This window comes from Lepisma saccharinum, chromosome 29 (genome assembly GCF_977018435.1).
Source record: "Lepisma saccharinum chromosome 29, izLepSacc3.1, whole genome shotgun sequence".
Taxonomy (NCBI): domain Eukaryota; kingdom Metazoa; phylum Arthropoda; class Insecta; order Zygentoma; family Lepismatidae; genus Lepisma; species Lepisma saccharinum.
The window spans coordinates 14974362-15078063 of NC_139257.1; the positions used below are offsets into that span (position 1 = coordinate 14974362).

The 103702-nt window shown below is 38.3% G+C and overlaps 2 protein-coding genes across 5 annotated transcripts; both read right to left on the minus strand.

Annotated features, from left to right (window-relative positions):
- Positions 1-11700: 11700 nt before the first annotated feature.
- Gyf (GIGYF family protein Gyf) lies at positions 11701-87564 on the minus strand. 4 transcript variants are annotated; one of them, XM_083114951.1, is made up of 23 exons: positions 87495-87564; positions 85552-85600; positions 82609-82828; positions 78039-78275; positions 76297-76468; positions 72476-72641; positions 70486-70570; positions 65699-66206; positions 59056-59222; positions 57150-57319; positions 55279-55369; positions 52761-52892; positions 50383-50598; positions 44144-44320; positions 40418-40464; positions 37772-38027; positions 35602-35768; positions 33147-33357; positions 27631-27810; positions 25233-25443; positions 21286-21528; positions 19585-19811; positions 11701-12764 (listed from the first exon to the last, which is right to left on the minus strand). In XM_083114951.1, the coding sequence occupies exons 2-23, from the start codon at positions 85584-85586 to the stop codon at positions 12639-12641; spliced, it is 4044 nt and encodes a 1347-aa protein (XP_082971077.1). In that variant the 5' UTR covers positions 85587-85600; positions 87495-87564; the 3' UTR covers positions 11701-12638. The 4 variants fall into 4 exon arrangements, with proteins under 4 accessions (XP_082971077.1, XP_082971078.1, XP_082971075.1 ...); XM_083114952.1 differs by having other exon boundaries at positions 27631-27807; positions 44144-44323; XM_083114949.1 differs by having other exon boundaries at positions 44144-44323.
- Positions 87565-99189: 11625 nt separating this feature from the next.
- Positions 99190-99816, minus strand: LOC145981401 (uncharacterized). The gene has a single exon (XM_083114639.1). The coding sequence runs from the start codon at positions 99814-99816 to the stop codon at positions 99190-99192; it is 627 nt and encodes a 208-aa protein (XP_082970765.1).
- Positions 99817-103702: the final 3886 nt, after the last annotated feature.

The window sequence follows — 103702 nt, forward strand, 5'->3', positions numbered from 1 at the left end:
TTAGAAAGAAAATAAGACAATAACAGAAGTATGAAATATGTTGTTTTAAAGGCCATTTAATAACGCTTAAAGTGAACCTAAATTTATTAACATTGCTTTATTCTGATAAGTGAAAATTTTCAAAAGGTAATGCTTTGAAAAAAAAAAAAAAATCACAATGATAGAAAACTGAGTTTTCAAGAACTTAAACAATAACATATGGTAACAATTATTAATAACATGTATGGCCTCCCCTTGCTCTAATAACAGCCCCCATACGATTAGGCATAGATTGAATCAAATTTAATATTCTTTCTTGTGGGAGATTACGCCACTGCAACACGAAGTTCTGGGATCGAAATAGGGGCAGGAACTCTAGTGCGAACGCTCCTCCCACAAATGTTCAATGGGGTTTAGGTTGGGGCTGCATGCTGGCCACTCAATAACTCGAAAACCAACCTCTGCAATGTGCTCACGAATGATATTTGCCGTGTGCAGCTTTGCATTGCCATGCATAAAAATAAAATTTTCTCCGATAAAACCAACATAAGGCACATGTTCTCCCAGAATCTCTTCAATGTATCATTGGGCTGTCAAACCCATTCTCTGATGACCACGGCCCTTCCTAGCGATCACAACAATATCCGTTCGTGCTTCCATAGAAACTGCACCCAAGAACATGCATGAACCACCACTATAACTGATCTGCTCTTCAATGCAGCACTCGGCAAATCTCTCATTGGGTCGCCGGTAAACTCTTTTTCTCCTGTTGTTGTTGCGAATGCAGAGTTCACTAGCACCTCCAAACGGTTGGAAGAAAAAGTTAGAACAAGTACGTAAACATTTTATGTCAAGAGTGTGAGGTGGGTCTATTTCTTGACACACAAGTGTAACTTCATGTTTCAAAATCTTGTCGGTTTGTGGCGACATTTTTCTGGTACCCTACTTTCCGTTTAGGTGTTACCATGCCAAGTGGTAGACATGCAGCTGCTTTTTTAAGGTCATAAATAGCCTGTCTTGAAACTTGCAAATCAGCTGCCACACGAATCACAGACATACCGTGCTGAAGCAAAGTCAAGGCACGAGTCTTCTCTTCCATTGTCAACTTCTTCCTCCCCATTGTCTTCTTAGGCCGAAATGACGAAACTGCACACTTCTGTAACAGAGAAATTGTTTACACTGGATACCACAACCGGGACTTCTTTTTCTCTGGTTCCCTTGTAAAGACTGTTAGCCAACGCATAACCACAAACACTGTTGGCTGTTGTTCACTGAACAATCAAGATTATAGACCACTCCCACTTTGTTTATTTCGGAGTATAACAATGGCATGTGCGATAACCATGTAAAAGATTTCCATTGTGGCGACTGTACATTTACGCATCTTGGCCATGCTTATTCATTGCTCCACAAATAATGAGATGCACACAAGGCAATACGACTAGGGATGCGAGCTAACTTAAAACAGTAGACTGCTGTCTGCTCAAACATTGTCGAGCATGGAACATTTTGATTGTAAAGAAGTGCTTGAAATACAGTCCAACTGTATTGATGCTAGTTTAAAAATTCCATCAACATTTTTTTAAGCATGAAATGTATGTCAAACTTAGATCTGGTTATCAAGCTACCTCCTAGATTTTTTATAAAAGGGACAAATAGTGTTTTTTTTAAAAATAATATCGACAGGATGACTGGGACACAAGTCTGAAACAGGATGTACGGTCAACCTATATTTTCAACTATTTAACGTTGCAAAATAATCATAGACTACGGTTCTTATTGTGTAATGATTTTCACAAGTTGTACAGGAATATTGAAAATTATTGTTGTGTTGACATTTGATTATAATTTCTCTCTTTTAAAAATGCGGAAGGAATTTGTGAGGAATTACACCACAAAAATATGCTGTTCAAGTGACTTTGCTGTCTGAACCATCCATCTCACATGGAAAACATATAAATATAAACCTCCAGCAGAAGGGAAGTGCTGAAATACTAAGGCAATGAAACTAAAATCCTAACCTATTCAAAATGCGGTATGTAGAAAGCATAAAAGCTAGTAGTTATATTTAAGAGAACAGTAGCTCAACCTTTAGCAGACTGAAGCTTTTCAAATGTGCAATGCTGCATAGAAAAAATTTAGAAGGAAAACTATTGACCACAGGCAGTAACCCTAAGTATTGTGCTGGTCCAAAAAACAGAATGAACTCTTCGTTGGTCACGCGAGAAAAGTTAACGTCGATAGTCGCACACGGTCTCGGAGACCGGGTTTTTAAAATATGCCAAAATAATTGTCTGAAATGCCAAATCCTAAATTATTAAAATTAGATCTTTTCTTTTAACAATTCATATCTATAAAACTATAACAAATGAAATTCTTTAAAATTATAAAAAGGTACTCTTCGTTAATCGGGCATGGAATGGCATATCGGATTTTCAGTGAAAACTAGGTACGCCTATAGCTGCACATGGACTCAAACAACAAGTGGCTTCAACGAACCCTCCCTATAGCGGCTCGAATATCTTAGTGAAGAAAAAAAAGAGAAAAAGAGAGAGAGAGAAAGAGAAAGAAAAAGGTGTTGCCATCCATCCATCCATCTCTCTCTCTTTTTATTCCGAGAAAGGAAGGAGATAGAAAGATGAAAAAGGGGAGAGAGATAGAGAGAGAAAGAGAGAGGCAGAAAGTAACACTGAAAAAAAATCGTGAAGTAAAAGAGGAAGGTTAGAAACTCAGCTAGACAGGGGGAGGGTGTTAACAAAACAATTGATAAATAACAACATTAAAATCACACACCTAGAATGAGAGACCGTGTGCGACCAATGCAGGGTTAAAATAATTTCAATTTTACAAATAAAATCATATTTGAAAAACCTGTGACCTGTTAACGTGCATTTAATGCATATTACAAATATGGGCATTGGTTATACAAGAATTGACAGCCGGTCAGGGTGAAGTGGTTTGTAACTTGTGGAAAATTACTCTGCACATGGAATCAAGATTTCACAGGGTGTCTACGAAAATAACAAATCCAAAATTCCTGACTTGCTTTAATTCAGGGTGGCTACAAACAAGCAAAAATGAAATTCCCTGACTTTTCCAGGTTTTCCAGGACAAAATTTACATTTTTCCCTGACAATTACAAACTAAACTAAAGCCATGTTTTTGTAAATTGAAATAATAAACTTATACAGATCCAGGCACGGATTTGTTAAGCACCAATATTATCTTCAATGAAATTGACTTCATTCCTCTATTCTCTATGATTTGAATTCAAACTGCAAAAAAGGTAAAGTGCTCCCCTGTGCTTAGCACCACGCCATGAAGGCGTATAGGGGGTGTGGGGGTAACGCCCCACACTTTCTTGATCCGGTCATGAGTGGGGGTGATGTGATCAGCATCACGCCCCTGACCGCCTTTACCCCCCAGGGTTTCCCCCAGGTACCCATGTTATTCGACGCTGGGTGGGCGCCGGGGCCGCTTCCATCGTTAGAAAAGTTCCCAGATTTGAACCGGCCGGGGATTGAACCCGGGACCTTGAGCATGGTAGTCAGACGCGTTACCGACTGAGCCACCGCGACCCCTTGATTACAAGGCTATGACGCTACCACTGCGCCATGTGGGAGGCTCTGCCATGTGAAACAGTAGTTTAAAAACACCGTCAAGGTATAATTTCAGATATTTGCCAGAAAATGCGCTAAAATGAAAATGTGAATTTTGGAAAAATAACACCGTATAGTAAAAACTAAGAAATAAGAAAATACACCAATTTATAAAAAAACTACAAAATATTAAGGTCCCTACCGATTAGGCATAAATATAACAAATTCCGAGGTACTGTGAAATTCAAACTGCAAAATAGTGAATTTGGAAAATTATTACAATTCACAAGCTAGGGAAGGATTACGGAATTTTGTTGTACACAGTAAGTTTAAAATAAAATACTTGATTATTTTTAAAGTTGCGACTAAATGAGATAAGAGTGAAGAGTGAATAATTAAGAAATACAATTTGTAATTTATCAGTCTCCTTATCCATTCTCGGTATTATATGTTGATATTTCCACTGAAGTTTGGAAGCCTCTGCTTGCAAGAACCATGAGTGTGGACTCAATTTTCAATGGATAAAGCTACTTCCCTCTTCTCTGTAAAGCAAACAACTTAACTCTTTCATATAAGTGAAACAATTGAATCGAACAAAATAAAGTGTCATATTTCCTTACATTATCAATGGGATTTCTGCTTCAGTACAGTATATCCAAGTGAAGTACTGTGAAACTGACAACATGCAGTTATACCATTAATGCTGACGAAAAGGGTATGTAGATATTAGAAATTTAACGCAAGGAATTTATAGAATTGCATTGTATAGGTACCTGATTTAGCTAACCACACATTAAAACACTAATAATAAAAGCTTCTGAAAGTTCATATACGAGGGGAATCCTGAAAAAAGCTCCAATGGTGCCTATACGCAGCACTAGTGGTCGGAGAGGGACACACACACATGCAGGCAGGAAGAAGTGGCATTTAGCTGTAAATGGTAATAGTCGTAATGCAGCCGTTTTAGGAGAGTTCTAGGTTAAAGATTGCAGCTCTCATACAGTCTCCCACCGACTGCGATGTAGCCTACATTGCACGCTCGGAATTTGGCACAGAGCCACCAGCAATTGTGTGAGGTGTGCAAACCGGACGTCGTGAACGATAGTATGGTCAGACAATGTTGCAGACAATTCACGGAAGGCCAATCGAATGTGCACAACCCCATACAGCACAACACAGGCCCTTTGCATCACTTCAGGTGAGAGATCTTGGACCACTCCCTGTACAGCCCTGCCCTTTAATGTACCGACTTTCATCTCCTGGTTTAACTTAAGAGGTTTCTGGCAGGGCAAGAATTTGACAGCTACACTGCGGTAGAGATAGTTCCAGTTTTTGTTTGTCAGACACATATACCATGGGCATACAAAATTTAGTGACATGCTACGACAAATGCCAGAAGAACGGTGGTGATTATGCCGAAAATTAAGTTAGGACTCACTGTTACTAATGCAATAAATTACTACTGATATTCTTGTTATATTTATGCCTAATCGGTAGGGACCTTAATATTTTGTAGTTTTTTTCTAAATTGGTGTATTTTCTTATTTTTTAGTTTTTACTATACGGTGTTATTTTTCCAAAATTCACATTTTCATTTTAGCGCATTTTCTGGCAAATATCTGAAATTATACCTTGACGGTGTTTTTAAACTACTGTTTCACATGGCAGAGCCTCCCACATGGCGCAGTGGTAGCGTCATAGCCTTGTAATCAAGGGGTCGCGGGTTCGATACCCGGTGGAGGCACAAGTGGTTCGGATCCCACTTTAAACTGTAGGTCCAGTCCCGATTAGCCATACTGTGCATAAAGTGGACTTGAAACACCAAATCAATAACAATAACAATGTTTCACATGGCCCACATATCTTCATGAGAGTTTGATATGTTGAAAGTTGTTTTGAGAAAGTTATTTTCCATACATCTTTTTTTTAATTTTAAGGTAAGGATTTTAGATAATGGAATTTCCCCCATATATACTGAAAGGTGCATAATGACCATAAGTGGCGACGCACCAAAAAAATTTTAATCAATCAATCTCACGTGACAGATACCGATATATTATAGCACCAAAAATTGGCATTATCTTTTTTTGACTTGTTATGTTTCCCAAAATTCGCGTTTTTGTTTTAGAACATTTATCTGCCAAATATACCGAAACTTAATACTTCATTGTGCTTTTAAACTATTATTTTAAATAATGGTCTACGTATTTTCGTGACAGTTTGATATGTTGGAACTGGTTTTTGAGGAAGTAAAAGTAAAGTGCTCCCCTGCACTTTTCCATGAAGGTGTATAGGGGTGTGGAGTTAGGGTACCACACTTTCTTGATCACGGCTCAAGGTGGCTAGTGATGTGATCAGCACCACACTCCTGGCTACCTTTATCCCTCAAAGTTTCCTCAAGGTACCAGTTTCATATTATGCTGGAGCCGGAGCAGTTTGAATATGTGGAAAACATCCCGGTTCTCCCCGCAGGGGATCGACCCCGGGTCTCTCGCATATTAGTCAGATGCCCTGATGACTGAGCTCCATTATTACTCGCTTGACAAATGCCGATGGTGCACACTTAGCTTGGTAATTCAAAACATATCTTCTGTGACAAATACGAATATGTGGCTCCCGTGTGACGGTAGATACGCACTCGATCTCCTGTTAGAACCCTACCACTTTGCTCTGTGATGGAAATGGTTTTGATAGAAGTTGAAAAAATTGTGGGAAATACATGATTTAATGTGTCTATCAGAATTATTCCATGTACGTATAACTCTACAATTTACTCTTGAGTAAAATGTTGGGAAACTTGCATGTTCTATGTACATAAACATGGCCTAGAAAAGACAAGAATGTTGGATTTCATGGAATTTTTAATTTTTTTAGGACATTTCTTTTTAAAAAAATCGTTAAAAAGGCCAACAATTTGCATTTTATGCCAAATTCGCATTATTTCGATATTTCGAACGGGCGAAAAATGTGTCCAGACATCACTGCACATTCCTAAACATAACTTCGCAGCAATTACCATTTTTCACGGTTTTGGCGTTTGCGAAAAATCAATGTCCCTACTAATTGGAAATTACTTTCTGGCCACCCCTCATATAAATCAGTAGATGAAAATTGAAAATTTAGCAGGGCTGGTAGAGAAAAGTCAATCCTTGAAGAAAGTGATTTGCTTTTATGACTGAATGAATCGAGTAAATATGATATTAAAATATTTACGTATTTATTATTAGTATTTTGTTTCATAATATTGGATATTAACCTTACCCTGTGAGAGATTAATGACCATCTCTCACGAGTTTAAACAGACAGGACAAAGAGTGGCGTTAATTTCAATGCAATACTAGTGTTACAGTAAATTTGAAGTTGGGAGCATGCTCTTGCCAATTTTTATAACTTTCACCAATGCAGTTTATGTTTCACTTTTTCGTGATAGTATTCAATATATATCCCGTTTGGTTGAATTCTTCTTGATATCTAAGAATAGTGCAATGTCATTGTAAACGTATGTTAACTTGTGCGAAACCAGTAATACGTCAGGATGATGAAAGAAGACCTACATAAGCACTGCTACATTATAAATAAGGTGAAGTGAGCCAGAAGAGTAATAAAATTCCAGCAGCATATTTGCAGTCCATGAAATTTCTGTCGCATGTTGTAGTGAGATACTTTGTCAGGTGGCGATATTCAACAAAAATCGTATGTATCAATGGAACCTATTTGTTTCCATGTTCCTTCAGTTTGCCCAACAAAATGCTTTACTACGTGACAAGTCCCCTTACTACTCCCATATGGACAAGAAAAAATGATAATTCAATGCATTTTCCACGTAATATTTAGAGGCTTAACCTTTACTCCCCCAATGATACCATATGTTATCATCAGAGTAAGGTCGTACTGGCCTGATGATACCATATGGTATAATGGTGCTGATTACGAAATGAATGTGCTTTTTGGACATTCATACTCTTATGTTTGGGTGGAAACTCTGACACAGGTCTGGAGCAAGCCTGGGAAATTCATATTGATGACCAACCTCCCCCTCTCCGCAACATATCCATGCCACATTTCCGAACAGAGTTTCACATTTTGGATCATTATTCAATCTGTATGGCACCCAGGAACATGAAATATGTTTCAATCTCTTTGGAAACGACCATTCTTTGAAGAGAACACTACGGTTTGCGCCTTTTCACTAAAATAGCGGGAGAAGAGGGGGCAAACCTCAGATTTTTATGTTTTTTTCATTGAAATTCGGTGGTCGCTCCCTCAAACCCCCCTTCCACCGTTCGGCGATCTGAATTGTACACGGTTGCATGCTCTGATGTTTTATCTGTAAAACAAAACTTATCCGAAGTAGATTGCTCCCATAGTGCCAGAGTTATAACAATTTTCCTCCAAAAATGCAAATTACCTATTTTTCGTAAAAAAATAATAATCACATTTTGGCTTATTATTCAACTTGTATAGCAGTCAAGAAGATGGAACATGCTTCATTCACTTGAGAAATGCCTATTCTTTGAAAAGAATACTAAACTTCACGCCTTCGTCCCAAATAGCGGGAAAAGAGGGGGCAAACTACAGATTTTTATAGTTTTTAATTAAAATTCGTGGGTCGCGCCCCCAAACCCCCCTTCCTCAGTTCGGTGTTCTGAATTGTACACGGTTGCATGCTATTATGTTTTAGCCGCAAAACAAAACTTATCTGAAGTAGATTGCTCCCATAGTGCCAGAGTTATAACAATTTTCTGAGCAATATGCAAATTACCTATTTTTAGTAAAAAAAACAGTGTTTCACATTTTGGCTTATGGCACCCAAGAACATGAAACATGTTTCATTCTCTTTGGAAACGTCCATTCTTTGAAGAGAATACTAAGGTTTGCACCTTATACCCAAAATAGCGGGAGAAGAGGGGGCAAACTTCAGATTTTTATGTTTTTTTCAATGAAATTCGGGGTCGGTCTCCCCCAAATTCCCTTCCTTGGTAAGGCATTCTGAATTGTACATGGTCGTATGCTGTGATGTTCTATCTGAAAAACAAAACTTATCTGAAGTAGATTGCTCCTATAGTGCCCGAGTTATAACAATTTACCTCCAAAAATGCAAATTACATATCTTTCGTAAAAAAAAAAATAATCACATTTTGGCTTATTATTCAACTTGTATGGCACCTAAGAACATGAAACACGTTACTTTCTCTTGAGAAATGTCCATTCTTTGAAAACAATAATAAAATTCGTGCCCTCTACCCAAAATAGCAGGGGAAGTAGGGGCAAAATCCAATTTTTCTTTCCATTGAAATTCGGGGGTCGTGCCCCAGGCCCCTCTTCCTCGGTCCGGCGTTCTGAATTGTACACGGTTACATGCACTGATGTTTTATCTGAAAAACAAAACTTATCTGAAGTAGATTGTTCCTATAGTGCCGAGTTATAACAATTTTCCTCCAAAAATGCAAGTTACATATTTTTCATTAAAAAAAATCACATTTTGGTTTATTATTCTACTTGTATGGCACCCAAGAACATGAAACATGTTTCATTCTCTTGAGAAATGTCCATTCTTTGAAAACAATAATAAAGTTTGCGCCTTCTTCCCAAAATAGTGGGAGATTTTTGTTTTTTCTATTGAATTTCGGGGGTCGCGCCCCCCAAACCCCCTTCCTCGGTTCGGCGTTCTGAATTGTACACGGTTGCATGCTATGATGTTTTAGCTGCAAAACAAAACTTATCCGAAGTAGATTGCTCCCATAGTACCAGAGTTATAACAATTTTCCTCCAAAAATGCAAATTACATATTTCATTAAAAAAAAAAAAATCACATTTTGGCTTATTATTCTACTTGTATGGCACCCAAGAACATGAAACATATTTCATTCTCTTGAGAAATGTCCATTCTTTGAAAAGAATACTAAAGTTTGCGCCTTCTCCCCAAAATAGTGGGAGAAGAGTGGGGCAAACTTCAGATTTTTGTTTTTTCTATTGAAATTCGGGGGTTGAGCCCCCCAAACCCCCTTCCTCGTTCCGGCGTTCTGAATTGTACACGTTTGCATGCGCTTATGTCTTAGCTGCATAACAAAACTTATCCGAAGTAGATTGCTCCCATAGTGCCCGAGTTATAAGAATTTTCTGTTCCCGTGCAGAGTTCCATAACGATATCTTTAAATAAAAAAATTAAAAAAAGTCAATGAAGACAAAATTCCCTGACATTTCCCTGACTTTTTTTGACACCTCAAATTCCCTGACTTTTCCCGGTTTTCCAGGTCTGTCGCCACCCTGTAATTGCATGTAAAAATTAATGCTTCAGACTTAATCTGGATGGGGAATGGCCACATTATTTAATACAAGGGTCGTTCAAGGTTGACTGGGATTTTCGTACGTAAAAAATCGATGAATAGCCGGATCATGATGAAACGTGCGGGTGACGTAATGTAATCCTTCATGAGTAACTAGCGCCCGGTATGACGTATTTCGCGCATGCGCAGCAGTTGCAGCGAACATGGCGGCAAGCAGTGTGTCTGTGGCTGTGGAGCAGCGGTGTGTAATCAAATTTCTCGTGAAGGAGAAAGTGAAACCAGCTGAGATTTTCAGACGATTGCAAGCACAGTATGGTGAACAAACGATGTCGCGGACAAGAGTGTACGAATGGTGTGAGCAGTTTCGCGAAGGACGGGAGCTGGTGACAAATGAAGGGCATGGACACATTCGCCCGACTGCAGTCACACCAGTGAATATCGCACATGTTGAGCAAATGATTCTTGAGAACCGGCGAGTAACAGTGCGGGATATTGCTGCCGAGGTGAATATCAGTGTCGGGAGTGTTGAGACAATCATTCACGACCACTTACGCTTCCGCAAAATCTGTGCAAGGTGGGTTCCCCGCCAGCTGACATTCGATCAGAAGTGGACATGCAGGATGGTCTGTGAACAGCTTCTGAATCGATTTCGAGCAGAAGGTGATGAATTGTTGCAATCCATCATCACGTGTGATGAAACATGGTTGCACAATCCAACGCCAGAGACCAAAAGACGCAGCATGGAGTGGCGGCATAAAGGTTCCCCGCCCCCCAAAAAAGCAAAATGCAGCCGTCCGCTGGAAAGATCATGGCAAGTGTCTTCTGGGACATGAAGGGCGTTATCCATGTGGATTTTCTGGACAAAGGAGCACGATTAATGCCCAGTATTATTCCACATTGTTGAGTGGTGCTGTACGAAAGTCCATTCGCAAGAAAAGACCTGGAATGTTGTCTGGAAATGTCATTCTTCTCCATGACAATGCCCGCCCTCACACGGCCAATGTGACAACAACAACTCTGGCAGACATGCGCTGGGAAGTTCTGCCCAATCCCCCCTACAGTCCGGATTTAGCCCCCAGTGATTATCATTTGTTTGCACCCCTTAAAGACCATCTGGGAGGGAAGAAATTCACGACAGACGAAGCACTGCGGAGCGATGTCCTCCAATGGCTACGACAACAACCAAGTTCTTTTTATGCCAAAGGAATTCGGGAGCTGCCAGAACGATGGCAACGGTGCCTCGGCGCGCACGGAGAATACTTTGAAAAACTGACATAGTTTGGTGTTTCTTCTGCTACCTATTTCCTCTGCAGAAATAAAAGTCCCGGTCAACCTTGAACGACCCTTGTATTTTTACAAAACTTCACGCACACAAGAATGTAATTCTTAAAAAACGAAGTCAACAAATATTAACCACAACTCAATACAATAGATTTTCAAATATTCAATTTTTATCAAATTCCAGCACAGGTATATAACGATGTAAATTTACTACTGTTAAAAAAAAAAAGGAAAAATTATTGACCAAAAGCATAATTTCTTGACCTATCTGTTGACTAGTAGACACCCTGTTTCAACAAACCTTCCTCAAAATGTGAAGGTTGAAATTCTGAAGTCTGCTTAGCATGATATCATTGGGTATGATGTTCTAGGAAATGCTATGAATAGAGGTATAAACAAAATAGAATCTCGTACCTGAGTGAAGAGTCCCCAGATGTTTCTTCCGTTGTTTCGAAGTGATGGTCTTCTTCAAGTACATTTTTTTTAAAATTAAATAGTGTGTGTCAAAGCTAGGGCAAACACTCGTTCTCTAAGAAATATCAAAACACAACAAGTAACTCAGCAACTTCTTTATTTTTCACCACTCAAGACAAGGGTGGCGCTATCTACCTCCACATGTACACATTCCTGTATATACAGGATGCTTGTGGTACGGGGAAGGTAACATAAATGACAAGGGAAATACTCTCCCCTCGGTCAGCACACTGGTTTTTCATATCTCAAGCCACTTGATTGCAACAAAAGAAATCTCACACAATTGTTTCCTTCAATAATAATATTCCATAATATTTTCCGTGTGTGTGTGTTTGCACGTTTGAAATAAACTGATACGAACATTTTTTTGTACAAAATGCATCATATGAATGGAATCCCTCCAATCTATGTTCATAGCAATGATCACAAGTTAATTCTTCAACGTTTGTAGTTTTTTTTATATATATCATAGGCACTTCTTCAATTCTGTGGAGGTAGCCTTAATTGCCGATCTTCAACGATTAATAAAGGCAGCGGAACGACCCCAGCTTTGGCTGCCAAGAACGTATTTACACTTCACTCGTAACTGTCGCACGCACGCACTCATCTGCACCACCTCACAACCTGTCGGGGTTAGTCAATTCGGTCACAGGACCTCCCAGCAAAGTTTAAAGTGTTAACGTTTACAAGACACTGCCGCATCACAATATAACACTGTACATAGGCTTTGTAAAACTTTTTACACACATGGCATGAACTTTTTTTCAAACAAAACTTAATCTTTCTACCCTCTTGCCACACCGCAACTTCTGGAGGGACGACTCTGCAGCAAATATATAATTCTCTTCTTTCATTATAAAATTCCACAAGTTTAACAGGCCTCTGCTGCAACGTATCGACTATGTACACAATAGAAAAATGTAATTTGTTTCTTTCACAATTCACTTTCCCCTACGTTAAAAAATACAGGCAGGCAGCCACGGATTTATCTTCAAATACAATGCACCCCAGGGGTAGATCATACGCCTTCGCCATAATCCCTGTCCCCCACGTTGATCCTGTCGGGAGCAGCAGTCACACTGAACCCCAGAATCCGACTGTCCACCTTCAGCATTTTGTTTTTCTTCACCTTCCTCCCTTTGCCCTGCAAAATAAAGAAGTATTTTATTTCCTGACCAAACTATTAGCAAGGGAAAGAAGAAAGCTTCATGCTGCATCCATGGGATGAAGCATGACTTCGAAGTCTTGTATTACCTACGTGAAGTTTTGTGTTTCCACGTTGCACAATTGGGTAGTTTTTTTTTTTCGATTAATTTCGAAGGCTCACTGCATTCATTCACTAAGGGTACAGCATCTGAAGCCGCGAGCCTTCGAAAATAATTGGACAAAACAATCCAACTGTGCAATGTGGAAACACATAACTTCGCATAAGTAATACTTAAACTGCACTTATCGTATCCATCATCAATTCTTGTATATGTTCACATAGTTATCATTCCATGGTAAGTGAAGAAAATAAGAAAGGATATTTTCAAGTGGTTCCGGTTTCAATTTTTCTTTTTTTAATATTCTGGCCCTGTTACTAAGGCCATGCAAAATAATCTAACACAGTTATTTTTAGTGGTTTTTATTTTATTTTATCTGCGACCATTCTGGTTTACCAGAAGTTTTTCAAGCTACACTAAGATATACATACAAAAACACAACTTCACATGGCTAGTCAGACCAAAGAGCATCGAGAAATGGTTTACTGAATACAAAGGAGAGAAGGAGAGTGATGAATTGGCAATGGCAGGTGTATATGAAGTACAATGTGGTGGATGTACAAGCAAATACATAGGAGAGACAGGGAGAAGCATGAATGAGAGAATTAAAGAGCATATTAAAGAGGAAGATCCAAGAACAGCATTGAGTGAGCATGTGTTGACATATGGGCACAGGATTAAGGAAGTACAAATGAAGGTGAAGAGGGAAAACGAAATAGAGAGAAAAGCAGCAGAGACGCAGCACATATGCATAAAAATGGGAGACAGAATGAACAAAAACGAAGGCGAAGTTGGTATGAAATGGGTGGAACTGAGAAAAAAGAATGTGGAAAGCAATTTGGTTAAGTTTCCAGAGCCACCTGCAATTTTCTGCACAAAAATGGAAGATTTCAACTTGCCAGATGAGTTGAAGGAAAAAGGGAAGGTCAGTGCCAACCAGTGCCGGATCTACAACCCGCAAAACCCCACAGTGTGGGGGGGGGGGGAGACAAGTAACCCTTTAGGGGGGCCCTCAGCCATTGACATAGTAGAGGTTTCGTATATCCGCATATAAAAAATAAACGTAGTTACTCAGAGGTACAGAAACAAATACAATATCACAGGTAAAGTTAACGTTCCCTGTGCATGTAGCACCGTGCCATGAAAGCACATTTAGGATATGTGGGGCTCGATGCCGGACATCTTGGAGGTGATGTGATCAGCACCATGCTCCGGCCGCATTTACACTCCCCCCTCCCTTAAGGAAAAATGCCCCTCTTCCCGCAAACAGAAAGAAATAAGTACTCATGCTTTACTTAGCTTTACCCCCAAATCTCTTAACAAATCAGCACATATGCACATCACTCCCTTCCCATTTAAAAAAAAAATTGGGTTGAATTCAATATGGTGGCCACTAATATGGTGGACATCCACTTGGAACACACCAACACCCCTAAGACTAACCTGTTTCTATCAATTGTACCCAGCCTGACTCCTTTACTTTTTATAGGGGGGTGTTAACAGACTTTTGAATCACCCTGTAGGCTAAGTTTTTCAACATGAGATCAAGAATTACACACACACACATTAATATGTGTAATATATATAATGGATAAAAGCAAGGAGGGCCAAAAGGGCTACGTAAAAATCAAAGAAGGTAAAAGGAAACTCACCGGACAATAGAAAAATTCAAAATTTTCGCTAACTTCGTAGCATCATTGGTGTGACGAGAAAGAGAATATGTGTGTGTGGGTGTGTAGGTAGGTAGAGGGGGCCTTTGGTAATATTTTGCAGGGGGGCCCAAGATTTGTAGATCCGGCACTGGTGCCAGCAGAAGGAGAAGGTGAGGGAAGACAAGAAGAGTAGGTTACAGGATGGAGGGGAGGGGGAGAAACAGCCAGCTATGACACCTGCAACGTGGAAAAACTAGTTTACCTAGGAGGAAATAAGGACACAAGGTATTCATTCCTTAGAAGTGTAGAGTCACCCGCCATGTGAGGTTGTGTTTTTGTATGTATATCTTAGAGTAACTTGAAAAAGTTCTGGGAAACCAGAAAGAAACGTCTCAGATAAAATAAAAAAAAAACCTAAAAATAATTGTCTTAGATTATTTTGAATCTACAAAAAGTGGTTATGTGATCCTTTAATAAGAGGTTCCTAAGGCCTTCTCGGGCACTAAAAAAAGGACAAACTAAATGGGAAAGGTAAATGCTTAAAGGGTTAAAGTTGGAAGTGTGCTGCCAATCTCCAACCTTACTCCTTTTTATCTTGCCACTTCTTTTAACCCATTTGGTATTTTAAAGTACTGACCTGAAACATGGAAAGAAATTCCACAACAGGAAGCACTTAAAAGCGGTCTTTTTTACACAAATTCTCACTGTTACCATTCATTGAAGGTTGTTGATTAACATTCAATTAATTTTAAATGACTCCAAGCATAACGAAGAAAATTATTATTTTTTCCCATAGTCATGTTTATTCATTTCAAGTTACTCGATGTAATTTGTGTGTGTGTGTTATTCCCGTTACAGTGAAACCCCAATTTTACATGTTCCCGCATTATTAGAGGCACATATTTTTGGTAAAAAAAAAACAAAATTTCAGTACAAAAACAGAGTTAATATCAGGTTGAAAAGCGGTAAATAAAATATAGAGGTTAGTATGTTATAGCGGTGGAAAAATGGATCAAAAGCAGTATATAAAATTATATTTTGGTTTTAAAATTGTGAACAGAATCCAAAATTTGATTTAAAAACTGCACTTATTACAATAATAAACATAACCCTTCTAATAGCACATGTATGTAGTTATTAGAGTATTAAGTTTATTCCTATATTAAGGAGTCCATTCTTGATTCTCAAATATTATCAGCAGAATTGATCTATTTTCCGTGAATTGCATAACTCTCAGGATAATTCAAACTTCAGAAAGTGTCGCATCGGTAAAAAAAACTAAATTTCATGTACAAGGTCTATTTCGCATTTTGCAGTTCATTTAACATCATTTCATTACAAAACATGGTAGGAAAATGCACCTCACACCTTTCAGAAACATTAAAAAGTAACATTAGAATGTGTTATTTTACATTTCGTGTTTTCGTCAAAAACGAAATATGCATGCCCCTACCTAGGCATTATGCATTCAATCTTGTTGGTCCCAACATAGAAAAATGTTATAAAATGTTCCTCAATTTTACGTTTTCCCACATTTTAAGTCTTTTCGGCTTGGACCTCTGAAAAATGTAAAATCGAGGTTCCACTGTATTAGTATGTAATTTTCTTTAATGATTGATTGATTTGGTTTACTGTCACTTTAGCTAATTGCAAAGTTGGGGACGAGTGATGATATGAAATTGATGAAAGAACACTCACAAAGAACACCTATGCCCAGACTGGAATTCAAACCTAGAACCCATGGCATTGTAGTCCACTGTGCTAACCACTATGGCACAAATGTCAGTGTAATTTAGCATTTAGCCAGAAAACTGCAATGGTGGGTCCATGCTCCATCCAATGTAAAGGATCTTTGACAGACCTTAGACCTCAAAGAACAGTTATGTCATACTTTAGTATACTCCTACATAGTGCTGTGCCATGCAGGGTAAGTCAAAATGATGGACCCGCTTACAGAAATTTATTCTGTGAAATCTAATAAACATATGTTATTGTGAGACATGCGCTTGGAAAGGTTAACTTTCAAAGTTTAGTTTCCATGCAGTGTTTCCACTTTCTACCGCTAGGAGTCAGCAGCGAGCAGGAAAATGGCGTTGACTGGAGAACGGAGATCTTTCTGTGTGCTTGATTATCATGTGAACAAGTCTGTGATTAGTGTGCAATGGCATTTCCGTACCAAATATCGGAGAGAACCACCTACGGGTAAGGCCATTCGTAAGTGGAATGAACATTTCAGAGATTCGGGCTGCATCTGTAGACGAAAATCGACTGGCCGTCCGTCGACTGGGGAAGAGACAGTGCGCACATGTTTCGTGCGGAGTCCACAGAAGTCCACCTAACGAGCAGCGAGAGAACTTCAACTTCCACAGAAAACTGTCTGGCAGGTTCTGCGCAAACGTTTACAAATGAAACCCTACCGCTTGCAACTAGTTCTAGCCTTAAAAGACACTGATTATGCTTTGCGCGCATCCTTCTGTGCTGATTTCCTCGCATTAATGGAAACCGATGGGTTCTCTGCGAGGTTAATTTACAGTGATGAAGCAACTTTTCACCTTTCAGGGAAAGTGAATACACACAACGTAAGGATTTGGGGAGCTGCTAACCCCCAAGAATTTGTGGAACACGAACACGATTCTCCAAAAGTGGATGCCTTTTGTGCCATTTTCCATGAAAAAATTTAGACCCTTTTTCTTCCATGAATGTACTGTGACAGGACTTGTTTTCCTTGATATGCTGCAACTATGGCTCCTTTCACAGCTTGCAGAGTATAGCGCAGATTTCATTCTCCAATTGGATTGTGCCCCTGCGCATTACCATGATAACGTTCGGGACCATCTCAATGGGGCATTGGAACAACGTTGGATAGGACGTGCATCTCTGGAGGATCGACCTCTCCTTCATTGGCCACCTCGTTCCCCCGACTTGTCCCCATGTGATTTCTTCATGTGGGGTTTTGTCAAGGATCACGTTTACGTACCACCACTTCCAACAACATTGGATGACCTGCGTGCCCGCATCACAACAGCCTTTGCTGATATTGACAGCAACATGCTACACAAGGTTTGGCAGGAGATAGACTATCGGCTTAATGTGTGCCGTGTTACGCGAGGTGCTCACATAGAACACTTGTGATTTGTTTGAAAAAAACTTTGACAGTTTACCTTTCTTAGCACATGTCTCACAATAACATTTGTTTATTATATTTCACAGAATAAATGTCTGAAATCGGGTCCATCATTTTGACTTACCCTGTATATCAATATCGAGTCGATATGTTTAAAACATTGAAGCGTCGATATGTCTGTATCGCCATTCTTAAATTTGTCAACAATCCATATTTAGACTAAAAACAACACTCATTTATTTACCTAGTTTTTCGGGAGGGAGGGAGATTGGCTGATGAGGGATCAGGTTCACCCTGCCCTCTTCTGTTGCTGTCACTGCTTGTAGCGTCTACAGGGTGTCTACCAGTGAAGAAAAAGTCAAGATTTTTTTTCTTCTTCAATTTAGTGAACTTACACTGTTATACAGTGGAACCTCAATTTTATGTTTTTCAGGGGACCAAGCTGAAAAAACTTAAAATGTGGGATAATATGAAAAAATGTAATATCCGGGAACATAAAATCGGGGTTCCACTGAATATCTGTACTGGGATTTGATAAAATTGAATTTTTGGAAATCTAAAATTGTATTGAGTTGACTTCGTTTTTTAAGAATTACTTTCCTTTATGCATGAAGTTTGTAAAAATCTTAATGTGGCCATTCCCCATCCAGGATGAAGCCTAAAGCAAGTCTAAATCTCTTGTTAAAGTACAGCTTTAGTTTTCATTTTAACTGATCTTGTGGTAGGGAGTTTTCATTTAATAAAAGTATCTATTTTCTTAATTCTTACCTGAGTAGGGAGCAATTAAATAGATGTTAAGAAAAAGGGGGGGGGGATGTCAAGAAAAAGTCAAGAATTTTGGATTTGTTATTATGGTAGACACCCTGCAAAACTACAAAAAGTTTGAGCTGTGACATGCTGCATATGTTGTTTATGCTAAATTGAAACTATAACGTGAGTTATTTGGAATTTGAGCCAGAGTCTTTGCCAAGTGTTGTCTCATATAGATATTACATAGCATTCTTATACTTGGGCACACACAGGTATCTAGCAAGTTCTATAAAGTAGGAAAATTACTATTTTAATTGGTTATTGCACGTACTTGCTTTCCATGTTAATCAGAGGCAATCTCTCATCATTCACATCTCAAGTTCTGTCCCTGCGGCGAGCATTATACTTGTCACCATAAACAATCTTGTGCTTGATTTCACTCTTACGTTAGGAATGGGACACCACCATTAAAGCTCCTTATTTTCAGTTCCTCGATTAGTGTGGTTAAGAACTGCAGATTCCAGTGTGTTATGGGACTCCTATTTTCGCCACCAAGAACAACACTATTCTCGGATTCTCTTAGATAACACTAAAATGCAATTAAAACTTCAAATTGAAAGATGTAGATGTCAATATTGTTATTGTCAGTATTGTCGATATCAATATTTTCGATATCATTGATATTGATATTATTGGTATCATCGATATCGATATTATCAGTTTTGTCGATATCGATATTATCGGTTTTGTTGATATCAGTATTATCAGTTCAATATTATTGGTATCGTTCATATAGATATCAATATTGACATCGATATTTTCGATACTCGATACATCAACTCAATATCAAACTTCAATATGAATTGCACAGCCCTACTCCTATATTATTTTTAAATTTCTAGTGTCTATTATCCTGCCTGCCCTCACTCACTCACTTACTTACTTACTTGCTTACTTACTTACTCACTCACACTCACACACTCGCACCCACACACACAAAATCCCTTATGATCCTGAAATATGCACAGTTTTGGTACCGAAATCTTGATCTTCTATTCACCGTAAATATGCAGCTCTAGCCATTTTTTGCCTGCGTAGAAAAGTAAGAAATAGTGAGAAAGTGAGTGTGTGTCCGACCAGTTTCCATGCATACAAAATATGCCAGACACTTACCTTAACTTCCTGGAAGTCATTATTCAGAGGATTCACAGCTGGAGCAGGAATACACATGTCGTCCTCCTCCGGTGTTGCCTTTTGTGCATTGCGCCACTTTGAACGTCGTTCCAGGAACTGGCGGGCGAACTCCCTCATCTCATGCCCTTCGCCCAAGTAGGAACGAACGTAATCGTTGACCTCATATGGAGACTCTATGTCTTTCAAGAAACCAACGAATGTGGGTACTGCAACAAGAAAAACAATCTGTTATATTGTTCTATCAAGGAAAAACTATAAGGATCCCTGAGTTTTTAAATAAATGAAATGCTTGCTTACATGTGGTTATCTAATGTCGAAAATCAAATGCTTTGTCTGCATATTCAAAACACTGTTTTGAAAGTCATCTTGTGTAGTGAAATTCGAGCAAATGTCTGCATTTCTATACTTCTCGTGGTGAATAAACAGGAAAAGGATGTACCTGCTGGTGTAAAAACATTAACAGAATGTCAATATTCCAAGGGTTGAAATGTTGTCATATGTCACTGAACATAATGAACAGCTTATAAAAATGTAACTCAATTCTTACCAATTCTTTACTGTAACTGACATTTCATTCTGTTTATTGGTTGAGTGACCATTACAATTATAATGGGTGTGTGCATTGAGGCTATTTCCACCTCCTAATGCAGTAACATAAGCACCTTAGCACCAATCTTCATGGCAGGGTACTACGACCTCTGGTGAAGGCATTGATGAATCATTGTATTAGTCTATTTCTAATTCACCAATTCATCATTCATCCTCATCGTTGTGATCAACCCAACACACAGAAAAGATATGTAAAATCAGTGCAAAGAAACAAGAACCTGCCCCTCAGTAAATGCACAAATTATTTAACGTTTGACGAGTGGAGCCTCTCCGGATGGGACTTTTCAAGCATGCACTTTTAAAACTTGGAACAAAGTACAAAAAAAAAAAACTTAGCTCAAGAACTAATAGTCAGAGAGAGATGAAATCTCCTCATCCCCATGACAGGGCTTTTCGTGGAGGTTAAATTTAATTGTACCTGCCAATAATGGAAGAAGAACATTGAAATTTTACGAAGAACTTTATATTCGGTATGCCCCTGTGCTTATCACAATGCACCAAAGTGAATCAAAAAGTGTAGTATGTAGCAGTGGTACATTCCTAAAACAATGCAAAGTTGCATTGAAAATATATTGACACACAATGCAAAGTTGCATTGAAAATATACTGACACTTCTTGGGGAAAAAAATACAAACAATGTTTAAGGAAGGAGAGAAGTGTTGGCAGCTTATGGAAAACATTTCCAGAATTTCGCTTGTAGCATCTGTCCTAAGGATGCTGGATGGACCAAATGCTGATTTTGAATTACCTGATGATATTTCAGATCCATTATTAAAATATTTTAACATCTTCAGTTAGAATAATAAAACATGCTTGATCACAGTGAAGGTGTTGTGTTTCAACAGTTCAACAATGTCATCGTATAACTGCAGCTTATTTTTGTTAAATTTATTCCATTGTTATGACTGCAACACAGAAAAATCATCATTACAATATTTGATTTTTAAGTAACAAAGATTTTGTTGTTGTTCATGATATCCCCTAAATCCACCCTTAGGGTCAAGCACATAAAAAGGAGTGAAAGTTTCAATAATGTAGAGTGAATTTTCAACACACACGTTGATACTTACCATCAACAGAACTCTGGAGCCCACTTAAAGTCTTATTACACCACTGGGTGAACTCATCAGCTCGTTGCACGTTCTGTTCAAAGATCTTCAGCACCACTTCTTCGTCCTTCTTGCTTCGAGCCTTTCCACCCTTTGTACTGACATTTCCTACTGGCTTCGACCCCACAGCATTTTCTGACGGTGTGCTTTTGGCTCCTGGTTTATTGGACTTCGTGACAACAGGCGAAGGCTCCTCCCAAAATCCTGTGAATGAAGTAAACACACAGACGATCATTCTCATGCACATAAAGTTAATTCCATATACAGTGTAACCCCAATGTTAAGTTCCCGGATTATTCATTTTCCTGCATTATATATTCAATCTTGATGGCCCCAACATAGTAGAATGCTGCAATTTCCTCGATTTTACATTTTTCCGTATTTTAAGTTCTTTCAGCTTGGTCCCCTAAAAAATGTAAAACTGAGGTTCCACTGTACTTCAAAGAGCTACTTTCCTACATAATTACAGTTCTATTAACCCCTTCCTTGTGAAATTTTCTGACAAAATGCTTTCCCGTTCTGTGCATTTTTTCCTGAGTTTGCGTAGTAAGCATGCTTCAGCACAATTCATCCGAGTATTATGGTTCATACGTCTTTCTCTTCAGAATAGAACAGGCTTTCAAATGGTAACACGCACATGTGTACATCAAGTATGATGAAAGGGAAGTTAGGGATAATTCGGGAAATTTCCCTCTGAAGAATCCCTTCTGGTAACTCTGGGGTCCTCTGGACCGGCCATGGATATAGGTACCCGATTATAATCTACCTTGAAAAATACTATGGTCTATAGGTAATGCGTCCGCCAAGTTTCATTGCAATATCTTCAATAGGTAACTGACTAAACGTGGCACACAAACAAACCCACGTTTGCACTTTGTCTGCATAACAAAAAAACAGTTTACTTTCCTCTGAACTACTACTACTTCTTCTTTGTCGGCACTGAAAATCGTGACTAAATAAAAGGTCGTTGTTTCTTCAATAGCAAAACATGTGTTTCACCAACAAAAAACATATTATTCCGTTCAACACAGGATTAGGGCTGTGACGAAGCTGAAAATTTACCGATGCCGATGTACTCGCCGATAATTTTTGGAACCGATACCGATGCCGATATTTAATTGATTCCGATACATAAGATTATTAAACAGAAATGGGATGTTATTTTCAGCATGACAAAAATAAATTTGCTATGTACATTTCTATTGCATATCATATGTATATACATATATATTCTCAAGAGATGCGAATGTACATTTGCATCTACAAAATGTTATGTGAACCTTTAAGAAGAACATTGATTCTCAAGAGATTAAACATTAGTACACAAGCAATTCCTGTTATGCCAGATTCAACTTCAGAAACACGAGATTTGGAAGCACTTCAGGAAGTAATCTACTTCTTCTCTTATCACAAATCTGTTCAGCAACACTGAACACTCAATCACTGAATACTGAACAGCAGGTATGCCCAAGTATTTTCTCAGGACTTGCTTCAGGTTTGTACTGTTTTATTTCCAATTTATAATTAGGTTGATCCTCTGAATGAGTTTGCAATAATTTTATTACAAAAACTCTACAGTAATGACGAATCATAACCAAATTGTCAATAAATCTTACAAAACTAGAATATAAAAGTTATTAGAAGGTAAAAACTCTAGTATAATCTGTACCGGTTTAAATATCGGTTTTTTGCCGATTCAGATACCGATGTGCCAATTTCGGCCGTTTTTCATACATCTGTAATCGGCTTCGGCACATCCCTACACAGGATACTTCAGTCAGAGATGTTCGCGGGCATATTATTACGCCCAACACAGAATAAGCTATAGTGACCAAGGGTGTAATATTACGCCAAACACGGGGAAGGTGTTAAGGCTCGACTGGAGCTATGGCAGCTGTCAGGGCGATTTTCTTCAAATCTTCCTCTCCATTCGAAAAACTGCTGTGACATTAAAATTACGGCCTGCTACCTCTTTTTCTATGGCCCGCGAGCTAAGAATGGATATTTTACTTCGATTTTGTGCCACTTTTGGCTAATTTGCGAAGATGGGGACAAGTGATGATATGATGAAATTGATGAATGGACACTCGCAAACATCCATGCCCAGGCCGGGATTCAAACCTGGGATGAAGTGACTGAAGAATTAGCTTCTATGAATAGTTTGCGTGGAACAGCTAAAATGTGGTGGTATCTTTGTGTAAACTTGTTTTTCTTTTCTATTTTTTAAGTGGACCTACATAAAAAATCCTCCAGTTTGCCTCTTGGCCCGCAGAGTGCAAAATATTTAATGTTTGGCCCTTTACAGAAAATGTTTGCCGACCCCTGTTCTAGAGCATTGACGTGAATTTTTGTGTGGTTTGCTTTAACTGATATCTAGCTATTATTAATAGTTTAATACTTATGTAATCATGAAAACTATTGGGAATAACTAGAAACAGTGAAAGAAAACCACACAAAAATTCACGTCAATGCTCTAGAAGAAGACTAAGCTCATGTAATTTTTCAAATTTTGGAATATCACAGCAGTTTTTCGAATGGAGGAAAAAAAATTTGCCCTGATGGCTGCCAATGGTCCAGTCGAGCCTTAACCTTTACGAGACAAGAGGTTTGAAGCATGTGCTTTTCAAATAAGCAGTGATGTACAAAAAATCATGGTAAGCTATTTATCATAGGATTGAAGTTTTTAATTTTTACCCAGGAAAGAATCGGGCTCTCACGGGTGGTAAAAATTCTCTTTCCATTAAGAACAATCAGAAGAAATTAAAATTTCACCAGAAATCCCTCTTCAGTGAACCCTTGCTGTAATTTGTTTATTATTTTTTATTTGTAGTCTATTGGAACATTAAAGTCTGCTCTAATTTTAGTTCATTTGTAATAGGTAGGGGCATGCAAATTTTGATTTTGACGAAAACACAAAATATGAAATAACATGCTGTAATGTACTGTTTCATTTTCATGTTCCTGAAAGGTGAGACGCATTTTTCTGCACAGTTTTGTCACGAAAAAATGTGAAATGAACTGCAAAAACGCGAAATATATATATATATATATATAAATATTCCTCTCCGAGGAATGGACAAATACAAGTCCTGGATGGTGGATAATGGGATCTTGCACCATTCTTCATGCAAAACATGGCCACAATCCTTCTGTGTCCTGCTGTCTCTGTCACACAGTGTACATTTTCGTCCACACAGGTGTTTATCTGATGATGTCTTTCTGGACACACTATTATGTCATCATGATCTTGGATAAGTCCCTCTCCATATGCCAATTAATATGGCTACTTCAGCAAGAGACACATGCAAGGTGGGCACCAACAATTTGCCGTCTTTGAAACACTGTCAGCTCGGACATGATTCAGTATCAACTGCACTGCTATCTACAGTGCACCTGTCGACTCCTACCAGTCCAACAGGGTACTATCTCATGGCGCAAAACAAAAGAATGTCGCACCGAATCCGATTTCAAGTGGAAAAATTGCATCAGTATCAGCCGTTCCGATGTTGTAGCATTTCCATATTTTTGTCCATCCCCTGTAAGTGAGAAGGGGAAAAATTCATGGGGCCTCTGAGATTCATCGATCACACTGAAATTGACAGTGTAGTTGGTGGTGTTGTGTGTGGGATCCTTGAAGAATGCTGCAGTTCCAAGGTGTGTTGCAGATTTATTTGATTTATAGTTGTTTCAATCCTGATTATTTTGAAATAAGGTGCAGTTGTGTCCTTGCAAACAAATAATCAAGTACAACCACAAAAACAACACTCTCCTTTTAACATTAGTGATTAATACACAATGACTGTGGTTACATGCAGAATCTGCCAAAGATATAAAATCTCGAGTACTCTGATGGGCATTGAGAAAAATTCCCTAATACAATTTAACAATATACCCTACATAAAACCTACCTCCACCAGTTGCAGACCAAGCAGTTTGATTGTTGCCCCATGCATTGGTGTTTGAAGATGACCCACTCGTCGCCCAAACATTTTGAACACTCTGCGAAGCTTGGCCCGTTCTAGAAGACCACGAGAGATTCTGGGTAGCAGTCTCCCATATGCTGGAGGAACTCAGGCAAAGCTGCGTTTGGCCTCTTTCGGCACGGTCACGCTCTTGTTGCTGAAACGAAGCAAAACCATCAACATTGTATGAAATAGCAATAACACAGTAGACATTCCTGAAAGAAACTAGGTGAAATTTGACACTATGTTGGAACACAATAATGCATGCATTCTAAGAAATATCTACGATAAATATTTTTTTCCAAAGCTATCTGGCATTATTATGTGAAGGGCTCTGGAGTAAAACATGTGAAATTTTTGTCATTTTGAGTTGCAAAGTAAAAAGAGTCATCCATCAATTTTCTCGCATAATGTCATGCGATATACATTATATACAGGTTGTTCGCTTTATATCCGACCATTTTGGATTTGGTGCTGCCACCTGGCATATTATGCTGGAACTATGGGTCTGCTGGCGGGAGCAGTGTTGTGTCTGACCTTGTAGGTGCGTGAGTGTTGGTAATGAATGTTATCAAATAGTGCCGAAAATCAACCGGTATTGGGAGGGTTACGTAATGGCCCTTTTCCACACTAAGTTTTCATATGTACGCATTGTGAAACAGTGTAGGGAGAATGGGTTAACACTCGGGGTGACTACTGCGAAAGCTATTGTGGCCCGTTACACACAACAGGCTCTCCTTGCGAAACATTCACCTACGAAAACCACCAGGAGAAGGGCTGCAAGCAAAGTGTCACCCGTAGTGCGAAGGGGGGTCCATCGATTGGCGTGCCAAGAAAATCCCCCGACTCAACGTGATATGGCCCACAGATTTCACCTCGCACCGTCAACTGTGAACAAATCAATTTGAAAGCGCCTCAGGTTGAAGTGTGTGCAGAAGGCCCGTGTACACCACCTTCTACCACGTCACATTGCCGAACATAAGACGAACTGCAGGAAACTGTATGAAAAGTACCTGGCAGGTTCCAAATGGAAGAAAGTTGTCACAATGGATGAATCATATGTCCATCTCACTGCTGGTGGTCACATTCGGGTGATCACATACCGTGACACTGACAGGAAGGAGCGCAGCAACTTCGTTCGTCAGTGCAGGGAAAGTTTCCCTCATGGCTTTATGGTTGTGACGGGATTCGGATATGAGGGTAAGTTGATGATACGCAAGGTGGACAAAAACGTGAAGGTGAATGCCAGATACTTCCAAGACTCCATTCTGACACCTATCTATCGGAGAGCCATCCCACAATTGTATGGAATGGACGCGAACCAGGTGATGATCCATATGGACAAGGCTTCGAGTCATACCACCAGAACATCACTACGTTTTTATCAGGAAATGGCAGAGGAATTAGGAATTCGTGTCATTCCGTTTGAAGACATTCCTGTGAAAAGCCCAGATGCCAGTCCAATGGATTTTGCGCATTTGGACTGGTTTTTTTTATTATTATCAATTGGACTCATTGAACACTTCTGACATTGGTAACACATGAAAACCATTTATCTACAACATAGCTTCAATTTTTTTTAATGAACTCAAAAATGAGCAAAATGTCATGTTATTTTACTCCAGAGCCCTTCATATGTTTGCATAACATGACGAGTCACAAAGTGACAAAGAATCATTTTGCTAACATCTAGGTCTAGGTCTGTATTTTATATGGGAAGTGGGGTAATTATGCATCAGAATCAATGTGTACGTAGAATAAATATATCAATTTGTGTGTTTTGAATTGAATATATATAATACTACTATTGCCCTTGCACTACAGCAATGTCTATTGTGATGGCCATAGGGACTATTCACATAGGATTCCTTTTCTGTCCCATTTCCAGTCTGGAATTACAGGTCTGTGGTTAAAATGAATGGACTCGCACATGCTCAGATCATTTTGTCTCAAGCCGCTCCATGCGACACCAAATTCCAAGGTCCTTCGTTGCTTTGTCGCAAACTGTCGCAACGTAACTAGAGTCAAATGTTTTGTCCTGTGTGCAGTTGGTCATAAGAGACTAATATTAAACCGTTCCTGCGACAGTTTGCAACAAAAATGACTCGTTATGTCATGCGTGGCTGGCCTAAGGACATCAGGAAAAATAACACACAGAGCAAGACGTGATATGGTACAGACATACAAGGTGCGAGAAAAAGTGGAAAGGCGAAAAGAATGGGAAAAAGGGGTTTGAGGATGGAAACTGCAGGGAGCACAATGAGTGATGTGAAGGAAGTGTAAGTATAAATGCTGTTCCTGAACGCGTATGTCAAGCTTGGGACGAGGGTACACCAATCCTCACCTTCATCATCTGTTCTTGTTCCTCAGCTTGGATTTCGGCAAGGGACTTCACTGGGCCTGCACTCGAAGCTCTTTCGGCCCATTTCAGCTGAAGAGAATTCCGCTGGTTTGTCTGCTGTTCTACTGCCTGCTGGGTCTGCTGTTGGAGTTGTAACAGCAACTGCTGCTGCTGCTGTTGCTGCTAGAAGATTCACATAATATCTACAGTCACAGAAATCCGATTTAAAATTAACAAGTACCGGTTTAAAAACCAGATAAATGGTATGGTGTTCCAACAATAACATATGGTTCCCAAACATGGCCAATAAGGATAAAAAAAATAGAAAAGGATCCAACCAATAGACATAAAATTTCACAGAAAGACACCAGGAAAATGTTAGCAGCTAAAATAAATGAAAGATAAAATAGAGGAGGGAGGGGGTAAGAATGAAGTGGTATGGTCATGTGATGAGAATGGAGAGGCTACCAAGGAATGTGTAGGAAGTACTGTATTTACGTGTGTATAATGTGCACTCTGGTTTTGGATGATAAAAGTGACAAAAAATTATATCTCATATACAATGTGCAGTACAATCCAGTTTCAAGAAATGGCTTTCTTAGTTGTAGGTTGTAAAGTTGTTGCTATGCTGATCAAGAGTGAATGACGTCAAACCTATTCAATTGTTCATTCCTTGTTTTTTCAAAATGTATAGTTTTTTTTCTTTCCTTGACTAATGTAACATTTATACGAGGCACATTCAGGACCTTCCAAATAGCAGTTAGCAGCACAAGATTTCTTCCATTAAGGAATTTACTCACTAGATGTATGTCATATTATTTGGCCACTAATAAATTTTAATTTTTATTATCTTTTCCTTATGTTTTCATTCATCCAAAGTACCATAAAAATCAGAACGTTTCTTCATTTTTTGATGAACTTATTTCAACTGCATTTCATGTTGGCTGTCTGAATTATTCCGTGCATAATACACACCACAGTTTTTGGGGGAAATTTTTTTGGAAAAAAGTGTGCATTATACATGAGTAAATACGGTAGATAGGAATATCACAGACAATGTAGAGAAAAAAATGCAAGAGTGCAGAAGAGTAATGAAAAATTGAATGGGTTTGAACATATTGATGAATCCGGATGACTGATATGAAGAATATTCAAATTAGGATTCAAAAGTACTTTGATATTTAAGCACCATTTAGTGACTAATGCATAACATTTAAGTCCAAAGCTGAAAATTTACAAGGAATAAATTAGTACTCTCAATTTATGCAAAATATACCTGCCTGTGAACCCATACTTGTGATCAGTGAACGAAGTTCATGGCAGAAGCCACAACAAGCAGTAACCAGCTGTATTCCTGAAATAAAACTACTTTATAAACAAGCGACATACTGTCTTTGCTTCACTATTGTCCATAGCTCATCTTTTGCTGTGTTAACTAGGCTCAAGAGTTTGCTTTCGAAAGGTGGAAATGTCCAAAACAGCATGCTGCTGCCATCTAGGAGTAAACAAATGAACTTCATTCACTGATCACAAGTGTGTGTTCACAGGTATTGACATTTGCATGACTTTTCCAGAGGGGAAAAAATCTCGAATTTTCTAGATTTTCCACCCTCATAGATTTACCTGTGCTAAAAACCTCTGAGAACATCACAGTATATTATTATGCAGGGCAGAAGGGCACGATAAAATTAAAAACTCCAGGTTTTCAGCAAAATTTCCAAAAATTTAAGAATAATATAATTGAATAGTCTATGAAGACTTTCCCCCCATTTTCACCCTCTTTGTCTATATCAACAGTTCATGAAGTAAAAGCATTTCATGGTTTATAAATATCCTCATACAATATTGTTATACTTTCTGAAAGTGTTGAATTTAATGTACATAATCATTAATATTTACTTAAAAAAGATTTGATTAATTTAAACCTTCAATCATTGCATGGTGAAGAAGAAATATGCTAAGAAGATACATTAAGCTTGAAGCTTACGTTATTATTTTATAAGTGACGGTCACAAAAGAAAATCATTTGCATCCTTGTACATTTCATGAGCTGTGATGTCCAAATTTTTCAATTTGCAAAAAAAATAAAAAAATAATAATAAATAAAAAATAAAATGAGAATTCCCAGCCAGCAGATGCCCTGTTATTGTAAGTCTACTTTGTAACCATAGAAATGAGTAAGGGATGCAGCGAATGATAACTAGGGTGCCGATTTATAGGCACTAAAAACCTCTCAAATATGCAGGCAAATAGGCACGAAAAATGATGAAAAAAGGTGCTATAAAATAAGAAAAGGGTTATTCCATGTCAAATCGACCAATTTCAGAAAAGTTTCCAGGTCATGGTTTTTTGATTTGGATGAAATTTGGGTCCGAGACTCATTTCCCAGATTTGGGTCACATTTTCTGTTGTGCACCACCTTCTTTCACAGGCTATAACTCTAGAACTATTTCTCGGAGGAACCTAATATTTGGAATACAAGCCTTCCAGACATCATTGAACCTTCATGCCATGATCCAAATCAAAAAACCATGACCTGGAGGCTCTGGTTGATCTGACGTGGAATGACACAAAAGGCAATTAAAAGACACTCCAAAATAAAAATGCATTAAAATAGGCATTGAACATGAACTTATTTCATTTTTTCTTCTGCACAGTTATACTCATTGGCATGTCGAAAAGGGGGAGGTTGGTGGGAGTCATAGACCCTAGGAAAAGTAAAGTAAAATGAGAGCCAACTACTAAAAGGTATAAGTAACCCTCCCTTTCAACAATCCTGAGATACCACTAATTACCGTATTAGCATTACAGTTTATACATAAAGGTGTGCCAACAATTCACAATTGATACTATGATCGAAATTCACATTTGTGGGAAATCGTCAGTTTAAGTAATTCTCCATAAAGAGCTTGTGTTGATGATTGTGTCAATTTGAACAATGTCCCAGTTGTGTGTACAGAAAAACTATTGTAATGTCTCCAGATGGGCGAAAAAAGACAGGTGCAAACATGCATGCAGGTCAAGCCAAATATCTGCTACATCCTCCACTACATGTCAGAGGTCCCAGGTTTGAACACCAGCCTGGGCACGGGTGTCCCATTATATCTCCATAGATAACTAACTATCTACAGGAAAACCTCGTTAATACGGAGTTCAAGGGACCAAAAAATGTCAACTTCAAATTATCCAAACTTTTCAAGATGGCGCCAGTTTTCAGGTGTAAATAAAGTAGAGTATAAATTACCCCCCCCCCCCCCACCACAGATGTTTTTTACTTGGAAGTAGCTCAGAAAATAAGCTTTATATGTATTATATAATAATATTGTAATATTGAGCTTACGCGGACACAAAGATTCCGAGGAGACTGTAACACCATTTATCCTGCATAGTTATACAACCTGTTATGTACAGGATGCATGTTGTGGGAAGAAAAATGGAACATGAAATCATTTTCACCAAAAACGTATTTTAAAAGTAGGTATTTTCTTTCAATTGTGCACATTTGTTGCTCTTAAAACGAAATTCTTACAATTCTAGTTCATAAGAAACCAGTTTGCACGGAGACCTACAGAACGGAAAACAATCTCTTTTAGTGCAAGAAGCGAAACTTGGAACAATTTTGACAGAAGCCACACTGGCGCAAGCAAAAGACGGGTGATAATCGGACAATGAATATTGGATTTTATGTGGGTTCACTAGAACATTGTCCACTACAGGATTAACTGGTAAGATAAGATTCCCTTTGGGGACAAAACAACCTTTCTCAGCACCAGAAAAAAAAACCTCTGGGCTGTAAATTTTGTTGAATCGGCTGTCTAAAACACATCGTAAAAAAAGAAGTCACGTTTTCAAATTTTTAAAAGATTTTTCAAAACGATTTGAAATTGTACAACTTATATGAGCTTTTAAAGGAACTATTTGTTCCAAAATTCTCTGTCAAAATCTTACTGACCGCAAAAAAAGAACAATCAAATGTAGAACACCCACCTCGAGAAAACTTACAAAATATTTTTTAAATGTTCAAATCTCAATTTGTTTCTCGTACTCTTACAAAGTATACGTAGGAAAATACATTCTGACTCAAATATAAGGAACCGAATGTTGTCACATTTCAATATCGTTATTTTGACAACTCCCAACATTTCATGTGTGTACTGCAATGGTTTCTACATACAAATTCTTTGCATTCCGAACAACGTACCGTCGTTTTATTCTTATTTTTAACTCAAAGTTCATGGCTGCCGTGCTGTGATTTAAGGTAGGAAATGTTCCCGTGCATGGTACTGAGTGCCACCAAAGGGGTGCTGGTCACTTCAGGGGCGTGTAAGCAAATGAAAGAACGACAGAAAAAAGGCGCAAACACATCTATGTTTTCGTGGTAATAGTGTACATAGGTTTTATAGTGTTTTCCTGGCCATTATTGCACTGGTAAGGAAAATACTTCAAAGCCGTGCAGGTTACGGAGGGTTAAGCGCATTGACGATCTTTAGTTGGCCTACAGGGCACAACAGGCAAAGAGTTAATCGGTCACGGGAAACTGCCGAATCTCGAGCTCCAAGCTATACAGATGGATGAACATTCCTCCGATCTTATCTCGCATTTCTCATCTGGCACTGGTGAACATTTCCAAGGTGGCACATTCGGCAGTGAAAGAGCTTGACCTGCCATGCTCATTGACAAAGAATGCAAGTCCAGCGGGCATTTCAGGCTGCTTCCCTCGAGTTGTCAGCAACTCTTAGGACAAGGAAGCATGTCAAGGTCAAGTTAAAATAACGTATAAGCTATCTCCACATTCGATCTTCTCTTGTAGACTTACGCAGGTGTCTACTTCGAATTAAGCGAAACCAGTTTTGCCGAGAGGTTTCCCTGTACTTCCTTTCAGACACACAACAACGCAAATTAGTACTGATTGACTCCTGCAAGCTTTCCGGTGGAAAAAAGAAGGGTTGGGTTGGTGTTGTGTTGTTTAAGTATGAGTCACCAACAGGTTGTCCAGTTTGCTTACCCTGTTAAGTGACATTTGGTATTTCCAAAGATCTGACATCCTTGAGACTATCAAATCTGGCGAATACCAGATTCCAGTCAGTTCAACATCAACAAAGGCTAACTTCTTCAATGTAGGAAAGCCAAAGATGCATAAAAAAGATGAAGTAAGCAAAAATTGCAGTATAGGCATTTTCAGGCATGATTAAGCAAATTTTGCATGGACACTCAAAATAGGCATTTATAGGCACAAACACCACGAAACTGATTTAAAACATTAAAGCCTATGTTTTTCTACAAAGTAACAAAAAAAGGCAATAGGCAACAATCTGCATCCTAATCATAACAGCGGAACCTGTTTTACATTTTTCGGGGTACCAATGTGAAATAAGGAAAATGCAAAATTATCCTTGATTTTACAGCATTTTGCTGTATTGGGACTATGAACATTGAACGTTAATGCGGGAAACTGTAAAACTGGGCAACGTAAAATCAGGATTTCACCGTATATATAATTGCTCTATAAGCCAACTTACCTCACGCTTCTCTTTCTCCTGCAGCCTTTGGATATCTGTGAGGCTCATTGTGTCCAAGATCTGCGTCGGCTGGGCCTGTTGACTCCAGGGTGCTGCTTTGGCCCTCTGCTGCTGTTGTTCCTGCAGCCTCCTCAGGGCTTCCTGCTGGCGCCTCTGCTGCTCCACCCTCCGCTGCTGTTGTTCCTCCTCCTCCCTGCGAAGTTCCTCTTGCCTGAAACAGGGCAATTACATAGCTACAGACGCAACAGTTTAAAATTTTAGCCATGCGTATTTTTTAAACCAACAAAAATAGTATTGGCATGTATTTTACAATTGAGCCGTTTGGGAATAAAACTTGATAACACACACAAGTATGAAATCGAAAAGAATGCAGGTGAAAGTTTCCAGTCACATTATGGCATTTCTGGCTACTGAGGGAACTTCATTCGTTATTGTATAGCAACTGGAGACTGTGCAGCAACTACATCCAATGTTAACTCAATTTTGAATGGAATGTGGGTTATCAAACTTATTATTAGTGAGCCTCTCAATTATATTTTGAAGATTTAGGTTGTAATCATTCTCTGTATAATTACACTGTTGTGGACATAACTCGGAAAGCACAGAACGCACTTCCAAAGTCTACCAGATGCTATAGGGTGGTAAGGCACTGAGAAAGTTCAATGTCAAAGTGGCACATACTACTTGCTGCCCTGGTGTGTAAAAGGACACATGCAATGTTGGCTAAACTACATCCGTTGGACCATCATATCTATGCAAGGCAAAACAGGTGGACACTTGAACTACTCCACAAGCAAAACATCACAGTCTGGCCTTGCAAGGCACCTTAGCACCACAGTGCTCCACCTGACAGGTTCTTTCACTGAAAACACTATCCAAGAAACCCATGCAATCATTCAGCCATAGCTGAAAAGGAAAAGCCATAACCCAACAGGTACAAAACAGAACAGAAATTTATATTCTCCAGCATCAACAAATGGTAGAAATTCCAACCAAGTGAATGTAAAAAATGTGATGATGTAATGAAGTGAAGAGATGCACAACTAATAAATTTATAAATACGGAGAAAATAGTACTCACTGTATCCGCAAAACTGTTTTCTTCTTCTTTGTTCTATTAATTTCAGTAGCCACTGCCACCATCCTCGTTGCAACTTGGAATGAATAGAACAAAGAACAAAAAACAGTTTCGAGAGTGAGTACTATTTTCTCCGTATTTATCTACTACCGCATGTCTCTTCTCCCAACTAAGAATAATAAATTTATATTTAAAAAAAAACAAAAGAATAAAACCAGTAAAGGCAACGAAACCAACAATGTGGGCATTTAGATTTAACACATTGGGGTCTCACGACGGGCATAGCCCGCAGTGCACTTAAAGTCAATGTGGACGAACGACGGGCATAGCCCGTCGTGCGTTATGCAATCGCTTTGCCGATTCAACTACGGGCTATGCTCGTAGTTCGTCTCATGCGCGTGTTCATTCAAGCCCGTCTGTTGAAATTCCGACCGCTAGGTGACTCATGTGCTATTTTTATCTCGCACCTGTGACTGTTTGTTGTCGGGTTGATGTACTGTACATTGTTTAAAATGGCGTCGGTAGATCCAGACTGCATAGAGGATTCCGCCTCAGAGTTTGAAGTTAGTGACAATTTTGATGATGCAGATGAATTTGAAGATTTGGAAGGTAGGTTATATTCGTAATAATTATTGTCGACAATATAAACAGTGTTGCAAACACTAGTATTTTATGAATGAAGTGAGAAGATGTACATTTTTTGGTTTGGGTCTATTCATCTTGCCTCTTCCTTGATTCTCCAAAATGCACTGATATATTTTTAGTTTTTCCATTTATTATTTGTATAGTGTATATAAAATGAAAATGTATTTTATTTATTTAGTTTATTTATTTATTTAATTTTTACAGATGACGCAGAACCAACTGATACTTCGTCTGGTCCTGTCCTGCGGCCACTTTTTCATACAAAAGATAATTACTTGTAATTTGTAATTATTTTTTGTTATGTGCACATAAGAAGTATTCTTATGCAAGATTCAAAAGATGTATTGGTAGTTTATGTAATTAATTATTGAAATTTCCAGATTACGAACTTAAAATATCTCTATATTAACATTTGTTACAATGTTGTACTTTTTTCTTCTTCAAAAAACATTGCTGAAAAAAATATTAAAAAACGTCTGAAAATGAAAATAAAATTTAACAAATTTTTGTTAATTGAAAAGAGGAAGTTTTGTAGATTTAAGAAATATGTGGTTTAATAAAAACAAATTAAAAATATTTTTTCTATGATTTTTTGAAAAACAACCAAAAACCGCAGACCAGAGGTAACAATGCTGTATTATGAGGCCAGACCCGAATGTGTTAAGATCCTCATTTTGTTCTCAAAACAACTAATTACAAGAACTAATTGCTGGAACGTCACTATTTAACTCACCTTCTCCTTTCCTCCTCTTCAACTCTCCTCATTTCTTCCTCCTCCTTTTGTTTCCTCTCCTCTTCATCTCTTCTTCTTCTTTCCTCCTCTTTCCTTCTTTTCTCTTCTTCTTTCCTCTTCTGTTCTTCTTGTTTCTTCTGCTCTTCAATTTCTTTCCTTCTCAACTCCTTTTAATAAAGAACATAATGGCAATGGTAAAAAGTGCATTATGTATTTCTATGCTTGCTAGTTTTAAGATAAATACTACAAGTTTTGATTAGGCATAATAAACATTACAATGCAGGAAAATGTAGAATTCAAGAATGCAAAATTGGCTTTTCAATGTCTTACCTTCAGCAATGCAGCAAGATAAAAATAATATCTTATCCTTGCTTTATCACTCTTTTGTACATACAAGGTTCTGACATTACACAATTTTTAAATTTATTTTAGGGATGGGACAGATCGGTAATCTATCGGTAGCAGCCGATATAGGCATATTGGTGTATCAGTAAAATCATCGATAATTTTACTAATCCGACAAATCTATAAATAGCTTATAATTTAGTGCAATATTCTGCCATTTTGTTATAATTTTTATGGATACAAGTACACAATCTCCATGCCCTACTTTTCTTAAGAAGTAAATCTCTTAATATGCAGCTTCTTATGCATTGCAGTCATCTGAATGAATCATTTAGATTTTTAAAGGACCGTTTGCAATTTTATATCAGAACTTTTATCAGTATCCGCGAAAATTTCATATCGACCCATCCATAATTTATTTTATAATGAAGAAGGGTTTGAAATATTCATGGCACTGAGTTTTGAATGTTGAATCAAATGATCTAAGGGTCATTCCACATTAAATCAATGCAACGAACAAAGATTTTCTTAACCACCATCTCAGATTTTGATGAAACTTGGTACACTCTTCCCTTATTGTTGAAAGAAAGCCCCTGAATTTTTTTCACTCTATCTCAAATTGTTTTAATTTTACAGTACTTACAGGGTTTCTTTCAACCATAAAGGAAGGGTGTACACCAAGTTTCATCAAAATCTGAGATGGTGGATGACAAATCTTTGTTTGTTGCATTGATTTATGTTATCCCTAAGTTTTATTCAGAACTGATTCATGATGAATGCGGTTAATGTGGTTCCAACATTGCATAAGTAACGTTTATATTTGAAAGTTTACTTTTGCAATTTACTTGTGAAGCTTCCTTCTTATAAATATGGAGAAACTAGTACTCACTTTATCCGCGAAACTGTTTTTTTGTTCTTTGTTCTATTAATTTCAGTGGCAGCTGAAATACAAGTCAGACACTCTAGCCAACCACAATCAACCTATCTGCAAGAAACCCAGCCACAATCCACCAATATAAATGGTTTGCCTTCCCCTACCATCCCACCACTTCCAACCGCATATCCAAAGCCCTTCTCCCATATGGTATCAAAGTAGCGCACAAACCCAATTCCAAAGTAGCTGATAAACTGAACAAACACAAACGGTGCTTCCTCTCCCCCCTTGATAACCCAGGTGTATACGATGCAGAGTGTGAATGCAAGACACATTACATAGGCAGGTCCATCAGATCTGTCAATGAAAGAATCCAACAGCACCTAACAGATGCAAAAAAAAGCCCAACCCACTACTGGTCTTGATAAACATATCAAATACAATAGCTATAAAATTCAAAAGGTTCAAGTCAAACACACTCCCCACACGCTCGTAGACACCAAAATCAAGGAAACGCACGCCATAATGCACTTCCCGCACGAGCTAAACATCGTGGCGGACAAGCGCACCACACTTGGATTCCCCTACTACAACAGTTATCACCTGGAAATATCAGACAACACAGATCCAGATGCACAGTTAACGACAGCACACCTAGCGGCAACCGGAAAAAAAAAAAAAAAAAAAAAAAAAAAAAAAAAAAAAAAAAAAAAAAAAAAAACACGCCAAGCAACAATACAGCAAGTTCCAACGAGGATGGTGGCAGCAGCCAGTGATATTAATAGAACAAAAAAGAAAAAACAGTTTCGCGGATAAAGTGAGTACTAGTTTCTCCGTATTTATACTACCGCGTCTCTCATTTTGCAATTATGAATTTCCTTGTTAGTTTGTGAAACTCCTCTCCGTGCTACGCTACCGAGAACAAACAAACTCAAATGAATATTTTATTACCTCTAGTCTCTTCCTTTCCTCCTCGGCCTTCTTCCTCTTCAGCTCCTCCTCTTGGCGTTTCTTTTCTTCAAGTCTTTTCTTCTCTTCTTGTTGCCTCTTCTTCTCTTCCTCTTTCCTCCTCTTCTCCTCTTGCCTCTTCTCTTCTTCCAATTTACGCATCTGTTCCTCCAGCCTAATTTTCTCCTCCTCCTTTTTCCTCAACTCTTCTTGTAGCCTTCGTTTCTCTTCCTCCTCCTTTCGCTTCAATTCCTCTTTTCTGAAATCATATATAACATAAGCATACAGAAGCAACCAGCTATGCATATTACTACCGAAGTGCAACATTTAAAAATACCAATAGTCAACACTGTGCTTTACCAGGATGATCACTCTAGGGCTACAATAAAATTCAAGTACAATTCTACGTTTTCAAGGAGAACTTCAAAAAAATTCAAGGGTAAAAGCAGGTGTTCTCTATTTCAAACCTTATGTATTACTACCTCTCACCACTCAACACCCACCCCAATATATTAACAATACAAAGGATCTGTGCGTTTCCAATGCATCCAAAAATTCTAATTCAATTCAATTAAACTGTATATATATAAAAAAGGTGCAGAGTTTACATTTGCCATTTCACATACTCGGACAGAAAATACATCTACAAACACGTTACGGGGTATACTAATCTATGAAAAATGGTTAATTGTATAAGAATTTCAAACTCAAATTTAACTGATCACTAGAGGCATGCATATTTTGATTTTGACGAAAACACAAAATGTGAAATAACACATTGTAATGTTAAATTTTCACGTTTCTGAAAGGTGCAAGGTGCATTTTCCCACCCTGTTTTGTCATGAAATAATGCGAAATGAGCTGCAAAATGGGAAATAAACTCAAACATGAAATTTGGAGTTTATTTACCGATGCAACACTTTCCGAAGTGAGAATTATCCTGAGTGTTATGCAATTCACGGAAAATTAGTTAATTCTGCTGTAAATATTTGAGAAGCAAAAATGGATCCCTTTATATAGGAATGAACTTAATATTCTGGTAATGACATAAATGTGCTATTAGAAGGGATATGTTTAATTTGTGTAGTAAGTGCAGGTTATAAATCAAATTTAAGATTATATTCACATTTTAAAAATCAAAATATAATTTTATGTACTGTTTCTTCACTGCTTTAACAGCGAAATTTCATTTTATTTCCTGCTTTTGAACCCGAAATGGACCGTTTTTGTACCGAAATATTGCTTTTTTATTTACCAAAAATATGTGCTTCTACTGATCACCTTTACGATACCGTACATTGCAATAATCTTAGTCTGTCAGATAGATTGTTCTGCAAAGGACACTAACAAAGCAAATGGATTGAGAGAATTCTGTTTTGTTTCACATGCACATTTCTTTTCCATCCTCGTTAAAAATAAAAGCTGAACTGAAAAATGTGCCTCGGGGTATTTACAAATTCAATGGCATTTGGATTAATAAAAGTAGCAATTTTTCACGTCTACGGAGAAAAAATCAAGTAGGATTCATGCATAATTCCCACAGAATTCCAGGAATTCCCGGTGACTAGTCGCCCTGTTTAGAATATATAATTGTACACATGAAAATCACTAATTAACCAAGTAATGTTTGGAGAATAATAATGTACAGCAAATGCTTTGTAGTCTACGCAACAAAATGGATTGTAAATAGACAATTTTCTCCCACCTATCTTTTAGCTTTGCAACTCTTTCCAAGCAAACTACTAACATATATATTTGTCCATTAAGTGCACACATCTTTTAAAACATCAAATTTACCTTAATTTCATTGCATGTGTGCTACATCCCACTTTGGCTTCTGACTACCCTGCCCAACCGACTAGACCACTTCGTATCCCATTTAAACTTACAGGAAGGGAGGGAGAAGCATCTTAAGAATAGCGAAGAATGCAACCAAGAAAAAGGAAAACAGAGAAGAGGAAGCGATTATCTATGAAGTGAAATGTAAAGAATGTCAGTGTGTGTACACAAGAGAAACAAAAAAGAGGCTGAAAGACAGGTTGAAACAACATAGGGATGATGTACAACTTAAGACAGACAGAGAAATGCGATATTTAAACACACGAGAGAAACAGGGCATGACATAGAGTGGGATGAGGCTAAGCAGATAGGAAGGGAGAAGAGAATACTAGTGAGAAAATGGAAGGAGGCCAAGGAAATAGAGAAGAACGGTGAAGAAGACACAAAAAAACTGGAATGGGGGACTGAAGATAAACAAAGAAATGAAGAAGGTGTTAGAAAGAGTGGAAAGGACAAGAGAGAAAGAGGAGAGAAGAAGGAAGAAGAATGAAGGAAATAGAGTCCAACCACATTCACTTTCAGGTGAAAGTACAGTTGACAAGGGAAAGCCACCTGCTAGAATGTTCCAGAACAACTTTCTAATAGTCTGGAGGGGAGTATTTTTGTGTATATATATCGTCCTGTTTTGTACCTTGTTACATTTGTACTTGGTGCAGAGTCTGAAGAAGACCTTGCTAGGAGGTTGAAATGTTACGTTTAGTTTATGTTTTATAATAAAATAAATTTCTGTACTAAAAAGTACTCAATTATCTCCACTATTCTACTAGGATATATTTTAGAAAAATCACTAACTACATAACAAAGACTTACCTCAATTCTTCTTTCTTCCGTTCTTCTTCTGCTCGAATCTGCTCGGCCTACAAAAGAAAATAAATGAATAATTTTTATGATGGAAAAATTCTCAACACAAAGTCCTTATAGGAAGTTTTCTGTAAAAGCTCTATAGTAAACAACAAAAAAAAAGTATAATTTAAAGCAAAATCTTGAGAGATTAATATACAGGGTGATCTGTTTGGGTATGGATAAAATAAAATGAATGTGAATTTTTCTGTCAAATGTAATTACCTGAAATAATGTATACAAAAGACTTAAAGGTGGGAGTATTTATTTTTATACACTACTAACAGTTTGGTACAGTTCTCAGTTTTCTACATGTCCTCCATTGCGAACTCTGCACAACTCATAACGGTGATTCAATTCATTCCACATCTGGTATAACATCTCTAGGGTGATTCTGTCGAAAGCCTGTGTGATTTTGAGCTTCAAATCATCAATGTCTGTGGGTTTCTGTGAATAGACAGTGTCTTTAACAAAACCTCAGATGAAGAAGTCTGGAGGGGTTAAATCTGGGGAGTTGGGAGGCCAAGTAATTGGTTCCCCACAGCCACACCAACAACGATTGAAATGTTGGGTCAAGAAAATCCCGAACCACTTAAAAATTTATTGTTGCCAACACACTACAGCAAAACTCCCATGTTTCACACACGAAAATTTTCCTACTATCACATTTACGTTTCTATTAATGTTTTATTTTATACATTCTCGAATGGATAACCCGGTAGTTTAGTTCCAATGAAATTCTTACATCCTAGGTGATGACAATTCACGTTTCCCTACCCAGCGCCTTCTGGAGGCCAATCAAAGAATATTACTGCATTGAAACTTGGTATTGAGGCTATGCAGATCATGGGCAAGCAAATGTCAATGGAGAAGAGTTCTTTTACCTTAACACTTTGCAGACTGGCCTGAAAATACCACAAATTCCACAGAGTGGTTTATTTGGCTGTTTTTTTGTGAAAATCATGGAAAATATTAGGAATGGGATAGATTAATCGGTACTCTATAGGTATTGGCCTATATAGGCATATCAGTATAAGAGTTAAATTATTTGACCAATCCGATATATCACATAATTTAGTGCAAATTTCTTCCATTTTGTTACAATTTTTATTAGCGATGGGCAGATATGAAATTTTGGCCGATACCGATAAAGTCTCGATATAAAATTTACTGATACTGATAACCAATATTCTAGCCATAAAAAATATAACATAATGGCAGAATTTTGCACTAAATTATAAGGTATTTATAGATATATCGGATCGGAAAAATAATCTGTAATTTTACCGATAAACCAATACACCGATATGCCTATATTGGTCGATAACGATCGAGTACTGTTTAATCTGCCCCATCCCTAATTTTTATGGATAATCTCCATGCCGTACTTTATACTAAAGTAAATGTCTAAATGTACAGGGTCCGGCAGAGGAGTTAGATGGTTTTGAAATGTGATTAACACACTTAATTTTCAAAGGTACAGACATGTATTACTACAGAAATACAGGTTATTGTATGCCATTTTTATTTACCACGACAGTTTGTGCAAAAAAAAAAAATTGATGCCTTCAATTTACTTCTATACACATTCGAAGGCCATTTTCCTTTCCTTTTAAATGACCTACGTAAGATCTTGAGTCAGCGCTTTGTCCGTTTGAACAATTGAAATAAATTCAAATCAACAATCGGCGATCCGGTGAGAAGTTGGTAGCCTGCTTAACTGTTTGTCAGCCCAGTAAGCATGGAGCCCTGGAATGTGCAACATGGAGTGTTTGTTGTGGAGGGATTCTTCAAGACTGGAGAATCTGTATTGAAAACTCAGCATCTTTTTCAACGTCATTTTCATGTGGCACGCCATGGGTTCGAACACGACCAGGTGGTGACCTATTCATAGCTGATGCTGTCAATCTGAAGTTCTGCACCCACGTGAGGATAGTGTTGCAGCTTGGTACATGCCCATGGCGTGACACATGAAAATGACGTTGAAAAAGATGCTGAGTTTTCAATACAGATTCTCCAGTCTTGAAGAATCCCTCCACAACAAACACTCCATGTTGCACATTCCAGGGCTCCATGCTTACTGGGCTGACAAACAGTTAAGCAGGCTACCAACTTCTCACCGGATCGCCGATTGTTGATTTGAATTTATTTCAATTGTTCAAATGGACAAAGCGCTGACTCAAGATCTTACGTAGGTCATTTAAAAGGAAAGGAAAATGGCCTTCGAATGTGTATAGAAGTAAATTGAAGGCATCAATTTTTTTTTTTTTTGCACAAACTGTCGTGGTAAATAATAATGGCATACAATAACCTGTATTTCTGCAGCAATACATATCTGTACCTTTGAAAATTAAGTGTGTTATTCACATTTCAAAACCATCTAACTCCTCTGCCAGACCCTGTACAACTTCTTTTGCATTGCAGTCACCTGGAAACACACATTTATTAAGAAAGTCAATGAACCATTCAAGTTCCTCTTGTATCATTTGGGATTTTATATTGGATCAGTAGAATGTGTTATTGGTATTGGTATATTTTATATTGGTACTTTATCAGTATCAGCCAAAACTTCATATCAACCTATCCCTATGGAATATATAGAAATAATTAAAATTAATCTAAAAACTCTCTATTTGGAATCAAAATCATTACTAAAAGTGATATCTGAAGTGGAATCATTGTAAAGAATTTCCACAACGTGCATATAAATTGTTCAATGCCATTCTCGCCAAAGAACAACGTAATTCAACATGAGTGCAAGAATATTCAACAACTAAGAAAAGTGACATCTAGCAGTTGGAATTTGAAAGAGGTGGTTACAACAGGTGTGTTCAAGAGATGTAGTGTGATTGTAGCCCGTTGTTCATTCACAGTACAAGTGTATAACGAAGGGCAGGATATGCCCATTGCTTACCTTATTGGACAGTAGTTGTACGATGGGCTAGGCCCATTGCTAGAGGCATGCACATTTCGTTTTTCATGAAAACACGAAATGTAAAATAACACATTGTAATATTAATTTTTCATGTTCTTGAAAAATGTGAGGTGCATTTTCCTACACAAAATGATGGGATTGATTGATTGATTTAGTGTTTTAAGTCCACTTTATGCACAGTAAGGCTAATTAGGCCTGGGCCTACAGTTTAAAGTAGGATCCGAACCACTTATACCTCCACCGGGTATTGAACCTGGGACCCCTTGCCATCGGAAAGACCCCAGAAAATGATGGAAAATGTGCTGCAATACACACAAACACAAAATTTAAGAGTTTATTTACCAAATCGGCACTTTCCGAAGTTGAAATTATCCTGTGAGTTATGCAATTCAAAGAAAATTGATTAGTTTGCTGTAAATATTTGAGAAGCAAAAATGGACCCCTTTATACAACGATAAACTTAATACTCTTGTAACTACATAAATGTGCTATTCGAAGGGATATGTTTATTTTGTGTAATAAATGCAGTTTTTAAATCAAATTTTGGATTCTAGTCACAATTTTAAAATCAAAATGTCATTTTGTGTACCGCTTCTGATCCAATTTTTCACTGCTATAACACCAAAATATTATTTTATTTATCGCTTTTGAACTCGAAATTTATTTTTTTACCAAAATTGTGTGTTTTTATTTACCAAAAATATAGGTTTCTACCCATTGCATGTCCGGAATGTGTTAATCATTAGGAAAGGGAAAATTACCAGAATCTGCTGTTCAGTCTTCATGTCCTTTCCTTGCAGGTCCCACAATGAGGCTGGGAGGTTTCCACTCTGCGCAGAAAGAGGGTGCAGCTGTCCAGGGGGTGCTGAAATCCCAGTCAACCAACCGGGTCCAGAAAACTGATGTGGCACAGATGAGTTCCCCCACAATGAGTCCACCTGCTGGCATACAAAGAGGATAGAATTAGCTTGCAGCTTAATTTAACTTTAAATGCAAATCTGTTTGTTGTTCTTGGATTATTGTCATATTTGACACAAAATATATATACATATTGCATGGGCACATAATACTTAAGGAATTATATGTTGTTAACAATAGTGTACACAAAAAAAAACATTGATGTATAAAATATGTATGACAAGAGGATGCTTAGTAGTTAGTTATTCTTTTAGACTGATTGACTGATGGCCGAGTGCACCAACGAAAATCAAAATTGAAACTCAGATCGAGAAAGGATCATTGGAAAATTCCATTCCACGAAGACGGTTCAACACTTGATCGTGATCTAGGAACATCAAAATGAGTTTATCTTCTGATCGTCCATTCGCCACAGTTTTGCTGGATGTTCCTGGTTCGAGATGCCGACGCCGACTGCAGCCAGTTATTTTGAATAGAAAAAGAATGGAAAGTGATATCAAGTGCGTGCAAACGCTAGAGATTTTGGAGGTACAATGCTGATAATTCGAGAACTGTGTAAAAACTGCCAAAATAATAATAATAATTTGTGGTTCTGTGGTGCAAAGTCGTAATGTTTCTAAATATTTCCTACCCCAAAACACAAAACATATATAAATGTCATATATTGCTACATGGTGTTGGAAATATTTTTGCATAAATTTACGAAAATACATGTTACTGGCTATTTACATGACACGACAATATATAAGAATTAAGAAATGAAAAATTCAAATACCACAGACATCAGTAGCATCAAAATCGAATGCATATCGTAAGACATTAACCACTTGCCTGATTAACCCAAGTTAACTCGGAATTTGTTTTTGCTTTACATATTATTTACCAGAGTTATCTCGTTAAAATCGTGCAACTGCAGTGCACTTTTCTGCCTACCCGGACAGACTCGTTTGAGCTTTAAAAGCTGTTAATTCCTATTTTGGCCACTAGATGGAAGGTGTAGATAGCTTGTCGAGGTACTGCTGTCATCTACCGGATTCCCATGACACTACCTAGTTGTCACCTTTCCAGTGGTACTTGTGGTCGTTGTATGAGTGTAGTGCCAAAACTTACAGAGCATTTTTTGTGTTGTGAATACATTCTGTTCATGTTTTAGTGTTTTCCATCGTGTGAAGAACGACAAGATGAGTGACAACAAGCTTACAGACGAGACAGATACAGATAGTTGTGGTGGTGTACAGTCGCCTTCCAAAATCTTTGCTTTGGTATATCATTTGTTGGGAAAGGGGTACTGTTTGACAATGGACAATTATTATAACTCACCTCAACTTGCAGATCTGTTCATTTTGAAAAAGACTGATGTATTTGGAACACTGAAACGCAGTAGGAAAGGTACCACAGGCTCTAAGAACAGACAAATTGAAGAAAGGTGAAGAAGTAGGGTTGCAATGCGGCAAAGTGACAATCATGAAATGGAAAGATAAGAAGAATGTAACATTGTTGTCAACCATCCATTCTGTTGAAATGATGACTGTAACACAACGTCACAAAGCAAAAATTAAACCACGAGTGGTGGTCGATTACAACGACAAAATGGGTGGTGTTGATCAGCATCTTGCTTCGTACGCCACAAAAAGGAAGCGTGGCAAAAAGTATTATAAAAAGATTTTCTTTCATCTGTTGGATCTGTCTCTTTGGAATTCAACATTAAAATGTGAAGACATTTTATTTTCCACAGTTTATATGCTATTTTGAAACATTTGAAGTACTTTCCATGTATGTACGAGTTAACTCTGGTTAATAATTATGGAGGTTTTTTGAATAGTTTGGTAACCTTATTTGACCCCAAAAATAGAATTTCATTACTGTTCCTTAATTGCCGATATTGGTACATTACAAAGACACAATAAAAAAAATGTGTAAAATATGGACCATTTTTTGGAAAATAATGTGTCAGGCAAGTGGTTAAAGCATAACGAGCTAAGGTTCTGTCCCGTAGAAGAAGGTTCCATGCTTTCTCCTTCTCCTTTTGTGTTGTACCGTCAGTTCTTTTTTAATATTATTATTTCTCTACACTCTACTACATCCTTGTACTTGTCAACAAGGTTGATTAGTATATATCTCAAATTCAGAGAACTTTGCAGCCCAAATTACTTTCTTCTCCTACATGTTGATACTTAAATACATGACACTACTCTATGCGGTTCTTGATTGTAATTTGTTTTAGCCAACCAATCAGGTATAGCCTTACAAATTAATCTCGGATCAGTTGAACAGGATCTCGTGAACATAGTTTTTCGTTGGTGCAATGCAAATCTTTAAACCAAGTTCATTTAGAGTGGATTAAAATTGATCTCGCTCATCTGAACTTTGAAATAATCAGCGTTGGTGCACGCGGCTATGACTTTTATTATTTTACTTCACTTTTCTGCCACTTTTAGCTAATTGCGAAGATGTAAATGAATGCCGATACGATGAAGTAGATGAAGGGACAATCAGAAACACATACAGACAGATAACAGCAGAAGCCTCACGGACGGATTATACTGGCAGGGAGTCCAGACACCAGCGGCTCTTTACTGCAGTCCAAGGTGCACTACATGGCAGTGGCAGCTCGTGGTCTGGCTCTATGGATGTACACTTCAGTCTCGCGTCCAGAAGTGTTATACCACCACTGTGAAATACTCGCATCAGTTTTTTTGTACATAATGATGCTTATATATATTGGCAACCAAAGTTTTGATCACCTTTCACTGAAAATGAGGCTATGACACGAATTTTTTTACAAATTTCAAATATTTCTGAAATTATCCTGCCAATCACGAGAAGAGCGATGTTATTGTGTAATATGCAATTCAGCATTCGAAAACCTGATAAAATCACTCAAAACATAGAAATACCGATCTACAATATAAATACTATTGTTAGAGGCACGCATATTTCGTTTTTGACGAAAAAACGAAATTTGAAAAAACACATTGTAGTGTTAATTTTCATGTTTTTGAAAGGTGAGAGATGCATTTTGTGACCATATTTTGTCACGAAATAATGCGAAATGAACTGCAAAAAGCGAAATTAACTCTTAAACACGAAATTCAGGGTTTATTCACCGATGCGACACCTTCTGAGGTCTGAATTATCCTGAGAGTTATGCAATTCCCGGAAAATTGATTAATTCTGCTGTTAATATTGGAGAAGCAAAATTGGACTCCTTTACACAGAAATAAACTTAATACTATGATAACTACATAAATGTACTATTAGAAGTGAAATGTTAATTCTGTGGAATAAGTGTAGTTTTTAAATCAAATATATATAAATATAAATATATATATTCACAATTTTAAAACCAATATGTCTTTTTATATACCACTTTTCATCCATTTTTTCACCGCTATAACACCGATATTTAATTTTATTTACCGCTTTTGAACCTGAAATTGACACAGTTTTTGTACCAAAATTTTGCTTTTTTATTTACCAAAAATATGTGCCTCTAACTATTGTCGATTTGCAACATTCTTCGTGAAAACATTCCCTGGCTTTGCTGATATTAATGAACAAAGCGAACTGGCGTACACCAAAGAAGCCAATCCAACTAGCACATGGAGGAAATCAGTTGTGATCTATCTAGCCATTGTTTATTTCTAATGACAGACTGATCAAAGCAAGCAAATCAAGCGAAATCAAGAGAATAATAAATGTTAAAGAAAATTACAGTATTCACTCAGTCAACACTGCTCTGCTTCGTACTTCAGAATTTTTCCTTTCCTTCTGCCGTATCCATATACGGCATCACTTAAGTTGCTACAGGCTTTGAAGCTAACTTCCCTCCAAAAATTCAACAACGCTAAATATCAAGTCTCTGCTTTCGCTATGTACAGTTTTCCTATTCATCATGAAATCACACACTTTGCACTGAAACAGGTACGAGCTTTTGACAGCGCTAAACAATTTTACAACGCAGTAACAGACTATATACAATGCAAAACAACGGACTGATTGATGCACGCTTGATAATTCAGCTACTGCAGCAGAGACCGTTTCTTTTGGCCAAGATGCACTAAGCAAAGGGGCAATATCAGGCATGTTTAAAACACCCATCTCGCTTTCAGTTGCCCTCCTCCCTTTCCCCCTCTCATGATCAGGGCAGAATCGGAGGGACATTATACCATTGAAATTTCCCTTTTCTAAAAAAAAAAAAAATCCCTCAATTTGTAATGACGTATGGGTTGCCTCCACTCCGTCACACGATCTCCAATGGAATTGGTTTGCAACACTACATTTGCTAGCACACCAATCGCTATGTTCACGGCTTTCCTAAATGATGCAACCTCCCCTCACATGGCACTCAAGCTAAAAAAAGACCCAATTAGCATCCTGTACGCAACTGCTGGAACAGCGTCATAAGGAGAGAAACTAACATTGCGTTCAAGGCAAGAGTGCGGCTCGGTCTACGTGGGTTGATATCACTGATCGCAGGCTTCTCCGCCATCTCTCTTGGTGGAGAGGTGTGGGAACACTTGATGTTTCGAAGGAGATAAGAGTTCAATAAATAAGTATAATAATAATGATTTACATTACAGATTTATTTGGGTGCGCACGTGTGATTAGGCAGAAGCCGCTACTGCTACATGGAAAAAAACATCAATACAGTGGAACCCCGATTTTATATTTTCCTGCATCGTACATTCAACTCTGATGGTCCCAATGGAGCAAAATGTTATAAAATTTTCCTTGATTTTATATTTTCCCTCATTTTACATTTTAAATTCCTTGACCTTTGTCTTGTGTAAAACATAAAATCAAGGTTCCCCTGTATTTGGGTGTCATCAGAATGGCTCACCCTTTACACGCCTTATTCTTTTTGGATGAAATGACGCACATGTCTACTGAAAACAATGAGAAACAGATTATATCTAGGAGCATCAAATTTTTAAATTTGTGATATACATTACATAGCAGAAAATACTACGAATCAGAAATTTGCATCTACACATTCTTCAAGTATTGCATTTTTAAGGCAAGAATTTTTTTAAAACAGGTTTTCTTTCTTGAAAAATAACAACATCGAAGAATTCAGGTAATTGTCATGATCACAATGTGTACATGTGTAAATTTGAAGCAAATTCATTACAAGTACCCAAAAGATACACACAATTATGCTGATATCAATGGCAATACTATTACAGATACCAACAATACTAATGCTAATCCATTGCAATTATATGCATAAATTTGCCAGTTTTGCTTTAACATGTTCAAGAATCACAAAATATTTTTTTTTTTTTAATGCTGGTGGACAATATATGAAAATTTCAAATTTTGCATAATTTCCAGGACAATTGTATCCCACAAAAGGACTGCTCTCAACATTTGGGTGGTGCCTATGAAATACCCAAATCAGGAAAACTATCACCTAGCCTCGGTGAATAAATTAGAACCGATACTTTTGGAGAACATTGGTATCGATTCACTTTTAAGCTAATGTAAGTTTTTTAACAATAATGTTGCAATCTTTATACTATAATTTTCTATCCCTGAAGAAAGATTGAGGGTAATACAAAAATTAGGACAACAAAACAAAGGTATGTGTTATGAAAGTCTTGTTTTTTTTATTTTCCTATAGCTTACGGTTATTACAAGCATAAGAGAAGCATAAGAGAACAGTTTCTCATTGTGACGTTTCAGGAGAACACAGACATTTATATTCATTTTGACTAAAGATATAACAATGGTTAGCAATTTTTTAAACAAAAAGAATCCGTTATATAATGGATGTTGTCAATGTTACATTGACAACATTGCAAAACAACAAAATTGCTAACTATTGCTGTATCTTTAGTCAAAATGAAAATAAATGTCTGATGAAGGGAGCGTGTGTACTCCTGAAACGTCACAATGAAAAACTGTTTTCTTATGTTTGTAATAACCGTACACTACAGGAAAATAATTCTACAATGCAAGCAATGCGTACATACTAGAAAAACTTGTTTTTTTATACTGAATATTGCATCTTTTTCATCTATCACTGGGAAAAGCTTCAAGATAAATTTTTCAAACCAAGAGCAAGGAGTGCACAAACCTGTGACTGTGATGTAAGTGGACCATTGGTATGAGTGCCCAGTTGCCGCAAGAGAGACTGAATGGGGTCGTTATCACTCTTGGACACTTCCTGGGGAGGAACTGCGGGGGTTGCATTTGACTGCACTGCCATCTGTTGGATTAACTGTTGGATTGGATCAGTCTTTGTACCAGGTGCCGCTGACAGAAGGTTCTCACTAGGTGTCACTTTTGGCTGCTGCAAAGAATAAAAATTATTCTCACAAACACACACACAACACATGAAAGGCAATATTGACTGAATTTAACAAATTCATTACAAGAACTGGCATGTCTATTAATCCTAATACAAAATTTTGTCGCAAAAACAATACAATACAATGGGATCTGATTCTATGTTTGCGAATTTCGACATTAACATTCATTTGGTTGATTTGGTGTTTTTAAGTCCACTATATGCACAGTAAGGCTAATCAGGACTGGACCTACAGCTTGAAGTGGGATCCGAATCACTATGTGCCTCCACCGGATATCGAACCAAGGCCCCCTTGATTACAAGGCTACGATGCTACAACTGTGCCATCAGGGAGGCACAACATTCATTTGGCATAGTCCCAAAGTGGTAAATGTTATGCATTTGTCATCCCAAGTATGGCCGAGATCAAGAATATGTGGAGCTCTATACCTTTACATCACCAGGAAGACTTAAAAATCAATCTTAGCTATATTTCTCTTCTAGTTTATGATTATTACAAGCATAAGAACCCAGTTTTTCGTTCTAATGCAATTCTACAATGCAAGCAATGCGTACATACAAGAAAAACAATCAATCTTAGCTGTTGGCAAAATACATGTGCGCATGTGTGTCGAAATATCAATCAAATAAAGAAGTTAATTTTCAATGTAAATATTTATGTAAAATAATATATTCTTATTTCATCAGTTAATGTACAGTACTGTCACAGAGTGGCCACCATAGGACTCGATCAAATTCAAGTATAATTCCCGGTTTTCAAGAAGAACTTTCCAAAAATTCAAGGGTACAAGCAGATGTTTTCTCTTTCGTATTACAGCCTCTCACCACTCCCACGCATACACACACAACTATATTAACTATGTAAAAAGTGTGGGGAAAAAATTAGTTCAATTCAATATATCACAAATACAAGTTCAAAATATTTTGGGATGTATTGATCTACGAAAAATTGTTCATTCAAGTTCTAAGGTATCCTACTTTTTTTTTTCATAAATATGATCAGTTATAAATGGGAGAGTTGTTTGAGATGATGCATCCATTCTTGAAGGTTGATGAGGAGGACAGATGGCAGCATCGTCTACCTCATAGGAAGCTAGTGGCGCTGTCTAGCGACAGGTGTGTTTTTGATACTGGAAATGGCACAGTTTACATTGGAAGAACAGCATGTTATCCATTTTCTTCACCTGCATGAAGAAACACCCATCGATATTCATCTTCAATTGACCAAGACATGCTCTTGTGGTGTCATGGATGTTAAAAATGTGTGTTTGTAAGTGCTACATTTCATGAAAAGCTGAACGGCATGTGAAAACAAACCAAAAGAGCCTAGGCCACAAACCAGCAACCCGTTACCACCATTGCTGAGAAAATGATGTATGATGACAGGAAAGTCTTTATACTCTCGCACATCGTTATGCTAAGGGTAACACAGTACAAGCTATGAAGCTTTTTCGAGAACAAAGTTACTTCCAGCATTTCGAGACAAACGGCCGGAAAAGGCTGCAGCTGTGTTCTTTCATCAGGACAACGCACCTCCTCATCGCGCAGCCATTGTTCACACGTTTTCATTGGCTCTTTCCTGCACAAAAGGACAGTTTCCATGGTAACACATTTCCAAGCCGTTCTGCTCTTACAATCAGCAATTTTTAAGTATACAAAACAGACTCCTAAAGAAGCGTTTGCACAGGACATGCTATCGTGGTGCCAGTATTGTGAAAGATGTGTACGTCTAGAGGGAGATTATGTTGAGAATTGACGACAGTTTTAGCTTTCTGAGGTGAGTATACTTTTCAGAATAAATTAGGAGACCTTAGAACTTGAATGCACCCCGTATAAGAATTTCAAACTCAAATTTGCCTAATCAACTTGAAGATATCTTGCAACAATCTTCCGTCTATCCGGTAGATAGTTCTGCAAATGACACGAACACAGCAAATGGATTCAGAGAATTCTGTTTTATTTTCCACGCAGCTTTCTTTTCTTGGAAAACTTTGTTCAGGGCAAGTATAAATTCAATGGGATATGGATTAATAAAAGATGCAATTTTTCACGTCTACGGAGAAGAATTCATGCATAATTCACGGAGCCAATAATTCCCGCTGAGTAGCCACCCTGTGTAAAACAGTATTTGAGTAGTAAATTACCTGCTGCATTTGGTTGAAGAGAGCCATAACAGGATTGTTTTGCACAATGTCACTCTGCATCTTCATCTGCTGCATCTGCTGAACATAGGGATTCACTTCCAACTGCTGCGTCAGGAGCTGCTGCATTATCATCTGCAAAGGGAAATAACTTGAAGGAAACTGGCTGGTGTGCACAATGAGCAACTGTCACTAAGATTATAAGCACCTACAAAAAATGCTTAAAATTCCATGAATGACTCTCAACTGGAAGAGAACCAGTTTTGCACGTAAAATAGATTTTGTAACAGAAAACTTTGTTCTTAGTGGCTACATATAAATTCAGACAAGAAAACTTATGTCTGATAAATGGAGCGTTATTTATCCCGAAACGTTACAACAAAAATTGTGTTTATATGCTTGTAATAACCATGAACGACAATGCAAGCAATATTTACATGCAAGAAAAAACTATTCTACAGTTTGTCCAATGAGAATGTAAATGTTCTATCTCCAAATTGTAAACAAATCGAAATATTTTGGCTGTGATCTATTTAGGATGCAATTGTTTCTTCTCTGCTATCGTCTGATGCCCACATACAATCAATATTGATATATTGAGAGTTTTTTATTCCATCCACATAATATGGAGGCAGCTACAAGAATGCAAACTCCAACAGCCAATGAAATCTTACGACAATTTTCTCAACAGCTAGAAGTGCCATCCTACTATGAAATAAACCCCTTGCATTCTAACTTCATTCACTTGTGGAAGTTGTTTACCAGTAGTAGTGGTCTTCTTCGGTTCTTACTTTTGTTGTTAGCAGACAAAAAATTTGGATAACAGTGGAATCAAATGAGTTGGTTGATTTCCCAAAATATGACTGATATCGAATGACAAATTTACAATGAAATTGTTTCATCTCGTTTTCAGAATGCAGTGTTATATCTGGTAGTTAGACCACTGGCATTCTCAAATCAAAGTTAGTGTTCTATCTGAAATTTCGATTATTAATTACAGCATAAATAACTAATCAAACGACTACTTCTTTTGTGAGAGGCTTCAAATATATCAGCCTTTGCAATGGCTGTAACTTCCAGTGCAATGGCGACAAAGATCCAAGAGGCTTGTCCGGAAAGTAAAGATACAAACCAAAAATAAGATATAAAAGAAATGTATTGCTCGCAACTAAAGTTACACTTGATACACTGATACAGAGGCTATTTCTCTACATAAGTGCCACCATTGTCCAAACGTTTGTTCAGACGAGGAACAAGTTTTTGTATCCCTGAATCGTAGAAAAACCGTCACCTGCATCTGGAACCAAGTTGTAACTTCTTCCCTGACTTCATAGTCGTTGGCAAAGTGTTTTCCATCAAGATGTTTCTTGAAGTACAGGAACAAGTGGTAGTCGCTGGGTGCAAGGTTGGGGCTGTATGGCAGATGGTGAAGGAACTCCCATTGAAACTATGCAAGCAGATCCTTGGTGACATTCGCTGCATGGGGGCAGGCGTTGTCATGAATAAAGCAGATTCCACTTGACAACATGCCTCTCATTCTGGCAGTAGGTTTCAGCATTAATCGTTCTTCCAGGTGGCATGAATTCCACCAGCAGGATGCCGTGGCGATCCCAGAAAATGGTTGCCATCAGCTTGCAGGTTGAAATTGAAGTTTTGAATTTTTTGGCTTTTGGAGAATGGGTATGGCGCCACTGCAGTGAATGCTGCTTGGATTCAGACGTATGGTTTCATCACCTGTCACAATGAAGTCCAGGAATGCATCTCCCTCTTCTGCGTAGCAAGTAAGAAAGTCCAGTGCATATCCTAGTCGTGCACACAACTTTCTGTACCGTAACCCACTCACAACTTCATGAATAGTGGTTTTCGAACTGTCAGGAAATATAACACACAATTCTCGAACTGTCATCCGCCTATTTGCACACACGTTTCTTCAATACAATTGCGAAGGTCATCAGTGATCACGGACAGCCTCCCACTTCTCTCTTCATCATGAACATCATGTCGACCTTCTGCAAAGGCATGGCACCATTTCGCCACATTTTGACGATTCCCATACACAGTCACAATTTCTCGGTGGATCTCCGATGGACGCTTTCCTTGTGCCTGCAAAAACTTGATCACGGCGCGCACTTCGCACTTGGCGGGATTCGGTATCGCCGCTGCCATTTCCAACGCGTGTTCCTCGCACAAGACTCAGTGCAGCACTGACAACTCACTCCCAATCATCGTCGTATGGATCACGGTTACTGCCAGTGTTCCCAACTTTGGTACACATTTTTCCCCTAACATGCGAATGTGTTTGTATCTTTACTTTCCAGACAAGCCTCGTATATCATGTCAAAATTTAAAGGGCTCTCCTGCAAAAATTAAAAATTGGACAGAACATTTACATTCTCAGTGGACGAGTTGTCAACCTTATTATAATGCCAAGAAATAAACCTTTAGAGCAATTTTGCTCTAACCTCAGCGTTTGCCCTGACCTACAGTAAACAGAGCAAAATATTACAGACAATGGTCTCACCTGCTGCTGTTCAGGACCGGTTAACGTACTCCAATGTTCATTTTGCGATAATTTGCCTATGATAGCTTGAACTGCAGCAGCCTGCTGTTGCCTAGAAGAGGAAAATCTCATTTAATCCTGCATGCTGGGGTCAGCTGGAATTCTAAAAATTCAATTACATCTAACGAGATTACACTTGGGGGGGGGGGGGGGGGGGGGCTTCATGGTGCAACAGTCCTTTGAGGAAGGGAAGAAGACAATGGGCAATGCAAAGTCTGCATATTGACTGACAACTGGTTTTCTGCACCAGATTCTGCAATTTCTTTCAAGTGGAATTTTTGGTTCTAGTGAAAATTGAAGCCTTGACTGCTCGCACCAAAAGAAATAAAGCAGAACTCCATTACAACACATTTTAATCATGAAGAATTGCAAAATCTTATTTTCATTATTAGTACTTCTTCAAGTTCACTTCATGGAGTTAATCTTTAACAATTTCCTTTTTTTTGTACTCTTTTTATTATTTGTTGATATGTTAAGTGAAATTATGGACAATTTTGCTGATCTATCTCTATATAACCTGTAATTTTGCCATTTTGTTCTAACTTTTAACAGTAAAAAGCATAATTCATATACACTGATTTTTGTAAATGTCTAAATCTTTTTCTAAGTCAAAATATACTGCAGTAACCTGCTAACATACATTCATTAAAAAGGTTACTAAACTAGTTATGTCCTTTATAGAAAATCTGCAGTGTTATAGTGGTAGAATTATTGGCACTTGTAAATTTCATGTCGGCACTTCTATCGGTATTAGAAAAAAATTCATATTTGTCCATCGCTGGCATGTATAGTGGAATCTCAATTTTTATCTTTCTCGATTTCTTTTTCCACATTATATATACATTCTTATGGTTCCAACCTGTTTCAAAATTCACCTGGATTTTTAAGTATTTTGATCTTTATCCCCTGAAAAACAAAATCGAAATTGCATTGCACAAGGTGAGTCAGACAAATGGCTACACTTTTATAGTAAATGTAGGGTGTTACTGTACAATGTGAAGCATAGGTCCCACCCCAAAATTTTCAGGTTATTAAATTTCTAAATTAAGGATACTTTTCTTTACCTCCTGGGACCTGAGTAGCAAAATAGTTCTGGACTTTTTATGGGATGCAAAACTTGTCGATCCTGGCTCCCGAAGTTCGAAGTTTGATTCTGCCCCTGTAAGTTAAGTCCCAAGTTTCATTCTGCCACCCCAAAATGATGTCCTAAGTTTGACCTCCCCCCACCCTCAAAGTTAAGTCCCAAGTTTGATTTTGCCCCTCCCAGTTAGGGCCCAGGTTACGCCCATGATGTAGAGGGAAATGGTGAATGGTATGTTCAACTCAAAACTTCATTTTCTAATATACGATAAGCGTCACATGCCAGAGCTTATTTCATTAGATAAGATGGCACTGAACATGCAGCAAAAAGTTACTGTTGCAGCGTGGGCAATTGCATACCAGAATGATTGTGAGACTTGCGAGACATGATTTTAAACTAACATTGTGGAGAAAATGACTGCTTGCATCAAATTATTGTTTAGTTTAAGTCCATTGCTGTGCACATGGCCCTCACGATCATTCTAGTATGCAATCGCCCATACTGAAACTGTAACTTGCTGCTACATGTTCAGCACCATCTTGGCTAATGAAGTAAGCTCGGGCACAGGCACATGAAGCTTATCTGAAATGAAGTTTGACGTTAAACATACCATTTCCCTCTACATTGTACAGTAATACACTACATTTACTTCAAACATGTAGCCATATTTCTGACTCGCCCTGTATATTGCATTCTAAGTAATATACATATAACTTCTGCATTTGAAAAATGAATGAATAATGTTTCTAACCTGAGTAATAACTGCTGCTGAAGCAACTGATACTGGTACTGCTGCATCAACAGTGTTTCTTGCTCAGGAGTAGACAGTGGTGTGGAGGTTGCGGCTGTGCTAGGAGGCGTTAGTGATGACTGTACTGGTGTTACCACAGATGTGCTTGAAGGAACTGTAGGATCTGAAGCCTGCAATATTTTCAAAATAAATAAATATCACACACAATAGAAAATTTTAAAAATTTCCATCACAAAGTATGTGTACGTACACTTCTGTTCAGATAAAATGGAATATTCATCAACTGTTGAAATCTATAAAGTGGGACACTTTATGTGAAAAGGAGTGTATATACATTTCCAAACCTTACTCATGAAAGGTTGTTTTCACTACAAAATGGCACATAGGCTGCACATCACAAAATACATAGACAGTTGACTGTATGCCTACCTATCAACTTTACACACACCAGTCTGACACATTCCAATGTACATGGAGCTTGAATCAGTCTGTGAATATCAGTGGGCACTTGCCTTCTGCAGTTGCAGTGCTAGTGTGGCAGAAACATTTCTGTATTCATCTACTTGTAGTGAGTAATCTTGAAATGTGCTAACAGTCTTCAACATATATTTAAATTTGTACATTTCATGCATTTAATAATGTATCTACAATCTTAGTATTAAAACAATTCTTAATATTTTCCTGTTTTATCACATTTATAATGACAATAATACAATATTCTTTTGTTGTGTTTTGTTTTCTATCCAATTGGTCTTTATTTCCTGTTACCCCCAGCTCGTTATCACAGTGGAACTATAAATTTGTTCATTGCCTTCAAATTGCACACACAAGTAACTATATGACAGTAAAAACTTCTTACATCACGTGTCAGCAACATACTTGTTAAAAACAACACAAGGCACACGAAGAGCACAATAAAAATACTAAAGTGTTTGTCCAAGATTTAAATTACATCTCTGAATCATGATCAGGGCTGGTTGAGAGATGCGGTTGAAGTTCCGCTGTGTCTGGAACTTCAACTGCGTCCCCTTCGTCAGCCCTGATGAGAATTCTGAGACGGAATTGAAACCTTGGACAAACTCTTAGTGTTTTTATCGTGCTGTTTGTGTCTCTTATGTTGTTTTTAACAAACAAGTAAGTATAGCATGGATGAATGGCTAGCAGCACATGTGTGGATGCATGAACGTCCACAGAGCAGTAAAAGAATAAGGGAAGTGCAATGTGATTTCACAAATAGGTCTAACTCGAGGCAACACTCTCACACAGGACATGCAGACAAATTATCTGTGTCAATAAAATGGTGGAAGTCATACTAACCTTCTGGATGGCTAACTTCACAAATTGTTCTGCAGAGGGTAACAAGACACTTGGACCTCCCTGTAATGTGCCTTATGGTGTTTAGTGTGTTTGTTCAAAATTTTGTGTATGTTTATTGCACTTGTAAGAACAACCCTGATATAAGTTGTGGACAGACAGCCAGAAGACACCATGATAGAAACAACTAACACTGCAGCACTGTTTCAGAATAGAACAATGGTAAAGATAAAAAAAATAAGAAAGGGCACTATCAAGGAACAATGAGTGAATTCCCACTGGCAGCTTGTAAACATAACAATGCAATCATGATTTCATCAGTCTGAAGCTAATGGATTGGATTGATTTGTTGTTTTACGTCCACTTTATGCACAGTAAGGCTAATCGGGACTGGACCTACAGTTTAAAGTGGGATATGAACCACTATGTGCCTCCACCGAGAATCGAACCCGGGACCCCTTGATTACAAGGCGACGACGCTACCATCTGAAGCTAATGAAAACAGCAAACCTTCGAATTAATAAATTTCAGTATAAAAAGAGGCACGGAAGTAGGATATTGCTTCCATTTCAAGCTGACCAATTCAACTTACCTTGAAAGGTGGAGGAGCAGGTCCAGCCTGGAATGGCATCCGGCCCCAAACCTTCATAAGTTCACCCAGCTGTGAAAAGTGTTCATCACAATCTCGGCGAACCAACAGGTTGGTAGTGAAATAGCCCGCTCGAAACCAGTCTGACATCTCCATCGCAGTAAATGGCCCTGCAACAAAAGAACGATTTCAACTCTCAAGTAATTCAAAAGTCTTATGCTGAAATTATTGTTATTACCAAGACAAGAACTACATAAAAAAAAAAAATATTCAAGGCTCTCACTTATTTTGCAAAAACCAAATTGTCTGGCTTTTCCAGGTTTATCTATCCAGTCATTTTAAAATTCCCATAAATAAAGGTTATATTTTCAACTTTCATTCAACACTCTCAAAAACAGATAACGAAAAATATAATAGAGCAACAACATGATTACCTGAAAATCCTCCCTCTCACACACAAAAAAAGGGTTGGGGGATAATGCATAATGTGCTTTTAGTTGCAAATATTGGTAAACAGAAAAAGTATTTTATTTCCCAGACTCTTCCAAGTAACTGGGAACCTTGATATTACTATTTCATTTAACCAGAAAGAAAAGTGTGAGCTAACTAGGATTTGCTGATACCAGTTTCAACCGATACTCTTACCGATTCCCGCCGATACTTGAAAATTTCAATAATTAAATGTTGTTCAAAATATTGATCAATGTTAGTGTGTAAATATTCTTCTCTGATTATATGCATCCAATTACCAGGAAATTTGCTTTAGAATATTCCAGAATTACATCAGAGTATTAAAATATCAATGTTCTTCTTGAAAGTTCGCATAATCACTTTTTCTACATGCAAAATAATCTAACACAGTTATTTTAAGTGGTTATTACTTTATTTTATCTGCAACATTTCGTTCTGGTTTACCAGAACTTTTTCAAGCTACACATACAACAACACAACCTCACATGGATAGTCACTCTACACTTCTAAGGAATTAATGTGTGTCCTTATTTCCTCCTAGGTAAAACTGGATTTTCCACCTTGCAGGTGTTATAGCTGGCTGTTTCTCCCCCTCTCCTCCATCCTGTAACCTACTCCTCTAGTCTTCCCTCCCCTCCTCCTTCTGGTGGCACTGATCTTCCCTTTCTCCTTGAACTGATCTGGTAAGGTGAAATCTTAAATTTTTGTGCAGAAAATTGAAGGTGGCTCTGGAAACTTAACCAACATGCTGTCCACATGCTTTTTTTTTATTAGTTCTACCCATTTTATTCCAATTTCCCCTTCGTTTTTGTTAATTTTCTCTCCTCTGTTTATGCATGTGCACTTTGTCTCTGCCACTTTCCTCTCTATTTCATTTTCCCTCTTCTCCCCCATTTGTACTTTCTTAATCCAGCTCATTTGTCAACATATGCTCACTCAATGCTGTTCTTGGATCTTCCTCTTTAATGTATCTCCTATGTTCTTTAATTCTTTCGTTTATGCTTCTCCCTGTCTCTCCCATGTACTTGCTTGTACATCCACCACATTCTACTTCATATACCCCTGGCATTGCCAATACATCACTCTCCTTCTCTCCTTTGTATTCATTAAATCATTTCTTGATGCTCTTTGGTGGCTTGAAAGGCACTCTTAGTTCATACTTTGCATAGATGTTTCTTATCTTTTTCTCAATCTTTCTTCTGAATGGCACACTCACATATTTCTTCTCTTCCTGTGCATTCGTATCGTCCTCTTCTTTTTCTTTATTGTCACGAGAAGGAGGAGGAGGTTACAGGATGGAGGGAAGGGGGAGAAACAGCCAGATATAACACCTCCAAGGTGGAAAAACAGTTTTACCTACGAGGAAATAAGGACACACACTAATTCCTTAGAAGTGTAGAGTGACTATCCATGTGAGGTTGTGTTGTTGTATGTGTAGCTTGAAAAAGTCCTGGGAAACCAGAACGAAACATCACAGATAAAATAAAATAAAAACCACTAAAAATAACTGTGTTAGATTATTTTGTATTAAAATAGATGATATGTAATCAAGAAATACAGTACGAATTACAGTGTTTCATGCAAATCTCGTGCAAAATAAAAATAAAGTTTGAATTTTGCATAACTTCCAGGATAATTAGACTACGTGAAAGTGTCACGTGGCATTTTTGCTGGCACCGTGAAAGACCAAAATGCTGGAAAAGTATCGGCAGGTATCTGTAAATGAATTCCAAACAATACTTTCGGCTGATACATCAGCATCGGCTCAGCCCTAGAAAATACAGGTTTTATTTGCATAATATTCGTGCAAAATCAATGGAAATTTTGAATTTTTCTTAACTTCGACAATAAACAATCTGTAAAAATATTGTGGAATATTTTTGTGGTCTCCACAAAAGACCAAAACACCCGTGAATAAAATCTACCGATATTTTCCAATACAGATACTGATACATCAACATCAGTTCTGCCCTACTCTTTACCTTTCACTGAAGATACTGACAAATTTTGGTGCAGGTTCATCTACATATGGGACACAGTAAAAAGAGTTATGAGGCTTTCTAGGCACTAAAACTTAACAAATAGACAGGTAAAACAATGGATCACCTTTTACTATTGGGAAAAACATGATCGCCCCTTTGAGACATCAACAACTAACAATAAATCTCAGTTTTCCGCTTGGAATTCCGAGGATGGTGGAAGTGGCTACCGAAATTAATAGAAAATAACTTACAACAGCTTCGCGGAAAACATGAGTACCTGAATATCTATTAGTGTCCCTCATTCCCATAGTATAAAAAAAACTCCAATGAACACATTGGGAGCAAAAGACTAGGCTGATATTACTTTGAAGCGATGGAGATACTACTGCCAATACTCTTCCTGATTCTCATTGGCAAAAACACAGATGCTTAGAAATTGTAGCAGTTTCAAGTATTCCCCTGCATCAATTACATATAAATTTAGCTTTAAAATATTAAGTAATTGAATCTGAATATTAAAATAGCTGAAATTCAACCACTAACTATCTCTTTCATGTAATACTTGAGCAAAATAGTTGGAAACTGAATTTTGCATAATTTCCAGGATATTTAGTGTAATTTTGTGCAGGTGAAGATTTATAAAATTTGGGCCCCTAGGCTATCCTTTGTTTTGAGCTCTGACGGATAACATTTTTATTATTATTAACTCTTGTTATCATGGTACTTTACTTCCACTTAACATTCAGCATTAAAACCCCAATACAATATCTCATACAGCATTTATAACACACATGCACCAAAGGAAATAAAACTGACAATGGATTATGGTAGCCACACTGGATGTGAAGGATGTTCATTTCAACCGTCAATATCACTCACCTGAGTTTCAATTGTTGGCATTCACAGTAATATTAACACACATTTCTCATTTAAATAAATAATAAACAGAACTGGGAACACTAAAAAAAAACTTTCCAGTATTTTGCAAACATGTTTGTATCATTAGTACATGGAAGAAGTTGACCAGCTTGTACATGTATCTATTGTTTACTGTTTTACTACTATTGCTTTGAACACAGTAACAATTTTGCCCAATAGAATGACCTACAACATATTAAAAAACTTATATATGTTTACCAACATTAGTTTCTTCGAGAATCAATTGCTTACATTCGAGCACTGTTATGTGACCTCTGAAAATAGGGTTAGCATTAGAGGTGCAAAAAAGACAGCTAATTTGAATGGATGTTTCTTTTTTCATAAAAAAACTGAAATTTTGGCTTTTTATCAATTATGGGTAACCTATTTCACCTGGCTTTAGAGGTTCACAATGTCATATTTTGGAACTAGCTAAATAATTGTGTAAGATGTGGCAGCCAGAAAACACCTATTAGCCATTTCTCCTGCAGGGTGTTAAAAAAGTCACATAACCGAGACTTTGAATGTATGTAACTTTTGTACAAACAGTGATAGAAACATGAACCTTGCATTGGGTATTAACTTTGTCCATGTGGATATTTTTAAAACATGAAAAAAGAAAATGATTCTTTGCATGAACATTCAGTATGGAGATAAAGTTACTAAGGTATAAATAAGTATTTGTACAAAGCAAATAAAAACATCGATGAAAGACAGACATGGAGTCGCTTACAATTTTTTTTTATGTTTGTCAATGTTCTCTGTGGGTATTTATGGAATTGGCAAAAAGAACAAAAAAAAAAGTCATGCATTTTATGCATTAAAGACGATTTATGGGGTATATGGCATATTCATAAAGTATGTTCATATACCTCTGCCTGTCTGGAGATGGATTTGGCCGCCAGATTCTTGATTGAATGTTATAGGTTGTGGTGGCGATTGGGTGCGGCAAAGTGCCAAAACTCGGGGGGGGGGGGGGGGGGGGGTAACCCAATAGAGGCACAGTGGTTCAGGTCGCATTTTGAGCTGTAGGTCCAATTACAAGTAGACTAAAAACAAACAATATTTAACTGACAGAAAGCCAGATTTTTTTTAAAAAAAATGTACTTGTTGTTGGTCATTTTTTGCCAATGGATTTCAGTTTTTGACTCAGTTTTAGGGCCACGGAGTACTAGGGAAGTGTCTATCAACTGCCAGCTGCGGCCCGGTATCAGGCTACGAGAGTTCATTATATCCAGTGATTGCCTACTCTATGAAACACAATTAAGACGAGACATATACCATATTGCATAATTTATTTAATATTTAATTTCAAGGGTGCATATTAACGTATAAAAATTAGAAAGGGGTACAATTTTTGAACAGGGCATGAATTTACTGCGCTCTGATGTCACAACGGTTAAGAACCACTACATGAGGCTTGGTCCGTGACCAGGTTTAGCAGCTATTACATCAATACGTGATACACTTGAAAAACAGAATACAAATATTTTATGCTAAATACAAATGCAAAGGGGTTTGATACTAGATTTTTTATTTTAGATAGCTATAGTTCAAGATAAAATGGTATCACTGAGGGTATATTTGATAAGTGTGTTAAAAGATGTAGCAATATTTTCTTACTTTCTTTTAACTTTATATGCACATTCCTATGCTAAATTCTAAACAATGATAATTCTATTAGTATACTAGTAGATTCTATTTACAAAATTACACTGTACAAAAATACACCAAGTTAATGTGTGTGTGTATATACTATGTAGATACTGTATATTTAATAAGTCTACTGAAATATGAAGATTACACTTGGATAAAACCATCCATTCAAAAAAGCTTCATTTTTGCAACTATTGCTTATGTCTAGCTGAGAATTCCATGTCGAAAGTTGTATTTTAAATTTTGATACGAGTGTCTTTCGTAGTAGAGAAAAATGAAAGCTGTGGAACAAGAAAAATGCAGTCAAGTAATGTATTTTCATCGATTTGAAACACTTTGTGAAAAAAAGCTGAAAAAAAGCCCAATCAAAAAATCATTTTTCTTCCGACCACTTCCAACTCTAGTCGGGACACAAAAAAATATTTAAGGTTATTTGAACACTAGCGTTACATATCCCTCATTTTCATATTCGAGTTACGTTTAGCTAGGTAGCCTGGCAGGAAATATAAGGAATGTGTTAACTTCAGCGCCAGGATTTGCAGAGGGAAATGGGATGAGAGAGAAAAAAGGGGAGGAGTTTTGATCAGGGTGGATGCAAGTTGCATCTTGCTCGGGACAGTGGGTCTTGGGGTTAGGAAAGGAAGAGAACAGGAAAGTTGTTCGGGAGTAAGAAAAGAGGATTCTTGAGTTTTGGAGAGAGGAGAGTGAGTTTCATTTTGAGGGAGATTCAGGCTGGATTATGAACAGTGAATGTGAGTTTTAGGAACTTGTTTGGGAGTGAATTGCTGCGAAGCTGAGAGCCAATTTAAGAGGCGAACTTCAGCAAGTGAGTGAGAGTTAATTTAGAAACTCTTCGATCCACGCTTCAAGAGAGAGACAGGTAATATGCTTTTCTAATGCCATCCTTGCTTGCCTTTGCAGACTTAAGGTCATTGTAACCCAAATACAAGAGAGTTGCCATTCTTTAAAGGGTTCTGCCTGACCCTGTGGCCGACTGGTTAGCACATCACGCTGCGATGCCAAGGGTCCCGGGTTCGAATCCCGGTCGGGCTTGGTTGTTTGTGAATGTCCATTCATCAATTTCATCATTTCATCACTCATCCCCATCTTCGCAAATTAGCCAAGAGGCACAAAACATGAAGTAAAATAAACTAAATCAATCAATTTAAAGGATTCTGTAAATTTAAGTTTATTTAGGTACCTCCCGCAGTTAGCAGATGCAGCCAAGCAAGAGCTTACGGGCTACTGCTAACCCATAATTGAAGAATCATTCATCTAAAGGGCTCCAGGTTCGATCCCCGAACCTTTCGAGGTTCACACGCTTAGTAAAAGTGTGACTCAATACGCTAGAAATTCGTTCCTTGTGGCTGCTTTCATGAAATAGCAAGTAAAAGGACTTGACATGTTGTTTTATTTTGCTATTTTCAATAGTCGATGTTTTTTTTACTTCTTTACTTCTGCCCCTTCAGTCTCATTTTTGTGCAGCCCCCCTGGACTTAGCCTAGTGGCAAATGCCCCCAGATTTTGTGGATCCAGCTCAGTGCCAGAGAAAGATTTAGCAGGATAATACACAAAGCAGAAGAATAGAGAATAACAAGTAAGAAGTTTATTTGTCTTACCTTGAACTTCTCCTTGTGGATCTCGGTAGTACCACTGATCGTGATGCGTCGTACTCTGCACATTGTGGTTCAAGGGCACTGGCGGCATCTCCTTCCGTTCCTCTTCCTCCATGAGCTTCGCAACCAAATTGTCCGCCACCTCCTGCATGTGCTCCATGTCATCCTCGGACTTCTGTCGAATCGTCGGGGGAGGAACGGAAGCTTTCATGGCTGGGGGCAAGAACTTGGGCACCACGACCGGGGGATGAGACTTCAGACTGTTCTGTGATGTTGCCGTTTGGGGTTTGGGCGACACCCTCTCTTTCACCGGGGGCGACGTGTTTGTGGGAATTGCACTATCTTTGGGAGTTTTCTCGGATGCACTGGAAAGGTCCTTATCCTGCTCACTGCTCCTAGTCGCACTGCTCTTGTCCCTCGAGCTGCTCAGTTTCCTGGGCACACTCTCTGTCTGCAGAGTTTTCTTATTCACAGGTACCTTTGCCTCCCGATTGGACTCACTGACAGGGTCCTGTGAAACACCACAATCGCTAAGACACAACGCAAAAACCTTCCCATCTTATACCACCGACCTCACATCATATACACTGTAGACATTTTTTATGAAAACAGTTGTACCATGTTTTAGGGTATGCAAAAAATGTTCAGTGAATATGTGTAGATGTGTGTACATGAACATTAGCCAATAACATACTAAGAGACACTAATAAAATATAATTAACACACATTTCTCATTCAAATAACTAATAAAGAGAACTGGAAACACTAAAAAAAAACATTACCGTATTTTGCTAACATGTTTGTATCATTAGTATATGGAAAAAGTCCAGAAGATAATTGACCAGCTTGTATATGTATCTATTGTTTACTGTCTTACTACTATTGCTTTGAACACAGCAAAAATTTTGCTCAATAGGATCACAGACAACATATTACCAAACATATATAGACAGGGTGTTCATAAAGTCCCGGTACCATTACAAAAAAAAACAGCTTGAACAGTACCTTCTTCCTCAGTTCGAGCAATTCCAGCTAACCATAACTTTTCAACAAGATGGGGCACCCCTTCATTGGTCCAAGGATGTTCGAAGTCTTCTGGATAGACATTTCCCTGGCAGGTGGATAGGAAGTGATGAACCTATTCCCTGGCCACCGTGCTCTCCTGATATCACACCCTTGGATTTTTTTTCGGGGGTATGTCAAAGATTGTGTTTACTGCACTCCTGTTCCAGATGTTGTTACTCTTCGAATAAGAATAACGGAGAGTATCGTAACTGTTACTGGGGATATGCTGGGGTGTGTATGGGCAGAAGTGGATTACTGCCTTGATGTTTTGAGAGAAACTAGAGGGGTGCACATTGAGGTGTATGGCATATAAACATAGAGAGTTGTAGCTCATTTTGCAATCAACAGCATTGTTCTATTGCATGTAGTTTCAGAGCTATGTTTTTCTGTAATGGTACCGGGAGTTTATGAACACCCTGTATATTTACTAATATTTTAAGATGGTACTTTATTTGAATGAAATTAAACAAAATGTCTTATTGTGGTGTCTGGTGTGTTTTGATTAAACATCTCAACAAAATAAACATTTACCATAACATAGCTACAACAGAGAATGAAAGCATTGCGAGCCTTCACTGAAAGTGTTATAAAATACTGTTTATCCAAAAATGACCTCAGAAAAATTAATGTAACTCAGTATATTGCTATGATAAATGGAAAACAGTCTTGGAAACATCAAAGTACCTTTAAAAATACCACAACACAACATGTGTGTAGCAGGTGGGCCAGTTAATAATTCTTAATTGATCCGAAAGAAAACAAGTGTATCTGGGAAGAAAGGTAACAACTGCTTTATTCAAAGTATGCACTATCGCTAGCTATACATTGTGTCCATCTGTCAGTCAAATTGTGGATGCCCTTCCACAAAAATTGATCACATTTTGAGGTGATCCAGTCTGCAAGCCATTGTTTGACATCTTCGTAATTGTTGAAGTGTTGCTGGGAAACTGAGCGAGACATCGATGAAAACAAGTGGTAGTAAGTCTGGTGCATATGGCGGGTGGGGCAAGAATTCCCTGGTCAAGTGCAGAAATGGTGTCTCTGATTCCTTTCGCTGTGTGTGATGAGGCGTTGTCGTGCTGCAAAATCACTTTTCCGTGTCTTGTCGCCCAATCTGGACCTTTCCCATGGCCTGAAGACGATCAGATATGGTTTGGCGACCAACATTTAACTTCTCTGCCAGTTGTTGTTGCGTTTGTGTATCGTCTTCGTCCAACAGTGCTTGCAATTCAGCATCTTGAATTTTTTTTGGCTGGCCTGGGTGATCTTTGTCTTTCAAGTCGAAATCACCACTTTTGAATCGTCGAAACCAATGCACACACGCATCTTGCATTAGGACATTGTCACCGTACGTTTCCACAAGGATATGATGGCTTTCACTCGCATTTTTCTTTTGATTGAACAAGAAAAGCAGGACGTGCCACACATGCTCCTTATTTGGTTTGAAGGTCGACATGTTTACCACACAAACCCAATATCACAATCACTCGCACTCTGTTGCACATCCACGGAGTTTTGACAGGTACTGTCCTGGCAACACCCTGACGTAACAGTTGAGACTGTGCACCAACCCTTGTTTCCAGCGCCATCCAGCGACGAAATTAAGAATTATTAACCGGCACACCTGGTATAAAGTTAAACATGACAAAAAAATTAAAGGCAACTATAAAAGTGGAAACACTGGCAAGAGGTGGTTAGAAGTTTTTTTTAAAAAAAAAGAACAGTGAAATATTCTTCCAAGAGTTTTCCACATAGACTAACAATGAAGCACAGTAGTTTCACCTCCTATGGAACATTTCCTATAAAGCATCACTACGACAGCTACATTCTATCTATTCCTCAAAATGATACCAACACTTTTTTTTAACTTGGACATTTTAACTTTTAATACCATCTGACTTTACCTGAAGAATTTTCTGATGCTTCTTGAAGAAGAGCAATGTTTATTTGGTTGAAGCATTGAATGAAAACAGAGCACAATAAGGTATTTTCTTTAATTTTCATTGTTATGAATGGTTTTGTCGTTTCTTGCTGTTATAATCTAACAAGATTTTGTATTTCTTCCACAGTATACTATCACAGCACGTGTGCTGTCTTCAGACATGAGACTCTTCCGGTAGGTCCCTTGTTGTTAAACTTTAGAAACTACTAAGTTGTTTTTAGTTGAGTGCATTTTAAATTAAATGATCTTTTAATTACCAAGATGTCTCCTACATTTATCTATTTATTGCTTACGACATGATAAACAATAATAATACCAATTTTTGGGTTTGACATTTTACTATCTTGCTTGAGTACCTATGGAAGATAGTTAAACGTGGAAAAGTAGACAAGTGATCTGAGACGGGAATCCCATATCCCCGAGACTTGTCTCCTTGCATCTCTACACATTTTTATCAGTGCTTCTGGAGTGCTCTGATCCCGGTCTCTCAGATGGTTTCTGAAAGTTGTCACAAAGTCCCCGACAGCACTGATAACATCATCATCACAGTCAAAATGCTTCCCAACCAATGCCTTTTTCAGGCTGAGGAAGAGATCGTAGTCTGACGGTGCAAGAATGGTGGGTGTTCCTTTGAACTCTCTTCCATGGATGGTATCCATGGAAACAACGCTAGCAGGAGCAATTACTGTTATTAACAGATCCAAATCTAAACACATCATTCTTTGATCCACGCACGTGGATGGAGGCATTGTCCTGATAAAAAATTGTCCTCCTAGAGATCTTCCTGTAATGCTTGACCATCAAAGCCTCTTGTAACTTCAACAACAATGTAGTATAATAATGTTCAGTGATGGTTTGGCCCTTTGGGAGATTGTCACCAAGCACTAAACCATCTGCTTTCCAGAACATGGTAGTCATCACTTCATCAGCTGATGAAATGGGCTCTGTCTTGTTGGAAATGGAGGGCAGGCATGCTTCGACTGCTGTTCCATCTCAGGAGTATAATGGTGGTCAGATATCGTTCCACAAAATTCACCTCAAATAGCATCAGACTTTGTTATGGCAGCGTGCAGCTTGTTCCTTAGCAACTTTGGAACCCAATGCACAGGAATCCTCTTTACCTGAAAATGGTCAATTTTGACACCTGGTGTTCCTCACAGATGTGCCCAATAGCCACACGTCTGTGCCATAATCATCTTGTGCACTTTAACCACATTTTTCTGTCACCACCTCCACTGGAATGCCTGGGCATTTGGCTACCCATTTCATCACTGGGCACAGCAAGGAGCATACTCCCCGTCGTGTATGCACACGCAGAGGTTAAATGATTCACACACGTAGGTACTTGATAATATGAAGACTAAATAACGATTTAATACTAAACTTACAATAACCATTTCTAAGATGGCTGAACACACAATCCTATCAATCAATAACTTTACAAACAATTGAATATCGATTCAGATATTATGCACACTTAACACTCCCCATATGTTGACACCTTCTACTTCCTGCTCTGTACTACAGAAACAGACAAGCATTTAGTGACAAAATTGGTACTCATATACACAAAGAAATACACTACGGATTCCCAAATTATTTTACAATCTAGGACAACCCTACTGACAGAATTTGCAATATTTTCTATAAAGAATGATTTTGAGTGGTGTAATGGGTATTACACTGTTGAAGAATATCATTCCAAGTTCAGAGTGAGTGTGTGACTGAAGGAATTTTCTTCAGCACAGCCACCTTTTGCAAAAAAAGTCATTAGCTTACTTACCTCTTCATCATCAGAGTAGCCCCCACCATGGAAAGCACCTGAGGCATCGAAACTTCCGCCACTCTCACTGGGGTTCTCCGTAGCCCTGAATGGATAAAGAAGCTATCAGAAACAGTTCAAGGTATTTAGTCATTGTACCTAAAAAAACCTAAGAAACAATACACAGCGTTGTGACTGAAGCAATTGAGTTGGCAAATGGGTACAAGATAATCAATTTTCATGGAATTTAAATTACGAAAGGTAGGTTCTTTCATCCTCAAGTTTCTTGCTTTGTGAATCTTGAATTCATTTGCTAGCATAACTTACATATTTAGATTTCCTGACAAGCAAGTTTGCCATTAATCAAAAATACGGTCAATGGAAAAATGCAACGGATTAAATAACTAATTCTTCCAGCAAACTTAAAATGCTTTGAGTAAAGTCAACTTTGACGTTCCCTTGCTGACTACTACAATCACTTAAATCTTTGGTTTAAAAGTAAAATTAGTCACAACATAACAAAATTATAATCTGATGTATGTGAAACACAATTGTTTTTTAGATGCTGACTGACTACTGTATTGCGGAAGGCCCACTCTGAAAGGAAATGAATAAATGATTGATTGACTGTTTGGTGTTTTAAATCCACTTTATGCACACTAAGGCTAATTGGGACTGGATTTACAGTTTAAAGTGGGATACGAACCACTATGTGACTCCACCGGGTATCGAACCCAGGACCCCTGAGATGAATGACTTGTACACAAAAACCTTGCAGGGTATTTTGTGTAACTTGGATGTAATAATAAAGAAAACTACATTACATTAGCACCTAATTGTCATTTTGAAAATGTGTGCGTTTACTCACTAAATATATTCACAGTATAAAAAGTATAGAATACTTACGTGAGTGAGTATAATAGTCGTAAAACTCCTTGAAGACGACGTTTCGCGTTAAAAGTGCCATTTAGACTAAAAGATTCCATATCCCACTACCCTTTTTTACCTAATCCTGAATTTATTTTTACATATATGACGATGTATTTTATATACTGAAAACAAATACCTGAAGAAGCAAAGCGTAGCTTCGCGAAACGTCGTCTTCAAGGAGTTGTACGACTATTATACTCACGTAAGTTTTTTATACTGTTTATACTGTGAACCTAATTGTCTTTCTCACATTGCTTCAAACCACCAAACAAAGAGTTTTATTGATTTATTCAACTACTCTCTTGTCATTTAAGAAAAAATCGAGGTTTAATTTTAAGAGCAAAAATTATCTTTAGGTGTTTTTCTTAATTTTTAGGTCATCAACAGCTGAGACCTAATGATGAGAGATGCTGGTGGAGAATTATTACAATTAGAATTATTATATTTACGGGTGAGCAGATATCACTTTGAACCAATACTGATGCTCTGACTGATTCTGATGCTTTAAAACATAATTAAGTTGTTCAAAATATATTTTATTGTTAGTGTATAATTATTCCACTAGAATTATAATTATATGCATTAATTTACCAAGATATTTGCTTTAAAATATTTGATTGATTGATTGATTTGGTGTTTTAAGTCCACTTTATGCACAGTAAGGCTAATCAGGACTGGACCTACAGTTTAAAGTGGTATCCAAACCACTTGTGCCTCCACTGGGTATCGAACCCGGGACCCCTTGATCACAAGGCAACGACGCTACCACTGCACCATCAGGGAAGCCTTAAAATATTTGAGAACTACATCAGAATATGAAATTATCATCACAAAATTCAGTTTTTTGACACAAAACTGGTTCAAAATTAATAGGAACTGGAATTTGCATAATTTCCAGGATAATTACAGTCCACAAAAGTGTCGCATGTTATTTTTGAAGAGTCTGTGAAAGACCAAAATGCCAGAAAAGCCATTGACAGATATCGGCAAATAAATTCCAACTGATACGACTGTTATTGGCATCGGTTCAGCCCTAATTATAATTACAATTATAAGTTTATGGACAACACTGAAAACTTACCATTCTGGAAGTGGGTCCCCTTCGTCCCACATCCGCCTAGGATGGGGTGGATGGCCTTCTTCCAGCCATCGAGAGCGACGACCATCACCAGCATCCCAACCTCTCCCCCTCTCCTGCTCCATGCCATCGTGCTCCCTTTCAGTACCTTCCCTCCAACTTCCACGACCTGCAATTTGAGCACAATAATACTATAAATTTGAGAACATGGGTCCTAGATGTAACAGACGCCATTTCTTAAAAGTATTTATTTTCAAATACAAACCACCTGTTGTACCAAATTAGTGTTTACACAGGGTGGCCACTGTAGGACCATGATAAAATTAAAGTTCATGGTTTTCTAGGTGAATGTTCCAAAAAATTCAAGGATACAAGCAAATGTTTTCTCCTTATTTCAACCACCCACACATATACACACAAATAATTAACAATATAAAGGGTGTGTATGATTCCAATGTATCCAAAAATTCTAATTCAATTAAACGGTATATATACTATTCAAAATATTCCATTTAAGGTGCGGAGTTTATATTTGCCATTTCAGATACGAAATACATCTACAAATGCAAGTCCCAAATGTTGTGGGATATAATGATCAAATCTAAAATTCTACGAGAATTTTGTTCTATTTTCCATGGAACTTCCTTTTTCCTTCCTCAATAAAATTAAAAGCTAAGCTGTGAAGAACTTGCCTCGGGGCGTTTGTAAATGTACAAATTAATTTGGATTAATAGAAGTTGCAAATTTTCATGTCTACAGAGAAAAATTCACGAAGAATTCACGGTAAGTAGCCACCCTGTTACAAATACATGAAATGGCACATTCAGCAAATGTACAATGATGTTATTTTAAATTCCTAACTTTTTCAAGATTCCCAGGTCAGTGGGAATTCTTCATTTGTGTGTGTTGTAGAATTAGGCAGATGAGAAAAACCAAATAATCTGTACCAGGATCAGGAAAAAAAATTATAGTTTTGATCCAGACCTTTATTTTTGGGGTTCGAAAGTCAGGAAACTTTAAAATGTGCTAAATTTTCACTTTACTGCACATAAAAGCAGAAATTTCTTGTAAATGGCAGTCTTCATGTCTGACACGTGAAAACTGTCAATTTCGTGGAGAAATAGTGTGCAGAATTCAAGATTTTTACACTAGCAAGAAATCTAGATCTGAAACATTTTGAATCTTGAATGTCAGGATCTTCGTTTACTAACCCAACTCTATGTCAATATCACCTTCCCTCCTCTACTCAGAACGGTGCTGCTCCGGGCATTTAAAACTCTGCAATTATTATGAGTACAGTGCACGGAAGATCAATTGCAATGCATATTATTGTGCACATGTATGCAATAGAATACTCGCTTGATACTTGAGTACTATTTCTTGGGTTGGGGTGTCAGATCTTGTGGTAAGTCAGAAAAAGTTATCAATATCCTTATGAATTCTTCCAACACAAGAAATTCCTTTAACATTTTCCTCTGTACAGCCATTCTTGAAAAGCATCATGGTTTCGATTGCGTCATGATTTCTAAAAGTTGTAGAGAAGCACGAGGAAAACATTTACAATACTGGAAATGATTATGGAACAAAAAAATGAAATTTGCAAAAACTAGTTTGTGCAGACAACATTAATTTGTGAGGGAATATGTCATGATTGGGAAGGGATTTGCAGTCCCAAATTGGTGCTGCCTGAATCCATTCTTCTTGCCAGGCATGTACCCAGGGGGGGGGGGGGGGGGGGGGGGGGGCTTAGGGGGCTCGAGGCTCCCACCCTCAAAGTTTTTGGTTTACACTAGATAAAATGAGATTTTTGTTTCTTGTGGTGTCAAATAAAGTAATATGCCGTTAATTTAAGGAGAGAAATGATTATCAAGTCAAGACGGAGAATATTCTATAACCCTGTTATTGGTAACAACTCGTATCCAAGGTGGGAATCAGGGGGCTCAAGCCCACCCTTCAGAAATTTTTCAGTTTACGCTAGATAAAATTAGGTTTTTGGCTTCTTGAATAATATGATGATAATTTGAGAGAAATAATTATCTAGATAAGACTGAGAATGTTCTATAAGCCTGTTATTGTTAATAGCGCATATCCAAGGTAGGGATCAGGTGGCTCGAGAGAAATTGCAACTACCGCTGCCCGGGAACAAACAATGCAGTGACGTGGTACCATCTCCGCTTCAAACACTGTACTCTTTTGTGAATGAAGACAGTGGATCTTCGAAATTAATAGGATGTAACCATCAAATTGTGCAATGCGGAAGTATGAAATTTTCTAAATTTAACATAAGTAATTTTAAACCGCGTTTACCGCAACCATCATGAATGTTCAGTATGTGTTTATGGACATGCACAGAATTTGATTCATGCAAAAAACACCTTTGTATCATGGTCAAATTAGAATAACAGGATGGCTACTCTAGGACCATGATAAAATTCAAGTACAATTCCCGGTTTTCAAGGCGAACTTTCCAAAACTTCAAGGGTACAGCAGATGTTTTCTCTATTTCAACCTTACGTATTACCACCTCTCAACATCCACACACAAATATCTTAATAATATAAAGGATCTGTGATTCCAACATTCAAAAATTATAATTCAATTTAAACGGTGTACGTAATATAATTGAAATATTTAATTTAACCTTTAGTTTCCCAAGCGTCTCGATCGAGATACCCAAAAGTAACCCTCACAGTCCCAAGCGTCTCGTTTGAGACGCTGTGTCAAGGTCGTAGTTTATACGTTATAACTTTTCTATTTTTGGCTAGAATTTCGATTTTTTTTATATATTGTTCCCAACACATGTATTTAACAGAAATGTTTCTTGCACTTTTTTTTCTTCATAAAAATGGAGGTGAAAAGGCAGGAAAAGGGACTTCTCTTTTGCATCTCTTTTCAAGGGAAAATTTTTGCTGACAAAGGAAGACGAGCTTTGTTGTTCTAAAGCAATGCTTTTCACTCCCACCTGTTAACTGCATTCGAAGGAAACTTGTTTATCAGTATCCGATGTCAAAATGAAAGTTTTCCGTGAGGGCGCAAGCAGGGGGTGGGGGGTGGGGAAGACTGGTTGTTGAATCTGCATTGTGAGAATGGAATTTCGAAGCGTGCTGAAGGAAACCTTTGTTTTTTTAGCACAAGTGTCCACAAGTTGCAACAGTGTTACCCTGCATTGTATAAAAATAGAATTTCAAGCAGCTGCAAGAATCGGCGCTCATTTTTCACTGCGTTCTAGCTTTTCGTCCGTGAATGTTGTGCGTAGGTGTCGTTTTGTGCCCACGTGCGAGGACATTTTTTGGGTGGTGACAATTCTTTAAAATAATTTTTGGGGGTGTTCGAACAGACAATTTGAATTATTTTTTCAACATATGGCACAGTAGTTTGGATCCAACTTTAAACTGTAGGTCCAGTCCTGATTAGCCTATGTGCATAAAGTGGACTTAAAACCACAAATCAATCATTCAATTTTACAACTTTTTTTCAGTTAGACAGTTTGCTGTGCCCTAGCTATGGTTATAAACTTCATAAGACTAAGAAAAGCAATTGCGAGTGTAGCGAACAAGAAAATTTTACGAAAATATTTTTTACTTGCATAAAATATGAATAGGATTTGGATTAAAAAAGTTGTAATTTTTCACGTCTACGGAGAAAAATTCAAGTAGCATTCACATAATTCCCGGAGCCAATATTTCATGCATAATTCCCGGAATTCCTGGTGAGTAGCCACCCTGAATAACTCAATTGGAACCTGGAGTTTATATTACAAGATAACAATAATGCATAGTGTTGCAAGTGGCGAAAGTGAGAGTACAGATACTAGGATAACTTACCCCATTTTTCTGAACGATTACTTGTTCTCCACCCATCATCATCCTCCCCCCCTCGACTTCTTCTCCAGTTGTCTGCCAATCCCCTACCGAAGTCCTTCCGGGGACTGGTAGAGCCATTCCAGTCCCCGGGATCTACCCCATTCCGCTCACCCCAGCTGCGATCTTGTGCACTCTATAAAATGGTATGGAAACACATGTTTTAAACTTGCATTAATAAAAGTTATGCCAAAATCAAAATATGTTATCTATTTACTATCAGAATGTGGTTCCATTAAAGAAATTTGCTTCATAGGTAACATACTCAACTTTCAAAAAGATAGTACTCCATGCCACATGTCGTTAATAAATTGGAATTGGAGAGAATTAGAACAAGAAAAAAATATATAAAAAAATTTACCTTTTAATTTATAGTTAAACAGTTTTCCAACTCTCATGAACAACCCTGGAGGTTTGAAAAGTTGAACTAAACACAAGGTACATGTTGACACTTTAATCTAGTACATGTTGACACTTTAATCTAAGTCAGTTTTGCTATCTTGCTTGTGTTGAAACTTATTAGCATACTCAAGGACCTACCTATTTTTTATAAAGAGCAATCTATCTTCAAAATATTCATTGAAGCCATGAGTAACTATGAGAGTACATAAGCAAAACGTGCTCTGCAACTGAAAAATAGTCTTGGACTTCCTCATGTAATGCAGTTACTTCAGCATGAAGTCAGATATTTGGATAAAAATTTCAGATGCATGCTATCTCAATTATTCAAATGCCACATATCTGTAAATCTGATCTACAACAACATGAAAAATATAAGAGACAAAATAGCATAGAGTACAGCAAATACTTCATGTGTACTTGTGGGAATAGTGATTATGAAGACACAAAAAAGTTATATTTTAGTGAAGGCTGGAAACACTGGAAGACTAAAAATTTGCATGTATATACCAGGGTGTTCAAAAAAGTGTATACACACTTTAAAAGCATGTCATACATGTAATATGCTTCAATTCACGTTGGCTACGGGTTCAACGTGTAGTACTATCATTCGGAAACAGCAACAGATAGCGTTAGTGTTCAGCGACTCTATGTGCTGTGCAATGCGATGCAATAAGTTGAGAAAGTGCAGCGATGGCGCAAACACGGCTGTCATTTGAGGTGCGAAAAAACATTCTGAAGTGGTATTGGAAGTTCGAGAATGTCTGTGTAGTGCAACGACTATGGAGGCAAGAATATGGAACTGAACCGGCAACATGCCTAAGCATTGCTCGCTTGCTTGCACTACTCATGTACTGTACATGTCATCAGGAATGTACAGCATCGTGTGCAAAGGTGTTTGCAGGCTAGTGGTTTGCAGTTTGAGCACTCATTGTAATTGCATGCAGAAACTGTGTCTATGTTGTAACTTTTCCCTTTGTATTGTTGTAATACTCACAATAATATAACAGCTATTCCATTTTAAAGTGTGTATACAGTTTTCTTGAACACCCTTGTACATGCAACATACACCTATGTATTGATAATATACACATCACGTTTTTCATTAATAATAATATGACACTTTTAAAATGCAAGTTCACTTTCTATTAAATTTTCCTTCATTTAGCACAACATATTAACATTCTTTAATAGTAAAAAGAAAGTCAAACGCTGATAAAGTTCAGCTTCAGTTAAAAATCACTTCAAGGGCTCCCAGCTTCACAACTGGAGGAAGTATGACGAAAGAATAAAATAAGATTACTCACCTGTGACCTGTCAAAGATGCGTGAACCCCTTGAGAATCCAGAGGGAGGCCCCCCTTCCCTCCGTATCTCCCCATCCTCCTCAAAGCTTAGACCCCGCGAGTAGTAACCACCACGCCCACCCCTTCCTCTTCCCCTGTCCACGCTGCCTCCCCGACCCCTCTCCCTTGGTCCCTGAGCTGTTCCTTTTCCAGTCAGGCGAAGAACTGCATCACTATTGATCCCACGCTGCCACATACGCTGCAAGAAGAAAAATATAAGCACTTATTATCTGAAGGCAGGGCGTGAATTAACATGCACGGTTTCCCCCACACTAGACCCATATCTCCATGGCAACGAAGGTAATTTTTATTCCTGCTGAAAGGTCTTATTCTACCAATCTCCCAACCAGTTACAATTGCAACACAGACATTTCCCAAATGTAAACTCGTTCACACAATAAGCAAGTTTTTGTTCCTTGAAACATTGTGAATGCAATTACTGACATTACATCAAACTATTGTGAGAATGGCAATAAATTATATATAATATATATGTACTTCAGCTCAATATAAATAAATACTGTACGTGCTACATATATTTTACGTTTGATAACTTTGGCTAAAAAGTAATAAAAGGCATGAATATAATGGAAGGCCTGTAGTTTCACCATTCACACTTTAAACATTGCATGCGGAGGAAGGGTTGATGACACCTCAAATAAGGAATTTAGATATCAGCTCCATGAAACAGCAAATTTTCTTATGAAGGGTCCCAGAATTAGGTAAAAACTTTTGGGATGCTTTCAGTTTCTAATAAATGATCTTAAAACACATACCATTTGTTTAGTAGTGAATAGTAACACAAAAGTTTGTTTCTTTACAGGTAAGCTCGAAAACAGTTGTTGGCAAGATGTCAATTGAAGATGGCGACCAAGTACAAAAGGGAGCATTGTGTGTTTCATTGTGGAAAATAGAGTACTGCATTGGACCAGTTTCGCTCGCTCAAACTCGATCGAATCTCCCACGCTCGAGCGTGATTCGCTCAAATATATAGAATATCCAACATCATTTCAATGTGATGATAATCGTACAAGTATATGTGTAAAATACGTGCTGGTAGTTCCAGCCCATAATCATCTATTCACTTTCGTATATTGCTATGTATTGGTAAGATAAACTAAATTATATTTTAACATGTAGATGACGACAAAATGCACTTTAGTTTCAATTTCACTGCGTCTTTCTCTTCACGAAGCATATTTTAAGGCCCACTACGACAGACAAACTACGGTTGTACTTTGAACTACTGGGCTTCAAGCATATACTGATCGTTTGCCTGTACGAGCGTTATTCGCTCGAGTGAAGAAACACTCGATTCCGTAAGCCATCTAGCGTCATTCGTGCAAACTATTAGACAATCGAGCCAAAAAAAACCTCAATGCAGCACTCTAGTGGAAAAGTATTTGGAGAGTAAATGGTTAAAGGTTTCCTGGACAGAGCATTCCCCCCAAAAAAGATATTCTGCTGTTGTGAAAAAGTTCTACAAAACGGGAAATGTGAATGATTAGCGGTAGGGAACAGTGGGTGCCCCAAGAACCATGATGACTGATGGAAATGTGGAGCGAGTGAGACAAGTGTGGTACACAGCCATAAGATCAACTCAATGGGCATCCATGCAGCTAGGCATTTTACAGAAATGTCGCCACTGTACAAACAAATTACAATCTGTACTATGCCCTCAGAGAATAACTAAGTTTGCTGCTTGCAAGATGAAAAGAGGCATAAAACAAAGAATGTGAACTAAATATTGATGTCAAGTGTACATGGGGATTTTAAAATTAGATCTTCATCGTACAGAGATTGGTGTAGATTGGAAGTTAATTTACTGCTGATAGACAAGAAAATATGTCATTCCATTGACATCTCTATGCTGGAAGGAACGAGGCAACGTCGACATCTACAGTGTTTCAAAGGCAACAGATTTCGTTGTGGTAGCACTTGCAGAACGATTCCACACAGGTAAAACAGCATCAGCGAAAAATCAGGCAAGGCCAGGCTGGCTCGGTAGCTCAGTGGTAGAGCAATGGCACGATATGCCCGAGACCTGGTCGAGCCTGCATTTTTTGCTGAAACTTCTACGAAGACAATATGTATGAGGCGCATCCAGAAAGTAAGTTTCCCTATTTTTTAAAAAAAAACAACAACACAGTTTCAGGAAACCATTTATTGGCAACAGGTACAGCAAAGGTTCAGCTATTTTTCAACATAGCAACCACCAGAATTGAGACACTTGTCGTATCGTGGTATCAACTTTTGGATCCCACTGTCTTAGAACTCTGCCGCCTGTGAATGGAACCAGCGGGTGACAGACGTCTTCAGCTCTTCGTCGTTGCCAAAATGCTCACCGGAGGACAGGAATTTCTTGAGGTGCAAGAAAACGTGAAAATCGCTGGGACCCAGATCAGGACTGTAAGGTGGATGGTCAAACAACTCCCAGCCAAATTCAGTCAAAACAGCTGCTGTGCGCCAAGCCGCATGTGGACAAGCATTGTCATGGAGGAGCACAACACCTGCAGTAAGCATGCCACGCCTCTTGTTTTGAATGGCACGTCGCAATTTCCTTAGTGTTTCACAGTAATGGTCAGCATTCACCGTTTCACCTCTGGGGAGGAAGTCAATGAGCAAAATGCCCTTCCTGTCCCAAAAAATGGTGCACATCACTTTCTGTACCGACAGGGTCTGTTTGAATTTCTTATTGACCGGAGATCCACTATGCCGCCAATGCATTGACTGCTGCTTGGTTTCCGGGGTGAAGTGCGAAATCCAAGTCTCATCGCCCGTGACGATCCTGCCGAGGAAATCATCGCTGTCATCATGGTACCATTGCAGGAATGTCAGTGCTGCTCCTGAACGTTTCATTTTGTGTTCGGGTGTCAGCTTTTTCGGCACCCACCTGGCACACAATTTTTTGAACAGCAGGTGCTGCATGACAATCTCATGCAACACGGATCGTGATATCTGCGGAAAAAGGCTACTCAACTCCGTAATCGTGAAGCGACGGTTCTCTACGATGCGCTGCCGCACCAGCTCAACCAGATCATCAGTGATGAGGGACACTTTGACGACCTTCCGAAAACTGCCGACCCCAGCGACGCACCATCTGCTTACTCATAATGTTCGGCCCATAGACCTCACAGAGCTGATGAATGTCAATTGGCGCAATGCTTTGTGCATTCAGAAACTTTATCACCGACCGAACCTCGCATGCGGCGGGAGAAGGAATACCAGCTTCCATTTCGGACCACTGCTGCCTCGCTACTGGCACCGGGCGGGATCTGTCCGCCTGGCATATGATTTATACGTCTTAGCTCTGCTGCGCATGTGCAATTTACACGGCTCATTATGTTTACTTTCATGGGGAAAAAATAGGGAAACTTACTTTCTGGATGCGCCTCGTATGTCTATTGCCACATCAACTTTCATGTTTTTTTGGAAATTACTATCCAGCTATTGGAAGAAATAAATGGAAACATCTAAATACTAACTAACTTATGATCAATTCACCCTTATTCTTATTTGACACCTCTTACTATCTGTGAATACTTCATTCTTTTACACCAATAGCTAGGAACGTGAAGTTTTAGTTTTAACGATAACACAAAAAGTTGAGGAAAGAAAAATGAAGTGTTTAAAATGTATTTGGGTAGGTAAAGTAAGTAACTTTTCGGTGTTTCGGAATCTCAATATAATGTGAATTTAGCCATGTTTCTGAATAACACCGAATTTTGCACTTTTAACACGAAAAATGCTTCAAATTATGCAAATAAACAGGGGATAACACTTCTTCTGTTAAAAAAGAACTACCTGAAGCCTATTAGATCTGTCATTTGTAGTCTAGCTGGTGATAGTTCGATTCAAGACAAATTTATTATGGTTTGGCACAGACATGCCTTCTGTTTAACCTCGTCCTGAAATAGAATTTGCTCGGGGGGATCTTCCCAGAATGAAAATTTCGTGGGAATGGAAAAATTTTCAGGGATAAGCATCTGTTGTGTTTCAAGAGTGGGGAGTGTATGTGTGTGTGTGTACACAAAACGGCATTTTGAGTTCGCAGAGGGATTTCTAGGCATTGTTAGGGAAATATAATGTGTATGATTGTGTTCAGAGAATTGGGTGTTATCATCAATAAAGATTTCATATTAGTGGCTGATGAGATAAAATAGTTTTCCAAATGGAAGAAATTCGGTCATTTCTCACAAAGGTAATCCATAACTATTTTGTCATTAACACTAAAATTTGTCTCAATTTTCCAGAACTAAAACAATGAGAAAATGTTAAGCATAGAAGAAACAGTAAAACCACATGTATAAATAACAATGATTTTAAAATAAAAACATCAAATTTTGCCATAAACCACGAAAAATAACACAGAATTGCAGTAAAAAATAAGTTCAAAATTTGGGGAAAAATAAAACAAACTTCATGTCCCTACCAATAGCACATACTAAGTTACAAATTGTAGTGAACCACATCTAAGAAGTAACAACTCTCAAACACAAATTAATTCATGCACTTGAAATATCTACACTTACTGTCTCTTCCTCAGTCATCTGTATAAGAGCCAGCGGTTGTTGGAGTTTCTCGACGTACAGAGGCGGAAAGCTGCGGAGATGATCTGGGGGACGCACAGTTCTATCGAAGAGCGCGAGCATCTCCTCCCTTCCGTACCGATGCTCTGCTAGCTGATAACGAGGACCAGGGCTCGGTGGGGGAGAGCCCCCATGGTTGTTGCCTTCAGAGAGGGCACGAAGCCTACAGGAAAAAAGATGTAGCAAAATCAGTTCAGGATCTTTTGTACAGAGGCACTCCTCTTATCCACAATGACTGAAATTTGAGGGGGGGAATTACATTATTTCTCATGGTTTGATTTCTATTTATGTATGTTAACACATACTTTAAAGTTGTAGTGATTACTTTACCCCAGCTTACCCAAAAAAAGGGAGGTGCTGTCAGGTCCACCACTCTGAATTTTCGATTTTTAACTGAAAATTTTGATAAAAAATTACATTGTTCCCTAAGGTGTTTGATCTCAATATTTCTAAAACTTTCAAATACTGACCGAAGCAAAATTTATTGTAGAAAAAATGTACACAACAAAACTTAACGTTTACACCCTATTGCTTTTGATATCTAGAAACATGCACAAATGTATGTACTAAAAATGTATGGTTTGGTATGGAATGACCCTGGTCTCAATCACGAAACCCCTTCAAGCCTCATGTCGATAGTAGTTTGCAGAATGTCTTGTCGATGGGAAGCAGGGATATTTGCATAAGGTACACCCAACGGCAAAAGAAACTGTAGGTGAATTGTCCATTACCATTTCCATTCGGCCTGTATTACACAATGTAATGATCATGAATTGAAGTAAAGAAGTTAACAAGCACACCTCCTTCGAACCAATACAATTTCATTCCTTAAAACAACACACAATGTAGAATAAAAAGTAATGAATACAGCGATGGTCAATTTGCCTAGCATTATCTTTGCCGTTGAGTGTACCTTTTACATCTTCTTAAAATAAGACTTTTTTTGGAACTGCAAACAGTGCTAATTATTTCCAGAAAGCTTCAGACTTACTTCAACAATAATTTCCACTAATCTGCGATACTTTCTTCTATGAACGAATATTGCCATGTCAATGGGAAGTGCGGATGCTTGCAAAAGTTGTTCTTTTGATTTTTTCCAGATAAATTGCACTTTTCCGAATTTGAAACAGTGGTAATTACCTTAGCATGGTTCAAATTTACTTTCACAATCATTTATACAATTCTCCAATACTTCATCTTTCTCCTATGAAACTTTGAAAAATCATTAAACAATTGAAACATTTACCCATAAAGCTCTAAAACCTTTATTTGAATCTAACGTGAAGAGTTTAAAAATGATTGACTGAAATATTCAAGACTAAAATTGCCAAAATTATTTTTCAGTCCCATGTGATCCTTAATAATACTAATATAATGTAAGCAAGACGGAAAACAAATGAAGAAACATCATACTTCTAGGACAATAGTTTGCACGAAATAACCATTCTGTTAACATGTGCAGAAATAAATATGGCAACCAACCAACAGAATTTTGGAGACTTTCTTGGAGATATACAAAAAAATCTACATGAACTATCGGTACTAATCTCATATTCCCCAGACAGATTTCTTCATTTTAACAGAAGAAACAACTTACGGTAATAAGTTCGCATTGTCTAACCTCTGGAAGGTGTTTTGTGTGATGTGGGAATGTTGCATAGCTGAATTCATGTTTTTTATTGAAAATTAATTCTCCGACGGACAATAGCGTTTGGCGCATACACCTTCGTACATCATCACACGTCGTGATTGTGTTTTGTTCATGTTCATTGGGTATCCAGTGTTTCGAACTGTCTGTGTTTGCAACGAAAGTTAGAAACATGAAGTGTCGCAGATGCGTGGTGAAATTTGTACCGGTGTGGAAGATCCAGTGGATTTTTTAATTTAATTGAACACGGGATCGTGAAGGAAGGAAAGGAATGTCGAAAATGTGGCAGTGAATATAAGCTACTCGTTAGAAGGAATGGGCTGTGGATATATGTCTAATATGATGTGTCGTGGGTGTGTGGTGTAATTCAGGTAAGTTTTCCGTATCCTGGAAACAAATTTCTTCAAATTTGAAAGTTTGGGGCTCATTTGGGGGCAGGTGACTCCGGCCAATTTCTAACATGGCTTTAACAGGGGCTCTATAGATAAAGCCAGGTAGCTGTAGCAGAGCGGAGCCCGGGCCCTGGTAGCGGGCAGTAGGTCAATTACCCCAGGGGAGGAGCCCGGAATCTCTGGGAAATTTGGACTCAAAAATTTCAAACAAAAATAATTTGTTAGTTTAAATTTCCCACCGATTCCGGGACGGATAGCCCCAAAAACTATTCACAGATAGCGCCACGAATCATTACAATTTTCTTCGTAAAACAATGCGAAAAAGTTTTTAAAAAAATTAGATCAGATGAGCTTTGTTCACGGGTATTTCTTGGGTTCCAAAGGCTGAAACACTGCATAACGAATGAAAATCAACAAAACATAAACACGACATGCGATTATGTAGGAAGGTGTACGTGCCATATCGTGTCTCAGGCAAGTGAAAAGACTACGAGAAAGAAGTACTCGTAATGTGAAAAATTGCAATTACTTTGATCAAAAAAAACGTGAATACACCTTAAAGAATGTTCCGCAAAGCATATAGGTAAGTGCAATGTCAAAAATTGACAAAACAAAGAAGTTATAGGTGTTCCGGGAATAGTAGATTTTTACCGAACTATCAAGTCCCTGCAAAAACACATTGCATTGCTGACATCTATGGAGTCACAATCTTAATACTCTACAGGAAGTGCAGCACAAGAGGCCCTGCAGCTCAGTGGAAACCCTGATAAATATTGCAAGACTTGTAAGCTAATTTAGTTATTTATATATATATAATATTTTTATAAGTGCATCATATTTACTCACCAATCAGGTCCAAACTTCAAGGCAGTATCAGTCATTTTTAACACTGTATCTGTAAGCAAAAAAGACCCAGTGTAATTCAAATGCAGCTGAAATTTCATTAACAAAATACACAATGTGATAAAAAATCAAACACTTCTAAGCAGAGTGGCTTTCTCTTGCTCCTCAAATTTCATCTCAACTATAAAGGATTTTTCATTCAACAACATCCACTGAAGAATGATTGTTAGGGATTGGACAGATTAATCGGTATTGGGTGATATAGACGTATTGGTGTATCAGTTGATCAGTAAAATTACCGATAATTTTACTGATCCAATATATCTATAAATATCTTACAGTGTAGTGTATTTTTTAAAAAAATTATGGATATAAAAATGTTATCTCCATTCCATACTTTTTAAAGTAAATGTCTAAATATGCACATTTTTCTTGCATTGTAAAAGCTTGCTTCATCTGGTAACATATATTTATTTTAAGTTCAATGAACCATTTGAATTTTTTCTGTGAAGTACAACATGAAGTTCTCTTGCAGGGGAAACTTAAGTGACCAGTTTGTGTTTTTCCCAGGGTCAATTCTACTGAACAAAACTACAAAGAAAATTGATTTGCTAGCCTATTTCATGTGTTATCTTAACTGGCTCAAGCATCTTCTAGTGGATGTCTGGCAAAACTGATACACCTCAAAATCATTCAGCATTGAGTGAACTAAAAATTTGTTCAAATGTACAACAAATGAACTTTTCACTTCTTACTGCATAGCAAGTTGTATTGAAATAACATTTTCTGTTCATGTTTTTCACAGAGTGACTAATAAAGTGTAATAAAGGGAACACAAATATTACCCGGGATAGGAAGCAGGATCCATAATACTGGAACAAATTTTGCTGTTTCATTAATTTTGTCTTAAATATTTATGGTTATTAAGCAAGTTTTTATTCTTATATACTTTACTCGAAATTCAGCATCTGAAAATATTTTTAGTTTTTTAATCAGTATTGAATCATAGCTGTATATACATATAGAAATAACTGATGTAATCATGATATTGTATTGCTGCTTACACACACATATTCTTCTCTGTACAGTTGATGTGTGCGATATACTATCTTTAAGTACAAGGATAGCCCCTTTTACCGACGATAATACAATACTTACATATCAAATAATCGCGTGACAAGTGTTATCGCGATGTTTTTACTTTCGCAATTTTATAACATCAATGATAAATTTATCAAGAGCATTGGGGGGAAATTCTACAATGGTAAAAAATAAGTTTACTAATTTTTACTGAAACAAGGCAAGTTTTATTTAAAAATAGAAAAGCACATGCAACCAAATAAATGCATGTTCTGTCAACTTAAAGAAGTCCTCAGATTGCAAACTACTTGCTATTTCCAAGTCGACCACTGTTTCAGAGGGTATGGCTTCTTCGTTAAGCGCCGTAATAAAATATTCCAAACCATACATGCAACAAACCATATGCTCTGTTGGCCTTCTCTGAATAAACCCTTTTCTCTTGACAATGAACAGTACATATGCTACATGCTTTCAACACCAGACATCGCGTATTCATAGTACACGTAGTCACCCCTTCAGGCCTATCATGGATGGAAAAAACGATTGAATGCATGGACAGCCAGCTTGCATACTTGCGAGAAATATCATACATACCACATATACATGTTAATAGAAGGTTAAGATATAGCTTCACGAATCATAAAAGCTTCCCTTTCTTGATTTCATACCATTATAAATATAAAAATTCAGTGGAGAAAACAAGTCTCTCGTGAACTATCGTGATGGACTGGTATAATTGTTTCCTTTGTAATCCTATTTTATTTCAATTTTGTTCTTTTCTTTCAATGTAAGTGTATGCCTTAGGCATTTATGGTTCATAATTTCTTTGTATTAAGTACAAATAATTTTGTAAAGAACACCTTTACCTTCCGTCTTCGGGTCACTGGGTGAGCACCAAGTTAAGTCCAATATGGCCGAGTGAAGTATTAACGCATGCGCATAATAACCGTGACGTCACTGAATCGGCTTTTTAGCGAGATTGGTTTCTGTTTACAATAATCAGCTGTACTGTATGTGTGGTGTGAAAATATTATACAGTTCATTATCTCTTAATTAACATGATGAATCTTCATTATATTGTGGATAATAATAAGTTAATTCTTATTTGCGTACGATGATTGCACGGATTCCTATGATGCAGGGTCGTTACCTGCGTTTGTTGTTGCGCTTTTATATCGCTTATTTCTCTACTGCGACGTTAAGTGACGATGATGATGATGGAGTGCATGATTAAAACCAATGCAAAGATATGTTACTATTCATTAAATGTTTCGCAGCACCTCTTATAGCAACCACATGGCGACTAGAGAGAAAAGTGCGTGCTAACATTTTGTAACGCAAATGTTGCAAATCTGGAAAAAAAATATATACGTATTGTTTTCAGAAAGTATACATCAGGACAATATTGCAGCACCGTGTGAACAAAGTTTTCTGCCAGTATATTTACGCAAAGCTGCTTATTTGCCTGCAGATTTGAAAGGGCTATCCATAGACAATACCACGGGTATCTCTCTTCAAACTATCCGGTTATATGGGGAAGACTTTTCGTCGGAATACGTTTATTTTAAAATAAACATGTGAAAAATATTTTCTATACAAACGAATGGAAATTGTGCAAGAGCCCTACCATTTCCGCCCCAAATTGTGTTCTGGGAATAAAACTCAACAGTCTGGCTCGTAGAGTGCCACACACGTAAATTTGCCGTTGCGTAGAAACGAATTTTCGTTTCGTCTCCCTCTCTCTTAGCATCATGTGTTCTACCCTGCTCGAAAACCTTCGCTATTGTTGCCACATTGTCATTCCATTCCTGGACACACTCGCGCAAACATCATTGAAAACAATTGAATAGCGCCCCAGCTCGCGGTTCCCACCGTTCGGTAGGGACGCTAATGTGGCAATATAGCACGGCGTAGTGCTTGCTTCTTTTATGCAGTGCATGTTCATTGGCTAGCTAGTAACTAGTGTTGCCAACTGTAATAATGAAGCACTATTTCTGTCACGGAAGGGGAAAAGGCAGGTAAAGTGGCGGTGAGTTTTGTTGGATTGGAAGCACCATATTTTTATTTTATACTAAGTATTTGACCGGTTTGACGTTGTGTGCGTGTATTGCGTGTGTGTATGTAAAAGTGTGTGTTTGCTAATGAACGTTAAATTCCATAATGCCTCCAGTTCTGTCGAAGTTGAAATCAAAAACCTTGCATAGCCAAGCTCGGGAAATTCTAAGCAACGTGCACGAGTTCATGAAGGAGGAAGCCAGTCATGGTGTTAGCATCCCAATAAAGCATTTTGGCAAGAGAGCAGCGAACAGCAGCAACAAATTGTTCATATTTCATAATTTTGGAATTATTCAAAATAAATAAATTATGTGGCTCCAACATCATTTCAACTCTGGCTCCGGCACGTGTTCTTGTAGAAATTGCATAGAGGAGGCTGTCATTTTTGCTGCTTAATGCGATACATATTGTTTTCTGTGTTAAAATTGCCATGCTTTGATGGGTGACCAAGTTCATAGCAGGGCCGGCGGAAGGGGAGGGCGAACCGTCCCATCGCCCAGAGCGGCAAAATTTGAAGAGAAGAAGAAAATAAGCCTATTGAAAACTGTGATCGAGCGAGATATTCTTTTGCGCTGAATAGTATTGAAATAGCATAAGAAGTCTCATTATTTATTTTATATTTTGATGTTTTAGTTAGAAATATATTGATTTTCAATTTTCCGTTGCTGCCGGGGGGGGGGGGGTCGAAATAGAGCGGCATCTGCCGCCACCTCCCAGGGAGGCAAAATGACTAGCGCCGGCCCTGGTTCATAACAAAAGAAAAAGCCGCGCAGCTTATCGTCTAGTGGCAGTATATGTACTTGTTATTGTTGTGGAAGCCGGCATCCTTTGTAAATGTACAACAAAGGCAACCGACTGTCGCCGATCTCAGAGAGGAAATAATAATACTGCTTCAGGAGGAGTGTTATGGTGCAATTGTAGCGGTTTAACACGTTGGCATGTTATTATCTGCCGTTGCAGTTCCATACCAGTGTATACGGGTTTTGGGAGTGAAAAGTTAGAACGCCACCAGTGCATTAATGCAATGAAAAATAATATATATATATATTTTATTTTGTTTGAAATCGCTCAAATAAGGAATCGTATGAAGAAGTCTTCTTTGCAGCATTTTTGGTAATTTTACTTATGTGTTAGTTCATATTTTGCGAATTTTTAGTCCATATGTATGTAGCTACATACAAAGCCACTTGTTAGTACATATTAATCCTAGTCCTGGTATAATGCATGACGTTTAAAACTCAACGTTAGATAGACCTGAATTCTCTAATTTTATTGTTGTACGTAACAGCTGTGCATCGGCGCACTGCAGCGATTTTTCTATCTGCTCCATTAGCAACACTGCTTATTTAGTTGTTTCGCGCATGGCACGGCAGAATTATCTGCGCTGGACTCTACCCAATACCAATCGCACATTGTGTTTTCACCACAAGGCATGCACAGCAAACAGTTCTGCTTACTTTTATCATACTTTTACCGTTCCACTGCAGTTTGCAATTACGCTCTATTTAGCGACCGATGGAATCACGCTGTTGTGTTTGTTTACATGTTACACAATCAGCGTAGCCCTCGCATAATCTCTGTTGCATGGCCAGTGTTTTTGCAAAAGAGGGTCATTGACCTCAACTCGCTCCCTTTTCTGTCAGAACAGGGTAGAAAAATCAAGCTTCCTTCACCTGCTCATTTTGTTTCGAGGCATTCAGTAAAATATTCACGAGTTAGATTAAGTGGTCGGAAGTAGCGCGCTACTTGTAGCGTCGCTACTGTCTACAAAATTTGTAGCGGTAGCTGTAGCGACGCTACATTTTGAAAATTGCCTTTTGCCGCCCAAGGCCTTTTTCACATGTAAGCCTCTATTGCCCGAGCCGATTTTGAGCAAAATGCAGAGATTCAATTAAATGAGTGTAGATCGGAGGCTAATTGCCCTAGAGAGATGAGTGATATAGCGTTGTACGCGGAATGAACCAGAGATTCAGACTATATGAAATTTTTGCAAATTCGGCGTATATGTGGCGGGGGAAGGGGGCTAACTCTCAAAATTCCAAAATTTCGGGAAAAAAATTAGTTCCCCACCCTCCCCTCAAGCAAAAAGTACATGACAGTGTCGACATGCACATGGAAATGATCGCTAACATGTAAGGAACACAAAAATATTTGCATTATTATCATATGACCCATGTAACTTGAGTTATACCCCCAAAAGGAATTGTCGGCACGCCACTGATTCAAGCTTCAAAATGCAGCAGTACCTTGAAATGACTTTAGCTCAGAGACTATTTGCCCTGGAGATATGAACAATATACCGTTGTACGCAGAATTAATCACAGATTCAGACGATATATAATTTATGCACATTCGGCGCACATATGGAGGGGGGAAATCCCTGAATTTTTTTAAAATGAGGTTTCTCCCCCCCGCCCCCCGAAAAAAAGGATATGAAAAGTTCAAAATGCACATAGAAATTATCGCTGACATGTAAGGAACACAAAAATATTTGCATTATTATCATATGACCAATGTAACTTGAGTTATAACCCCAAAAGGAATGGTCACCACGCCACTGATTCAAGCTTCAAAATGCAGAGTTACATTGAAATGACTATAGCTCAGAAACTAGATGCCCTAGAGATATGAAAGATATACCGTTGTACGCAGAATGAATCACAGACTCAGACGATATATAATTTATGCACATTCGGCGTACATATGGAGGGGGGAAAGGGGAGAAATCCCCTCAAAAATACTTCTCTTTAAAAAAAACGGTGTTTCCCCCCGCCCCCGAAAAAAATGTGAAAATGCAAAATTTATGGAAAATTTATGCAAATTTGGCGTATATATGGAGGGGGAAGGGAGAAAACCCCCAAAAATATTTTAAAAAATTGTCACTTCACCCAAAAAATGTCCTTGCACTTGGGCACAAAACGACACCTACGCACAACATTCACGGACGAAAAGCTACAACGTAGTGAAAAATGAGCGCCAATTCTTGCAGCTGCTTGAAATTCTATTTTTAGACAATGCTGGGTAACCCCTGTTGCCACTTGTGGACACTTGTGCTAAAAAAACAAAGGTTTCCTTCAGAGCGCTTCGAAATTCTATTCTCACAACGCAGATTCAACAACCAGTCTTCTCCCTCCCCCATCCCCTGCTTAAGCCCTCACAGAAAACTTTCATTTTGACATCCGATACTGATAAACAAGCTTCCTTCGAATGCACTTAGCAGGAGGGAGTGAAAAGCATTGCTTTAGAACAACAAAGCCGGTCTTCCTTTGTCGGCAAAAATTTGACGTTGAAAAGAGCCGCAAAAGAGAAGTACCTTTTCCCGCCTTTTCCCCTCCATTTTCATGAAGACAAAAAAAATGCAAAAAACCATTTCTGTTAAATACATGTTTGGTTTGAGTTGGTGTTTTAAGTCCACTTTATGCACAGTAAGGCTAATCGGGACTGGACCTACAGTTTAAAGTGGGATCCGAACCACTTGTGCCTCCACCGGGTATCGAACCTGGGACCCCTTGATTACAAGGCAAGCTACCACTGCGCCATGGGGGAGGCCCTTAAATACATGTGTTAGGAACAATATAAAAAAATAAAATCGAAATTCTAGCCAAAAATAGAAAAGTTATAACGTAAAAACTACGACCTTGACACAGCGTCTCGATCGAGACGCTTGGGACAGTGGGGGTTACATTTGGGTATCTCGTTCGAGGCGCTTGGGCGGCAAAAGGTTAAGTGGTCGGAAGTAGTGCGCTACTTGTAGCGTCGCTACTGTAGCTAGCTACAAAATTTGTAGCGGTATCTGTAGTGACGCTACATTTTGAAAATTGTAGCTGTAGCTGTAGCGAAGCTACAAAATTCCTGTAGTTGTAGCGAAAATTTCGCTACAGCTACATTTCTTCTCTCCATTATGAAAGTGACCACAGTGTTTAAAAAAATCGACAATAACGCTTACTTTTGGAGGAGGTTCATACGAACAGTCTATTACTTTCAAATACTTATAATCTAGATTATAAATATCTTGATATCGCAGATTATAGGCATCTGCGTAATATATTCCATTAGTATAGAATAAATCTAATATCCAGATAACTAAACTGAACTGGTATATATGAATATATTCTGGCTAACGGTTACGTTTTTTTTGTTTTTTTTTGCTGCATCGCTATTTTGGGGAGAAACATGCCTCGTTTGCGTCAACCCTAAAAAAAGGCCTCATTTTCGCCACCCCGGGGACAAATCCTGTTGATATCCATGGTGTAAGAGGCAGGTAAATGTCATTAATATCTGAAAACGAGCGATCCAGTCTCCACTACAATGACAAAGCAATAGTGCCAGCAATCAATGGTTCAGCATTAATCATTGTTAGCATATATGATCTCACCAGCAAGAAATTAATGTTACAAGAATGATAGAAATACACTTTCTAGAATTACAATTATTTTGGATATAATATTTTTTCAGACATTTTAAAATTGCAACGTTTACAGCACTCGAGTTTACACACCACTTTCCTCGATATATTTTATGATATTGTAAAAAGTATGTAGGATATATTGACTTTTCTGCAGAAACTACAATTTTCTTTAGTTAGTTCTTTAGTTTCCACAGGTATGGAATTATTCTACTTTTACGTCGCTTTTCTGTACCTTTTTCTAATCATGGCAATGAGGATGAATGGTTTATTTTGTTATCTTATCTAGAGTCGCTTTCTGCCACTTTTGGCTAATTGTGAGAATGAGGAAGAATGGTGAATGATGATGATGATGAGCAGTGTGGGGAATAGAAGAGCAGGAGAACCCATCCTCCCAACTACGTGTCCTTCCTAGTTTTTGTTTTGAGTCCACTTTATGCACAGACAAAAGCTACTTCAGACTGGATCTCAACTAGGGATGGCCAGATCCGGATCCAAACAGATCCGAGATCCGGATCCTAAGGATCCGGATCCTAAAATTTTTCGGATCCGGATCCGCGGATCCGGAATTTTCAGATCCGGATCCAGACCTTTCGGATCCGGATCCAGAATTTTCGGATCCGGATCCAAAAGTACCAGATCCGGATCCGAGAATTTTCGGATCCGGATCCGTTTTGCCATCCCACATGCGCTTCTTCGTAAAGTAAGAATGTGCTTATAACATATTGTTACCTGCTAATATACATATATAAGTGTTATATAATATACATACATACACACATATATATATAGTGTGTGTGTGCGCGCGTGCACGATTTGTAATTAATTAATACACTTACAAGGGAGGTCTAAGTCTCCCCCTCCGATTTCCATGAAACTTGGCAGGTGTATAGAGCCCCCCCCCCTCAAATGTCAAGATGAGGAGAAACTGAAGTGGGGAACTGACCCCGAAACCACGTAAATATGGCATAGGAAGAAACAGGGGGCATAGGGACCCTCTATACAAATCGGAGGGGAACACAGGGGTCAGATCCCACTTCAATTTGTCCTCATCTTGACATTTGAGGGCCGGACCCTGTGGCTGAGTCGTTAGCACATCGCGCTACAACGTCAGGGGCCCCGGGTTCGAATCGCGCTCGGGCACGGTTGTTTGTGAATGTCCATTTATCACTTTCATCATATCATCACTCATCCCCATCTTCGCAAATTAGCCAAGAGGCACAAAACGCGAAGTAAAATAAAAAAATAAATCAATCAATTGACATTTGAGGGGATTTTGCCCCCTAAAACAGTTTTTAGCTGAAACAAAAAAAAAAACGGGTATTTCTTCCTTTGGGCCCCTCTATACACCTACCACGTTTCATGGAAATCGGAGGGGAACACAGGGGTCAGATCCCCACTTCAATTTGTCCTGATCTTGACATTTGAGGGGAGGTTGCCCCCTAGAACAGATTTTTAGCCGAAACAAAAAAAAACACGTATTTCTTCATTTGGGCCCGTTTATACACACACCTGCCAAGTATCATGGAAATCGGAGGGGGCACAGGGGTCAGATCCTCACTTCAATTTGTCCTCATCTTGACATTTGAGGGGGTTTTGCCCCCTAAAACCGTTTTTTAGCTGAAACAAGAAAACACGTATTTCTTTATTTGGGTCCCACTATACGCCTGCCAAGTTTCATGGAAATCGGAGGGGGACACTTAGATAACCTCCCTTGTTAGTCTTACACTTTGCAATTATATAACACTGCATATATTATAATGTTTTATTTTAATTTGTAAAACTGTAACTGTAGAAGAATTGTATGATTTTTGTATAACATTTCTGTTTTGTTATACGTGTTAAAGGTTTCATCCTGGAATGGAATGTCTCACATTTATGTGTGTTTTCATTTCCAATACATTCGAATGAATACATATTTGTTTCAATGGCATTTACAAAATCACCTCTGACATTTTATGTTAAACAAGTAAGATTATTTTTGTGCACGAGTGTGTTAGCCGATGCGTAGCAAAGTATTTTAGGAACAACACTTGAAATAAATTCTTGTAGCACTAATGAAAAATTTCTTTGTAATCGAAGATCATAATACCTTTTAAGGTGTGGTAATATTATATTGGGATTGAGATACGAAACTCTCGGATCCGGAATTTTCGGACCCGGATCCGGAACCCTGGGATCCGGAACTTTCGGATCCGGATTTTTCGGATCCGGATCCGGATCCGTTTGGCCATCCCTAATCTGAACCACTAGTGCCTCTTCCAGGTATCAAACCTGGGGCCCTTTGATTACAAGGTGACAAAGTTTCCACTGTGCCTTCAGGGAAGCATTCTCAACAGGAAACTTACAGAAAGAAAATGTCCACCTGTCGCTCATTTTGCTATACCAAAGCAGCACTCCAGTTATCCGCAAAGTTAGAGCAAACATTAACGAATTACGCTCGTATAACGATTTACGATCGTATTTTCTAGCAAGTACGACTATCATACTAGGAGCTTCTTTTGAATATCCATGGGCTTGTTTCAAGTTTTTTTCTTATGCAGAAGTAGCGAAGTAGCGAGTAGCACACACGCGCTACTTTTTAGTAAATGTAGTTGTAGCTGTAGCGAAGCTACATGTTTGGACAAGTAGCGGTAGCTGTAGCGAAGCTCCTTTTAAAATGTAGCGTTCTGATCACTGGTTAGATTGTTGTTTGGTTAAAAATGTCCATCAGTACGTGTCAGAGTTAGGGCCGGGTTCAAGTTCTGGTGTACAGTGGGTGCAAAAATTATCATGGACGATTTCCCTGCAAACTACGTATTAACATTTGATCAAATGATGATTGCCCAAATTTGACGTCTGTAACAAAACAATCAAATTCACAAGATGCCTAAAAACTAATAGTAAACTTTGTATGAACCTAGATGCAAGGTTGAAAGAAAGTCATCTGCAATAATTTGTCACTATGCTCTTTTTTATACTCGGTACTATATTTCACCACCTTTTCATGTATTTCATAAAAAGGAGGGGTTCTAATTCCTTCATAAAGATTATTATTCAGGATCATCGGATGCAGTGGCGGCGATAAGGGGGGGGCAGATGCCCCCCACTTTTGCCTCTGCACTATGCTAGACCTTATGTACCAAGGGAAGTGAGCTGTTCTTGCCCCCCTATACGACGCACGCTTTTAGAAGCGATATCGGGCGGGGCCACGCAGAGGGTGTGTGTGGCGATCAGCCAATGGCAGGAGTGCAACGTTGTACAGTTAGGAGACTGCGGCGCGGAAGTTAAAAGCCGTGTTCTGTATTTTTGTTGCGTGCAAGAATTTTTCATAAAATTCGCCACTTTAAGGTTCATCATAAGACGGGGAAAGACATTTTGAGCCTGACTGTCCAAGTCCCATGAATTTCCGTCGCCTACAGCCGGAGTTATCGTTCCTTGAAGAAACAAGGGAAACGTCACCTTTCATTTCCTTCCGCTTGTTTTTTTCGTTGCCACCGTGTTGACGCAACTGAGTTGTTGTGTCTAGGGAAAGCTGTGGGTGTTAAATTCGCCTCGATATAAACAATGACCCTTCATTGTTCTGGACGTTCTCGAACATTAAAAGTCTGGATCAGTTTGAGTTCAGCGTTTTCGTAGCAAGGCTGGTATAAAATTATACGCTTATCGTTCACTCGTGCGCCACAAAGAACAGTTTGTGAAAAGATTAAATACAGCCCTTTCGTGCAATAGTGTGTGTTCCGTGTGTTCTTTTTATTTTAAATAATGTCACTCTCAAAACCTAGCACCAGTAGTACAGGCACCAAGGGTAAAATAATACATTCACACGGGAGAAATATTATTTTTAAGGTGTATTCGTACTTCAAGGAACTGGCGTCGGAAGAAGTGCGTGCTGAAACAGTGTTTTCACATAGTAGAGAACTTACGGCTAAAGCGTGTGGTGTAAGTGTTCATACTGTGTCGCGTATTGTAAAACAGGGTAAAACATGTACCACAGAAATCGGCGAACCCCTATTTAAATCCCGTGGGAAACATGCCAGAAAACAGAAAAGTATTACTAGCTTAGATGACGTCGAGAAAGATGTACTCCGTCGTACAATATTTGAAATGTATGAAAACGGCGAATATCCTTCTATCAAGAAACTTGTGCGTGTCATGAGGGAAAGAATTAATTACACTGGTTCCTCTACTTCTATGGGGTTAATACTAAAACGCTTGGGCTTCAAATATAAAAAAAAAAAAAAACAACGATGGGCGTAAATTTCTGTTAGAAAGGAGCGATATAGTTGCCGCGAGAATTAAATTTTTGAGAACAATGCACAACCTGAGAGCGGCTGGTGATAATCGTCCCATCTTCTATCTTGATGAGACGTGGGTGAACCAGAATCATTCAAAAAAAGACATTTGGCAAGACTCGACAGGAAGAGGTGGGCTCAGGGTCCCTGTAGGAAAAGGCGGCAGGCTTATAATTTGTCATGTTGGTTCTGCAAGTACAGGGTTCATTCGTGAGAGTAAATGGGTATTCCGTTCCTGACCAGGTAACAAAAATTTAGATTATCATTCAGAAATGAATGCCAAGAGTTTCACAGATTGGTTCGTAAATAAATTCATAGATTTACTGGAAGAAGGGTGTATCATAGTAATGGATAATGCTAGTTATCATTCCAGAGTCATTGACAAACTTCCCTCCACAAATTCCAGAAAACAGGATATTCAAGATTGGCTGCGAAAAAATAACGTATCATTCAATCCCTCTGAAACAAGAGGAGAATTGTTACAGAAGGTTAATCAGTTCAGAACACAAGACAAAAAATACGAGCTAGACCAAATTGCACTGGAAAGGGGACACCAAATTATCCGTTTACCTCCGTATCACTGCCAGTACAATCCCATAGAATTAATTTGGGCTAAAGTAAAGGGGGAAGTTGCAACTCAAAATAATACTTTTCGACTTGCGGACGTTGAAAGACTTATGCATCAGGCCCTTGACAAGGTCACCGTACAGGACTGGGCTAGTCGCGTTTCGCACGTCGAAAAGCTTCAGGAAGAGGATTTTCACAAGGAAGTGGCCCGAGACAGCATAGTGCAAAATCTAATCATTAACCTCCAGGAGAGTGACTCGGAAATGAGTGAAATCAGTGACACGGAGACCGAACGAGACGACGGGAGCGGCGATGACCTGGCAGTTCCTCTACAATAAATACCTTCAAGCTTCTTTGAGGTATGGGTTTCTCGTATATGCTACAGTGATATGATATTATAATCCTGTGTAGAAATATTCACTATATTATTTTACTGTACTCATATATACTGTGCATGCATTATCAAAATAATGGACACATCGCGAATTTTCTGCCCTTCCCTTGCACTAGCAGTTAGTTTGGCAACAGCGCAGTAGCACTGGATGGGTATTGGCCAGGGGCGGCGCCAGAAATTTTCGACCGGGTGGGCAGAAGCCCCATATTGATAGATTAGGGTGGGTAGTATAAATGTAAGACCATATATACAGTATGCGGCAAAACAAACAGTACTGAAATCACATCATTGACAATGGTTTATTGTACAACATAATGAGACATAAAAAATGATGTGAAATGTGAAATGAAATGGAATGAGAGTTACAGAGATTTACGTCTGTACATAATGTGTTCGAAATGTCCCCCGCCACGGCGCACACATTCCTCACAGCGTGCCTGTAGATTGAGGAACATGTTAGTGATCATGGTTTGCTGCAACGACACAAACGACACACTCTCTTGCAACTCTGGTATAGTGGACGGGGGGTCATGTGATCGGAAAACGTCCTCTTTCAGCATACCCCATATGTAGGCATCGGGAGCTGTGCGATCAGGGGAGTGGGAAGGAAAGGGGAAGTCCGTTCCACGGGAAATGAGGCGATTCCCAAACTCTTGTCTCAGAAGGGCAATTGAGGCCCCCGCAGTGTGCGCAGTAGCTCCGTCTTGTTGCATCCATTGTTGTTGAAACGGCAGATTTCTTGCGCGGCAAAAAGCGCGCAAATCAAGCAAGAATGGCTCAATAATCAAGTGTCTGTATCGTCCCTGGTTCACAGTTTCTGGATTCCCGTGTTCATCCTCCACGAAATACGGGCCCAATATTCCATGTCACGACAATGCACACCAAATCGTAACCCGCGCACTATGCAATGATTTCTCAATGATTACATCTGGCCGTTCAAACCCGAGAAAACGAGTTGTTTGTCGGTTGATGTACCCATCGAGGTGCACATGGCTTTCATCACTAAACCATATGTTCCTCATGAAATCTGCATCTTCATATGCCATGGCTAACACTGTGGAGCAGTACAGTAACCGGGCCCGCTCATCTCTTGCATTGAGACGCTGCCCCACTTGAATACGGTATGCAAACCCACCAATGGCCTTGAACATTCGCCGAACAGACCCGTCACTTAATCCAAGTTTCATTGCCGTTCGACGTGGGCTACGTTTTGGCGACCGTGCCACTTGATCCAGAACACGTCCATGATTGTCGTTTGTGGTTACTGTCCTTCGGCGCCCAGTCGTCCCTTTCCGTTGACACAACATTGATCCAGTACGATGGAACTTCTCGATGACGGACAAGATTATTGTGTTGCTTGGAGCCGCCTTGTTGAATCGTTCCACGAACCGAGTTTTCACAACCTTCACGCTCGGTCCATTCTGACGCCCAACACCGTATGAGCGGAAGTATTGCTCGACAATAAACACCTTCTCCTCTGTTGTGAGTCCCATTCTCCTCGCGCGAATTGCACACAACGCTAGTCCACACCCAACTGGACACGCAGGCACCGCTGCTGGCCATAACCACTTTGCACCTGCGCGCACTCTGTCCGTGACTTTCGGTACTGTTTGTTTTGCCGCATAGTGTAGTATATACTAGTATTTGTATGTAAGACGTATGTATCTCCTCTCTCTTAGACTCCCGATTTTCCTATTACTTCTTTTCCCCTTCCTTTTCTTGTTTTCCTCTTTATTCTTTTCTAATCTATTCTCGCATCTTGTTCCATTTCCTTTCGCTTTGTCTCTGATGGACACAATTATTTCAAGGAAGTGTTTACCCATGTGCAGCCATACACCAGCCATCATTCTAATCACATTCTTTCATGCATGTTAATACAGTGAAATAAATGTGAATTAGGTTTAAGCTTGTGTTGCAAATACAAGGCACATACTTGATTTTATGTATTCGGCGACAGTGATAGAAAGTGCGATGGTAGACAACCGTGAAGTTTCTCGTAATTAAATGCATGTTCCTGAGCATAGTATTTTCATCGTATGAGTTTTTGACTGAAAGAGTTTTCTTAGTCCTTGGTGGTCACCTTTCTTACCATACAAGGTTTGTACACTGACAAATCTATCTGAATGTTTGCAGTAGTGGCGATTGGGAGCCAACATTTGAAGGGCAAGGACAATATACGTTTTCTTGGTAGAAAAGGCTTAGGATAAAAAGGCCATAGTGCCGAGGCAAAAAGTGGCTAAATGTGGCGGGGGGAACTGCATCCCCCACTTCCCTCTCCTCCTAATCACCGCCACTGAATGTTTGGATTAAAATAAACGTCTTATTAGGAATGATTTAAAACACACGCGGAAAACCAATTCTTTGTTCCTTGTCCATGAAGTATTCCTAGGCTAAAGAAAGGCTATTTTGACAAAATATCACTCATAAGTAATAAAAAAGTAAGATTGAAAAATCTGTTCAGAATTGAAGAGATTATAAGCTAAGTTGCTATTCGTTTTCTGAACTGCCATGTTACTAATACGGGAGAAACAATACACGTATGGTTACATGAACATATTTTTTGAGGTAACAAAATGATTTAGGACACAAGGAATTCAGTTGATCACCGTACCAGTAATAATTCATCTATTTTTCATAGATGTCTTGGGTTGTATGGCATGACCATTTCGAACACACTAGAATGTCAACCTCTATCCTGTGCAGCATACCCTGCAAACTTTATTCTTTCAGGGCAACGAGTCCCTGGCCCCTGGAACCACTGTCAAAGCAATAATTCATGAGGGTTTATATTTTGAGTGTCAGCATGTGTTTGTTTTCGCCCCTTCGTTACTTTCATCTAATCACCATTGAACCTTACCGTCGTTATTATCAAAATTAGCAGGAAAATGACTTAAAATAAAACAAATCAATGGAGTTTCATTTGTTCATACCTCTTAGAAAGTTGAGGTGGTAGTTTCAATTGCACAGCGGTTCTTTAGTGGATCAAGGCAGCTAATTACGTGAACAATGAAAGTCTCAAATATTTGTCTCAGGCAATCACCCTCTTAAAATGGACGCATCTTCTGTGGTGATAAAATGACACGTTTGGTGCGAGTTCTTTCTGTATATTTATTCCCCAATGGCATAACGCAGTCGCATTAAAAATGAAGAGGTCCTGTGTTCGACTCCCCCCTCCTCTGGTGGAAGCACAATGCACACCGGTTCGGACTACACGTTAAATTGTAGGCTTAGTCCCGATTAGCCTATCTGAGCATAAAAGTGGGCTTAAAAACAAACTTAACAAAATCGTCTTCTGGATGCTTGGTGACATAACTTTTTTTTCTTTACTTCAGCTGCATCTACAGATTCTGTTGACATTTTCGGCTGATTCATGTGGCAAAATTTATGTGTGGAACGAAGATTTCTAAATAGGATAAGCCAGTCATTAGCAATTGAATAATTCTGTAGCTTTTTCCATACATAACTGGTTTATTAAAATTTATTCACTTCGGTATTGTAGTGATTATTGTGATTCCTACTTATTAGTAGAACGAATATAAATTTGATATTTCACATACCATATGATATTTGAAGATGACAGGTATATAAAAACTGTAATGAAATAAAAAAGAAGGGACACTTCTGGAATTTAAATGCAGAGCTAATTAAAACTATATTATACTCTGATCACATCACCTCCATCTTCGGCCGAGATCAAGAAAGTATGGGGCCCTAACTCCACACCCCCTATACGCCTTCATGGCGTGGTGCAAAGCATAGGGGAGCACTTTACATTACTTTTTATTATACTCTCTAGCATACTTAAACCCGAAGGTTTATGGCTGCAGCAACACAAGCCTTCCATCTGTCCCTATCCGGAGCCTCCTAAGCCTACTAGCTGCTTTTAATCATGGAAGTATTCATTTGATCACAATTTTTGTTTCAATAGCTCTAGTAATTACTTTCACTTTCTAATGACAAAATTTACTTTTTATGGGTTGATAATATGTGAACATTTCAGCATAGATAATATTCACAAGTAAAATATACATGTTATGAACACCAGAATACACTCATTTATTGAATCATTCATATATCCCCAAGTATATATACTTATTGAATTTGATTGGGTGGGCAATCGGGTGGGCACAGGGATTTTTGGGTGGGCGCTTGCCCACCCGTGCCCACCCCTGTCGCCGTCCCTGGTATTGGCCGAACTCATGTTCCTTCTAAAAGCGTACGCCGTATAGTTTTGGAACCCAATCGCTGCCACTGATCCAATGTAAACATTAATATTGGGAAATCATGATTAAAATACATGGGTACAAAACATTACAAGAATCTGCCCGTCTCTAACCACACAAAGTATTCTGAAAGTCCCTGTGCCCTTGATAATAAGCAAGAATTAGACTGCATAAAACTGATAATAAAATGACTCATTTTAACACAGTGTTATTCCTTGTACACTGCTCCATGCCATGATGGCATTAGGGCTTCACATATTGTGATCTCAGCGATACTGGAGTGATGTAATCAGCACCATGATCAAGCTTCTTTGCCCCCGATACCTGTTGATTGAAGCCTACGAAAGCCCAAAAGATGCTTTATGCAGGAAAACATTGAAAAATCCCCACCGTGGAAACCAATGCAGGTCTCTGGAATGGCAGTTGGATGCCCTACTGAACCACAATATAACACTTCCGAAATATTAAAGAATATAATGGATTTCTCATTAGAACAATAGTGCGGACACCACTATTCTCTGCACACAGTATGTTGCATAACCAGGTGTGATGATTCATTTTTGTAACATTTGTGGTGTGATGCAGCCAAGTGAAGTTCAAACAGAAACATTCTGTCCCTCCATGGTGTGATGCCTGCTTGCCTTCACTATGACCCAGGGTGCAAGTTTGCTTTATTGTCTAGGGATATAGGCAGGTCATTGGGAGATGCGGCCATGACAAAGCAAAAGTATAAAAATATTGGATTTTAAATATTTTAGAGAAGTAAAAAATAAGTCAGAATGTTCTCATATTCGTATGAAATTAGTCAAGTGACGGCGCAAGAGATTTTCTAAGTTTTAGCGCATGGTAATGAGAGCCCAGTTCTACCTTCCATACCCACCTGTCCTGCTACGTTTCCTGTCGAATGCGATGGTGTCAGGCATCTCAGCTCATCGCAGAATTCTGCAAATCAACGGTCAGTCAACCACCTGCTCTTGAAAGAGCCCTTTCTTTCAGCCCCCATGTTTACAAACCTGGCAGGGTTTCTGTGATGTCTTAAAGATGAAACTTCTCAGAGTGTCTGCTATTTCCAGCACTGTAAAGCATGTAACACACTTGTTTTAAAGAGGAAAGACAAAGTAAGCAGAAGCATAAATTTACTCACGGTTATTGCTGG

Bases quoted from the DNA above. Each gene is read 5' to 3' on its own strand.
- Gyf (XM_083114949.1), bottom strand. From the start codon at position 85,586: ATGACTGATACTGCCTTGAAGTTTGGACCTGATTG. The intron at 52,893-55,278 runs GTGAGACCATTG...TTCCCTTTGCAG, and splicing joins CCGGTCCTGAACAGCAGCAG to ATGATAATGCAGCAGCTCCT. The intron at 35,769-37,771 runs GTAATAAAATAT...CTTTATTAAAAG, and splicing joins AGGAAAGGAAGAGACTAGAG to GAGTTGAGAAGGAAAGAAAT.
- LOC145981401 (XM_083114639.1), bottom strand. From the start codon at position 99,816: ATGGGACTCACAACAGAGGAGAAGGTGTTTATTGTCGAGCAATACTTC.